The sequence below is a fragment of the Bombina bombina genome, chromosome 4 (genome assembly GCF_027579735.1).
Source record: "Bombina bombina isolate aBomBom1 chromosome 4, aBomBom1.pri, whole genome shotgun sequence".
Lineage (NCBI taxonomy): Eukaryota > Metazoa > Chordata > Amphibia > Anura > Bombinatoridae > Bombina > Bombina bombina.
Genome location: NC_069502.1, coordinates 798,719,338 through 798,859,349, shown reverse-complemented (window position 1 = coordinate 798,859,349; position 140,012 = coordinate 798,719,338). Strand labels below are relative to the sequence as shown.

The 140,012-nt window shown below is 42.1% G+C and overlaps 1 protein-coding gene across 2 annotated transcripts; it reads right to left on the bottom strand.

Annotated features, from left to right (window-relative positions):
• Positions 1 to 54,220: 54,220 nt before the first annotated feature.
• LOC128657022 (gastrula zinc finger protein XlCGF26.1-like) lies at positions 54,221 to 123,455 on the bottom strand. Of its 2 annotated transcripts, XM_053711249.1 has the most exons (4): positions 123,345 to 123,455; positions 111,882 to 111,986; positions 105,962 to 106,075; positions 54,221 to 55,988 (listed from the first exon to the last, which is right to left on the bottom strand). In XM_053711249.1, exons 1-4 carry the CDS (start codon positions 123,451 to 123,453, stop codon positions 54,823 to 54,825), a joined length of 1,494 nt encoding a protein of 497 aa, XP_053567224.1. In that variant the 5' UTR covers positions 123,454 to 123,455; the 3' UTR covers positions 54,221 to 54,822. The 2 variants fall into 2 exon arrangements, with proteins under 2 accessions (XP_053567224.1, XP_053567225.1); XM_053711250.1 differs by lacking the exon at positions 105,962 to 106,075.
• Between the last annotated feature and the right edge of the window lie 16,557 nt (positions 123,456 to 140,012).

Here is a 140,012-nt window from a genome sequence, read left to right as displayed (position 1 = left end):
GGCAGGCGACCGAGGTCGTCAGGTAGTGGGGAAAGATAAGTAAAGACCTATGTAATGAGCAGTTCAAACAAACGAAATATCAGTAGTATAACTTACATAGGCCTAAATCAGGTAGATAAGCAAATAAGACAAACTATATAAAACAAATACAGGGGTAGTGTTCCCTGCTATACTACACTATTCATAAAACTGTAGTGGTATTTTAAATGTAAACAAGTACAGGATTGTGTTGCATTGTTGCAACTTACCTTTTATCAAATCAGTAAGATAAAAAAAAAAAACTCTAATAACAAACCTTTTCCATAACAGATACTAATTTAACATAAACTGTCTCAAATTATTTGTGATAACATAAGCTGAGACCTAGGGGCTTCATGAAGGGGCTGGTTTTGATTTCATCTCCTACTTTAGGTGTAGAAGTGTTACATCGTATCGTCATGAGTCTCACTCCTTTTAATGCAGGTCATTTTCCCAGTTCACAGGTTATTTGTGGTCTGGGTCTGTCAATGGGGCATGTATTGTTTAATAGTAAACCCTCTAAGAGGGGGATTTTGACCGGGCTCAATTAGATCAGAACATAGGGGTGGTGTGAGGATACAGCGGTCTATGGAATGCCGTGTAAAACATTAGTTATCAGCTTATGTTTTCGATATTTGTGAACCTGAGTCATTCATAACTATAATATGTGCCATAAACATAAGATAGGTGTATAGTAAATGAAAACATCTTGAGATTATATCTTTTCTAAGCACCCCGTTGAAAAGGGCAGTCTCATTATATTGTGCGTGAGACTCATGACGTGTACACTGATCTAGGAATAGAAAAATACCTGGAAGAACAAATTATAATTTAAAACTGTAAGGTTATAGCATTTGTAATCTTAGACCACATATTACACTGTGAAGGTCTCTAAATTGTTAGAGTATGTCATGGTCATCATTTAGGTAACATCTTCAGGTCTCGTGTAGTTATCATGCTTATCCCTTACTAACATATGGGTATCTTGGTCTCAACAATACAGATATTAACAGCAAACTTCTGTTTTGGCACAGTTAGCGAATTTCTGCTTAAAGCAATACATAACTATACATGAAAACAACATATGATAATCATAACTTTTAAAGGATAACTTATCTGAGTCGTTACTCTACAGTTCATTCAGCAGGGTTAAGTCCATTGGCTCTTTGTTAGAGCCGGGCAACCTAGAGTAACTGGGAAAATGTGTTGCATAAAGCATCAGCTGGTCATTCTAGATGGCGTATCTCATTAGGTTCCTCCCGAGCTTGACCCTCTGACACAGCAGGGGTACCAGAGGGAAGTCTGATGTTGATGCCTAGGGCTCGGCTGAAGGCAGGCAAGTCTGTAGGAGTTTTAAGGATGTGTGTGGTGCCATTTTTAGTGACAATAAGGCTTGTAGGAAAGCCCCATCTGTAGGGAATTTTATTGGCTTTTAATGTGGACGTTACAAATCTGAGATCTCTCCTTTTCTGGAGAGTGGTTGGGCACAGGTCAGAGTAAACTTGCAGTTCTGCTCCCCTGAATTCAATCTGTTGTTTATTTCTGGCCAAGCGTAGAATGTCCTCTTTCTCTTTGAAAGACAAAAGTTTTAAAATGATGTCTCTAGGAGGGGCCCTTCCTGGGGGTTTAGGGCGCAGCGCCCTGTGTGCTCTTTCTATTTGAATATCAGGGGAGAAATCCTCATTTCTGAGGTATTTAACAAAATCTTGGATGTATGCCTGTATAGCAGCAGGTTCCACCGATTCAGGTACACCTCGCAGCCTGAGGTTATTCCTCCTGCTACGGTTTTCAAGGTCTTCAATTCTCTCTAACAAGGTATGTACCGTGGTTTCTTGGGCCTGTAGGAAGCTAGTCTGGTGCTGTAAGTCAGAGCTGAGTGTCTCTTGTTTTTCCTCTATCTGCGTCACTCTTTGATCTACTGCTGAGATGTCGCTTTTTAATTCTTGGAACATTGATTTAAAATCTCTCATCGCCTCTTTTATGTCCTCCTTAGAGGAGAGGAGTTTAAGATCAGCCTTGGTAACACAGGTCTGGTGAGAGGACATTGTGTCTGTAGTATGAACCTGAGCTGTTGTAGTTTTCTGATTAGTGTCAGATTTTGCTGCTGCAGGCTCGTTATTTATTAAGTAATTTTCCAGAGTGGTGGGCTGAGAACTCTTAGTAGGCCTAGTATTTCTTTTGCTGGACATTACATGTGTTATAATGAGCCGTTCTGTATATCAGCAATTGATATCCTTCCTTTCTTATCCCTCAGGGGTAAGGGACCTTGGTGTGGGGTTTCCTGTAGCTGTAGGAGAAGGTCGTTCCCAGTATATTTACGTTTATTCCCCAAAAGACACAGGGGTGTGCTATCAGTGCCTGAAATATCTAATAAAGGAACCGGACTCTTAGGTCAATAGTCCACTTTTTGATGCAAATGTACTGCCCTTGTGTGTGTGACTTTAAGTGTCTGATTATGTGCTGAGTGGTCTAGCGGTGAGGGACCTGATTAAAATCTGTGTCAGCATCTCCAGAGCTTCCGAATAACTTGGCCCTGATTCCGGAGTCACCCGGAGATTTGTGTTACCTGTCCGGAGTTGGGATCTGCAAGCTGGGTTGCTCCGCCACGTGGCGTGACCTCCGTTGTAGGGACCCGGTGAACTCAGGCTATCGGGTATCACTCCGTGTTACTTCTGGGGTTAAGAGCGCTCACGGCGTCCATCACCGGGTTCAGTTCACCTGTTACAGCAGTCTGGCCATGTGGCACGCCTTGGGTCGTCTCTGTGCTGATTGGGATTTACGAATCCCGCGAGGTAGGCCTTGCAGCACCCAGTCGGGTCGTATTGAGGCAGAGGTGTCTCGTTATCGGCTATACGCTCTCAAATTCTCACCTCTCGAGGTTAGTGGTCGGCAGTTTAGGGTCAGTTCCTCTGCATAAAGCTTGCGTGGCGTGTCCCAGTAAGTATGTCTGAGCACGGCGCTCCCTTAGCGAGAGCGGTCTATAGAGTAGGCCTCAGATACACAGCTCACCCTTGCTACTGCTCCGTTACACCATCTGGTCTCGAGATTTGCATATAAGTATTGAGTAGAGTCTAATACACCTAGATTCACCGTTTATAGATTAATTTATGCCATGTGTGCACCTGTTTTGAGTGTAGTAATAGCAGGGACTACGGAGCTTGTTTAGAAAGCAGCCATTTCAGTCCGTGGCTAGGCTCCGCCCCCTATTTTTGGTAATTTAGTGTTTGTTTGTATTTTGGTACTTGTATGATGGATGGAAGACCTCTTCTTGCCCCGCTTGGATGAAGACTTCTGCCGGTCTGGATGTCCTCTTCTGCCCCATCGGATGAAGACTTCGGCCCGGCTGGGTGAACACGACTCAAGGTAGGGAGATCTTCAGGGGGGTAGTGTTAGGTTTATTTAAGGGGGGTTTGGGTTAGAGTAGGGGTATGTGGGGGGGGATTGTGTTTTTTTTTTACAGGCAAAAGAGCTGTTTTCTTTGGGGCATGCCCCGCAAAGGGCCCTGTTCAGGGCTGGTAAGGTAATAGAGCTGTTAACTTTTGTAATTTAGTATAGGGTAGGGCATTTTTTTTTATTTTGGGGGGCTTTGTTATTTTATTAAGGGGCTTAGATTAAGTGTAATTAGTTTAAAATTCTTGTAATATTTTTTTATTTTTTGTAATTTAGTGGTTTTTTATTTTTTGTAATTTAGTGGGGGGGTTTTGTACTTTAGTTTATTTAATTGTAGATAATTGTAGGTACTTGTAGTTAATTTATTTAATGATAGTGTAGTGTTAGGTTTTATTTTAACTTAGGTTAGGATTTATTTTACAGGTAATTTTGTAATTATTTTAACTAGGTAGCTATTAATTAGTCAATAACTATTTAATAGCTATTGTACCTAGTTAAAATAAATACAAAGTTGCCTGTAAAATAAATATAAATGCTAAAATAGCTACAATGTAACTATTAGTTATATTGCAGCTATATTAGGGTTTATTTTACAGGTAAGTATTTAGTTTTAAATATGAGTCATTTATTTAATTAATTAAATGATAGTGTAGTGTTAGGTGTAATTGTAACTTAGGTTAGGATTTATTTTACAGGTAAATTTGTATTTATTTTAGCTAGGTAGTTATTAAATAGTTATTAACTATTTAATAACTATTGTACCTAGTTAAAATAAATACAAAGTTGCCTGTAAAATAAAAATAAATCCTAAAATAGCTACAATGTAACTATTAGTTATATTGCAGCTATCTTAGGGTTTATTTTACAGGTAAGTCTTTAGTTTTAAATAGGATTCATTTATTTAACTATAGTAAATTTATTTCGTTTTATTTAAATTATATTTAAGTTAGGGGGTGTTAGTGTTAGGGTTAGACTTAGGTTTAGGGGTTAATAACCTTATTATAGTAGCGGCGACGTTGGGGGCGGGAGATTAGGGGTTAATAATTGTAGGTAGGTGGCGGCGATGTTAGGGAGGGCAGATTAGGGGTTAATAAAATGTATTATAGTGTTTGCGAGGCGGGAGTGCGGCGGTTTAGGGGTTAATACATTTATTATAGTTGCGGCGATTTGCGGTCGGCAGATTAGGGGTTAATACTTGTAGTTAGATTGTGGCGACGTTGGGGGGGGGCAGATTAGGGGTTAATAACTATAATGTAGGGGTCGGCGGTGTTAGGGACAGCAGATTAGGGGTTAATAGCTATAATGTAGGCGGCGGCGATATCGGGTTGGCAGATTAGGGGTTAATACTTGTAGTTAGATTGCGGCGAGGTTGGGGGGGCAGATTAGGGGTTAATAACTATAATGTAGGGGTCGGCGGTGTTAGGGACAGCAGATTAGGGGTTAATAGCTATAATGTAGGACGGCGGCGATATTCGGTCGGCAGATTAGGGGTTAATACTTGTAGTTAGATTGCGGCGACGTTGGGGGAGGCAGATTAGGGGTTAATAACTATAATGTAGGGGTTGGCGGTGTTAGGGACAGCAGATTAGGGGTTAATAGTTATAATGTAGGTGGCGGCGATATCGGGTCGGCAGATTAGGGGTTAATACTTGTAGTTAGATTGCGGCGACGTTGGGGGGGGGGCAGATTAGTGGTTAATAACTATAATGTAGGGGTCGGCTGTGTTAGGGACAGCAGATTAGGGGTTAATAGTTATAATGTAGGTGGCGGCGATATTCGGTCGGCAGATTAGGGGTTAATAAAATAATGCAGGTGTCAGCGATAGCGGGGGCGGCAGATTAGGGGTTAATAAGTGTTAGATTAGGGGTGTTTAGAGACTCGGGGTACATGTTAGGGTGTTAGGTGCAGACTTAGTGTTTCCCCATAGGAAACAATGGGGCTGCGGTGTTAGTTTTTTTTCAGCCGAAACTCCCATTGTTTCCTATGGGGAAATGCCGAATTTTAACGAGCTAATTCGGATTTATTCGGAGATACGGCAGCTATTTCGGATTCATTCGGTAGATTCGGAAGTATTTTAATTCGGAAATCCGAATCGATCCGAATCTCCGAATTTACCGAATTTCCGAATTAATCCGAAACGAACCGCACATGTCTACCTTTGTCCAAGCCCTCTTGGAGAAAAGACAATATTCTAGGAATCCTAACCTTACTCCATGAGTAATTCTTGGATTCACACCAATAAAGATATTTACTCCATATCTTGTGGTAGATTTTCCTGGTAACAGGCTTTCGTGCCTGTATTAAAGTATCAATGACTGACTCGGAGAAGCCACGCTTTGATAGAATCAAGCGTTCAATCTCCATGCAGTCAGTCTCATAGAAATTAGATTTGGATGATTGAAAGGACCTTGTATCAGAAGGTCCTGTCTTAGAGGCAGAGTCCATGGTGGAAAGGATGACATGTCCACTAGGTCTGCATACCAAGTCCTGCGTGGCCACGCAGGTGCTATCCGAATCACTGATGCTCTCTCCTGTTTGATTTTGGCAATCAGTCGAGGGAGCAGAGGAAACGGTGGAAACACATAAGCCAGGTTGAAGAACCAAGGCGCTGCTAGAGCATCTATCAGCGTCGCTTCTGGGTCCCTGGACCTGGATCCGTAACAAGGAAGCTTGGCGTTCTGGCGAGACGTCATGAGATCCAACTCTGGTTTGCCCCAACGATGAATCAACTGAACAAACACCTCCGGATAGAGTTCCCACTCCCCCGGATGGAAAGTCTGACGACTTAGAAAATCCGCCTCCCAGTTCTCCACGCCTGGGATATGGATTGCTGACAGGTGGCAAGAGTGGTACTCTGCCCAGCGAATTATATTTGAGACTTCTAACATCGCTAGGGAACTCCTGGTTCCCCCTTGATGGTTGATGTAAGCCACAGTCATGATGTTGTCCGACTGAAATCTGATGAACCTCAGTGTTGCTAACTGAGGCCAAGCCAGAAGGGCATTGAATATCGCTCTTAACTCCAAAATATTTATTGGAAGGAGTTTCTCCTCCTGAGTCCACGATCCCTGTGCCTTCAGGGAATTCCAGACTGCACCCCAACCTAGAAGGCTGGCATCTGTTGTTACAATTGTCCAATCTGGCCTGCGAAAGGTCATACCCTTGGACAGGTGTACCCGAGACAACCACCAGAGAAGAGAATCTCTGGTCTCTTGATCCAGATTTAGCAGAGGGGACAAATCTGTGTAATCCCCATTTCACTGACTCAGCATGCATAATTGCAGCGGTCTGAGATTAAGGCGCGCAAATGGCACTATGTCCATTGCCGCTACCATTAAGCCGATTACCTCCATACACTGAGCTACCGAAGGGCACGGAATGGAGTGAAGAACACGGCAAGCATTTAGAAGTTTTGATAACCTGGACTCCGTCAGGTAAATTTTCATTTCTACAGAATCTATAAGAGTCCCTAAGAAGGAGACTCTTGTGAGTGGGGATAGAGAACTCTTTTCCTCGTTCACTTTCCACCCGTGCGACCTCAGAAATGCCAGAACTATCTCTGTATGAGACTTGGCAACTTGAAAGCTTGACGCCTGTATCAGGATGTCGTCTAGACACGGAGCCACCGCTATGCCTCGCGGTCTTAGAACCGCCAGAAGTGAGCCCAGAACCTTTGTAAAGATTCTCGGGGCTGTAGCCAACCCGAAGGGAAGAGCTACAAATTGGTAATGCCTGTCTAGAAAGGCAAACCTTAGAAACCGATGATGATCTTTGTGAATCGGTATGTGAAGGTAGGCATCCTTTAAGTCCACTGTGGTCATGAACTGACCTTCTTGGATCATGGGTAGGATGGTCCGAATAGTTTCCATTTTGAAAGATGGAACTCTGAGTAATTTGTTTAAGATCTTTAGATCCAAAATTGGTCTGAAGGTTCCCTCTTTTTTGGGAACCACAAACAGATTCGAATAAAAACCCTGTCCTTGTTCCGTCCGCGGAACTGGATGGATCACTCCCATAACTAGGAGGTCTTGCACACAGCGTAGGAATGCCTCTTTCTTTATCTGATTTGCAGATAGCCTTGAAAGATGAAATCTCCCTTGTGGAGGGGAAGCTTTGAAGTCCAGAAGATATCCCTGAGATATGATCTCCAACGCCCAGGGATCCTGAACATCTCTTGCCCACGCCTGGGCGAAGAGAGAAAGTCTGCCCCCTACTAGATCCGTCGCCAGATAGGGGGCCGTTCCTTCATGCTGTCTTAGAGGCAGCAGCAGGCTTTCTGGCCTGCTTGCCTTTGTTCCAGGACTGGTTAGGTTTCCAGGCCTGCTTAGATTGAGCAAAAGTTCCCTCTTGTTTTGAAGCGGAGGAAGTTGATGCTGCACCTGCCTTAAAATTTCGAAAGGCACGAAAATTAGACTGTTTGGCCTTTGCTTTGGCCCTGTCCTGAGGAAGGGTGTGACCCTTACCTCCAGTAATGTCAGCAATAATTTCCTTCAAACCAGGCCCGAATAAGGTCTGCCCCTTGAAAGGGATGTTGAGTAATTTAGACTTCGAAGTTACGTCAGCTGATCAGGATTTAAGCCATAGCGCCCTACGCGCTTGGATGGCGAATCCGGAATTCTTAGCTGTTAGTTTAGTCAAATGAACAATGGCATCAGAAACAAATGAGTTAGCTAGCTTAAGTGTTCTAAGCTTGTCAATAATTTCAGTCAATGGAGCTGTATGGATGGCCTCTTCCAGGGCCTCAAACCAGAATGCCGCCGCTGCCATGACAGGCGCAATGCATGCAAGGGGCTGTAAAATAAAACCTTGTTGAATAAACATTTTCTTAAGGTAACCCTCCAATTTTTTATCCATTGGATCTGAAAAAGCACAACTGTCCTCAACCGGGATAGTAGTACGCTTTGCTAAAGTAGAAACTGCTCCCTCCACCTTAGGGACGTCTGCCATAAGTCCCGTGTAGTGGCGTCTATTGGAAACATTTTTCTAAATATAGGAGGTGGGGAAAAAGGCACACCCGGTCTATCCCACTCCTTGCTAATAATTTCTGTAAGCCTTTTAGGTATAGAAAAAATATCAGTACACACCGGTACCGCATAGTATTTATCCAGCCTACACAATTTCTCTGGTACTGCAACTGTGTTACAGTCATTCAGAGCAGTTAATACCTCCCCAAGCAACACACGGAGGTTCTCAAGCTTAAATTTAAAATTAGAAATCTCTGAATCAGGATTCCCCGAATCAGAGATGTCACCCACAGACTGAAGCTCTCCGTCCTCATGATCTGCATATTGTGACGCAGTATCAGACATGGCCCTTACAGCATCTGCGCGCTCTGTATTTCTCCTAACCCCAGAGCAATTGTGCTTGCCTCTTAATTCAGGCAACCTGGATAATACCTCTGACAGGGTATTATTCATGATTGCAGCCATGTCCTGCAAGGTAATCGCTATGGGCGTCCCTGATGTAATTGGCGCCATATTAGCGTGCATCCCCTGAGCGGGAGGCGAAGGGTCTGACACGTGGGGAGAGTTAGTCGGCATAACTTCCCCCTCGTCAGAATCTTCTGGTGATATTTCTTTTATATATAAAGACTGATCTTTACTGTTTAAGGTGAAATCAATACAGGGAGTGCAGAATTATTAGGCAAATGAGTATTTTGACCACATCATCCTCTTTATGCATGTTGTCTTACTCCAAGCTGTATAGGCTCGAAAGCCTACTACCAATTAAGCATATTAGGTGATATGCATCTCTGTAATGAGAAGGGGTGTGGTCTAATGACATCAACACCCTATATCAGGTGTGCATAATTATTAGGCAACTTACTTTCCTTTGGCAAAATGGGTCAAAAGAAGGACTTGACAGGCTCAGAAAAGTCAAAAATAGTGAGATATCTTGCAGAGGGATGAATCACTCTTAAAATTGCAAAGCTTCTGAAGCGTGATCATCGAACAATCAAGCGTTTCATTCAAAATAGTCAAAATAGTCAACAGGGTCCAAGAAGCATGTGGAAAAACCAAGGCGCAAAATAACTGCCCATGAACTGAGAAAAGTCAAGCATGCAGCTGCCAAGATGCCACTTGCCACCAGTTTGGCCATATTTCAGAGCTGCAACATCACTGGAGTGCCCAAAAGCACAAGGTGTGCAATACTCAGAGACATGGCCAAGGTAAGAAAGGCTGAAAGACGACCACCACTGAACAAGACACACAAGCTGAAACGTCAAGACTGGGCCAAGAAATATCTCAAGACTGATTTTTCTAAGGTTTTATGGACTGATGAAATGAGAGTGAGTCTTGATGGGCCAGATGGATGGGCCCGTGGCTGGATTGGTAAAGGGCAGAGAGCTCCAGTCCGATTCAGACGCCAGCAAGGTGGAGGTGGAGTACTGGTTTGGGCTGGTATCATCAAAGATGAGCTTGTGGGGCCTTTTCGGGTTGAGGATGGAGTCAAGCTCAACTCCCAGTCCTACTGCCAGTTTCTGGAAGACACCTTCTTCAAGCAGTGGTACAGGAAGAAGTCTGCATCCTTCAAGAAAAACATGATTTTCATGCAGGACAATGCTCCATCACACGCGTCCAAGTACTCCACAGCGTGGCTGGCAAGAAAGGGTATAAAAGAAGAAAATCTAATGACATGGCCTCCTTGTTCACCTGATCTGAACCCCATTGAAAACCTGTGGTCCATCATCAAATGTGAGATTTACAAGGAGGGAAAACAGTACACCTCTCTGAACAGTGTCTGGGAGGCTGTGGTTGCTGCTGCACGCAATGTTGATGGTGAACAGATCAAAACACTGACAGAATCCATGGATGGCAGGCTTTTGAGTGTCCTTGCAAAGAAAGGTGGCTATATTGGTCACTGATTTGTTTTTGTTTTGTTTTTGAATGTCAGAAATGTATATTTGTGAATGTTGAGATGTTATATTGGTTTCACTGGTAAAAATAAATAATTGAAATGGGTATATATTTGTTTTTTGTTAAGTTGCCTAATAATTATGCACAGTAATAGTCACCTGCACACACAGATATCCCCCTAAAATAGCTAAAACTAAAAACAAACTAAAAACTACTTCCAAAAATATTCAGCTTTGATATTAATACATTTTTGGGTTCATTGAGAACATGGTTGTTGTTCAATAATAAAATTAATCCTCAAAAATACAACTTGCCTAATAATTCTGCACTCCCTGTACATTTAGTACACAGTCTCCTATGGGGCTCCACCATGGCTTTCAAACATAATGAACAAGTAGTTTCCTCTGTGTCAGACATGTTTAAACAGACTAGCAATGAGACTAGCAAGCTTGGAAAACACTTTAAACAAGTTTACAAGCAATATAAAAAACGTTACTGCACCTTTAAGAAACACAAATTTTGTCAAAATTTTTACAGTGTATGTAACAAGTTAGCAGAGCATTGCACCCACTTGCAAATGGATGATTAACCCCTTAATACCCAAAAAATAATAAAGGACAAAAACGTTGTTTTTTTTTTGTTTTTTTTTTCAAACAGTCACAACAACTGCCACAGCTCTACTGTGGCTTTTTACCTCCCTCAAAAACGACTTTGAAGCCTTTTGAGCCCTCCAGAGATGTCCTGGATCATGCAGGAAGAAGCTGGATGTCTGTGTCTGTAATTTTTGCTGTGCAAAAAAAACGGCAAAATAGGCCCCTCCCACTCATATTACAACAGTGGAAAGCCTAAGGAAACTGTTTCTAGGCCAAATTCAAGCCAGCCATGTGGAAAAAAACTAGGCCCCAATAAGTTTTATCACCAAATACATATAAAAACGATTAAACATGCCAGCAAACGTTTTATATTACATTTTTATAAGAGTATGCATCTCTATTAATAAGCCTGATACCAGTCGCTATAACTGCATTTAAGGCTTTACTTACATTAGTTCGGTATCAGCAGCATTTTCTAGCAAATTCCATCCCTAGAAAAATATTAACTGCACATACCTTATTGCAGGAAAACCTGCACGCCATTCCCTCTCTGAAGTTACCTCACTCCTCAGAATATGTGAGAACAGCCATGAATCTTAGTTACTTCTGCTAAGATCATAGAAAACGCAGGCAGATTCTTCTTCTAAATACTGCCTGAGATAAACAGTACACTCCGGCACCATTTAAAAATAACAAACTTTTGATTGAAGAATAAACTAAGTATAAAACACCACACTCCTCTTACGACCTCCATCTTGGTTGAGGCTTGCAAGAGAATGACTGGATATGACAGTTAGGGAAGGAGCTATATAGCAGCTTTGCTGTGGGTGATCCTCTTGCAACTTCCTGTTGGGAAGGAGAATATCCCATAAGTAATGGATGATCCGTGGACTGGATACACTTAACAAGAGAAATACACAATAAATTATTCTGCAATGTCAGGATCTCTTGTAATATAAACTTATCTATTGAGATAAAATTGCCTTCAGAGAAAAATGTTCACAAACAGCCAAATAAGGCAGAAAGGTAATGAAAAATCTTATGATATTGAAAATATGCAAGTTAGATAGCATTGCCTAGAGACAAAGTAGTTCAGACACCAAGAAATATGCTGCAATGTCAGGAGGTCTTGTAATTCAAAGTTATATATTGAGATAACTGCCTATAGAAAACATTTTTAAAATAAAACAAAATTAGGCAGAAAGATACTGAAAAGTCTTGTGAGATTGAACCAATGCTAGTTAGATAGCGTTGCCTATAGACAAAGTGGCTAAAAGACACAAGTTTATATTACAAGAACTACTGACATTGCAGCATAATTTATTGTGTCTTTTAGCCACTTTGTCTCTAGGCAATGATTTCTAACTAGCATTGGTTCAACTCACAAGACTATTCATTATTTTTCTGCCTAATTTAGTTTTATTTTAAAAATGTTCTCTATAGGCAGTTATCTCAATAGATATCTTTGAATGGTGTCTTTTAAAAACTTTGCCTCTAGGCAAAGCTATATAACTAGCATAGGTTCAATATCACAAAACTTTTCATTACCTTCCTGTCTCATTTATTTTCTTAGAAATGCATTTTTTCTAAGCCAAGTTATCTACATTAATAACTTTATATTACAACAAGACCTTTTGACATTGAGTGAATATTTTATTAATGTCTTTTGACATCTTTGTCTCTAGGCAACACTAACTTGCATAAGTTTTATCTGCCCAGACCTCATGACATTACTGCCTTATTTTGGTGTCTTTGAAAACATTTCTCATTAGACAAAGTTATCTACATTGATTAGTCTACATTTGAACAATAACTCATGACATTGCAGCATATTTAAATGTCTATTAAAAGTTTTGTGTACAAACCAACCTTTTTATCACTTGAATTGGTTACATTTTATGAATACCGACTAACATAAATTAATATTTTTCTGTCTCCCAAAATCTTTGTCTACAAGTATCTTTTTCTTTCATGTAATTATCAAGAGTCCATGAGCTAGTGACGTATGGGATATACATTCCTACCAGGAGGGGCAAAGTTTCCCAAACCTTAAAATGCCTATAAATACACCTCTCACCACACCCACAATTCAGTTTTACAAACTTTGCCTCCCGTGGAGGTGGTGAAGTAAGTTTGTGCTTAAGATTCTTCGTTGATATACGCTTCGCAACAGGTTGAAGCCCGGTTTTCCTCTCAAAGTGCAGTGAATGTCAGAGAGACGTGAAGAGAGTATTGCCTATTTGAATACAATGGTCTACCTCTAGGGGATCTATTTCATAGGTTCTCTGTTATCGGTCGTAGAGATTTCTTCTCCTACCTCCCTTTTCAGATCAACGATATACTCTTATATACCATTACCTCTACTGATTCTCGTTTCAGTACTGGTTTGGCTATCTGCTATATGTAGAGGAGTGTCCTGGGGTAAGTAAGTCTTATTCTTTGTGACACTCTGCGCTATGGTTGGGCACTTTATATGTAAAGTTCTAAATATATGTCTATAAACTTATATTTGCCTTGATTCAGGATAATCAGTATTCCTTTTTAAATACAGACTGTCAGTTTCATTATTGGGATAATGCATTTAATTATTTTTTCTTACCTTGAAAAATTTCATTTGACCTTTCATTTTTTCCTGCATGCTGTTAGGCTCGCGGGGGCAGAAAATGTTTCTTTTTATTACGTCATTTTTGTCGCGAACTTTTTTGGCGCTAAAAATGTTGTCATTTCCGGTGACGTAATTTACGCCGGAAGTTGTATTCTGTTACGCATGCGTATTCAGACATTTTTTTGCGCCAAAAAAATGTGGGCGTCTTTTTTACTCACATTATTTAAACATTTCTTTTTTCTTTGCTTCTGGTTCTAGAAGCCTATTTTTTGCATTCTTTCCCATTCCTGAAACTGTCATTTAAGGAATTTGATAATTTTGCTTTATATGTTGTTTTTTCTATTACATATTGCAAGATGTCTCACCCTGACCCTGGATCTAAATCCACTAATGGACAGACGCTGCCTGATGCTGGTTCTACCAAAGTTAAGTGCATATGTTGTAAACTTGTGGTAACTGTTCCTCCAGCTGTAGTTTGTGAAAGCTGTCATGATAAACTTTCCAATGCAGATTGTGTTTCCATTAGTAATAATCCTTTACCTGTTGTTGTTCCTTCAACATCTATTGTTCAGGATGTTCCTGTTAATGTTAAAGAATTTGTTTCTAATTCTATTAGGAAGGCTCTGTCTGTTATTCCTCCTTCCAGTAAACGTAAAAGGTCTTTCAAAACTTCTCACATTTCAGATTAATTTTTAGGTGACCGCCATCATTCTGACTTATCTGTTTCTGATGAGGTTTTTTCCGGTTCAGAAGATTCTACTACAGATATTGATACTGATAAATCTTCATATTTATTTAAGATGGAGTTTATTTGTTCATTACTTAAAGAAGTTTTGATTGCTTTAGATATGGAGGAGTCTAGTCCTCTTGATACTAAAACTGCTAAACGTTTAAATTCGGTTTATAAACCTCATCTGTTAATTCCGGAAGTTTTTCCAGTTCCTGATGCTATCTCAGATGTGATTGCTAGGGAATGGGATAGTCTGCGTACTTCATTTACTCCTTCTCCAAGGTTTAAGAAATTGTACCCTGTGCCATCTGATAGATTGGAGTTTTGGGATAAAATCCCTAAAATCGATGGGGCTATCTCTACTCTTGCCAAACGTACTGCTATTCCTACGGCAGATAGCACTTAGTTTAAAGATCCTTTAGATAGGAAAATTGAATCTTTTTTAAGAAAAGCTTATTTATGTTCAGGTAATCTACTAAGACCTGCTATCTCTTTGGCTGATGTTGCAGCAGCTTCAACTTTCTGGTTGGAGGCTTTAGCGCAACAAGTGACAGATCATAATACATATAGCATTGTTAAACTTCTTCAACACGCTAATAACTTTGTCTGTGATGCCATTTTTGATATCATTAGAGTTGATGTCCGGTATATGTCTTTAGCTATTTTAGCTAGACAAGCTTTATGGCTTAAATCCTGGAATGTAGATATGACTTCTAAGTCAACTTTGCTTTCTCTCTCTTTCCAAGGTAATAAGTTGTTTGGTTCTCAGTTGGATTCTATAATTTCAACTGTTACTGGAGGGAAGGGTGCCTTTTTGCCTCAGGGCAAAAAATCTAAAGGTAATTACAGGGCTGCTAATCGTTTTCGTTCCTTTCGTCAGAATAAGGAGCAGAAGCCCGATCCTTCCCCTAAAGGAACAGTTTCCGGTTGGAAACCTAATCCAGTCTGGAATAAATCCAAGCCTTCTAGAAAGTCAAAACCAGCTCCTAAATCCGCATGAAGGTGCGGCCCTCATTCCAGCGCAGCTGGTAGGGGGCAGGTTACGATTTTTCAAAGAGGTTTGGATCAATTCGGTTCAAAATCTTTGGATTCAGAACATTGTTTCGCAAGGGTACAGAATAGGTTTCAAAGTGAGACCGCCTGTGAGAAGATTGTTTCTCTCACGCATTCCAGTCAATCCAGTGAAGGCTCAGGCGTTTCTGACATGTGTTTCAGACCTAGAGTTAGCTGGGGTAATTATACCAGTTCCAGTTCTAGAACAAGGTCTGGGGTTTTATTCGAATCTATTCATCGTACCAAAGAAAGAGAATTCTTTCAGACCAGTTCTGGACCTAAAGATATTGAATCGTTATGTAAGGATACCAACATTCAAAATGGTGACTATAAGAACTATTCTGCCTTTTGTTCAGCAAGCGCATTATATGTCTACAATAGACTTACAGGATGCATACCTGCATATTCCAATTCATCCAGATCACTTTCAGTTTCTGAGATTCTCTTTTCTAGACAAGCATTACCAGTTTATTGCTCTTCCATTTGGTCTAGCAACAGCACCAAGGATCTTTTCGAAGGTTCTCGGTGCCCTTCTCTCTGTAATCAGAGAACAGGGTATTGCGGTATTTCCTTATTTGGACGATATCTTGGTACTTGCTCAGTCTTCACATTCTGCAGAATCTCATACGAATCAACTTGTGTTGTTTCTTCAAAGTCATGGTTGGAGGATCAATTTGCCAAAGAGTTTCTTGATTCCTCAGACAAGGGTAACCTTTTTAGGTTTCCAAATAGATTCAGTGTCCATGACTTTATGTCTGACAGAAAAGAGACGTCTGAAATTGGTTTCAGCCTGTCGAAACCTTCAGTCTCAATCATTCCCTTCGGTAGCATTATGCATGGAGATTTTAGGTCTCATGACTGCTGCATCAGACGCGATCCCTTTTGCTCGTTTTCACACGAGACCACTCCAGCTTTGTATGCTGAACCAGTGGTGCAGGGATTATACAAGGATATCACAAATAACATAATTTATGCTTACCTGATAAATTCCTTTCTTCTGTAGTGTGATCAGTCCACGGGTCATCATTACTTCTGGGATATTACTCCTCCCCAACAGGAAGTGCAAGAGGATTCACCCAGCAGAGCTGCATATAGCTCCTCCCCTCTACGTCACTCCCAGTCATTCGACCAAGGACCAACGAGAAAGGAAAAGCCAAGGGTGAAGTGGTGACTGGAGTATGAATTAAAAAATGTTTACCTGCCTTAAAAACAGGGCGGGCCGTGGACTGATCACACTACAGAAGAAAGGAATTTATCAGGTAAGCATAAATTATGTTTTCTTCTGTTAAGTGTGATCAGTCCACGGGTCATCATTACTTCTGGGATACCAATACCAAAGCAAAAGTACACGGATGACGGGAGGGATAGGCAGGCTCTTTATACAGAAGGAACCACTGCCTGAAGAACCTTTCTCCCAAAAATAGCCTCCGATGAAGCAAAAGTGTCAAATTTGTAAAATTTGGAAAAAGTATGAAGCGAAGACCAAGTTGCAGCCTTGCAAATCTGTTCAACAGAGGCCTCATTCTTGAAGGCCCAAGTGGAAGCCACAGCTCTAGTAGAATGAGCTGTAATTCTTTCAGGAGGCTGCTGTCCAGCAGTCTCATAAGCTAAACGAATTATGCTACGAAGCCAAAAAGAAAGAGAGGTAGCGGAAGCTTTTTGACCTCTCCTCTGCCCAGAGTAAATGACAAACAGAGAAGACGTTTGTCGAAATTCCTTAGTTGCCTGTAAGTAAAATTTTAGAGCACGGACTACATCCAGGTTGTGCAGTAGACGTTCCTTCTTTGAAGAAGGATTTGGGCATAAAGAAGGAACAACAATCTCTTGATTGTTATTCCTGTTAGTAACTACCTTAGGTAAGAACCCAGGTTTAGTACGCAGGACTACCTTATCCGAATGAAAAATCAAATAAGGAGAATCACAATGTAAGGCTGATAATTCAGAGACTCTTCGAGCCGAGGAAATAGCCATTAAAAATAGAACTTTCCAAGATAACAACTTTATATCAATGGAATGAAGGGGTTCAAATGGAACGCCCTGTAAAACATTAAGAACAAGGTTTAAACTCCATGGTGGAGCAACAGTTTTAAACACAGGCTTAATCCTGGCCAAAGCCTGACAAAAAGCCTGGACGTCAGGAACTTCTGACAGACGTTTGTGTAACAGAATGGACAGAGCTGAGATATGTCCCTTTAAAGAACTAGCAGATAAACCCTTTTCTAAACCTTCTTGTAGAAAAGACAATATCCTAGGAATCCTAACCTTACTCCAAGAGTAACCTTTGGATTCACACCAATATAGGTATTTACGCCATATCTTATGGTAAATCTTTCTGGTAACAGGTTTCCTAGCCTGTATTAAGGTATCAATAACTGACTCAGAAAACCCACGTCTTGATAAAATCAAGCGTTCAATTTCCAAGCAGTCAGCTTCAGAGAAGTTAGATTTTGATGTTTGAAGGGACCCTGTATCAGAAGGTCCTGTTTCAGAGGTAGAGACCAAGGTGGACAGGATGACATGTCCACCAGGTCTGCATACCAAGTCCTGCGTGGCCACGCAGGTGCTATTAGAATCACTGATGCTCTCTCTTGTTTGATTCTGGCAATCAATCGAGGAAGCAACGGGAAGGGTGGAAACACGTAAGCCATCCTGAAGTCCCAAGGTGCTGTCAGAGCAACTATCAGGACTGCTCCTGGATCCCTGGATCTGGACCCGTAACGAGGAAGCTTGGCGTTCTGTCGAGACGCCATGAGATCTATCTCTAATTTGCCCCAACGTCGAAGTATTTGGGCAAAGACCTCCGGATGAAGTTCCCACTCCCCCGGATGAAAAGTCTGACGACTTAAGAAATCCGCCTCCCAGTTCTCCACTCCCGGGATGTGGATTGCTGACAGGTGGCAAGAGTGAGACTCTGCCCAGCGAATTATCTTTGATACTTCCATCATAGCTAGGGAGCTTCTTGTCCCTCCCTGATGGTTGATGTAAGCTACAGTCGTGATGTTGTCCGACTGAAACCTGATGAACCCCCGAGTTGTCAACTGGGGCCAAGCCAGGAGGGCATTGAGAACTGCTCTCAATTCCAGAATGTTTATTGGCAGGAGACTCTCCTCCTGACTCCATTGTCCCTGAGCCTTCAGAGAATTCCAGACGGCACCCCAACCTAGAAGGCTGGCGTCTGTTGTTACAATTGTCCAGTCTGGTCTGCTGAATGGCATCCCCCTGGACAGATGTGGCCGAGAAAGCCACCATAGAAGAGAATTTCTGGTCTCTTGATCCAGATTCAGAGAAGGGGATAAGTCTGAGTAATCCCCATTCCACTGACTTAGCATGCACAGTTGCAGTGGTCTGAGGTGTAAGCGTGCAAAGGGTACTATGTCCATTGCCGCTACCATTAAGCCGATTACCTCCATGCATTGAGCCACTGACGGGTGTTGAATGGAATGAAGGGTGCGGCAAGCACTTTGAAGTCTTGTTAGCCTGTCCTCTGTCAGGTAAATCTTCATTTCTACAGAATCTATAAGAGTCCCCAGGAAGGGAACTCTTGTGAGTGGAACGAGTGAACTTTTCTTTTCGTTCACCTTCCATCCATGTGACCTTAGAAATGCCAGCACTAACTCTGTATGAGACTTGGCAGTTTGAAAGCTTGAAGCTTGTATCAGAATGTCGTCTAGGTATGGAGCTACCGAGATTCCCCGCGGTCTTAGTACCACCAGAAGAGCACCCAGAACCTTTGTGAAGATTCTTGGAGCTGTAGCCAATCCGAATGGAAGAGCCACAAACTGGTAATGCCTGTCTAGGAAGGCAAACCTTAGGTACCGATAATGATCTTTGTGAATCGGTATGTGAAGGTAAGCATCTTTTAAATCTACAGTGGTCATGTACTGACCTTCTTGGATCATAGGTAAAATTGTCCGAATAGTCTCCATCTTGAACGATGGAACTCTTAGGAATTTGTTTAGGATCTTTAAGTCCAGGATTGGTCTGAAAGTTCCCTCTTTTTTGGGAACCACAAACAGATTTGAGTAAAACCCCTGTCCCTGTTCTGATCGTGGAACTGGATGGATTACTCCCATTAACAAGAGCTCTTGTACGCAGCGTAGAAACGCCTCTTTCTTTGTCTGGATTGTTGACAATCTTGACAGATGAAATCTCTCTCTTGGAGGAGAGTATTTGAAGTCCAGAAGGTATCCCTGAGATATTATCTCTAGCGCCCAGGGATCCTGAACATCTCTTGCCCAAGCCTGGGCGAAGAGAGAAAGTCTGCCCCCCACTAGATCCGATCCCGGATCGGGGGCCCTCAATTCATGCTGTTTTAGGGGCAGCAGCAGGTTTCCTAGTCTGCTTGCCCTTGTTCCAGGACTGGTTAGGTTTCCAGCCTTGTCTGTAGCGAGCAACAGCTCCTTCCTGTTTTGGTGCAGAGGAAGTTGATGCTGCTCCTGCTTTGAAATTACGAAAGGAACGAAAATTAGACTGTCTAGTCTTGGCTTTGGCTTTGTCCTGAGGCAGGGCATGGCCTTTACCTCCTGTAATGTCAGCGATAATCTCTTTCAACCCGGGCCCGAATAAGGTCTGCCCTTTGAAAGGTATATTAAGCAATTTAGACTTAGAAGTAACATCAGCTGACCAGGATTTTAGCCACAGCGCCCTGCGTGCCTGAATGGCGAATCCTGAATTCTTCGCCGTAAGTTTAGTAAGATGTACTACGGCCTCCGAAATGAATGAATTAGCTAGTTTAAGGACTCTAAGCCTGTCCGTAATGTCGTCCAGAGTAGCTGAACCAATGTTCTCTTCCAGAGACTCAATCCAGAATGCCGCTGCAGCCGTGATCGGCGCAATGCATGCAAGGGGTTGCAATATAAAACCTTGTTGAACAAACATTTTCTTAAGGTAACCCTCTAACTTTTTATCCATTGGATCTGAAAAAGCACAGCTATCCTCCACCGGGATAGTGGTACGCTTAGCTAAGGTAGAAACTGCTCCCTCCACCTTAGGGACCGTTTGCCATAAGTCCCTTGTGGTGGCGTCTATTGGAAACATTTTTCTAAATATCGGAGGGGGTGAGAACGGCACACCGGGTCTATCCCACTCCTTAGTAACAATTTCAGTAAGTCTCCTAGGTATAGGAAAAACCTCAGTACTCGTCGGTACCGCAAAATATTTATCCAACCTACACATTTTCTCTGGTATTGCAACTGTGTTACAATCATTCAGAGCCGCTAACACCTCCCCTAGTAATACACGGAGGTTTTCCAGTTTAAATTTAAAATTTGAAATATCTGAATCCAGTCTGTTTGGATCAGAACCGTCACCCACAGAATGAAGTTCTCCGTCCTCATGTTCTGCCACCTGTGACGCAGTGTCTGACATGGCCCTAATATTATCAGCGCACTCTGTTCTCACCCCAGAGTGATCACGCTTACCTCTTAGTTCTGGTAATTTAGCCAAAACCTCAGTCATAACAGTAGCCATATCCTGTAATGTGATTTGTAATGGCCGCCCAGATGTACTCGGCGCTACAATATCACGCACCTCCCTCTGAGCGGGAGATGTAGGTACTGACACGTGAGGCGAGTTAGTCGGCATAACTCTCCCCTCGTTGTTTGGTGAAATTTGTTCAATTTGTACAGATTGATTTTTATTTAAAGTAGCATCAATACAGTTAGTACATAAATTTCTATTGGGCTCCACTTTGGCATTGCAACAAATGACACAGGTATCATCCTCTGAATCAGACATGTTTAACACACTAGCAAATAAACTTGCAACTTGGAAATACAATTCAATTAGAATAATATTAAAACGTACTGTGCCTTTAAGAAGCACAGAAGATCTATGACAGTTGAAAATTAATAAATTGAAACAGTTATAGCCTCAATCTTTGTAAACAACACAACTTTAGCAAAGGTTTAATCCCATTAGCAAAGATAACAAATTCTGAAAGCAGGAAACAAATTACAGAATAAACGTTTTTTATCTCAGTCAAACTATAATTCTCACAGCTCTGCTGAGAGAAATTACCTCCCTCAAAATAAGTTTTGAAGATCCCTGAGCTCTGTAGAGATGAACCGGATCATGCAGGGAATACAATGAGTTGCTGACTGAAATATTTGATGCATAGTAAAAGCGCCAAAAAACGGCCCCTCCCCCTCACACACAGCAGTGAGGGAGAACAGAAACTGTCAGAAAACAGATTAAGCAACTGCCAAGTGGAAAAATAGTGCCCAAACATTTATTCACTCAGTACCTCAGCAAATGAAAACGATTTTACATTCCAGCAAAAACGTTAAACATAATCTCTAGTTATTAAACAGCTTTATGTATTTCTTACAGTGTAATTCTAGTGAAGTACCATTCCCCAGAATACTGAAGTGTAAAGTATACATACATGACATTATATCGGTATGGCAGGATTTTCTCATCAATTCCATTGTCAGAAAATAAAAACTGCTACATACCTCTATGCAGATTCATCTGCCCGCTGTCCCCTGATCTGAAGTTTACCTCTCCTCAGATGGCCGAGAAACAGCAATATGATCTTAACTACTCCGGCTAAAATCATAACAAAAACTCTGGTAGATTCTTCTTCAAACTCTGCCAGAGAGATAATAACACACTCCGGTGCTATTTTAAAATAACAAACTTTTGATTGAAGATATAAAACTAAGTATAATCACCATAGTCCTCTCACACATCCTATCTAGTCGTTGGGTGCAAGAGAATGACTGGGAGTGACGTAGAGGGGAGGAGCTATATGCAGCTCTGCTGGGTGAATCCTCTTGCACTTCCTGTTGGGGAGGAGTAATATCCCAGAAGTAATGATGACCCGTGGACTGATCACACTTAACAGAAGAAAATATCCTTAAATCCCAATGTTCGATCATCTCTAACTTGGTGGATGGATCACCATCGTTTAATTCAAGGGGCCTCTTTTGTTCGTCCAACCTGGACTGTGATCTCAACAGATGCGAGTCTATCAGGTTGGGGAGCTGTATGGGGATCTCTGACAGCGCAAGGGGTTTGGGAATCTCAGGAGGAGAGATTACCAATCAACATTTTGGAACTCCGTGCGATTTTCAGACCTCTTCAATTTTGGCCTCTTCTGAAGAGAGAATCGTTTATTTGTTTTCAAACAGACAATGTCACGACCGTGGCATATGTCAATCATCAAGGTGGGACTCACAGTCCTCAAGCTATGAAAGAAGTATCTTGGATACTTGTATGGGCGGAATCCAGCTCCTGTCTAATTTCTGCGGTTCACATCCCAGGTGTAGACAATTGGGAAGCGGATTATCTCAGTCGCCAGACGTTACATCCGGGCGAATGGTCTCTTCATCCAGAGGTTTTTCTTCAGATTGTTCGAATCTGGGGTCTTCCAGAAATAGATCTGATGGCCTCTCATCTGAACAAGAAACTTCCCAGGTATCTGTCCAGATCCCGGGATCCTCAGGCGGAAGCAGTGGATGCGTTGTCAATTCCTTGGAATTATCATCCTGCTTATATCTTTCTGCCTCTAGTTCTTCTTCCGAAAGTAATCTCCAAAATTCTAATGGAGCGCTCACTTGTACTGCTGGTGGCTCCAGCATGGCCTCACAGGTTTTGGTTTGCGGATCTCGTTCGGATGGCCAGTTGCCAACCTTGGACACTTCCGTTAAGGCCAGACTTTCTATCTCAAGGCCCTTTTTTCCATCAGGATCTCAAATCATTAAATTTGAAGGTATGGAGATTGAACGCTTGATACTTAGTCATAGAGGTTTCTCTGACTCAGTGATTAATACTATGTTACAGGCTCGTAAATCTGTATCTAGGAAAATTTATTATCGAGTTTGGAAGACTTACATCTCTTGGTGTTCTTCTCATAAATTCTCCTGGCATTCTTTCAGAATTCCTAGAATTTTACAATTTCTTCAGGATGGTTTGGATAAAGGTTTGTCTGCAAGTTCTTTGAAAGGACAAATATCTGCTCTTTCTGTTCTTTTTCACAGAAAGATTGCTAATCTTCCTGATATTCATTGTTTTGTACAGGCTTTGGTCCGTATCAAACCCGTCATTAAGCGAATCTCTCCTCCTTGGAGTCTTAATTTGGTTTTGTCAGCTTTACAGGCTCCTCCGTTTGAGCCTATGCATTCTCTGGACATTAAATTACTTTCTTGGAAAGTACTGTTCCTTTTGGCTATCTCTTCTGCTAGAAGAGTTTCTGAGTTATCTGCTCTTTCTTGTGAATCTCCTTTTCTGATTTTTCATCAGGATAAGGCGGTGTTGCGGACTTCATTTCAATTTTTACCTAAGGTTGTGAATTCTAACAACATTAGTAGAGAAATTGTTGTCCCTTCATAATGTCCTAATCCTAAGAATTCTAAGGAGAGATCGTTACATTCTTTGGATGTAGTTAGAGCTTTGAAATATTATGTTGAAGCTACTAAAGATTTTAGAAAGACTTCTAGTCTGTTTGTTATCTTTTCTGGTTCCAGGAAAGGTCAAAAGGCTTCTGCCATTTCTTTGGCGTCTTGGTTAAAGTCTTTGATTCATCATGCTTATGTAGAGTCGGGTAAGTCCCTGCCTCAAAGAATTATGGCTCATTCTACTAGGTCAGTTTCTACTTCCTGGGCCTTTAGGAATGAAGCTTCTGTTGATCAGATTTGCAAAGCAGCAACTTGGTCTTCTTTGCATACTTTTACTAAATTCTACCATTTTGATGTGTTTTCTTCTTCTGAAGCAGTTTTTGGTAGAAAAGTACTTCAGGCAGCTGTTTCTGTTTGATTCGTCTGCTTATAATTTCAGTTTTTTTCATTATGAAGATTAAAACTTTTGTTTTGGGTTGTGGATTATTTTTTTCAGCGGAATTGGCTGTCTTTATTTTATCCCTCCCTCTCTAGTGACTCTTGCGTGGAAGTTCCACATCTTGGGTATCTGCTATCCCATACGTCACTAGCTCATGGACTCTTGCTAATTACATGAAAGAAAAAATAATTTATGTAAGAACTTACCTGATAAATTCATTTCTTTCATATTAGCAAGAGTCCATGAGGCCCACCCTTTTTTGTGGTGGTTATGATTTTTTTGTATAAAGCACAATTATTCCAATTCCTTATTTTTTTGATGCTTTCGCTCCTTTATCACCCCACTTCTTGGCTATTCGTTAAACTGAATTGTGGGTGTGGTGAGGGGTGTATTTATAGGCATTTTAAGGTTTGGGAAACTTTGCCCCTCCTGGTAGGAATGTATATCCCATACGTCACTAGCTCATGGACTCTTGCTAATATGAAAGAAATGAATTTATCAGGTAAGTTCTTACATAAATTATGTTATTTCAATTTTATGGCTTAAAATTACACAATAACTCATAAGATTGATTTTTTTTTGGTTGGTGTATTTTATAATATTTATTTCAATGCAACATTACATAACTTGATTAGTTGAAATTTTCAAGATACTTTAATATAATTTTAGATAATTCCTTTTTTAGACTAATATTTGATTTTAAATAGCACGTCATTTGACTTTAATAATTTAAAAATATCAATACATTTTAAAATTAAAACATTACATATCTTGAAAATGTAATTACAAATAGATATATTTAGTAACGTATTAAAGGGACAGTCTAGTATTAATTAAACTTTCATTATTTAGATAGGACTTTTAATTTTAATCAACTTTCCAATTTACTTTTATCATCAAATTTGCTTTTTTTCTCTTGGTATTCTTAGTTTAAACTAAACATAGGTAGGCTCATATGCTAATTTCTAAGCCTTTGAGGGTGGCCTCTTATCACAGGCTTTTTAAATCTCTTTTCAACACAAAGAGACAGAAAGTACACGTGGGCCATATAGATAACACTGTGTTCAGGCACAGGGGGTTATTTAAGATCTAGCACAAAACAATGCTAAATGTAAGACAATAGATAACAAACAGTCAGAGTCATGTGATCAGGGGGCTGGAAGAAGGTTCCTAGATACAAGGTAATCACAGAGGTAAAAAAAATATTAATATAACTGTGTTGTTTATGCAAAACTGGGGAATGGGTAATAAAAGGATTATCTATATTTTAAAACAATAACAATTCTAAGGTAGACTGTCCCTTTAAGAGTGAAAATAAAGATCAATATTATTTTCTTTATCTTCCAATAATATTTATTTCATTTTTCAAATAATAAATATAATTTGAATAAATAAATAAACATGTTGGCCTGCATGTTAGAACAATATTTTGCATGTTAACTATTATTAATCAATAACACTCTCCTACTCTGATATTCTAAGTATTTTTACTTTGCATTAAAATTTGTCACAATTCATTTTTAAATATACGTTTAAATTTAAATTTACATTAATGTAATGTAATGTAATATTTAATTCAATAATGGCCAAGAATGAGCTCCTTCTTAAACCCCCCTCAAGTTCAAAGTAAAATTTTCTTTTCTCTATATAACTTTTTGCAGCCTAATCATCTTGAAAGCCCCCTAAAGTTTGCTGCCGCTTACTTACACTGGACTCAAATCCGTCCTTGGTCCCCGATATCCAATCTCTTTATACATTTTTCCACAACCATATCAGCAATATCTTAAAAATTCTCAATTTTCTTAATGATAACAGCACAAATGAAAGTATCCATTATATTGTTATTGCATAGTTAAACTAATTACAATACATAATTAATGATCTTCGTCTTTCACGGATCACAAAAATTAAAACCATCATTAATGCCTCTGCCACATTGATCCACCTTTCCTGGCAAACTAACATACGCCTAGAATTAGAGTTTTGTCGGTAAACGAGCCTTTTTTTTCCAGTGCACCCTTAAGACAACGCTGGTATTACGAGTTGTCTGAATGGCTGCGTTAGCCTCAGAAAAGGGAGCGTTGAGCATAATTTAGCTCCACTTCAACCCTCAATACCAGCATTGCTTACTGTAGCGGTAAGCTGGAAAAATGTGCTTATGCACGATATCGCCATAGGAAACAATGGGGCTGAGCTGGCTGCAAAAAAACCTAACACCTGCAAAAAAGCAGCGTTCAGCTCCTAAAGCAGCCCCATTGATTCCTATGGGGAAACACTTTCTAAGTCTACACCTAACCCCCTAACATGAACCCCGAGTCTAAACACCCCTAACCTTACACTTATTAACCCCTAATCTGCCGCCCCCGCTATCGCTGACACCTGCATTATATTATTAACCCCTAATCTGCCGCTCCGGACACCGCCGCCACCTACATTCTAGCTATGAACCCCTAATCTGCTGTCCCTAATATCGTCGACACCTACATTATATTTATTACCCCCTAATCTGCCCCCCAACGTCGCCGCCACCTACCTACATTTATTAACCCCTAATCTGCCAACCGGACATCGCCGCCACTATAATAAATTGTATTAACCCCTAATCTGCCCTCCCTAACATCGCCACCACCTACCTACAATTATTAACCCCTAATCTCCCGCCCCCAACATCGCCGCTACTATAATAGTTATTAACCCCCAAACCTAAGTCTAACCCTAACCCTAACACCCCCTAAGTTAAATTTAATTTAAATAAAATGAACTAAATTTACTATAATTAAATAAATTATTCCTATTTAAAACTAAATACCTATAAAATAAACAGTAATATAGCTACAATATAACTAATAGTTACATCGTAGCTATTTTAGGATTTATATTTATTTTACAGTCAAATTTGTATTTATTTTAACTAGGTACAATAGCTATTAAATAATTAATAACTATTTAATAGCTGCCTAGTTAAAATAATTACAAAATTACCTGTAAAATAAATCCTAACCTAAGTTACAAATACACCTAACACTACACTATCATTAAACTAATTAAATAAATTACCTACAATTATGTAAACTAAAATACAATTAAATAAACTAAACTATAATACAAACCCCCCCCCACTAAATTACAGAAAATAAAAAAAATTACAATAAGTTTAAACTAATTACACCTAATCTAAGCCCCCTAATAAAATAACAAAAGCCCCCCAAAATAATAAAATGCCCTACCCTATCCTAAATTACAAAGTAATCAGCTCTTTTAACAGCATTGCCCTAAAGTAATCAGCTCTTTTACCTGTAAATAAAAATACAATATTCCCCCCAACATTACAACCCACCACCCACATACCCCTACTCTAAAACACACTCGATCCCCCATTAAAAAAACCTTACAATACCCCATTGAAGATCACCCTACCTGGAGCCGTGTTCACCCAGCCGGGCACCGATGGGCCAGAAGTGGACATCCGGAGAGGCAGAAGTCTTCATCCGATCGGGGCAGAAGAGGTGGTCCAAGCGGCAGATGTCTTCTAAATACCAGCGGGCGTTAAAAAGCAGCGTTAGGACCCCTTAACGCTGCTTTTTAACCCTAACGCAGAACTCTAAATCTAGGCGATAATTTTTAAACATTCCCTTAATTTTGTAATATAATCGCTCATGTTGCCCTTCATGGAATGGCTTTGAAACATAGAAGTATATATCATACAGTGCTTCTACTTCATCTATATTTTGATTTATTTAATCATTTAAAGGATTATTAATAATTTAACATGATCAATTTTGATCAAAACCATGGACATTGAATTTATAGATATAACACCCATTTACACATTTTTGTATCTAATATAATTAATTTAGTGAGGAAAAATATAATTTGTAATATTTTTTTTTTCTTTAGATGGATTAAAATGTAAGCATGTTTAATTGCTTATAGTATATTTTTGTTTTGTTTTTTTTATACATTGTTTTAAATATATTTATATATATGAATTAATTTTATACAGAATTGATATTCCAATATTTATGCTAATCTATGCATCATTGATTTTTATTTTATTTGATGTTAATCCTAATATTATTTTATAGTAGAATTAAAAAAAATATATATTTTTAATTATGTTTTTTTTTATATATTTATTACAGATAAATAATTAAAATGCCAGACTGTATTGTCATTGGATGCAGCAGTTCTATAAGAAGAGGAAGGTGTCAACCGGACATAAATTTCCTTGCGTTTCCAAAAACACACAACAAAATTTGAACATGGTTACTGCAAACAATACTGTAATCCCTGGCCAAAAGGTTTTGGTCAGGCAGTGGTGGGTCCTGGACTTTACTAAATGTCCTGCTAGGGGGATATCATGTCCTATCCGCAGCAGGTCAGACTGAAACTTCTTCGGTACAACCAGCTGACCTTTGGACACCCGCCCTTTTCAACTCTTGGAGATGTGGTACAGGAGCCCTCTCTCCCACTGGAAACATTCCTCCCCAGGACCCTAGGGGTCAGTATCTACTCAGTCTTGGTAAAGGGTTAGGGTTGGGTCGTTCAAGGTCTCCTGGGTTAAGTTGGAGGGCGATGGTCAGGGGGTAGTGTTGGAGTAGGAACAGAAGTTCGGGGTAAGGTAGGAGTCAGAGCAGAATGTCTCACCTGGGTCCCCTGATTGGATATGGTGGCTTGGCATCTGCCTTGCTGGTGGGTGGTAACTGCAGCAACATACTGGGGTTTATTCCCCACAAAAGCCGAGGCAAGGTGGCCGAGGTTGTTTCCCAGTAAGACCTCAGCAGGCAAGTGGTTCATGACCTCTACTTCTACAGCACGGGGTCCGATACCCCAATCCAGGTGCACTCGGGCTGTGGAGATTCTTAGTACGGCACTCCCAGCCACCCCAACGGCAAGTATCCTTCCTGTATGGCCGGATGCGGGGGCTAGGTGGGGTTGGACTAGGGTGACTGTAGTTCCAGTATCCCTTAGTCCCTGGGCTACCTATCCATTGACCCAGATGTTCTGGTGATGGTGTTAGGAGTGTCGCCAGTTATGGGGTGAATTTCATGCAGGACCCCCCCTTCTTCAGCCCAGCCGGTGTAGTTGGTGGGGTCCTCGGTGTACAGGCAGTGGGCCGCAGCCTGGTAGCTCCTGACAGGAGTGCTGGTCCACTAAGCCGGAGGACTCCTTTGCCTCCGCTCTGGGCACTCTCTTCTTATATGGCCTGCCCGTCCGCACTCATAGCACCCTCTGGAAAAAGCTGGGACGGACAGGCATCGGCAGAGTCTGGGGGTACCGAGTAGGCGCCTGAGTGCGAGCAGGGGCAGGAGAGGAGCGGGTCACCGGTCAGGGCTCAGGGGTGGCTTGGCACCTGGCATCCAAATACTGATCAGTCAGGGCGGCCGCCTGGTCGGCTGTTGTAGGCCCCTTATCTTTGACCCAGTTCCAGACCTCCGCCGAGGAGTGTTTATAAACACAGCCCACAAACCAGGAGTCCAAGGCCTGTGTGAACTGCTGGGCCCACTTGATGAATGGCTACCCCTCTTGACTTTTTAGCCCTTGGAACTTCAGCCGATGAGCCTCGGGCATGAGTCCATATCGAGCAAGGATGAGCTCTTTCACCCTGTCGTAGTGCTTCTGTTCCCCTTGTGGTACAGTGTGAATGGCCTACAGAGCTCCACCGGACAGCTTCCCAAGCAAGATGGGTACTCGGCTGGTGGAGGCGACACCTTGCAGCTCACACTGGGTCTTGAAAAGTTTCATAGATGTCAATCTCCTCCTTATCATCTTTGAAGGCTTGAAAAGCCTCATGGGGTAGCTTCCTTGGCTGGGGAGATGGTTCCAGGGGCACCGGCACGGCTCTGCCCATTGATTTCTGGAGCTCCAGAATCTGGACCCGGGTGGCCTCTGTGACCATTTGCATGATAATCTCTGCAGGTGGGTTAGTCCCATAGAGGCCCAGCTGCCACTGCATATCCCTCTGGAGGTCCGACATTGTAGTCTCCGGGGTTGAGGCCTCGCTGGGCCGTCCACTGCTCTGGCTGCTACCGGCCTCATGACCTGGCTCGCTAGCCCGATTGCCCTCCATCAGTTCCTTGATGATGGCCACTTTAGACTTATGGCCGGCAGTTTTCCCCCGAGCTTCCAGCAGATCTTTCAATGTTTCCGTTTGGTGTCCAGCATACTGCTCTATCCAAAGAAGTCTTCAGTTGGTGGTTTGGACATTCTAGGTAGATGGAAGCATCCCACCACTGCCAACCAATGTGATGGAACCCGACTACCCAGACTGGGTAGATCTGCTAGAGGATCTTTCCAACACCCGGAACCTGCCGCTATGCAGCCCACCCAAATAACTAGACAGAATAGCATTCAGATGAAACAAAAACTGTTTTTAATTGGGAAAACAGTTTATATACACAATCTCATCAAGATAAGAGCCTTATCAGTTCCTTAAATCTCCCGCCCCTCCAGACAGAGTCCATTGTCCCATAGTTATCAGTGGTATAAGGATGGTGGTTCCGGGGTGATCCCGGGGAAGCAGCGGCACTTCCAGGGAGATGTTCGGAAACCCTCGGTCCCCAGCTGCTACAGTCCAAAAAGCGACATGATCCATGGCTGGGGGCCGGAGCTATGGGTGATTGAATGTACACTGGGAAGGCCACTGGGAAGTGGGGGGTTATTGGAGAGAGAAACTGTAGAGTGCATGACTGTATTGTGGAACATAGGTCTAATATTCATGCCAAATATGAGGAGGCTCCAGTGTCTCAACTGTGCTTCCAAATACTAGAACTGGTTAAATTAACCAGATGGGGTAGAGACAGGGAATTATTATTGAAAAGTAGTGAACTTTATTTGATTTATTCATCTTAACCTGGTACCCAAAGCCATGAATAAAGAGACAGATTGCTGGCTCCTGTTTGTGTAATCTTTTCATATACAGGGAAGGGGGGGGGGAGTTTCTGCTTTCTTAACCCCTTTCACAGGGTGACCCAGCCTAACCTTATCAACATTGCTAAACTGGCAGATTTTAAGTATGTTTTAAAAAGGTTTTATACTGGAATTTTAGATTAGTATATGTGCATATTCTTATATGCACTTATATCAAATTGGTGTATACTATCCCTTTAAATATAAATATATATATATTTTTTATTTTCCAAAAAAGTTTCATTACAACAATAATAAAAGTCTGACATATTAATAAAATTCAATATGGTCAGTGATGAAAGAGACACACAGGTCTCTATAATGTCAGATGAACTATATAAAGAAAGGGTAAATATCTCACATATGTTTCAAAAACATACAATAACATCCGAAAATTCAATATGGTCAGTGATGAAAGAGACACGCAGGTCTCTATAATGTCAGATGAACTATATAAAGAAAGGGTAAATATCTCACATATGTTTCAAAAACATACAATAACATCCGAAAATCGGACGTAATAAATGAGGGATAAGGAGGGGGAGGGGAGAAATAGGTGAGGGGGGGGGGAGGAAGGGGTAGATGAAGTGCTTGTCTACTAGTAGTCCTTTTTTTACGAGTTGGCAATCACATTAGGTACCCAGGTGGTATGGTATCTTGTTCCCCAGTCTGCCCAGATAAGTTCAAATAGGTCAGATCTGTCTAGTGTTTGGAATATATTTTTCTCCATTGTGTAGATGTATGCCATCAAATTTAATATCGAAGGCCAACTAGTGGAGGATGTAATTTTCCACGCCTTGGCAATTGCCGCTTTAGACGCAGTTAATAAGTATATGCATAAATAAGCCTTGTGTTTAGGGAGAGAGTGAGTCCCAATGTGTAGGAGGGCATTTGCAGGAGCCTTGGGAAGGGTTATACCCAAATCAAGCAGAGCACGGAAACAGGAGTTCCATAAGGGTACAATTTTAGGGCATTCCCACCAAATATGTAGTTGTGTTCCCTTGTCTGTCCACAGCCACGCCAACACAAAGGCGAGGCTGAATCATACATTTTGGCCAATCTAGTGGGGATATAATACCAATGCGTCAAAAGTTTGTAGTAAGTCTCAAATAATGTGACACAATGTAGAGCCTTTTTCTTGAGGGTGAAAGTATTTTCCAAATATGTGAGGGGACAGTGGTATTGAGGTAAAGCTCCCATTTAAGTAGATGAGGTAGTTTGTTGTCTCCCTCTGTGTTACCTATGAGGGTATAATGTAGGGATAAGGGTTTGCTTAATCTATTTCCTTGCTGCCATACAGTTTCCCACATTGTGCGTGGGCGAGCCAGATCAGGCTTGAAGCCCCAGCTTATCAAGAAGCTTTTCAACCTGATATGTTCAAATCTCATGTGCAGGGGTATAGAAGAGTTAGTCTGTATTTCTTCGAGTGTGTGAAGCCTCGGTTGTGGGGAAGAGGACCAAAGGTCTGAGACCTTCTCCACTCCTAGTTGTGCCCAATTTTGGGGGTGGGAGTCAGGGAGACCTAAGAGTAACCCTGAAAGGGGGCTAATCGGAGAGGGGTGTGGGGCTATGTGAGGATAATGTCTAAGCTTGTCCCACATCCTCAGGCATTCACATATAATGGGGTTAGTGATGTTTAGAGTATGTCGGAAATGTGGAGGGATCCATATTAAATCTGGAGATATATGTGGTGTGGTAAAGAAGCTTGTTCAATGGTTTTCCATTTGGCGGGAGATTTTATCGCACCCCACTGTGAAATATGTGTTAACATTGCCCCCTCATAATAGCAGAAAATAGAGGGGGAAGCTATCCCTCCTCGGTGTAGACAACTCTGTAGGATTTTATGTGCCACTCTAGGTGGTTTGTGTATGCAGATGTATTTGGTGAATTCACTTTGAAACTGGTGGAGCAGGTATCTGGGGACTCGGATACGAAGATACCTAAAGAGATATGTGATTTTGGGTAAGAAGGACATTTTAAGGGTTGTGAGTCTGCCTATCCAGGAAATGTGTGTATAATCCCATTTATTTTTCAGAGTGCGTAGTTCAGATAATAGGGGGAGATAGTTATCCTTGATGATCTGAGGTATGTCATGTGATATCTTAACCCCTAGGTGCATAACAAAGTTGTTAACACAACTGACCTTATGTTGGGATTTGAGGATTTGGAACACAGTTTGGGATATGCCCCATGTAAAAATTTCGGTCTTGTCTAGATTCAATCTATAAAAGGATAGCTGTCCAAAAAAGTAGAGGATTTCCTTTAATCTAGGAAATGAGGACAGAGGGTCTGACGAGAAGATGGTGACATCATCTGCAAATAGGGCTATTTTATGATTTGTACCGTTTAGGGTAATGCCATCAATAGAATTATCTGATCTGATTTTTACTGCAAGGGGCTCTATAGCCAATGCAAATAGTAGGGGTGAAAGGGGGCATGCCTGCCTAGTACCATTGGATATTGAGAAAGAAGGCGAGTGATATCCTAGCCCTTTCACCGATGCAGTGGGAGTAGAGTATAATGCTTGAATAGCTGTTCGGATAGATTCGGGGAAACCAAAAGTTTTAAGAACCTCCCATAAATAACTCCACCTAACTCAATCAAAAGCCTTCTCTGCGTCCAGTGAAATAGCAGAGAAAGGCCTGTGTAGTCTGGTGGATTCGGTGAAAATGTTAATCGCCTAGTGTTGTCAGGACCTTCCCGGTTGGGAACAAACCCTACTTGGTCTAGATCAATAAGGTGGGGGAGCAGAAGGGAAATACGGTTAGCTAGTAATTTAGCTTAGATTTTTACATCCAAATTAATTAGGGAAATTGGCCTATAGCTAGAATAGAGAGATGGGTCTTTAAAGGGTTTTGGGATGGTAATAATTGTGGCTTCCAGAAACTCACTAGAGAATTTGCCTTCCTCTTTGGCTAAGTTAAAAAAAAACGAAGAAGGAGTAAGGGTGAGAGCTCGGTAAGATACGTTTTATAAAAAGACGCCGGGAACCCATCTGGGCCTGGAGTTTTAAAAGCTTTCATGTTTTTAATGACCCCTTTAATTTCTCTAAGTGTAAAGGGAGTTGTGAGGGAATCGCAGTGTTCATTTAGGAAAGATGGAAGCTTTAATTTTTCCAAAAATGTTCTGATGCCTTGGGGGGTGGCTGTTGTGTGGCCTACAGACTTTTCTAAATTATCCAAACCTGAATAAAATTTAGCAAAACGTGCCTATTTGCGATGGTAATTGGTAAGTCTGGTTCCCTGATTGTATGTGGTGGATTCTAGTGGAGCTTGTACTATGTCTTAGTTTATTGGCTAGGAGGGTGTCGGCTTTATTACTCTTATAATAGAAGAGTTGCTTCAGTTTTAAGAGGTTGGATTGGGTACGTTTTAGTTCAAGGAGGCCTATGTGTTTTCTAAGTTTTGTGATTTGTTCTGTGGAGACCAAAGGTGAGGTCCGATTGGAGAGTTCTAGGCGGCATAGTTCAATGTGGGACTGAGACAGGGACAAACCAGACTGCTTTTTCACCATCAGAGGCCTCCTAATAATGAGGCCTCTGATGGTGGCCTTAGCGGCTCCCCAGAGAATGTCATCTCTAACAAGCTTGTTGTCATTTATTTGAGAGTAAAACCGAATGTCTTTTCTAAGTTCTTCTCTAAATGGAACGTTGGAACGAACCTGATGAGGAAGGCGCCAGGAAAATTTAGACCCAGACTTTTCCTTCCTGACCAGAGCTACTGTTACAATGTCATGATCTGACCATGAGCACAGGGATATTTTGGTGTTTGTGACCGAATCTAATGTTTCCATAGAGCAGAAAACATAATCCAATCTAGAATACGTTTTATGTGGGTGGGATAAATGGGTATAGTCCCTATCTCTAGGGTGTAGGGATCTCCATATGTCATAGTAATTGGATTGGGTGATGATCTGTCTGAAGTTGGATGCGAGATGTGTGGAGTGAGAGGTCTGTTTAGAATTACTAGTCTTTCTGTCGATGGTGGGGTCCCAAGTCATGTTGAAGTCACCTGCTAGTATGACTCTTCCAATTTTTACTCTGTCTACTGCTAGAAGTGTTTGTTTTAAGTATTTAGGTTGGTGAGAGTTGGGAAGATAGATGGAAACCAGTGTGTGGGGAATATGATCTAATTCGCAAACTAGGATTAAGTATCTGGCTTGGGGGTCTTTGATGATCTGAGTGTATTTAACAGCTATTCTCTTGTGAATCAAGACTGCGGTACCTCTGGCTTTATGTGAATACGAAGCACACTGTGTCACGGTATAATCTTTAGATATCGTATATTGAGGGCCATCAGAAGTCCAGTGGGTCTCCTGGAGAAATACTATATCTGGGTTGTGGTGCTTAAGGGATCTAGCCAGTAGACTTCGTTTGTGTGGGGAGTTTAGGCCTCTGACATTGTGTGTCAGGAGCTTAATAAAGGACATGTTTGTCAGTAGTAATGATTGGGAATCAGAGAAAGAGAGTTATGTGGAAGACAGGGTGGGTAGGGTTCAAGAGTAGGGATAGGGGAATGTAGGAAAAGGGGAATGGCGAAAATAGTCCGCCTCTGTGGAACCCTAGCGTGGGCTTCTGACGGGGGGGGGGACAACAATAAAAAGCAGAAGTCAACCATGTTAACCCTGCTCCGCAGACAAAACATACTTTAACTTATATTAGAAGTGAAAACTAAACAGTGAAAACAGCATACTAAACTATAGAATGTCTGGTAAAGTGCATATAAACCTGTAAACTGGTATTAACTGTTAAGCATTGTCCAAGAAAAATAGGTCTACCTCTTCAAAGAGTAACCTTATAATATAAAAAAAGAAAAAGGAGTGGTGGAGTTCAAGTTGGACCTTGAGGTGGATTGTCTTTTGGCGTTTTTGCTCTTTGCTCCTTAGACCATTCAGGAGCCGATGCTCTCAATTTCGGGTTTGTAACTGGCTGTAAGGGAGACATATCTGAGCGAAGCCCCCAGGATGTAAGAAGAGACAACCCCTGAGGAAGGGTGGATATCACATAGGTTTGGTTATCTTTCATGACCACTAGGTTTGTTGGGTGGCCCCATCGGTATTTGATGTTAGCCTTGCGAAGAGCTGATGTGACCAGTTGGTATGTTTTGCGATACTGCAAAGTATGCGTAGAGAGGTCCGGTAGGAGTATAATGTCTTTAAATTTCTCTGTTACGGATGGCTTCCTGAACGCCGCCTGCATCAGTCTGTCTTTGTAAACATAACTATGGAAGCAGACTATTACGTCCCTTGGTTTCTCCATAGGAATCGCTCTGGACCTCAAGGCTCTGTGAGCTCTCTCCATGGTGTCAACTAGACCTTCCGGGTTCAGCGTAGAGTTCTTTTAGGAACATTTGCAGGTCTGGCGTCCCAACACTCTCAGGTATCCCTCTGAAGCGTATGTTATTTCGACAGGTTCTGTCCTCAATGTCTGCCATTTTGAACTCCAATTGTGTTAATTGTTCTGCTAGATTTTCTGTGTAGGATAAGAGGCTGGTCTGGTCGACCACTATATCATCCTGCTTACGCTCAAGTGCATCAACTCTTTCTCCTATTTCAGATGTCTTTTTTCAGTTCTGCAGATGTTCGTTGAATCTCTTGTGTAAAAGAACGTGTCTGGTTAGCCAGCATCTTTTGTAAGGTAATTTTGTGATGAAATGGTTTGAAGTAGCTGCTGAATGAATGCTTGAGTGGGATTCATCATCGGGTGATTCAGGGTCACTGAGCTCTGCATTCGGATCTATGGCAGGAACCTTCCCATATTGAGTAAAATGATCATATACTGTCTTTTTGGTGGCAGTGGGGGTCTTCACTTGTCTCCTAGAAGTATGAGGCATCTTTAGAGGCTGCAAGGTCCAACTCCTATTAGTATAAGAGGTGTTAAGTAATATTGTAGATTAACACTTTAAAAGATAAATTTGCTAAGACAGTTTGTTGTATTTCACATTTAGTGACTGCGGAGCAGGGGTGGATGACATCCCGACTAAGCTTCTAAGACATGATGATTAACTTAGTGGCAAGATAGAGGATGTTCTTGGGTTTAAGGGGAAGTTAGTTTCTCGATTGCTACTGTCTAGATTCGGGGGAGAGGTAAAAAAATCTAGACTTACATTTTTGCAGGTTGCAAGGCCGGAAGGGCCTCACTCGTATACCGGATTAAGGTCTAATCATAAGGTGATAAATTAGGTATCTCAGAGCTCAAAGGGACGCAACCCAGATCTTATTAGAGCTGATGTAAGAAGGGAGCAATATGGGAATCCGTCTCACACCTCGGGCTTAGGAGGATACGACCCAGGGGAAGGGAAAAAGGGAAGAGGAGGTGACCCACCTGAACACACCAGGCAGGAAAGGGGGAGGTGAGAGACAGAACTCAGGTCTAAAGAAAGGGACACCTATGTATATACAGATATGCAATGCAGGTCAGAATAGGTGACCACTACAATGTTATAAAAAAAACTCACTTGTCTTTTATTCAAAAGTGATACCCCTTTTGTCTCAGGATCTGGGGGATACAACCCAAAGGAGGGGGAGGGGAAGTGTCCAGCTCACTGGAAAGGGGGAGACTTGAGGGGGATCTCTGTCAAGCAAAGTCACAAGTATACCTGTTCATAAAACAAGGATTGCAGGAGCTCTAACTAGGTAAAAAAATGAATAAAAGATCAATACCTTAAATGTACAGATATGACAATAGTAGCTAGGAAATGTGAGAGCAAAAACATAATTTATGCTTACCTGATAAATTTATTTCTCTCGTGGTGTATCCAGTCCACGGATCATCCATTACTTGTGGGATATTCTCATTCCCAACAGGAAGTTGCAAGAGGACACCCACAGCAGAGCTGTCTATATAGCTCCTCCCCTCACTGCCATATCCAGTCATTCGACCGAAAACAGAGAAAGGAGAAACCATAGGGTGCAGTGGTGACTGTAGATTAAAATTAAAAAATACCTGCCTTAAAATGACAGGGCGGGCCGTGGACTGGATACACCACAAGAGAAATAAATTTATCAGGTAAGCATAAATTATGTTTTCTCTTGTAAGGTGTATCCAGTCCACGGATCATCCATTACTTGTGGGATACCAATACCAAAGCTTAAGTACACGGATGAAGGGAGGGACACGGCAGGTACTTAAACGGAAGGTACCACTGCCTGTAAAACCTTTCTCAAAAAAATAGCCTCCGAAGAAGAAAAAGTATCAAATTTGTAGAATTTTGAAAAAGTATGAAGCGAAGACCAAGTCGCCGCCTTGCAAATCTGTTCAACAGAAGCCTCATTTTTAAAGGCCCATGTGGAAGCCACAGCTCTAGTAGAATGAGCTGTAATCCTTTCTGGAGGCTGCTGGCCAGCAGTCTCATAGGCTAAGCAGATTATGCTTTTTAGCCAAAAAGAAAGAGAGATTGCCGAAGCCTTTTGACCTCTCCTCTGTCCAGAGTAGACAACAAACAAAGCAGATGTTTGACGAAAATCTTTAGTAGCTTGTAAGTAAAACTTTAAAGCACGAACCACGTCCAGATTGTGTAATAGACGTTCCTTATTTGAAGAAGGATTAGGACACAAAGACGGAACAACAATCTCTTGATTGATATTCTTATTAGATACCACCTTAGGTAAAAACCCAGGTTTGGTACGCAGAACTACCTTATCTGCATGGAAGATCAGATAACGAGAATCACATTGTAAGGCAGATAACTCGGAAACTCTACGAGCCGAGGAAATAGCTACCAAAAAAAGAACTTTCCAAGATAAAAGTTTGATATCTATGGAATGAAGAGGTTCAAACGGAACCCCCTGAAGAACTTTAAGAACCAAATTTAAACTCCATGGTGGAGCAACAGCTTTAAACACAGGCTTGATTCTAACTAAAGCCTGACAAAATGCCTGAACGTCTGGGACATCCACCAGACGCTTGTGCAAAAGAATAGATAGTGCAGAAATCTGTCCCTTTAAGGAACTAGCTGACAATCCTTTCTCCAATCCTTCTTGGAGAAAAGATAATATCCTGGGAATCCTGACCTTACTCCATGAGTAGCCCTTGGATTCACACCAATAAAGATATTTCCGCCATATCTTATGATAGATTTTCCTGGTGACAGGCTTTCGTGCCTGAATTAAGGTATCAATGACTGACTCGGAGAAACCACGCTTTGATAAAATCAAGCGTTCAATCTCCAGGCAGTCAGCCTCAGAGAAATTAGATTTGGATGGTTGAAAGGACCTTGAAGTAGAAGGTCCTGTCTCAGCGGCAGAGTCCATGGTGGAAAGGATGACATGTCCACCAGATCTGCATACCAAGTCCTGCGTGGCCACGCAGGCGCTATCAAGATCACTGATGCTCTCTCCTGCTTGATTTTGGCAATCAGACGAGGGAGCAGAGGAAACGGTGGAAACACATAAGCCAGGTTGAAGGACCAAGGCGCTGCTAGAGCATCTATCAGTGTTGCCTTGGGGTCCCTGGACCTGGATCCGTAACAAGGAAGCTTGGCGTTCTGGCGAGACGCTATGAGATCCAGTTCTGGTTTGCCCCAACGATGAACCAATTGTGCAAACACCTCCGGATGGAGTTCCCACTCCCCCGGATGAAAAGTCTGTCGACTTAGAAAATCCGCCTCCCAGTTCTCTACACCTGGGATATGGATAGCTGATAGGTGGCAAGAGTGAATCTCTGCCCAGCGAATTATTCTTTGAGACTTCTAACATCGCTAGGGAACTCCTTGTTCCCCCTTGATGGTTGATGTAAGCCACAGTCGTGATGTTGTCCGACTGAAATCTGATGAACCTCATTGTCGCTAGATGAGGCCAAGCCTGAAGAGCATTGAATATCGCTCTTAGTTCCAGAATGTTTATTGGAAGGAGTGACTCCTCCTGAGTCCACGATCCCTAAACCTTCAGGGAGTTCCAGACTGCACCCCAACCTAGAAGGCTGGCATCTGTCGTCACAATTGTCCAATCTGGCCTGCGAAAGGTCATACCTTTGGACAGATGGACCCGAGATAGCCACCAGAGAAGAGAATCCCTGGTCTCTTTATCCAGATTTAGTAGAGGGGACAAATCTGTGTAATCCCCATTCCACTGACTGAGCATGCAGAGTTGCAGCTGTCTGAGATGTAGGCGTGCAAACGGCACTATGTCCATTGCCGCTACCATAAAGCCGATTACTTCCATGCACTGAGCCACCAAAGGGCGAGGAATGGAATAAAGAACACGGCAGGAATTTAGAAGTTTTGATAACCTGGACTCCGTCAGGTAAATTTTCATTTCTACAGAATCTATTAGAGTCCCTAGGAAGGAAACTCTTGTAAGGGGGGATAGAGAACTCTTTTCCTCGTTCACCTTCCACCCATGCAACCTCAGAAATGCCAACACTATGTCCGTATGAGACTTGGCAATTTGGAAGTTTGACACCTGAATTAGGATGTCGTCTAAATAAGGGGCCACTGCTATACCCCGCGGCCTTAGGACCGCCAGAAGTGACCCCAGAACCTTCGTAAAAATTCTTTGGGCTGTAGCTAGCCCAAAGGGAAGAGCTTCAAACTGGTAATGCCTGTCTAGGAAGGCAAACCTGAGAAACCGATGATGATCTTTGTGTATCGGAGTGTGAAGATAAGCATCCTTTAAATCCACTGTAGTCATGTATTGACCCTCCTGGATCATAGGTAGGATGGTACGAATAATCTCCATCTTGAATGATGGAACTCTGAGGAATTTGTTTAAGATCTTTAGATCCATGATTGGTCTGAAGGTTCCCTCTTTTTTGGGAACTACAAACAGATTTGAGTAAAAACCCTGTCCCTCCTTTGGAACTGGATGGATCACTCCCATAACTAGGAGGTCTTGTACACAGTGTAAGAATGCCTCTCTCTTTATCTGGTTTGCAGATAATTGTGAAAGGTGAAATCTCCCATTTGAGGGGGAAGCCTTGAAGTCCAGAAGATATCCCTGGGATATAATTTCCAACGCCCAGGGATCCTAAACATCTCTTGCCCACACCTGGGCGAAGAGCGAAAGTCTGCCCCCTACTAGATCCGTTATCGGATAGGGGGCCATTCCTTCATGCTGTCTTAGAGGCAGCAGCAGGCTTTTTGGCCTGCTTACCCTTGTTCCAGGTCTGGTTAGGTCTCCAGACCGTCTTGGACTGAGCAAAAGTTTCCTCTTGTTTTGCATTACAGGAAGTTGATGCCGCACTTGCCTTGAAGTTTCGAAAGGCACGAAAATTAGACTGTTTGGCCCTTGATTTGGACCTATCCTGAGGAAGGGCATGACCTTTTCCTCCAGTGATATCAGCAATAATCTCCTTCAAACCAGGCCCGAATAGGGTCTGCCCCTTGAAGGGAATGTTAAGCAGCTTAGACTATGAAGTAACGTCAGCTGACCATGATTTAAGCCATAGCGCTCTGCGCGCCTGGATAGCAAAACCAGAATTCTTAGCCATTAGTTTAGTCAAATGAACAATGGCATCAGAAACAAAAGAATTGGCTAGCTTAAGTGCTCTAAGCTTGTCAAGTATGTCATCCAATGGAGTCGCTACCTGTAAAGCCTCTTCCAGAGACTCAAACCAGAACGCCGCAGCAGCAGTGACAGGAGCAATGCATGCAAGGGGCTGTAGGATAAAACCTTGTTGAATAAACATTTTCTTAAGGTAACCCTCTAACTTTTTATCCATTGGATCTAAGAAAGCACAACTGTCCTCGACAGGGATAGTAGTACGCTTTGCTAGAGTAGAAACTGCTCCCTCCACCTTAGGAACTGTCTGCCATAAGTCCCGTGTGGTGGCGTCTATTAGAAACATTTTTCTAAAAATAGGAGGGGGAGAGAACGGAACACCTGGTCTATCCCATTCCTTAGTAATAATTTCTGTAAACCTTTTAGGTATTGGAAAAACATCAGTACACACCGGCACTGCATAGTATTTATCCAGTCTACACAATTTCTCTGGCACTGCAATTGTATCACAGTCATTCAGAGCAGCTAAAACCTCCCTGAGTAACACGAGGAGGTGTTCAAGCTTAAATTTAAATGTAGAAATATCAGAATCAGGTTGCATCATCTTCCCTGAGTCAGAAACATCACCCACAGAATGAAGCTCTCCTTCTTCAGCTTCTGCATATTGTGAGGCATTATCAGACATAGCTCTTAAAGCGTCAGTATGCTCTGTATTTTGTCTAACTCCAGAGCTATCTCGCTTTCCTCTAAATTCAGGTAGTCTGGCTAATACCGCTGACAGTGTATTATCCATGACTGCCGCCATGTCTTGTAAAGTAAACGCTATGGGCGCCCTAGATGTACTTGGCACCATTTGAGCGTGAGTCCCTTGAGCGGGAGTCAAAGGATCTGACACGTGGGGAGAGTTAGTCGGCATAACTTCCCCCTCGTCAGATTCCTCTGGTGATAAATTTTTTAAAGACAGAATATGATCTTTATTGCTTAAAGTGAAATCAGTACATTTGGTACACATTCTAAGAGGGGGCTCCACAATGGCTTTTAAACATAATGAACAAGGAGTTTCCTCTATGTCAGACATGTTTATACAGACTAGCAATGAGACTAGCAAGCTTGGAAAACACTTTAAATCAAGTTAACAAGCAAATATAATAAACGGTACCGTGCCTTTAAGAGAAACAAATTTTGTCAGAATTTGAAAAACAGTGAAAAAAGGCAGTAAATCAAACAAAATGTTTACAGTGTGTATAATAAGCTAACAGAGCATTGCACCTACTTGCAAATGGATGATTAACCCCTTAGTTCAAAAACCGGATCAAAAAAACGATATAGATGTTTTTTAACAGTCACACCAAACTGCCACAGCCTTGCTGTGGGCATACCTTCCCCAACAAACGATTTTGGAAAGCCTAAGAGCCCTTTAGAGATGTCCTATAGCATTCAGAAGACCCTTGGAGGAAGCTGGATGTCTCAGTCTGTAAAAGTTACTGCGCAAAAAAGCGCTAAATTAGGCCCCTCCCACTCATAGTAACACAGTGGAAAGCCTCAGGAAACTGTTTTTAGGCAAATTTAAGCCAGCCATGTGGAAAAAACTAGGCCCCAATAAAGTTTTATCACCAAAGTATATATAAAAACGTTTAAACATGCCAGCAAACGTTTTATATTGTAAATATAAAAGAGTATTACCTCAGAAAGAAAGCATGATACCAGTCGCTATTAAATCACTGTATTCAGGCTTACCTTACATAAATTTGGCATCAGCAGCATTTTCTAGCATTCACATCTTCTAGAAAAATCTTAACTGCACATACCTCATAGCAGGATAACCTGCACGCCATTCCCCCGCTGAAGTTATCTCTCTCTTCAGTCATGTGTGAGAACAGCAATGGATCTTAGTTACAACCTGCTAAGATCATAGAAATCACAGGCAGATTCTTCTATTTTTCTGCCTGGAACAAAATAGTACAACTCCGGTACCATTTAAAAATAATAAACTTTTGATTGAAGTAAAATAACAGCTACATTTCACCACTTCTCTCTTACTACCTCCATGTTTGTTGAGAGTTGCAAGAGAATGACTGGATATGGCAGTGAGGGGAGGAGCTATATAGACAGCTCTGCTGTGGGTGTCCTCTTGCAACTTCTTGTTGGGAATGAGAATATCCCACAAGTAATGGATGATACGTGGACTGGATACACCTTACAAGAGAAATATGAATCATACATAGATATTACATTACGACCTTGAGGGAGCGCCTCAAAGACACCCAGGCTGACGCAGCACCTAATATTAGTGTGAGTACCCCTGAGAGAGGAATACCAATGTCAGGGTGGACTGTATAAACACCCTGACTAATATTTCCTTCTGCAGGTGCAGGTATTGAGGCTACAGGACGTTTCTGAGGGCCTGTGGAAAACTCTGAAGTCAGTGGCTCAGTGTATTGGCCCTGTGGGCAAAGATCCAGGATTGTGCTCCTCAGTAATTGTGCAGAGTGGCTAGAGAGCCTTAGGATAGCACAAAATATGGCAGTTCTGTGGGCGCAGGAATTCTGCAATTAAATCCAAAAGGACAAAGTGCCTCAGGTGGGTTTGAGGTATGGTGGGTGTCCAGTTCTGGGGGTAAATAGAAGAGAAGGGCCCAGATGTTAGATCTCCTAGGAGCATGGCCAATGAGGCCTGTAAATGTAATGGTGGAAAAGTCATCTTACAGTAGCCAAATGAGGTGACCAGCGTTGTATCTATATGTGTTTCACAGGCTAACTGAGTTGATGGAAGTTCAGGAACCCAGCCAGTACTACTATTCCTCCCCAGGGCTCCTCAGGGGGCATATGTAATAGAAGGTATTAAGCAATGTGTTTGGACTGCTCTGTTGCTGGCTATAGTACCGGAAAGTAACTCAATAACCTGCCCCTCAGAGCACATGGGGGACAAAGGTAGCGATCTGGGTATAGCCAATGGGAGGAACAGTCTTACCGGCCTCAAAGGGATTCTTATGCTTCAGAGCAAGGATGACACAGAGTCCCGCCAGAGTCCAGATTCCTCAGCAAGGAGAGCAGGCCAGAAGGAAGATGGCAGCTGTTCGCAACGTTTCGTTAAGGCAGAGTACAGTGCCCGGGCCGCTCTGATGGTGGTGCAGGTGAATGAGGAGCTCCTTCTCAGGTGGCCACTATCCGTCTGCCGTAACTGTGGGGTCAGATGGCCGCTCTCGATAAGGTGCCTCTTGAGGTAGCAAACACCCGGTGTTTAGCCTTAGTAAGTTAGCCTTCAAGCTTCAGATCTTGGCCCTTTAGCCTCGGAGCGGATCCCTGACCCTCCAGAGCCCAGCGGGGGACTTCAGTCCAAAAATGTACCTCAGGTCAATTGCAGGTGGGTTACTGGTGCGTCGGCCATAAACATGGAACCCTGGATAGATAGCGAAGATCACTCCACTCGATGGGCACAGGAACCTTAGGAGAAGAGTGTCCAGACCTTGGGAAGGATAATCCAGTAAGATAGGGTAAAAACATAATTTATGCTTACCTGATAAATTCCTTTCTTCTGTAGTGTGATCAGTCCACGGGTCATCATTACTTCTGGGATATTACTCCTCCCCAACAGGAAGTGCAAGAGGATTCACCCAGCAGAGCTGCATATAGCTCCTCCCCTCTACGTCACTCCCAGTCATTCGACCAAGGACCAACGAGAAAGGAGAAGCCAAGGGTGTAGTGGTGACTGGAGTATAATTTAAAAAATATTTACCTGCCTTAAAAAAACAGGGCGGGCCGTGGACTGATCACACTACAGAAGAAAGGAATTTATCAGGTAAGCATAAATTATGTTTTCTTCTGTTAAGTGTGATCAGTCCACGGGTCATCATTACTTCTGGGATACCAATACCAAAGCAAAAGTACACGGATGACGGGAGGGATAGGCAGGCTCTTTATACAGAAGGAACCACTGCCTGAAGAACCTTTCTCCCAAAAATAGCCTCCGAGGAAGCAAAAGTGTCAAATTTGTAAAATTTGGAAAAAGTATGAAGCGAAGACCAAGTTGCAGCCTTGCAAATCTGTTCAACAGAGGCCTCATTCTTGAAGGCCCAAGTGGAAGCCACAGCTCTAGTAGAATGAGCTGTAATTCTTTCAGGAGGCTGCTGTCCAGCAGTCTCATAAGCTAAACGTATTATGCTACGAAGCCAAAAGGAAAGAGAGGTAGCAGAAGCCTTCTGACCTCTCCTCTGACCAGAGTAAACGACAAACAGAGAAGACGTTTGTGGAAATTCCTTAGTTGCCTTTAAGTAAAATTTTAGGGCACAAACTACGTCCAGATTGTGCAGTAGACGTTCCTTCTTCGAAGAAGGATTTGGACACAAAGAAGGAACAACAATCTCTTGATTGATATTCCTGTTAGTGACTACCTTAGGTAAGAACCCAGGTTTAGTACGCAGAACTACCTTATCCGAATGAAAAATCAAATAAGGAGAATCACAATGTAAGGCTGATAACTCAGAGACTCTTCGAGCCGAGGAAATAGCCATTAAAAATAGAACTTTCCAAGATAACAACTTTATATCAATGGAATGAAGGGGTTCAAACGGAACGCCCTGTAAAACGTTAAGAACAAGGTTTAAGCTCCATGGCGGAGCAACAGTTTTAAACACAGGCTTAATCCTGGCCAAAGCCTGACAAAAAGCCTGAACGTCTGGAACTTCTGACAGACGTTTGTGTAACAGAATGGACAGAGCTGAGATCTGTCCCTTTAATGAACTAGCAGATAAACCCTTTTCTAAACCTTCTTGTAGAAAAGACAATATCCTAGGAATCCTAACCTTACTCCAAGAGTAACCTTTGGATTCACACCAATATAGGTATTTACGCCATATCTTATGGTAAATCCTTCTGGTAACAGGCTTCCTAGCCTGTATTAAGGTATCAATAACTGACTCAGAAAACCCACGTCTTGATAAAATCAAGCGTTCAATTTCCAAGCAGTCAGCTTCAGAGAAGTTAGATTTTGATGTTTGAAAGGACCCTGTATCAGGAGATCCTATTTCAGAGGTAGAGACCAAGGTGGACAGGATGACATGCCCACCAGGTCTGCATACCAAGTCCTGCGTGGCCATGCAGGTGCTATTAGAATCACTGATGCTCTCTCCTGTTTGATTCTGGCAATCAATCGAGGAAGCATCGGGAAGGGTGGAAACACGTAAGCCATCCTGAAGTCCCAAGGTGCTGTCAGGGCATCTATCAGGACTGCTCCTGGATCCCTGGATCTGGACCCGTAACGAGGAAGCTTGGCGTTCTGTCGAGACGCCATGAGATCTATCTCTGGTTTGCCCCAACGTCGAAGTATTTGGGCAAAGACCTCCGGATGAAGCTCCCACTCCCCCGGATGAAAAGTCTGACGACTTAAGAAATCCGCCTCCCAGTTCTCCACTCCCGGAATGTGGATTGCTGACAGGTGGCAAGAGTGAGACTCTGCCCAGCGAATTATCTTTGATACTTCCATCATTGCTAGGGAGCTTCTTGTCCCTCCCTGATGGTTGATGTAAGCTACCGTCGTGATGTTGTCCGACTGAAACCTGATGAACCCCCGAGTTGTCAACTGGGGCCAAGCCAGGAGGGCATTGAGAACTGCTCTCAATTCCAGAATGTTTATTGGCAGGAGACTCTCCTCCTGACTCCATTGTCCCTGAGCTTTCAGAGAATTCCAGACGGCACCCCAACCTAGAAGGCTGGCGTCTGTTGTTACAATTGTCCAGTCTGGTCTGCTGAATGGCATCCCCCTGGACAGATGTGGCCGAGAAAGCCACCATAGAAGAGAATTTCTGGTCTCTTGATCCAGATTCAGAGAAGGGGACAAATCTGAGTAATCCCCATTCCACTGACTTAGCATGCACAGTTGCAGTGGTCTGAGGTGTAAGCGAGCAAAGGGAACTATGTCCATTGCCACTACCATTAAGCCGATTACCTCCATGCATTGAGCCACTGACGGGTGTTGAATGGAATGAAGGGTGCGGCAAGCACTTTGAAGTCTTGTTAACCTGTCCTCTGTCAGGTAAATCTTCATTTCTACAGAATCTATAAGAGTCCCCAGGAAGGGAACTCTTGTGAGTGGAATGAGTGAACTTTTCTTTTTGTTCACCTTCCATCCATGTGACCTTAGAAAAGCCAGTACTAACTCTGTATGAGACTTGGCAGTTTGAAAGCTTGAAGCTTGTATCAGAATGTCGTCTAGGTACGGAGCTACCGAGATTCCCCGCGGTCTTAGTACCGCCAGAAGAGCACCCAGAACCTTTGTGAAGATTCTTGGAGCTGTAGCCAATCCGAATGGAAGAGCTACAAACTGGTAATGCCTGTCTAGGAAGGCAAACCTTAGATACCGGTAATGATCTTTGTGAATCGGTATGTGAAGGTAAGCATCCTTTAAATCCACTGTGGTCATGTACTGACCCTTTTGGATCATGGGTAAAATTGTCCGAATAGTCTCCATTTTGAACGATGGAACTCTTAGGAATTTGTTTAGGATCTTTAAATCCAGGATTGGTCTGAAAGTTCCCTCTTTTTTGGGAACCACAAACAGATTTGAGTAAAACCCTTGTCCCTGTTCCGACCGTGGAACTGGATGGATTACTCCCATTAACAAAAGTTCTTGTACGCAGCGTAGAAACGCCTCTTTTTTTGTTTGGTTTGTTGACAACCTTGACAGATGAAATCTCTCTCTTGGAGGAGAGAATTTGAAGTCCAGAAGGTATCCCTGAGATATTATCTCTAGCGCCCAGGGGTCCTGGACATCTCTTGCCCAAGCCTGGGCGAAGAGAGAAAGTCTGCCCCCCACTAGATCCGATCCCGGATCGGGGGCCCTCAATTCATGCTGTTTTAGGGGCAGCAGCAGGTTTCCTGGCCTGCTTGCCCTTGTTCCAAGACTGGTTAGGTCTCCAGCTTTGTCTGTAGCGAGCAACAGATCCTTCTTGTTTTGGAGCAGTGGAAGTTGATGCTGCTCCTGCTTTGAAATTCCGAAAGGAACGAAAATTAGACTGTCTAGCCTTAGGTTTGGCTCTGTCTTGAGGCAGGGCGTGGCCCTTACCTCCTGTAATGTCAGCGATAATTTCTTTCAAACCGGGCCCAAATAAGGTCTGCCCTTTGAAAGGTATATTAAGTAATTTGGACTTAGAAGTTACATCAGCTGACCAGGATTTTAGCCACAGTGCTCTGCGCGCCTGAATGGCGAATCCGGAATTCTTAGCCGTAAGTTTAGTTAAATGTACTACGGCTTCCGAAATGAATGAATTAGCTAGCTTAAGGATTCTAAGCCTGTCCGTAATGTCGTCCAGAGTAGCTGAACTAAGGTTGTCTTCCAGAGACTCAATCCAGAATGCCGCTGCAGCCGTGACCGGCGCAATGCATGCAAGGGGTTGCAATATAAAACCTTGTTGAACAAACATTTTCTTAAGGTAACCGTCTAACTTTTTATCCATTGGATCTGAAAAGGCACAGCTATCCTCCACCGGGATAGTGGTACGCTTAGCTAAAGTAGAAACTGCTCCCTCCACCTTAGGGACCGTTTGCCATAAGTCCCGTGTGGTGGTGTCTATTGGAAACATCTTTCTAAATATCGGAGGGGGTGAGAACGGCACACCGGGTCTATCCCACTCCTTAGTAATAATTTCAGTTAGTCTCTTAGGTATAGGAAAAACGTCAGTACTTGTTGGTACAGCAAAATATTTATCCAACCTACACATTTTCTCTGGTATTACAACTGTGTTACAATCATTCAGAGCCGCTAACACCTCCCCTAGTAATACACGGAGGTTTTCCAGCTTAAATTTAAAATTTGAAATATCTGAATCCAATCTGTTTGGATCAGAACCGTCAGCCGCAGAATGAAGCTCTCCGTCCTCATGTTCTGCAAGTTGTGACGCAGTATCTGACATGGCCCTAGCATTATCAGCGCACTCTGTTCTCACCCCAGAGTGATCACGCTTGCCTCTTAGCTCTGGTAATTTAGCCAAAACCTCAGTCATAACAGTAGCCATATCTTGTAATGTTTTTTGTAATGGCCGCCCAGATGTACTAGGCGCCACAATATCGCGCACCTCCCGAGCGGGAGATGCAGGTACTGTCACGTGAGGCGAGTTAGTCGGCATAACTCTCCCCTCGTTGTTTGGTGAAATTTGTTCAATTTGTACAGATTGACTTTTATTTAAAGTAGCATCAATACAGTTAGTACATAAATTTCTATTGGGCTCCACTTTGGCGTTAGCACAAATAGTACAGGTCTCATCCTCTGAATCAGACATGTTTAACACACTAGCAACTAAACTTGCAACTTGGAAATATTATTCAAGTAAAATACAATGAAAAACGTACTGTGCCTAAGAAGCACAGAAAGATATATGACAGTTGAAATCAATAAACTGAAAAGGTTACAGCATCAAACTTTGTAAAAACAAAACACAATTTTAGCAAAGGCTTGTTCCCATTAGCAAAGAATAACTAACCCTGATGGCATAAAAAGTTAAAGAATAAAGGTTTTTTTATCACAGTCAACTACAATCTCACAGCTCTGTTGTGAAGATTACTTCCCTCAAACAAGCTTTGAAGACCCCTGAGTTCTGTAAGATGAACCGGAACATGCAGGAAAAAACAATGAGCTTCTGACAGAAATTTTTGATGCGTAGCAAAAGCGCCAAAAATGGCCCCTCCCCCTCACACACAACAGTGAGAGAGATCAGTAAACTGTCAGAATTAGATCAAGCAACTGCCAAGTGGAAAAATAGTGCCCAAACATTTTATTCACCCAGTACCTCAGAAAATGAAAACGATTTTACATTCCAGCAAAAACGTTTAACATAAAACAGAATTTATGTTTACCTGATAAATTACTTTCTCCAACGGTGTGTCCGGTCCACGGCGTCATCCTTACTTGTGGGATATTCTCTTCCCCAACAGGAAATGGCAAAGAGCCCAGCAAAGCTGGTCACATGATCCCTCCCAGGCTCCGCCTACCCCAGTCATTCGACCGACGTAAAGGAGGAATATTTGCATAGGAGAAACCATATGTTACCGTGGTGACTGTAGTTAAAGAAAATAAATTATCAGACCTGATTAAAAAAACCAGGGCGGGCCGTGGACCGGACACACCGTTGGAGAAAGTAATTTATCAGGTAAACATAAATTCTGTTTTCTCCAACATAGGTGTGTCCGGTCCACGGCGTCATCCTTACTTGTGGGAACCAATACCAAAGCTTTAGGACACGGATGAAGGGAGGGAGCAAATCAGGTCACCTAAATGGAAGGCACCACGGCTTGCAAAACCTTTCTCCCAAAAATAGCCTCAGAAGAAGCAAAAGTATCAAATTTGTAAAATTTAGAAAAAGTGTGCAGTGAAGACCAAGTCGCTGCCTTACATATCTGATCAACAGAAGCCTCGTTCTTGAAGGCCCATGTGGAAGCCACAGCCCTAGTGGAGTGAGCTGTGATTCTTTCAGGAGGCTGCCGTCCGGCAGTCTCATAAGCCAATCGGATAATGCTTTTAATCCAGAAGGAGAGAGAGGTAGAAGTTGCTTTTTGACCTCTCCGTTTACCAGAATAAACAACAAACAAAGCCAAAGTTTGTCTGAAAACCTTAGTAGCTGCTAAGTAAAATTTGAGAGCACGAACTACATCCAAGTTGTGCAACAAACGTTCCTTCTTTGAAACTGGATTAGGACACAAAGAAGGCACAACTATCTCCTGGTTAATGTCTTTGTTAGAAACAACTTTTGGAAGAAAACCAGGTTTAGTACGCAAAACCACCTTATCTGCATGGAACACCAGATAAGGAGAAGAACACTGCAGAGCAGATAATTCTGAAACTCTTCTAGCAGAAGAAATTGCAACCAAAAACAAAACTTTCCAAGATAATAACTTAATATCAACGGAATGTAAGGGTTCAAACGGAACCCCCTGAAGAACTGAAAGAACTAGGTTGAGACTCCAAGGAGGAGTCAAAATTTTGTAAACAGGCTTGATTCTAACCAGAGCCTGAACAAAGGCTAGAACATCTGGCACAGCTGCCAGCTTTTTGTGAAGTAACACAGACAAGGCAGAAATCTGTCCCATCAAGGAACTTGCAGATAATCCTTTTTCCAATCCTTCTCGAAGGAAGGATAGACTCTTAGGAATCTTAACCTTGTCCCAAGGGAATCCTGCAGATTCACACCAACAGATATACCAAATTATGTGGTAATTTTCTGGTTACAGGCTTTCAGGCCTGAACAAGAGTATTAATAACAGAATCTGAGAACCCTCGCTTTGATAAGATCAAGCGTTCAATCTCCAAGCAGTCAGCTGGAGTGGGTCGAACGGACCTAGAACAAGAAGGTCTCGTCTCAAAGGTAGCTTCCATGGTGGAGCCGATGACATATTCACCAGATCTGTATACCAAGTCCTGCGTGGCCACGCAGGAGCTATCAAAATCACCGACGCCCTCTCCTGATTGATCCTGGCTACCAGCCTGGGGATGAGAGGAAACGGCGGGAACACATAAGCTAGTTTGAAGGTCCAAGGTGCTACTAGTGCATCCACTAGAGCCGCCTTGGGATCCCTGGATCTGTACCCGTAGTAAGGAACTCTGAAGTTCTGACGAGAGGCCATCAGATCCATGTCTGGAATGCCCCACGGTTGAGTGACTTGGGCAAAGATTTCCGGATGGAGTTCCCACTCCCCCGGATGCAATGTCTGACGACTCAGAAAATCCGCTTCCCAATTTTCCACTCCTGGGATGTGGATAGCAGACAGGTGGCAGGAGTGAGACTCCGCCCATAGAATGATTTTGGTCACTTCTTCCATCGCTAGGGAACTCCTTGTTCCCCCCTGATGGTTGATGTATGAACTTGGCCCTCGCTAGCTGAGGCCAAGCTTTGAGAGCATTGAATATCGCTCTCAGTTCCAGAATATTTATCGGTAGAAGAGATTCTACCCGAGACCAAAGACCCTGAGCTTTCAGGGATCCCCAGACCGCGCCCCAGCCCATCAGACTGGCGTCGGTCGTGACAATGACCCACTCTGGTCTGCGGAAGGTCATCCCTTGTGACAGGTTGTCCAGGGACAGCCACCAACGGAATGAGTCTCTCTGAATAGTCCCCATTCCACTGACTGAGCAGGAACAGTTGTAATGGTCTTAGATGAATGCGCACAAAAGGAACTATGTCCATTGCCGCTACCATCAAACCTATCACTTCCATGCACTGCGCTATGGAAGGAAGAGGAACGGAATGAAGTATCCGACAAGAGTCTAGAAGTTTTGTTTTTCTGGCTTCTGTCAGAAAAATCCTCATTTCTAAGGAGTCTATTATAGTTCCCAAGAAGGGAACCCTCGTTGACGGAGATAGAGAACTCTTTTCCACGTTCACTTTCCATCCGTGAGATCTGAGAAAGGCCAGGACAATGTCCGTGTGAGCCTTTACTTGAGGAAGGGACGACGCTCGAATCAGAATGTCGTCCAAGTAAGGTACTACAGCAATGCCCCTTGGTCTTAGCACCGCCAGAAGGGACCCTAGTACCTATGAGAAAATCCTAGGAGCAGTGGCTAATCCGAAAGAAAACGCCACGAACTGGAAATGCTTGTCCAGGAATTCAAACCTTAGGAACCGATGATGTTCCTTGTGGATAGGAATATGTAGATACGCATCCTTGAAATCCACCTTGGTCATGAATTGACCTTCCTGGATGGAAGGAAAAAAACTCTAAGCCATCTCCGTGGAGATGTTGCCTGTACAACGGCAAAGAGAATGACTGGGGTAGGCGGAGCCTGGGAGGGATCATGTGACCAGCTTTGCTGGGCTCTTTGCCATTTCCTGTTGGGGAAGAGAATATCCCACAAGTAAGGATGACGCCGTGGACCGGACACACCTATGTTGGAGAAATTAAGAGTTATTAAAAAGCCTGTTGCTTGCAAATAGGCTAAAGTCTTATATACACAGTGTAATTCCAGTGAAGTACCATTCCCCAGAATACTCAAATGTAAAATATACATACATGATATTATATTGGTATGGCAGGATTTTCTCATCAATTCCATTGTCAGAAAATAAAAGCTGCTACATACCTCTTTGCAGATTAATCTGCCCGCTGTCCCCTGATCTGAAGTTTACCTCTCCTCAGATGGCCGAGAAACAGCAATATGATCTTAACTACTCCGGCTAAAATCATAGAAAAAACTCTGGTAGATTCTTCTTCAAACTCTACCAGAGAAGGAATAACACACTCCGGTGCTATTAAAAATAACAAACTTTTGATTGAAGAAATAAAACTAAATAAAATCACCATAGTCCTCTCACACATCCTATCTAGTCGTTGGGTGCAAGAGAATGACTGGGAGTGACGTAGAGGGGAGGAGCTATATGCAGCTCTGCTGGGTGAATCCTCTCACTTCCTGTTGGGGAGGAGTAATATCCCAGAAGTAATGATGACCCGTGGACTGATCACACTTAACAGAAGAAATATGAGCCTCCTTTTGTTAAAAAAAGTGTTTAAACAGCTATTAGGCAGAGAGCAAACACAAAACGCTTCTGCTTCGTTAGGCAGTTAACTCCGCCCCAATATATATATTATTTTAACTTAGAGTTTGCCTATTAATCTTATGAGCAAGATTTGTTAAAAATAGTCATATATTTGTATTAATAAAATAGAAATAGAAATATTCATTTTTTTTATGATCTTATTTATATATGATGGTGAAAGATTAATTTTGTAAGCCTTGTTTTGTATCCGGTGTGGATTAAATTTGATATGGATGTAAAGTACTTTTATTCAACGTGACTAAGTGGTAATTCCCAAAACATTGTTGTGCAACTGCATTGCCAAATAATAAATAACTGAAATAATATACCTGGTGTTGCTGCATGCTTTTATTTATTATGGATGCATTTTAAGTGTCAGCAGGCACTATCAGTGGGCATAGGATTGATATCAGGGAGTGAGCTAGACATTTTGCATTTGATGAATTTTCTGATGTGTAATAAGATTTGATTTCTGAGCAAAACCTTTCCCACATTCAAAACATGAAAATGCTTTTTCTCCTGTATGAATATTTTGATGTGTAACAAGATATGATTTCGAAATAAAACATTTCCCACATTCAGAACATGAAAATGCTTTCTCTCTTGTATGAATTTTCTGATGTGAAATAAGAGTTGATTTCCTAGCAAAACATTTCCCACATTCAGAACATGAAAAAGCTTTCTCTCCTGTATGATTTTTTTTATGTCTAATAAGATTTGATTTAATAGTAAAACATTTCCCACATTCAGAACATAAAAATGCTTTCTCTCCTGTAAGACGTGTCTGATGTCTACTAAGATCTGATTTCAGAGCTAAACACTTCCCACATTCAGCATATGAAAATGCTTTCTCTCCTGTATGTATTTTTTTTTTATGTTTTATAAGTTGATTTCTTAGGAAAACATTTCCTACATTAAAAACATGAAAATGCTTTCTATCCTGTATGAATATTTTGATGCCTAATAAGATGTGATTTTGAAATAAAACATTTCCCACATTCAGAACATGAAAATGCTTTCTCTCCTGTATGAATTTTCTGATGCCTAATAAGATATGATTTCCAAATAAAACGTTTCCCACATTCAAAACATGAAAATGCTTTCTCTCCTGTATGAAATTTCTGATGCTGAATAAGAGTTGATTTCTCAGCAAAACATTTCCCACATTCAGAACATGAAAATGCTTTCTCTCCTGTATGAATTTTCTGATGCTTACTAAGATATGATTTCCAAATAAAACGTTTCCCACATTCAGAACATGAAAATGCTTTCTCTCCGGTATGAATTTTCTGATGTGTAGTAAGATGTGATTTCTGAGCAAAACATTTCCCACATTCAGAACATGAAAATGCTTTTTCTCCTGTATGAATTTTCTGATGTCTAAAAAGATGTGATTGCAGAACAAAACATTTCCCACATACAGAACATGAAAATGCTTTCTCTCCTGTATGAAATTTCTGATGCTGAATAAGAGTTGATTGCTCAGCAAAACATTTCCCACATTCAGAACATGAAAATGCTTTCTCTCCTGTATGAATTTTCTGATGCTTAATAAGAGTTGATTTCTCAGCAAAACACTTCACACATTCAGAACATGAAAATGCTTTCTCTCCTGTATGAATTTTCTGATGTGTAGTAAGATGTGATTTCTGAGCAAAACATTTCCCACATTCAGAACATGAAAATTCTTTCTCTCCTGTATGAATTTTCTGATGTCTAAAAAGATGTGATTGCAGAACAAAACACTTCCCACATTCAGAACATGAAAATGCTTTCTCTCCTGTATGAATTTTCTGATGCTTAATAAGAGTTGATTTCTCAGCAAAACACTTCGTACATTCAGAACATGAAAATGCTTTCTCTCTTGTATGATTTTTCTGATGTGTAATAAGAGTTGATTCCCTAGCAAAACATTTCCCACATTCAGAACATGAAAATGCTTTATCTCCTGTATGCATTTTCTGCTGTCTTGAAAGATTTGATTTCCCATATTCAGAGCACAAATTTCCCACTTTGCTTCTTTGATTTTGAAGAAGATTAAAATAAGTATCTGTAGTTTCAACATGACTAGGACTAGGATTACTGCAGTTTGCAAATTCACCTGTTGATAAGAAATACAATGGGATTAATGTTAGTTATTAATTATATAATTATATTTTGAGGGCATTTTAAAGTACCAGTCAACACAGTAGATTTGCATAATGAACAAATGAACTATAACAAGACAATGCAATAGCACTTAGTCTGAACTTCAAATGAGTAGTAGATTTGTTTTCAGACAATTTTAAAAGTTATGACTATTTCCACTCCCCCTGTACCATGTGACAGCCATCAGCCAATCACAAATGCATACACGCTTATTCTATAAATTCTTGCACATGCTCAGTAGGAGCTGGTGACTCAAAACGTTTAAATATAAAGACTGCAGATTTTGTTCATGGAAGTAAATTGGAAAGTTGTGAAAATTGCTGCTCTATTTGAATAATGAAAGTTAATTTTGACTTGAGTGTCCCTTTAACTATGAATGAGTGTCTACTACAAGACTAAGGAGCAGGCAATGACCCCTACACCTTTCCTTAGCTTCATGCAGTTTACTAGACACTCAGGAATATTTTATATTTAATTAATAGTAAACATTTAAAAAATCATGTAACAAATACATTTTTCAGAAGCTCTCAGATCCAAATATTGTACAGATGTAGCAAAATACATAAGAATCACAAATACAAAATCTCTAACAAACTTATCCTAATATTATCAAAAATAAAACTAAAAACATAATTTATGCTTACCTTACAAATTAATTTCTTTCATGGTGGTGAGTGAAAATGGAGCAAACAAAAAGAGCAGGGAAAATATTAGGTGCTAAAAAATACAGAAATACCACACCAGAAAAAAATAGCAGGGTAGGGTCTTGTGGATCCTCACCACTATGAAATAAATGTTTTTTTATCAGGTAAGCATAAATTATGTTTTCTCTCACACACGTGGTGAGAGGCCACGATTCATTAAGCCTGGGAAATAATACCCAGTGACGTCTACAAGTAATGAGGGCGTGACCAGCATAATATATTATCTAAACAAGTTAAAATATAATCTTTTTTTATATCATGCAAAAAACAGGGGAAACCCAAATTGATGCTTACCTGATATTAATTTTTTCATGGTGGTGAGAGTCCCAATCAATTACTCCTGGGAATTACTCTTCCTTACCACTAGAAGGAGGCAAAGATTCCCAAACCTCAAGAGATCTATAAAACCCCTCACAGGCACCTTAGTCTAACATATGGCCAAGCAAATTGAGGTAGGAAAAAAGTAATAAAAGGATCAGGGAAAAAGATGTGCTTCAAGAAAAAAAAAATTATGCTTACCTGATAATTTCCTTTTCTTCCGTGGGAAAGAGTCCACAGCCACATTCATTATGACATGTAACGGAAGCTTCCGTTAATTTTGTTCTTGGAGAGGACTGCAGGCCAGCCTCCTCCCCACCGACTATGGACCCAGACTATGGGAGTTGGGTGCCCAGGGTACATTTGGAGTACTTTTACCCTGGATTCAGGTTTACTCAGTTTCCATGAATTCCCAGAGATTATGAGGACTGGAGGGAACTGATACAGAGTTGGGATTCCTGTGTTTTGTTGGAGTATAAAGGTGACAGTCCAATTCAGTATTGCCTGCTCCAATCACCACCCCTAGAATCAGAATGCTTGAGCTTATTGCAACCTACTGCTGTTATGTGTGCATATCTAGTCTTGGTGTAAAGTGTCTGTTATTGTGTGAGTCATCTATTGTCCTTTTGTAAGTCAGGATGTGATTAGAATCTTGTTTAACTAACCATTGTATGATGTTTGTCTCATTGTATAATAGTTGTTTCTATTGATTATGTGGCGACTACCCCCTTTTGTTGGAAATGTATAAAAGCTGTGTTTTCTGTGCAATAAAGCAGTTCCTATTTTGACCCTCAAGCATTCAGTCTTGGCTAATGTTCTTGCGGGTAGCTATAACAACTTGCAGCGGCCATTATTCTAATAGCAGCAGGTATCCAGTGGAGGTTCATGGTGGGGGGAAGCTAACTTTAGCGGGTATGCCCAGTCTGGGGTACCGAGACCCGCTACACATTACTTAGGGGAAATAAGAACCTGGCCACCAGGAGGAGGCAAAGAACCACCAGCCAAAGGCTTAAATACTCCTCCCACTTCCCCTATGCCCCAGTCATTCAGCTGAGGAACAAGGAACAGTGAAAGAAGCATCAAGGTGAAAAAGGTGCCAGAAGATAAAAACACAACGCCTCAAAAACAAAGGGTGGGGGGCTGTGGACTCTTTTCCACGGCAGACAAGGAAATTATCAGGTAAGCATAATTTATGTTTTTCTTCCTAATGGGAAAGAGTCCACAGCCGCATTCATTACTTATGGGAAATTTATACCCAAGCCAAAGAGGACACAGAATGCCAAAACGGGAGGGTAAGAGGCATACCACCTGAGGGCACCACCTAAAAAATAGACTCCCAAAGAAACCCATTTCGTCCAAAAACAGAGAATTTAGAACCATTTCGAAAAAGCAGCTTCATTGACGCAAATCCACCAACAGTCTACAGAACCTGGACAGTTACCGTGAGTAGACGCAACCGAGCTCACTGACCTCATGAACACCATCTCTCAGAGGCAACAGCCCAACCACAGTCCCTAACCAGGTAGGGGACCCAACAAACAATTCTCAGATGGAAGAAAAAATAAATGGAATAAGAGGGAAAAAAACCAGGGCGTCAAGAAGACCACCAAACTGACAGGAGATAAATGTACTCCAACCTACGCCCCTAGAGCGAGGACATCAGTCAAATATCAGGACAAAACCTGAAAAGAATATCTTGAGAACTATAAATGATAACAGCGGGGACTAAGGCAATTCCAGGGAAAAAGACCAGTCACCAAGGGATTTAAAATACCCATACCGGTTAATAGGAAAAAACAACCCAGTCCCACACCCCAGTCCACCAGGAACTGAGGGTGTTGTACAAAAGAGATTAATTCAAACAAGAAAAATCCAGAAGAAGTACGCCGGACGAGAAAGGAGAAGCTAAAGGAACAAGTAGGAGACAAGTCCCACCTCTCAAAAGGAGTACCCAAATTCTGCGTCTAAGCCGCAAGGCCGCACAGACAATGCAATACCACACTAGACTGCAGACTATCTTCAGCAGTAGAAGGATCCCAAGACCCCAACTCACCCAAAGGGTCGAACAAGAACAACCTGACTGGTACAAATAGAGATAACGAACAGCCAAGGAGCAAACCCTTGGAATCAAACCTCACAGTAGCTGTTCAATAGATTGCCAGAGCTATGTCTCAACAACCCGAATTGAACAGGATAAGAAAGAAACATCTAGCAGTTATTATATTTGCCTGCCAACCTGCCAGTTGACAGGCAACAAACAAGCAAAAGGCCCCTATCGGCCAGCAATCGATCCCATATAAGGAAAAAAATAATCAGACACCTAGAAAAAAAAGGTGACCCGAACCTTGAGACAAAAGCACCAGAAAGAGGTGCACAAATATCTCAATAAAAACAGCCCATCTCCGAAACACTAAGGAGCATCAGATCATAGCTCTTAGAGAGTGATAAGAGAACCCTGGTAGAATGTACGGAACAAGTAGTCCACAGGACCTCTAAATCAGCTATAGAGGATTACCCAGACACTGCACACCCACAAGGGTACCACTCACCAGAGCGATCCGACACAGCCGTAACACTCCCACCCCCCACCAATAGTGGAAAAGGGAGAAAAAACCCAAGATGAACATTGAATCTCATCAAGGCACCACCCAAGTCTAAAAAAGACTAGCAAAAAAATGATCCACAGAACACCACCTCCTTGAAATAAAACAAAAAGGCTTTAATAAATCATTTAAAAGGTACATGGGCACCAAGGCAAGGTAGGGAAAGGTAAAGAAACGGTCTGTAAAAAAAGACTAGGCAGCAAAGAACAGAAAAGGAAATATAGCCGAAGGATATTAGCCCCGAAAACTGACTCACTCCCGGTTAATGGACCAAAGACTTCCAAAAACCCTCCAAAAAAGGAGAGACAAGAAGCACAGTCAAATCCAAACCCCAATTGCTAAGGAATTAACAGGTGCCGAAAACAAAGAGTGAGAATCAGACCGAGGAGTCAATTCACAGAATCATATAAAGATTCTCTACAAATGGATATATTTAAGACATGCTTCATGAAGAGAACAAAGCCACTAGTGCAACTTGAACTCTTGACCCTCAGGTTTCAAAGAAGCACAGACCACCATTAAGTCATTGTGGGGCACCCATATAATCTATAGGGAAGAAACAGTCCTAAAAATAGGATCCCCAAACAGACTTTGAGCAAGTCAATCTCTTTGAGGAAGAAACAAATTAAGATATGCAACTCTCGATCCAGGGACAAAGATTATCCCGGTCCCCAATCCCTAAAAAGGGCTCCAGAATGGACGGAGAACCTCAGCGGCAGCACCTGAAAGTGAGCCATTGAACCGAGCACCAGCTCCTATAGACGAAGAGGACAGAACAACTCCTCAGAAGTCAAATAGACAAGATTGCGAGAACTCCAAAGAAACTCAGAACCTTCAAAGTGGGCGAGGACTACGAGACCAAAAAGCATCTCAAAAAGCCATAACCGCACTTTAGCAGTAAGGACCACACCCCTTAGCCGGGAATGCATCTGGACACTGAGAGCCACCACCGGCCCCTATTTCGGAAGCAAACCGCCACAGGCCAGCCCAAGCACTTCCTATATCTAGACCCCAAGGTCTAGGTGTAGTTTTAAAAAAATATATATTTAATTTTTTATGTGTTTTGTGAAAAAATATCAACTGAACAAGTGAACCGGCAGGCACAAAGTGCGTCACTAACAAGTAACAAGGCACACAAACAAACCCCGGATGGAACCTGAGAAACAGCTTTTGTAAAAGAACGAAATCGAGCAAAACCAAAATTTCACATAGGGAAAGAAAAACAAAAATAAAGAATCCTACCCGGATTAAAAAAAAAACAAGGGCACCACAGGCATCTGCCCAGAAGGGACCATGTTTCTGCAGTACCTGCCAAACAGAAAAGGAAACCTTCAGAAAAACATAACTGGGAAAGCTCACATTAGACTGACCGGGCAAAAATGCACCCCACAAGCCTATCTCGAAAAATCTTGAGAGGAACAATACGATCCCTGATACAGAAAAGGGTCCCCCAATAAATCAAGCAAGAGTCGTAGCAGGACACGCAGCCGCACGATCCTGTAGCGAAAAACACAACATGGGGAAACAAACACTCCCGGATATTAATATTATGCCATTCACAGTCTAAACACCCGGAATAGGCGAACAAGGGCATAAATGCAAGGAAACTTCAGGGTCCTGCAGACGAATCAGCTCCATTAAGATATTAAAATGAAAATGTCCAGCCATTTCCGGAGTGAAAAATCCACCCAATACGGAGGGGACATTCACCTTGGGGTCACCCACAATGATAAAGGAAAAGTGTGATTGGGAAGGTACCTATTGAGGAACAGAGCCCCCAGAAGCCAATGGCTCAGAAGGTCCAGAGTCCTCCGAGCACAGGAAACTCGGCAAACCATCCAGGCACAAGAGACAATAACATAGCCAAATCACTATCCTCGTCCGAGGATGCATCATAATCAGAGATTAAAATAGGCCTGGCACCCAAATCCTCCATGGCTAAAATAGAGAAAATAAACTGCAATTTGGAAAAACAACTGGCACTTGACACCTACAATGGCTGGGGCACTCACCACCTCCTATGACCAGGCCTCAGAGGAGCAGACTCTTTCCACCGTCGCCAGTCAGCCAGAAATTTGGAAGGGTGAGAAGGACCACCCAAGCGTAATCACGCCCGATGTCAGGTGCCCTGCGAAGTCCAAAAAGCGTGCCACGTAAGGGCGGCAAAACTAGGCCCCATAAAGAACTAAATAAGCCAAAAACAATCTATAACTTAACTCAAAGGAGAATTCAAGCCATGCCACACCAAAAGTCATTGTGTAACTTAGGAAACATTACAAGTCTTGGCCTCAAAGCCCAAATTCCCCACACAAGCAGGAAAATCAGATAAGAAATATGATAACCAACCCCATCCCTGTTCAAAAGTACCCCGTAAATGGAAATAAATACTTGATTCCTAAATCGAACAGAAGGTGACTTAGCGAGGCCCATACTCAATCATCATAATAAATCACATTAAAGTAATGAAATAAAATTAAACAATCTTACTGGAATCCACGCCGTGGAACGGGAACACGGCCCTTCATGTGTGACGAATAGTAGTAGTGCCTCCGCCATGGATTTGAAAGAAAAACAGCATGTAGCGAAGCAAAGTTCGACACCGCCGAGTGCTGAAACGGAGCTGTGAAAATGAGTCAGGATGGTGTCGCAGGGGAAGCTCCCACTGCATCTCCGGACTCTTACTTTCGCCCAGGCTCTCCAAGGGAGACTGACAGGACTACTTAAAACTCCTGTCCCATGTCGAAGGGAAGAACCCTCCATAAGGGACAAAACAAAATAAAATAAATGTTAAATCAAAGTAGAATAAAAGGAAAAACTTCTGACACTTCTCTGCCAACCTCCTGGGACAAAAGACGAAGAATGACTGGGGGATAGGGGAAGGGGGAGTAGAATAAAAGGAAAACTTCTGACTCTTCTCTGCCAACCTCCTGGGACGAAAGGCAAATAATGACTGGGGGATAGGGAAAGGGGGAGGAGTATTTAAGCCTTTGGCTAGTGGGACTTTGCCTCCTCCTTGTGGCCAGGTTCTTATTTCCCATAAGTAATGAATCGGCTGTGGACTCTCTCCCATTAGGAAGAAAATCAACCACAAAAAAAAGGTGGGATCCTGTGGACTGTCACCACCTTGAAAGAAATTAAGTAATCAGGTAAGCATAAGTTACGTTTTCTTTCATACAGGTGGTGAGAGTCCAGGGTCCTTTACTCCTAATACCAAAACTTTGAAGTCCACAAGTGTTTTGTCTGGCTTTCAGCATTAATTGTGCACCAAAACAAAGTTTGTGGTTTAGCACTAGAAAAGGGAGAACCAACACAAAATGCAGTGAAATAATAACAGTGTTTTATTATGATATTAAATGTATTTACATAAGGCAGGAGATCATTTCAGTTTCAGTGGCCATCAATACAATATTACATTAAGCAGTGTTAAATATTAATAAAAGTACAATGTTACATAAATTAAGCCTAATCAATACATTATGCAACAGATCTATACACTTAGCTTCGAGTATTGATTTTACTGCACACTAGCCAGGACAATCCACAGTACAGCATCCTGGAGTGATCTCATTCTCATAGTCTCAATGATATGTTTCAGCTGTAATTCCCCAAATGAGATGTATACAATATGGAACCCAATGCATTCTCTAGTCTCCCTAACCAACGTTCTCCTAATTAAACTTGCTATATTTTAATAGGTGTGTTTAAAATGCACTAAAATTCTTCAAGGCTAATGGGACTCTCAGTATCTAACAATATATTCCCCTGGAATGCAGGATACAGACCATTCTTCTAAGATTTTACTATACTTAAGCTTTCCCAAAATATATAAATCTCTCACAGACGGTTCACCCACACTCCCCCCTCACTTGCTAGATAAGATGCTGTGTGGTTGCAGACAGTCTAAAAAAAATAAAAGCAGAATAGAGTAAAATACATGTCTAACTTTACTTAACAACCAGCGGCGTACCCTGTAAGACGCTGGTTGCTATGCCCTTAAGGACCAGCGACGTACCCTGCATGTCACTGCAGTCCTGGGCTTCTCTCTGCCGCAATCTCGCTCAAAATAGCGAGATTGCACTATTTCTGCATGCTCCACGAGTGGGGCAATGCAGAAAAAGATTTACAGAGATACCGATGCAGAGAGGGCAACTCTGTGGCCCTCTCTGCATTGGACAGCGTTGGTACCATTCGTTGGTGGGTGGGAGGGTAAGGAGGGAGGTGGGTGGGCGGCCCATCGCTGTAGGGGGCGGGAGTGGATGGGACCACGCCACGCTACAGGCATTCAAGGGAAAAAAGTGGCGGTGATGAGTCACAGTGAGGGGGGAGGAGAGTGTATCCTCTGTGGGATCCGTTGGGGGGAGAAGTGATCTGGGAGGGGGCAGCTACACAACAGAAAAAAATGGGTACTTACATTTTTAAAAACATTTTTTGCCTTATTTGCAGCAAACTGAGTACCGAAGATGGCAGCAAATAGGTAGAGGGTTAGAGAGCTGTTTGGGGGGGGGGGGGGGGTATCAGGAAGGTTGGGGGCTAAGGGGAGATCCAAAACTATTATATAACTAAAAACTATATTAAAAACTAATATATATATATATATTTTATATAAGAACTTACCTGATAAATTAATTTCTTTCATATTGGCAAGAGTCCATGAGCTAGTGATGTGTGGGATATATAATCCTACCAGGAGGGGCAAAGTTTTTCCAAACCTCAAATGCCTATAAATACACCTCTCACCACACCCATAATTCAGTTAAACAAATAGCCAAGTAGTGGGGCGATAGAAAAAAGGAGTAAAAAGCATACAAAAAGAGGAACTGGAATATAATTGTGCTTTTATACAAAAAACACAACCACCATAAAAAGGGTGGGTCTCATGGACTCTTGCCAATATGAAAAAAATTAATTTATCAGGTAGGTTATTACATAAATTATGTTTTCTTTCATGTAATTGGCAAGAGTCAATGAGCTAAGTCCACCAAAGAAAACAAGTGAGAGCGCTAGTATAAAAATAAAATATAACCTTTATTGGTATATATAAAATAAAGTAGGACAACACAGTGTCAAAAGAGCAAAGATGGGGCACCTCTGGCTGGCAGGCTTACGCGTTTCGGCATAGCCGTAATCATAGCATACTGAAGCCAGCCACAGGTGTTCCTTATGTACATAAGTAAGAACAACCTCATTGGCTAAAAACATATTGAAAAACAACACGCCCTGAGTTTATTTTAACCCCATACATACTGGTTGTGAACTAAAGATAACAGAGCAACAAGAGGTCATGAAACCATTTCTTGTACATATAATTTTCTGGTATTAACAAATAAATGAAATAAATACCAAGTTTAAATACTATTATCTACAATGTATTTGTTTGACCTGAATATTCTTTAACAAAGCCATAATGATACAAATTATGAATTAAAGGTCAAACAAGTGGCAAAGAGTTATTTAATTTCCAAATACTTATTTTTCTGGATTTGTGGTTGTGTACCACACATGAGAGTAAGGGCCACTTATTCAGGCTTATAAGAACCTAATACACAACTATGCGTTCATGTATACCGCTTGTTTGTTTAGACCCACTCTCTGTGATTAAAAAAAAAAAAAAAACAGAGTAGGTTGAAAAATTACCTCTATGCATTGATGTTTGAAATATACATATAGAGACACAATCTCCTATTTTCTTGATCCGTAGGATGACATATTTTTAAAAATTCTACAAAAGCCTATATTCTAAGAGATGGAATAGTTAGTAGTTATATCTCTAGAATGAAACTGTAATATGTACATATATACAAATAAGTGTAGTGTTTAAGATGATTGTTTATTTAATATGAGTAGCAGTGAGAATAATCTTTAGGAATATAATTGTATAGACATAGCATGGAATGAAACATTCATTTCTATTCCCAGTAATTTATAAGATCAAACTCAGAGTTCAATCCTTTTGGGACTCTGGTTTCCATCTTAAAAATCCACAGCATCTCTCTTTTAGAGAGTGCTACTTCACGATCACCCCCTCTTCTCGTCTAGGTACCATATCAATAGGCTGCCAAGAAAAACAAGTCAGATCTTGTCCGTGGATTTGGGCGAAGTGATGTACTATAGGAGTAGTAGCCTTGCCCACTCTAATGGTGGACAGGTGCTTTCTAATCCTACTTCTGATGTCCCTTGTAGTGAGCCCAATGTATTGTTTTCCACATCTAGTGCAGGTAACGCAATAGATCACGAAGGTAGATGTACAATTTAGGCAGAAATTTATTTCATAGGAGATACCAGTCACAGTGGAGCAAAAGTGTTCTGACACAGTCAGATATTCACATGCCCCACATCTAGAGCTACCACATTTGTAGGACCCTTTGCTAGTTAACCAAGCACTTCCTTGTGAAATGGATTTCGGTAGGACAGTTGGAGACAAGATATTTCCTATAGTTTTGTTACGTCTATAGGAACATCTAAGTCCTTCTTTTACGCATTGTATTAGTCTGTCATCTGCCACCAGCATATTAAAGTGATGTTTTACAATATTACAGACCGCTTCATACTGGTCGCTGTAGTCTGTCACGAAGGTTACCCCTTTCATGGTGTCCTTAGTTTTCCGATCTTTGTCTTTTAAAAGATCTTGTCTGTTCAGATTCTTAACTTCCCTCTGGGCCCTATTAACCACCTTTTTTGGATAGCCTCTCTGTAGGAGGCGTTTTTTAACTTCCATCATCTGTATCTCACCTTCTCTGGTGTCAGAGCAATTACGTTTTGCCCTCATAAGTTGGCCTTTCGCTATGCCATATGGCACATGCTTGGGGTGGCAGCTCTTGGCATGCAACAAAGAGTTGCCAGAGATTGGTTTTCTGTACAGACATGTTTTTACTGAGCCCTGAGGGCTACCACTTAAGACTACATCCAGATAGTTAATCTGAGTCTGTTGAATCTCACTCGTAAATTTAAGGCCTATGTCATTGACATTAAGCCCTTCAATGAATGTTTTCAGGACATTATAGTCACCGTGCCATATGAGAATCAGATCGTCGATAAAACGGCGATAAAAAACGATACAATTACGTGATAGGTTCCTATCTCCAAAGATGTGGGACAGCTCCCACCAACCCATAAAAAGGTTGGCATAGGAGGGGGCAAACTTGGCCCCCATCGCCGTCCCACATCTCTGGAGATAAAAGACACCCTGAAACTCAAAAAAATTGTGAGTTAATAAAAACTCAGTCACCTGTAGAATATACTGTTGGAAATCTGTCGTGAAAGAGGACCAATTTTTTAGAAAAAATGATACAGCTTCCAATCCTTTGGAATGTGGAATGGTAGAATAAAGTGCTGTAACATCAATGGTTGCCCATAGATGTACCCCTTCCTGCCATTTAATGTCCTGTACCAAATTCATTAAGTGCTTGGTATCTTTAAGAAAACTGGGGAGTGATTCCACAAATGGATGTAGGATCATATCCACCCACTACAAGGGACATCAGAAGTAGGATTAGAAAGCACCTGTCCACCATTAGAGTGGGCAAGGCTACTACTCCTATAGTACATCACTTCGCCCAAATCCACGGACAAGATCTGACTTGTTTTTCTTGGCAGCCTATTGATATGGTACCTAGACCGAGAAGAGGGGGTGATCGTGAAGTAGCACTCTCTAAAAGAGAGATGCTGTGGATTTTTAAGATGGAAACCAGAGTCCCAAAAGGATTGAACTCTGAGTTTGATCTTATAAATTACTGGGAATAGAAATGAATGTTTCATTCCATGCTATGTCTATACAATTATATTCCTAAAGATTATTCTCACTGCTACTCATATTACATAAACAATCATCTTAAACACTACACTTATTTGTATATATGTACATATTACAGTTTCATTCTAGAGATATAACTACTAACTATTCCATCTCTTAGAATATAGGCTTTTGTAGAATTTTTAAAAATATGTCATCCTACGGATCAAGAAAATAGGAGATTGTGTCTCTATATGTATATTTCAAACATCAATGCATAGAGGTAATTTTTCAACCTACTCTGTTTTTGGTTTTTTTTTAATCACAGAGAGTGGGTCTAAACAATCAAGCGGTATACATGAACGCATAGTTGTGTATTAGGTTCTTATAAGCCTGAATAAGTGGCCCTTACTCTCATGTGTGGTACACAACCACAAATCCAGAAAAATAAGTATTTGGAAATTAAATAACTCTTTGCCACTTGTTTGACCTTTAATTCATAATTTGTATCATTATGGCTTTGTTAAAGAATATTCAGGTCAAACAAATACATTGTAGATAATAGTATTTAAACTTGGTATTTATTTCATTTATTTGTTAATACCAGAAAATTATATGTACAAGAAATGGTTTCATGACCTCTTGTTGCTCTGTTATCTTTAGTTCACAACCAGTATGTATGGGGTTAAAATAAACTCAGGGCGTGTTGTTTTTCAATATGTTTTTAGCCAATGAGGTTGTTCTTACTTATGTACATAAGGAACACCTGTGGCTGGCTTCAGTATGCTATGATTACGGCTATGCCGAAACGCGTAAGCCTGCCAGCCAGAGGTGCCCCATCTTTGCTCTTTTGACACTGTGTTGTCCTACTTTATTTTATATATACCAATAAAGGTTATATTTTATTTTTATACTAGCGCTCTCACTTGTTTTCTTTGGTGGACTTTATACTTTAGCCTGGAGAGCGTTAGTTCCCTGCCTCGTCCACTTCTCTGCTTTTCTGGGAGCAACCACTGGAACTGTTTTGGTCTGTATTGGACAAGCGGCAGCTGGGATATCCCATTATCACACATGTGAAAAGCCGGTTCGGTGCTAAAGTTCCGTCTACCTGAACGGAGGATTCCTATGGTTCCAGACTGCAGTCCCTGGATTGGTGGACAACGGGTGTGACGAAAATCAGTCGAGCACTCGGATTGGAGGATTGTCCGGTAGAGTCCTGGACACGCCCCCTGGTGGGCGGTAGGCCTCTGATCCTCAGAAGGAGTGAATCGGCTGAACACTCGGCAAGCGGCAAGTGAGTGTAAAGACTTACGGAACGTTTTGTGGATTACATCTGATACAGCACTGTACACGCCCCCCCCTGGTGGGTGCGAGTGTGCAGAAACCCAGCGGTAATTCTGTGACCGTAAAGGGAAAAACAGCGGAATACTGTGTAAACCTAAAAACAAAAAACAGAGGTGAGACTGTATCATTCTATATATATATCTGCATATTCCTGTATTACGCACCACTACCTCATTGCCTGAACTTTATTTCGACATCTGTCCACAACCTGAGACTGTTTGCTTACATTGCTCCTGTTTGTGCAGTACACTTGAGATGGGACGTTGTTTAATTCTTGTTGGGTATTAGGTTTTCTCACTTTGTGTCTTTAGAGTCAATGAGCTAGTGACGTATGGGATAGAAATACCCAAGATGTGGTGATCCACAGAAGAGTCACTAGAGAGGGAGGGATAAAATAAAAACAGCCATTTTCCGCTGAAAAAATTAAATCCACACACCAAAAAATAAGTTTTTCTCATAAATTTAAAGAAAAAACTTAAAACATATGCAGAAGAATCAAACTGAAACAGCTGCCTGAAGAACTTTTCTACCAAAAACTGCTTCAGAAGAAGCAAATACATCAAATCGGTAGAATTTAGTAAAAGTATGCAAAGAAGACCAAGTTGCTGCTTTGCAAATCTGATCAACTGAAGCTTCTTTCTTAAAAGCCCAAGAAGTGGAGACTGATCTGGTAGAATTAGCTGTGATCCTCTGATGCAGGGGTTTACCCGCCTCCAAAAAAACCTGATGAAACAGAAGCAGTAACCAAGATGCAAAGGAAATGGCAGAAGCTTTCTGACCTTTCCTAGAACCAGAAAAGATAACAAATAGACTAGAAGTCTTCCTGAAATCTTTAGTAGCTTCAACATAATATTTCAAAGCTCGAACAACATCCAGAGAATGTAAGGATCTCTCCAGAGAATTCTTAGAATTAGGACACAAGGAAGGAACAACAAATTATTACAGGGAGTGCAGAATTATTAGGCAAATGAGTATTTTGACCACATCATCCTCTTTATGCATGTTGTCTTACTCCAAGCTGTATAGGCTTGAAAGCCTACTACCAATTAAGCATATTAGGTGATGTGCATCTCTGTAATGAGAAGGGGTGTGGTCTAATGACATCAACACCCTATATCAGGTGTGCATAATTATTAGGCAACTTCCTTTCCTTTGGCAAAATGGGTCAAAAGAAGGACTTGACAGGCTCAGAAAAGTAAAAAATAGTGAGATATCTTGCAGAGGGATGTAGCACTCTTAAAATTGCAAAGCTTCTGAAGCGTGATCATCGAACAATCAAGCGTTTCATTCAAAATAGTCAACATGGTCGCAAGAAGCGTGTGGAAAAACCAAGGCGCAAAATAACTGCCCATGAACTGAGAAAAGTCAAGCGTGCAGCTGCCAAGATGCCACTTGCCACCAGTTTGGCCATATTTCAGAGCTGCAACATCAATGGAGTGCCCAAAAGCACAAGGTGTGCAATACTCAGAGACATGGCCAAGGTAAGAAAGGCTGAAAGACGACCACCACTGAACAAGACACACAAGCTGAAACGTCAAGACTGGGCCAAGAAATATCTCAAGACTTATTTTTCTAAGGTTTTATGGACTGATGAAATGAGAGTGAGTCTTGATGGGCCAGATGGATGGGCCCGTGGCTGGATTGGTAAAGGGCAGAGAGCTCCAGTCCGACTCAGATGCCAGCAAGGTGGAGGTGGAGTACTGGTTTGGGCTGGTATCATCAAAGATGAGCTTGTGGGGCCTTTTCGGGTTGAGGATGGAGTCAAGCTCAACTCCCAGTCCTACTGCCAGTTTCTGGAAGACACCTTCTTCAAGCAGTGGTACAGGAAGAAGTCTGCATCCTTCAAGAAAAACATGATTTTCATGCAGGACAATGCTCCATCACACGCGTCCAAGTACTCCACAGCGTGACTGGCAAGAAAGGGTATAAAAGAAGAAAATCTAATGACATGGCCTCCTTGTTCACCTGATCTGAACCCCATTGAGAACCTGTGGTCCATCATCAAATGTGAGATTTACAAGGAGGGAAAACAGTACACCTCTCTGAACAGTGTCTGGGAGGCTGTGGTTGCTGCTGCACGCAATGTTGATGGTGAACACATCAAAACACTGACAGAATCCATGGATGGCAGGCTTTTGAGTGTCCTTGCAAAGAAAGGTGGCTATATTGGTCACTGATTTGTTTTTGTTTTGTTTTTGAATGTCAGAAACGTATATTTGTGAATGTTGAGATGTTATATTGGTTTCACTGGTAAAAATAAATAATTGAAATGGGTATATATTTGTTTTTTGTTAAGTTGCCTAATAATTATGCACAGTAATAGTCACCTGCACACACAGATATCCCCCTAAAATAGCTAAAACTAAAAACAAACTAAAAACTACTTCCAAAAATATTCAGCTTTGATATTAATGAGTTTTTTGGGTTCATTGAGAACATGGTTGTTGTTTAATAATAAAATTAATCCTCAAAAATACAACTTGCCTAATAATTCTGCACTCCCTGTAATGTTGTTTAGAATTCACAACCCTAGAAATACATTTAAATGATGTCTGCAAAACAGCCTGATTCTGATGAAAAATCAGAAAAGGAGACTGACAAGAGAGAGCAGACAATTCAGAAAACTCTTCTAGCTGAAGAGATAGTTTAAAAATGAACAATACCTTCCAAGAAAATAGTCTAATATTGAAAGTATGTATAGGCTCAAACAGAAGAGCCTGTAAAGCCTTAAAAACCAATTCAAGACTCCAAGGAGGAGAAATTGATAAAATAACAGACTTGATACAAACCAAAGTCAGAACAAAACAGTAAATGTCAGGAAGAATAGGAATCTTTTCTTATAAAAAGAAACAGAAAAGGCAAATATGTGTCTCTAAAATACTTACAGACAAATCATAAACTAAACCATCCTGAAGAAACTGTAAAATTCTAGGAATTCTATGAGAATGCCACAAGAATTTATGAGAACACCATAAAATATAGATTTATCAAACCTTATAACAAATGTTCTTTAAAACAGACTTATAAGCCTGCAACATAGTGAGAAACCTCTATGACTAAACACTAAACAAGTTCCATACCTTCAAATTAGAAATTTGAAATCCTGATGGAAAAAAATAGCCCCTAAAACAAGAGGGCTAGCCAAAGAAAAAGTGGCCAAGGATGGCAACTGGACATCCGAACAAGATCCACATACCAAACCTAAGAGGGCATGCTGATACTATCAGACATATGAGACTATTCCAAAATGATCTTGAAGAAAACCTTTGGAAGAAAAAAACAGAAGCGGAAGGATGTAGCCAGGTTGCAAAAACCAAGGCACTGCTAAAGTATCCACCATTTGCACCTGAGGATCCCTAGACCTGAAAAGGTACCTGGGAAATTGAGAGAACACATTTGTATAGGAGGTACCACTCTGCCAGATGTAAAGACTGATGGTTGAGATAATCCATCTCCCAAGTGTCTAAACCTGAGATATAAATCGTAAAGATTAGACAGGAGAGGAAAACCACCTAAGAACGTATTCAAGATACTTCTTAAATGCTAAGGAACTGTGAGTCGCTATTAAATGATTGATATATGCCACAATTGTGACATTGTCTGTGTGAAAGAAAAAATCTCTCCTAAAAGAAGCTAAGCCTGAAAGAGCTCTGAAAATAGCACAAAGTTCAAAATATCGATTGGAAACCTCACCTCTTGAAGTTTCCAAACCCCTTGTGCTGTCAAAGACCATCAGACAGCTCTCCAACCTGCAAGACTTGCATCTATTAAGAATACAGTCCAAGAAGGACGAACAAAGAAAGACCCCCTGAATAGAACGATGATAAACTGATCATCAAAATCAGAGAGAAAAGAGTGTTCACATTTAAAAATATCAGCTGTGATATCTGAAAACAAACCCTGTAACGTAGATTCAGTATGCAAAGCAAAAAGAGATCTCAGAAGAAAAACAAGCAAAGGGAACCATGCCCGATGCTGCAGTTATGAGACCTAAAACTTTCATGCACATAGACACTGAAAGAAATGAACAAGACTGTAAGTAAAAAAGGCTAATGCCAAATACAATTGACTTTTGTCCGATAAAGACAAAGACATGCACATAGAATCCATCTAAAAAAACAAAAAGAAGTGACCCTTGTCTGAGGAGTCACTAAACTTAGGTAAATTAAATCCTCCAACTATGTTTTGAGAAAACAAAAAACTTAGTTGATTCAAAGAGATTCCAAAAAAGAAAGATCCACATATATGAATACTGCTCTTTCATAAGAATGTATTAGGTACTTGTAAGCTCGTCTAATTACCCATAAGGGTAATTGACCTCAGAAGAATAAAAGGCTGAATGGACCTCTCCAGCAATCAAATCTGCAACCTTCAGGTTGCTACAGGGCTCAGGTACAGTGCATTAGCATGCTGAGTTATCTGCCCATCTTAATAAAAGAAAAGATTAAGCGAATACCAAAATATCATCCAAATAAGGAAGCACCACCATACCTTACTGCCTGAAGACATAGGAAGGGCACCATGAACCTATGAAATATTCATAAAGCTGTCACTAAACCAAATGGAAAAGTGACAAATTGGTAAAGCTTATCTTAAATATAAAATCTCAGAATCCACAAGTGGACTTAATGAACATATATTATGCGGATAAATAGCCTGAAAAATGAGTGGACATGAAATGACCTTAACAAAAAGGCATAATAGTCCTTATAATTGCCAACATAAGAGTTGAAACTAACAAAACAATATAAAAGACTTCAGATCCAAAAAATGAACTGAATAAACCCTTCTTCTTTGGGACAAAGAATAGAAATGAATAGAAACCCAAACCCTGTTCCTGCAAAAAGGACTGGCATAATCACTCCTGAAAATAAATCACAGAGTGTACTGAGAAAGAAGATTCTTCCCATAGAAGGTCTCATTCTGAAAATCTATTCAAACCCTAAGAAAAAATATAGATTTTGGACTGATCCAAAAACAATTCAATCTGCCCCCCACCAGAATGACTGGATAGAGAACCGCACCTTCATGCAGTCTAATAACTAGTATTTAGAGTATTTCTCCCAAAAGGATACAAAAAATGCTTTTTCAGTGCTTACACCCAGAATTAACCAAATTAGCAGCTGAGAAAAAACAGTAATTATTATTACTCAAATAAATGGCATACAATAAATTGACCTCAAAAGGCCAATTGGCTGTAATGACCTTGCCGGAATATGAATCTGAGACCCTTGGATCTAGAACAATATTTGTAGTCAAGACATTCACCAACTGATCTACATCACCGGACTTAAAGTAGGGCAAAAAAATTCTAGACTTCCAACAATAGTGGAGAAAACAGAAATGAAATAAATTATCATCCTATCAAGATAGAGATAATAAAATATACTAGAAATCATAATAATAGATACAGTAAACATAATTAAATGAATACATCTGAAGTAAATAAACAGAGTTATATACTTGAGAATCTGAAACTGCTTATACTAACTGTTCAACAAAGGTTGAAAAAACAGCAATGTCAGCCACAGATAAAGCTGAGCTAAAATATAAAAAGTACATGAATATGCTCTACCAAGGTTATATTCAAAAAATCTAAAGAATCCTGAAAATAAGTACCAATTTCCATAGAAATAGTAGTACAATCCCAAGAGGGAATCAGGATAAACATTCTATAGAATATAATACAAATAGTATATTGCATAGGAAAAAACCTCAAGAGCAAAAAAAAATCTTAAAATCCAGTTATGAAAAGGATTAATAACAAACGGCCAGATTACAAGTTTTGCGTTATGAGTGGCTCGGTAATAACTTGCAAGTTATTGCCACCACTCACCTTTAATAGTGCTGCTATTACAGGTTTGCAAAAACCTGGCGTTTGCAGGCGATATGGCTGCATTGAGCTCCATACCGCACACAAATACCAGTGCTGCTTTGAGCTGCTGTTACGTGCTTGTGCACGATTTCCCCATAGACATCAATGGGGAGAGCCGGCTAAAAAAAAGCCTTACACCTGCAATAACTGAGCGTAAAGCTCCGTAATGCAGCCCCATTGATGTCTATGGGGAAACAAAATGTATGTTTACACCTAACACCCTAACATAAACCCTGAGTCTAAACACCCCTAATCTGCTGCCCCTGACATCGCCGACACCTACATTACACTTATTAAGCCCTAATCTGCCGCCCCCAACGTCGCCACCACCTACAATACACTTATTAACCCCTAATCTGCCACCCCCAATGTCGCCACCACCTACATAAATTTATTAACCCCTAATCTGCTGCCCCAACGTCGCTGCCGACACTATACTAAGGTTATTAACCCCTAAACCTCTGGCTTCCCACATCACTAACACTATATACTTACCTGTAAAATAAAACCTAAGCTAGCTACAATATAACTAATAGTTACATTGTATCTAGCTTAGGTTTTATTTTTATTTAACAGGTAAGTTTGTATTTATTTTAACTAGGTTGATTAGTTAGTAAATAGTTATTAACTATTTACTAAATACCTAGTAAAAATAAATACAAATTTACCTGTGAAATAAAACCTAACCTGTCTTACAGTTAAACTTAACATTACACTAAAATTTAATAAATTACATTAATTAAATACAATTAACTAAATTACAAAAAAACAAACACTAAATTACACAAAAAAATAAAAAATAAATTACCAAATTTTTAAACTAATTACACCTAATCTAACAGCCCTATCAAAATAAAAAGCCCCCCCCCCCCCCAAAAATAAAATTAAAAAAACCTAGCCTACACTAAACTGCCAATAGCCCTTAAAAGGGCCTTTTGCGGGGAATTGCCCCAAAGAAATCAGCTCTTTTACCTGTATAAAAAAATACAAACAACCCCCCAACAGTAAAACCCACCAACCACACAACCAACCCCACCCCCCAAATAAAAACCTACCTAAAAAACCTAAGCTCCCCATTGCCCTGAAAAGGGCATTTGGATGGGCATTGCCCTTAAAAGGGCATTTAGCTCTTTTACGGTGCCCAAAATCCCTAATCTAAAAATAAAACCCACCCAATAAACCCTTAATAAAACCTAACACTAACCCCCAAAGATCCACTTACAGTTTTTGAAGACAGAACATCCATCCTCATCCAGCCGGGAGAAATCTTCATCCAAGCGGGCAGAAGTCCTCAATGAAGCCGGGAGAAGTCATCATCCAAGGGGCAAGAAGTCGTCCTCCAGGCAGGCAGAAGTCTTCATCCAGACAGCATCTTCTATCTTCATCCTTCCCATGCGGAGTGGATCCATCTTCAAGATATCCGGGCCGGAGCATCCTCTTCATACGGTCCCAGCTGTACACTGAAGGTTCCCTTTAAGGGACGTCATCCAAAATGGCGTCCCTTGAATTCTGATTGGCTGATAGAATTCTAACAACCAATCGGAATTAAAGGGTAAAAAATCCTATTGGCTGATGCAATCAGCCAATAGGATTAAGCTTCAATCCTATTTCATTGACCTTGCATTCTATTGGCTGATTGGATGACGTCCCTTAAAGGGAACCTTCAGTGTACGGCTGGGACCGTATGAAGTGGATGCTCCGCACCGGATGTCTTGAAGATGGAGCCGCTGTGCGTTGGAAGGATGAAGATAGAAGATGCTGTCTGGATGAAAACTTCTGCCCACCTGGAAGACGACTTCTTGCCACTTGGATGAAGACTTCTCCCGGCTTCGTTGAGAACTTCTGCCCGCTTGGATGAAGATTTATTTGAGGGGTTTGGTTGTGTGGGTGGTGGGTTTTACTGTTGGGGGGATGTTTGTATTTTTATTTGCCAGGTAAAAGAGCCTTTTTCTTTGGGGCAATGCCCCGCAAAAGGCCCTTTTAAGGTCTATTGGCAGTTTAGTGTAGGCTAGGGGTTTTTTTATTTTGGGGGGACTTTTTTATTAGATTAGGTGTAATTAATTTAAATATTTGATCATTTCTTCTTTATTTTGTGTAATTTAGTGTTTATTTTTTTTGTAATTTAGTTAATTGTATTTAATTAATGTAATTTATTTAATTTTAGTGTAATGTTAAGTTTAACGGTAAGACAGGTTAGGTTTTATTTCACAGGTAAATTTCTATTTATTTTTACTAGGCAGTTAGTAAATAGTTAATAACTATTTACTAACTAATCAACCTAGTTAAAATAAATACAAACTTACCTGTGAAATAAAAATAAAACCTAAGATAGCTACAATGTAACCATTAGTTATATTGTACCTATCTTAGGTTTTATTTTACAGGTAAGTATTTATTTAGTTTTAAATAGGAATAATTTAGGTATTAATTGTAATTTTTATTTGGAATTATTTTAATTAGGTTAAAGTTAGTGGGTGTTAGGGTTACGTTAGAGTTAGACTTAGGGGGTTAAAAACTTTTTTTTTTTTTTCCAAAAAAGAAGAGACAAACAATATATATATAAAAAAAAAAATACATCAAAAAAAAAAAAAAGAAAAGAAAAAGGCATACAATACTCAACACATAAAACGAATTACATAGAATAAATTTCCCCAAAATAGCAACAATAGCAACAAATTTAAATCAAACCAGTTACCGGTTCCCAAATTGTTCATTTTCCTTGTCCCTGTCCCTCTATCCTCCCCCATCTATTTCACAGATGCTAAATATCCATATAAAAAAAAACCAAAAAAAAAAAACCTCCCTTAACTCTCACACACTCCGCTCCCCCCCTCCCCTCTCACCCCTCTTCTACCATCTCCTGCACTTCTCAGGTTATCTTTAGATTAATAATTTGCTCTATATAGAGTATCGTACCCTCGCTTTGACAGCAAGCAAACTCTCTCCAGTTCTTAAGAAAGAAATTTCCTCTTCCCCCACTCAGTTTAGACTCAAAGGCTGCCTTTATCATTGAGTCAAGCAAAAGATTTTTCACTTCCCTCATAGAGGGCATTTTAGAAGTTATCAAATATTTAAAAATAAGTGTCCTCACTATTATTATTACCATACGTATGAAGTTTACTAATTTTCCCCAAGAGTTATGGCTAACCAGAAAGAGGATAGAGTCCATTTCTATATAGATCCTCGATTTCCCTATTAAAGAAAGATAATACTCTAACTTCGCCCAAAATTGTTTGAGTTTAGGACAATCCCATAACAAATGGCCCAAATTAGGATCTTGAAAAGAACATTTGGGACAAACATTAGTCACTTCTTTATTCCATTTAGCCACCCTACAAGGGATTAAATAGTCTCCCTGAATTAATCTAAATTGTGATTCTCTATAATAAGAAGCCGAAAAAAGTCTTTGAGTAAGTTTAAGACTGTTCATGAGTGAATTTTGTAAGTCAGTTGAATCAGTTATTCTGCCCCACTGTTCAAATAGCTCTTGTGACACGTCCTTTTCTTCTAAAGATATATATATGGGGAAAAATTCTATGAAGACCAAGAATGTAACTCTTAATTTGTAAGAAATAAAAAATATGGTTTCTCTGAATTACTGGAAACTTTTTTTGAAATTTATCAAATGCATATACTTTATGTTGGTTATAGTCATAAAAATCGCTAACAATCAAAGGATTAACCGGTGACCATCTTTCATAAATAGCAGTCATATTACCCAGCGGAAATCGGGTATTACCTTTTATCGGTAACCATTCAGAAACATTCGGTGCTAAACCCAACTGTTTGGATAGCTTCCTCCAACACAGCAGTATATCCTTAAATAATGGGTGGTCAAAAATAGCCCTACTGAGCTCCTTGTTGGTAGTGAAAAGAACAAAGTTCAGGGAGACAGAGGAACAAACCTGTCTTTCTAGAGACTCTTCTGAATATGTAAAGGACCGTTTTAACCAATCTACTGGAAATCGCAAGATGGCAGCCTGATTATACCATTCTAAATTAGATAATCCTAAACCTCCTTTACAATACGGTTGATATAGCCTGGCTAGCTTAAGTCTTGGTTTCCTTCCACTCCAAAGATAATACCTTAATGCTTGATTAAAGCAAAAAAGATCAGTTTTCTTAATCAAGAAGGGGAGCATTCTTAATGTATACAAAATTTTAGGAATAATAAACATTTTAAACAGGGCCACTTTACCAGTCAAGGAGACTGGAAGTGTCGCCCAAGATTTCATCTTCTCTTCAGTGTCTCTTAAAACCTTGCCAATATTGTCCCTATACCAATTAGCCGAATTGGCTGAGATCTTCAGCCCTAAATAACTCAGAGTCTTAGTTTCCATAAATTGATAGGTTTGGAGGTCCACTACATCTTGTTTTAACTTAAGGATCTTAGATTTTGCAAGGTTAATCTTATAACCTGACACTATACTATATTGATCCAATAAGTTCACAATTTCTTCAACCTGCTCTTTTGGGTTGGATACAAATAGTAAGAGGTCATCCGCAAATAGTGCAGTTTTAAATGTCTCCTTTCCTATGTTAATTCCAATAAGCAGATTTCTTAATCTAATAGTTAAGGGCTCAATTATAAGATCAAACAACAAAGGCGACATAGGACACCCCTGTCTAGTGCCTCTTGTCAAAGAAAAAACGTCCGAAATCCCATAATTTATCAAGATAGAAGCTTTAATGTCTGAATAGATATTAGTCACAAAATCCCCGAACTGCCCCACAATCCCAAACCTCTCCAGTACCTGTAAAAGGAAGGGCCATTCCACTCTGTCGAAGGCCTTCTCTGCATCCAAAGATAGCAGGAAGGCCTCCGGCAGAGCCGAGCCACCCCCCCCCCCCCAAATGACAAATTACGTGTAAAATTTTCCTTATATTGAATTCCGAGGCCCTGCCCATAATAAAACCCGCCTGATCCTGGTGGATTATACTAGGGAGAATTAACTTCAGCCTGTCGGCCAGAATTTTCATTAAAATTTTGTAATCCAGACCAAGCAAAGAGATTGGTCTATACGAAGCAATATCCGAAGGGTCCTTGTTACTTTTAGGAATTACAATAATATTTGCTCTTTTAAAATTGTCTGATGTTTTAAGATTTGATCCAAAATACGCATTATAAAGGTCTACTAAAATCGGGCCAATCTCAGTCCGTAACATCTGATAGAACTCCAGAGGTAAATTATCTGGCCCTGGCGTTTTCCCCCTAGCCATTGAACTGATTGTTTTCTGGCTCTCCTTTTCAGATATCGGTTGGTTCAGACACTCACGATCTACTTCTGAGATTTGAGGTATGTCAGTTCTATCAAGAAATTCCGTAATTTTTCCCATTTCAGGGCTCTGAGTTGAATAGAGATTTTTATAAAAATTCTGAAATAGTTGTGTAATTTGCTCCTGCCCAGTATATGATATACCCTTTATTTTCAAGGCTGCAACTGGTTTCCTCCGCGTTTGTCTCTTAAAAGTTGCAGCCAACAATTTACCGGCTTTATTGCCAAACTTTAAGAATCTAGTAGCATTCCTATAAAGAAGTTCCTGTGCCTCCCCCAGTAAAAAAGTCTCTCTATCTTTCCTTATAGAGAAATAGCTTTCTGTGTTAACCTTATTAGGATTTTTTAAATACAGGGCATATGCCTCCCTAACCTTCTCAGATAGATCCTTCTCTTTTCCTACCCTGTCCCTCTTTAGCCTTGCTACATAAGTGTTAATTTCTGCTTTGATATAAACTTTGGCAGTCTCCCAAAATAGTTGGATATTTTCTCTACAATGACTATTAAATGTCCCAAATTCTTCCCATGTGTTCAAGAGAAAGTTTTTAAATCTAACCGAATCTCTAAGATACGTAGGGAAAAAGAAGCAGTTGTAAGTGAAATTTAACTTTGTTTTAAAAGATAGAGTTACTGGGGCATGATTTGATAACACAAAGTCATGTATATTGCATTTCTCAATTCTAGTTACCAAAGATTCAGAAATGAGGAACAAATCCAATCTTGAGAGAGTATTATGTGATTTTGAACAGCAGGTATATTCCAAATTACTAGGGTTCAAAAGTCTCCATATATCCACTACGTTTAAAGCCTCAGACAATAAACCAAAAATCTTTTTCTCAAATTTAATCTGTGAATCTTTGTATTTGCCCTTATTTGTATACGGACCCATTTTCCTCCTATCCAAATATGAGTTAGGAGTCAGATTAAAGTCACCTGTTAATAACAATTTAGCTTTAGAGAATTTGCATACAATTTTAGTTAATGACCTCCAAAATCTTTCATCTGAGTTATTTGGACCGTAAATATTGACCAGTAAATATTCCTGGTTCTGTATAATAAGCTTGATAATTAAATACCTCCCTTCTTTATCCTTTAAGACTCTGAGAATTTTAATATAAGAAGAAAAAAAAAAAGACTCTCCCATCCATTTTGCTTTGACTTTATTGTGTTCTTTATCTGACAAATGGGTTTCCTGAAGACAAGCTATATCAAAGTTGCTTTTACCTAAATAGTTTAGAATTGCTTTCCTTTTAACTGCGGAATGAATCCCCCCTACATTCTAAGTCAAAACCTTTACCATTCTTTAACTACCCGAAAAGGAGGAAGAGTAAGTGCCGATTTAAGAAGGAAAGAAGGGAGCGGGAGAGAGAAGGGAGAGGGGGAAAAAATAAAAAAATAAAAATTTATATACAAGTTTCTACTTAATATACTCTTATCCAATTATTGTGCATATTACAGCCAATAATAAAATGACTAATTATTTTATACTTAAAGAAAAAAAAAAAAACAACACAAATTTATCCTTAAAATACTCTTATCCAGTGATTGTGTCTATTACAACCCATGACACAGTGACTAACTGTTCTGTACTTAAACATATGAACACAGATAGGTTTGCATATGGTATTTAACCCTTATTAACCCAAAATATAAACATAAAATCATACTATTAAGTAAATATTTCTTCTTCAGACAGTATATAACAGTGATTGTTTACTTCCGTACTCCAACCCCTAAAACATGTGCTGACCAACTGTTCCATAAATATATAAGGGGAAATATAGTGTTTAACCCTTATTAGTCAAAAAATACAAACATAATATCAATCTATTTCGTGAATGTGCCTTTTTCAAATAATACACTTTGTGACCGTGATTTGTTTGGTCTCTATTTAAACCCATATTGCATGTATTTCCATCTGTTCATACAGGCATGAGAATTTTACAGTGACTATTCCACACACAACAAAAAAAAAAAAAAAAAAAAAAAAAAACATTCCTCTGCAAGAATACCTCTAAATATCTATACATCCATCTGCAATTAAGAACAGATAGCATAGGCAGTGCTTTAATAATTAGAAGGGGGAGAGGAAAAAAAAAAAAGGGGGGAGAAAAAGCCCCCCATTTTTTGCAATTAGACACAAAAAGTATGAGTCGTGTAAAAAAACAAAACAAAAAAAAAAACCCATTCCTCTGCAAGAATACCTCTAAATATATATACATCTATCTGCAATTAAGCACAGATAGCATAGGCAGTACTTAAATAATGAGAAGAGGGGGGAAAAAAAAAAAACTTAAGTTAAAAAGGGACAGGGAACTCTCATTAAACAATTTAACTTTTTGATTCATTTTCTAAAATATTTTGAGCAGCCTCAGGGGAATCAAAAAAAACAAAGTCAGACCCAGATTTGATCTTCAACTTGGCTGGGTACAAAAGAGAAAAAAGTCTGTTTTCAGACACCAAACGAGAACATATTGATGAAAATTGCTTCCTCTTCAGCGATGTTTCCATAGAAAAGTCCTGAAAGAGTAGGATTTTCACTCCTTGAAATTGTAGCGATTTCTTCTTCCTATAGGCCCTTAGAATCTCATTTTTCCCTTGAAAGTTCAAGAATTTTGCAATCACAGGCCTCGGTTTCCTCTCCTTTAGCATATTCTCCTCTCTCTCTCTTCCCAGCCTATGAACTCTTTCAATTGTAAAGATGTTACTCTCAGGATTCAGGCCTAGTATTTCCGGAAGTGAGTGCTCAACAAATTTCTTGAGGTCTTGAAATTTCATAGCTTCTGGTATTCCAATGAGCCGCAGATTGCTTCTCCTTGACCTGTTTTCCATGTCCTCAATCTTATTGGATAAAGCTGCATTCTGTTTTTGGAGTGCTTCTATTTGTAATAGTATAGTATTTTGAGTGTCTTCACAGTTAGAAATTCTCTGTTCAGCCTCTCTTAGCCTTTCTGTTTGCGATTTTAACTCTTCCAAAATTGTATCTACCCTTTTATAGAATTCCTCTATTTTAGGACTAATTAAATCTGCCACCAGAGCTGCAATTTCACCGGCATTCGGGGCATTAGAGGCCTCAGGATTCCTTTCTTCCATCATAGATTTATTTGGGGAAGTGGCAGGAGTGGCCTTGTTGTTCTTCCTCTCCATTTGCTTTAATTTAGGTGACATTTTGGACTGAGTAAGATATTTATCCATATGTAGCAATCTGCAGCTTTTTACACAGCTTAAGCTTTTATTTATAATACAGCTTGCACCCAAGGTGAAGAAGATTTTTTTCCTAAATACCCATATAGGAGAGAAATGTGAAGCAAACAAGGTAGATGATACCAGAGGGGAGACTTGTAGCCACTTTATTATAAAAATTAGCTAACAGATGGCAAGGTTAGCGATGCACACCAGCTGCTCCCTCAATTCTTTCAAGGGCCCTTCTGTAGCACAAATCAAGAGTCCAGCTCATGTGACCCAGCTGCAGCACTCATACAGTTCACCTTAGTTATCCTATGAAGCCTCCAAAAAATAGATATGTTTCAGCAATTCAGGCTCAATTAGCAATGCATTTTACACCCAAGGTAAAGAAAAAATATTCCAAATAGATACCCATATAGGAGAGAGAAGTATCATTGCGATAAAAAACAGTACATTAAAACTTGTATTTCTCCTATAACGGAAATTTGATGGCACATAACGTTTTGCAATATGCACCAATTACTTCCTCAATATCCAGTCTCTCTGGGGGAGTTTTCTTATTTAGGAGATACTTTTAGGGGGTACTTAGGGGGGTAAAATATAATAACAGTGAGAAGATAACAAAAATAAAGGTTCCTACCTCCCCTTTCTACCCTCTCCTTTGGCTTCTCCTTACCCCAGGATCCTTCAAGGTCCTCTCCGTTTTAGCTTCCTTTATGGGGGTTGAAGACCTCAAAATAGAGGCAGCTCTGCAGTTCTAGGGTGCACCTCTCTCACCCTCTCAGGCACCAAAGAACCCCAGCGTTAGTCGACAGCTTCCAGCCCACAGGAAAGCCGCAAGACTCTTCTTGTGCTAATGTTGCAGCAGCCTGTGTGGTTTCCCACACCACAGCGCTTCCCTTGCCGTTCTCTCCCAGAGCGCGGGTGTTGGCTTCCTGATATCCTCTCCTGCCGTATCACATTGACACTCTCACCCTCCGGGGGAAAAAGCACACCACTCCCAGCCTCTGTTGCAGACGCGGCTTTCTCTCTGCCGCCTTCCTGTCTGCACTTCACCTGGGCTAGCGCTGATTATGCTGCGTGGTGACGCAACAGCGCACTTTCCCCTCCAGTCAGACAGCCAGGGGGTTAATAACTTTAGTATAGTGGCGGAGACATTGGGGGCAGCAGATTAGGGGTTAATAAGTGTAGTTAGCTGGCGTCGATTTTGGAGGCAGCAGATTATGGGTTAATAACAGTAATGTAGGTTGTGGCGATGTTTGGGACAGCAGATTAGGGGTTAATAATATGTAACTAGTGTTTGTGATGCGTGAGTGGGCAGTTTAGGGGTTAATATGCTTATTATAGTGGCAGCGATGTCCAGAGCAGCAGATTAGGGGTTAATTTTATTTTAGTGTTTGCGATGTGGGAGGGCCTCGGTTTAGCGCTTAATAGGTAGTTTATGGGTGTTAGTGTATTTTGTAACACTTTAGTTCTGAGTTTTATGCTACAGCTTTGTAGCGTAAAACCCATAACTACTGACTTTTAGGTGGCGGTACAGATCTTGTAGTTATGGGCTGTATCGCTCACTTTTTGGCCGGACAGGCAAACTCGGAATACCGGCGCTATGGAAGTCCCATTGAAAAAGGACTTTGTGAAAGGTGTGGTAGTTACGTTGCGTTATGGACAAAAAGGTGTGCGGTACAGCTATACCTACAAGAATCGTAATAGCAGCGGTAGTGAAAAAGAGCCATAACGCTGCTTTTTCACTCATAACGCACAACTCGTAATCTAGCCGATAGTTAATAAAAGGACTCCTAAAAGCTATAAATAATAAACATTTCTTTAATAAAAGAACATAAAAAAAAAATGTTCAAATGAAAATTAAGGAGAATTTATAACAAACTGTGTGATACAGGATCTTTAAGACAAAGAAACCTTCATCAGTATAATAAACCTAAGTATGCTGTTGGTCAGAACAAAATTAATTAATTTAAACAATTTTGAAAAGACCCTGAGGCCTATGTATCAAAGGTCGTGCGGATCAGGTCCACAAGACCTTGCTGAATGAGGAGAGCAATGACCAATGGGCCGCCAGCAGGGAGGTGTCAATCAACCCGATCGTACTCGATCTGGTTGAATTGTGGCGATTCCTGTCCGCCTGCTCAGAGCAGGCGGACAGGGTTATGGAGCAGCGGTCTTTGAAGACTCGCCAGAAACACGGGCCCACAAGCTCCATACAGAGCTTGATAAATGGGCCTCCTTGTAAGTTTATTTAAAGGCATAATAGCAGTCATAATCTTTATACGAGGTAGAAGTGGTAACGGAGGAAAAATGTACACTAGACTGAACCCCAAGGCACCGCCAATGCATCTATTAGCTCCGCCTGGGGGTCCCTCGACCTCAATCCGTATCGGGGTAGTTTGCAATTGAGTCTGGATGCCATGAGATCGATTTCTGGCGTCCCCCACCTGAGACAAATCTCCGCAAACACCTCAGGTGAAGAGACCATTCCCCTGGATGAAATGTTTGCCTGCTGAGAAATACGCTTCCCAGTTGTCCACCCTTGGGATGTGGATTGCTGAGAGCGAACAGCTGTGGGACTCTGCCCACTCCAGGATCAGAGACACCTCCCTCATAGCTAGGGAGCTCCTCGTGCCCCCCTGGTGGTTTATGTAAGCCATTAAGGTAATGTTGTCTGTCTGGAACCTTATGAAGTTGAATTCCCCCAGAAGGGGCCACGCCTTCAGAGCATTGTAGATCGCTAACAATTACAGAATATTTATTGGAAGGAGGGACTCCAGCCGAGACCATTTTCCCTGTGCCATCCTGGCACCACAAACAGCTCCCCATCCTGCCAGACTTGCGTCCGTGGTCACAAACTCCCAGGACGGTCTCAGGAAGGCTGTCCCCATGGACAGTTGGTCCGGGCGGCTCCACCAAGAGAGGGAGATCCGAGTCCGCGCATCCATGGATATCAGCTTTGATAGATTGGAATGATCGCCATTCCACTGCCTCAACATGCACAATTGAAGATGTCTGAGATGAAACCTGGTGAATGGGATGACATCTATGCTGGAGACCATGAGCCCAATCACCTCCATACACTGGGCCACTGAGGGGTTCGCTGAGGACTGAAGGGCAAGACAGGCGTACGCAATCTTCCTGCGTCGCTGATCTGTGAGAAATATCTTCATGGAGTCTATTATCATGCCCATAAACTCCACCCTGGTGCTGGGAACCAGGGAACTCTTTCCGGAGTTGATTTTCCAACCGTGAGATTGGAGTAACAGAAGCGGAGCCTTTGAATTGAACTCTGCCAGGTGCAAGGACGGCGTCTGAACCAGAATGTCGTTCAGGTAGGGCGCCACCGTAATACCCCTAGATCTGGCCACTGCAAGCAGGGCACCCAGAACCTTTGTGAAGACTCTCGGGGTCGTTGCCAGACCGAAGGGAAGGGCCACAAACTGAAAGTGTTGGTCCAGAAAAGCAAATCTGAGAAACTTGCAGTGGTCCTTGCGAATTGGAACATGCAGGTAGGCATCCTTCAAGTCTATTGTGGTCATGAACTGCCCCTCTGTCAGGGTTTTTTACCTGCTTTGTTTGCCATGTGCTGCTGGCAACCATTTTACTCACCTCACTTGCTGACTCTGGTGCATAGTGTGTGATGCTGCTCATTTCCTGCATGCCCTTTTATGGCCAGACTGGTGTACATCATCCATGTGAGACAGGTTGCAGTCTCAGAATTGTGATGTCATCACTTATTATTTAAAGGGCTTCTGTTCAGTATGCTTTGCCCTTGCGTTGTCTCAGACCTGTTTGTGAGTTCCAGTTCCTGTGTATTTCCTGGCTCTTTGACGTCCCTCCTGGTTCCTGACTCTGCTGTTCTCCTTGTTCCTGATTCCGGCTCGTCTGACTACTCGCTTTGGCTCCTGACTCGACTCGTCTGACTACCAGCTCTGGTTTTGACTCCTGGCTTGTTATTTGACTTGTAGAGTTTTTTTTATTTTTTGCTATTAATAAAGGTGTGATTATTTTGCACTGCTTGTCTCAGTCTGAGTCCTGGCACCCTGACACCCTCCTGAACTAGGGGCAAAATGGACATGATCATTTCCATTTTGAACGATGGAACGGACAGGAAATTGTTTAAACACTTTAGGTCCAGAATCAGGCAGAACGTGCCCTCCTTCTTTGGAACCACGGTCAGATTTGAATAGTACCCTAGACCCCTTTCTGCATGGGGTACTGGTACGATAACACCTAGAGAGGAGAGATCCCGCACACATTCTAGAAAAGCCTCTTTCTTTTCCGGCCTTGAAGACAGGTTTGACAAGAGGAATCTGCCCCTGGGCGGAAGGGACTTGAACCCTATCCTGTAACCCTGGGCGACAACCTCCAGAACCCAAGGGTCCTGAACGTCCTGCAACCAGGCGTCAGAGAATAGAGATAATCTGGCCCCAACTCGGTCCGTAGTCCTGTCAAGGGCCGCCTCATCATGCCGACTTTGTCTCAGCTGGCTTTTTGTTCTGCTTGGACTTGTTCCAAGACTGAGCAGGTTTCCAAGTTCCCTTGGACTGGTACGCTTTCGTGGCGGGCTGCTGGCGTTGGGCATTGTCTGCACAAAAGGGATGAAAAGTTGATCCTTTAGGTTTAACCTTCTTATCCTAGGGTAGGAAGGCTCCCTTGCCTCCAGTTACCGTGGATATGATCGAGTCCAGGCCTGGACCGAACAGGATCTTTCCTTGAAAAGACAGGGACAGAAGTCTCAGTTTAAAGGTCATGTCCGCCAACCATGATTTTAGCCACAGCGCCCTGCGTGCTAAAACAGAAAAACCTTACACCTTAGCGTTCAGGCGGATAATCTGCATATTGGCGTCGCAAATGAAAGAATTGGCTATCTTCAGAGCCTTAATCTTTCCTTTACCTCTTCGAAAGAGCGCTCACCCTCAATAATCTCACACAGGGAATCACACCAATATGACGCAGCTCCGGCAACCGCGGCGACGGCCGCTGCTGGCTGAAAAACAAACCCTGTGTGCTGAAACATCTTTCTTAACATGTAGTCCAACTTTTTATCCATGGGCTCCTTGAACGACAAACTATCCTCTAGGGGAATAGTCGTACGCTTAGCAAGAGTGGAGGTAGCCCCATCCACCTTGGGAATGGTCCTCCACAGCTCCAGCTGAGCCTCCGGAACGGGGAACAGCTTCTTAAAGGAAGAAGAAAGGGAAAAGGAAGAACCTAATCGCTCCCATTCATTTTTGATAATGTTTGCCATCTTTACAGGAACCGGGAAGGTCTGGGCCACCACCCTGCCTCATAAACCTTATCTAGGAATAGTTCCGGAACCCCCAGAGTAGCAAGCACTTGCTTCAGCAAAAAGCGCAAATTCTCCATCTTAAACCTATAGCCAGGCTCCTCCGCCGCCGGAGGTTTAGATGACATGGACTCCGATCCAGAAGGGGCCTCCTCCGAAGCGTCGGAGTGGGCCATGTCATCGTACCACATTCAGGAGCTTCCAACATAGACAACTCCTGGGCCGGCCACTCTGAAAAGTCCGACGCTTGCGCTTAGCAGAACTTGGTAAAGCATGGATCACTTTAGAGACCGCCGTTTGCAGTTGATCCGGCGGCCAACAAATCTCCCCAGAAGGGGTAACAGTCGGACCCTGGGGCTCTGCATGTGTGTTAGGGGACGCAATTAGGGATGGAGAACCGCAAGAGGTAGATGGCTCAGTAGTACTAGACATTCTTTAGTTTTAAGATGTCATAACTTTATCAAGGCTTGTGAAACATAATTGCACATGCTGATCTACCTGAACCTCACAGTAAACAAAGGTATAAGACTTAGTTAAAAGGGAGTACCCTCTAACGCGTCAGAATCCTCCATAGCTTTTGCTTTTATTAAGATAAAAGAACAGGCACCTTTATAACCGCCAATGGCCGGGGCACTCACCACCTTTTATGACTCAGACTACAGAAACCGCTTCGTCTCCTCTGCCCCACCCGGTCACAAGGATGCCTCGCAGGACCGCCCCTGCCTAAAGGAGAAAACGTGCCAAAAAAGGCTGCGCAAAACTCCCTGAAGAGAATCTGACAGTTCCACAACATTGCCAGAGCCTCATCCCGAACATAATGCAGCAATGACACAATAAACAATATCATGTATATACCCCCTGTTCAATAATCCCCTTACTAGGAATATTAACCCTTGATTCTATAAAGATAAAGGCGCCAAACTGTGTCCCTGTTTTCTTTGTTATCATTGTGTAATAAAAAATGAAACGATCTTACTAGAATCTACACCGTGGAACAGGAACACGAGTCCTTCAAGTGTGACAGGTCATAGCATCGCTCCTGACATGGACTTGAGAGAAGAAAGCAGTCTGCGAAACTCGTCAACGTTGATTGCTGTAGGAGCTGTTAATAGGAGTCGGGATGGTTTTGCAAAAGAGACTCTCCCTGCATCTCCGGACTCTAACTTTCACTCAGGCCCTAACTGAGAAGCTTGTTAGGGCTACTTAAACTCCCGCCCCATGGCAAAGAGTAATACCCTCCAGAAGAGACCTCCGATTCTTCGACACCTCTCTGCCACCTCCTGTGACGAAAGGCAAAGAATGACTAGGGGATGAGGGGAGTGGGGGAGGTATTTAAGCCTTTGGCTGTGGTGCCTTTGCCTCCTCCTTGTGGCCAGGTTCTTAATTCCCAATAGTAATGAATGAAGAAGTGGACTCTCCTCCCCTTTAGATGGAAATAATTTTCAACAGTACCTACACCTACATTTCATAGAAGTATTCATCAACATATAAATAAGGGTGTTTAAGTATATTGATCTGCACATAGGGGTGCCCTCCAGTGTAACGCAAATAAATGCACATTTTATTTGTGCCAGATAATCACTTTGCTATTTAAACCTATATAGGGACTCTAGATCCCCCGGGGGGTGACAAAAACACTGTGCCACTGCGTAAGCACTTGAGAGGGATCCTCAAACAGCTCCAAACACTCTACCAGAGGACCACGTGTAGTAATTACCACCAGTATAGTGATTGTGCAGATGATGACTATGTCACTCTGCACTTAAGAGGTTAAGCTCTGACTTTTCATTCAAGCCTTTTATTTTAGTACTGGTAGACTTCTTTCTGCCAGTACTTAAGATGGCGGTGACAATTGTGAGGTGGGAGGGAAAAGAGCTGTTTGAGGGGGGTCAGGGAGGGATCAGGGGGTGGGATGTGTCAGGTGGGAGGCTGATCTCTACACTAAATCTAAAATTAACCCTACAAGCTACCTAATTAACCCCATCACTGCTGGGCATAATACAAGTGAGGTGCGCAGCGTCATTTAGTGGCCTTCTAATTACCAAAAAGCAATGCCAAAGCCATATATGCCTGCTATTTCTGAACAAAGGGGATACCACAGAAGCATTTACAAACATTTGTGCCATGATTGCACGAGCTGTTTGTAAATAATTTCAGTTAGAAACCTAAATTTGTGAAAAAGTTAACTTATTTTTTCCATTTGATCGCATTTAGCGGTGAAATGGTGGCGTGAAATATACCAAAATGGGCCTAGATCAATACTTTGGGTTGTCTACTAAAAAATATATATAATGTTGATAGGTAAATATAAAAAGGGATCTATTTCTGTTTAAATGTAGTGATGGCAAAATGCTAAAAATGCTCTGGTCTTTTGGGGACATTTTTGTCTGAAATGCCCGGTCCTTAAGGTGTTAAAGGCATTTCTATTAATTGGTTATATGTTCTAAACATGTGCTATCCACTAAAAAAACTTAAATACTGAAAACTATATATCTATACAGTGTATATATGTTCTTTACTAAGCAATATTAATGAATTATTTGTGTATGGAATCATTAACATTTTGCTATCCATTACAACAATTAATAAAATAAAGGGTGGAATTTAAAACAACTATTTCACTGAGAAAACTAAATCCACAACACCACAGAAACCCAAAAAGGGTATGTGACAGACCCTTCTGTCAGGACTGAAGGAGTTAACTGTGTTTAGCTTTAAGAAGCTAATTTCTAAAGACAGGTTTGCTGGCCTCAGCTATTGTGTGCTATAATTACGTTTAAGTAATAAACATTCCATTGTTTAATCACATCTAGAGAGCAGACGCCTCAGTGATAAGAGAAGCCAAGTGTGTGTCTTGTGTTCAAGTTGTTATCAGCTTGAGCAAGGTATTCTATTGTATCATGTCAAAGGGCGTGTTCCCTCCATCTAATGTACAACAGTCTTTCAACCCCCCCATCTGGGGTCAAACCTGTATAAATACTAGGCATCTAGCCTTTAATAAATGTCATTCTGTTTTAAACCTGATGTGAAGCCTGGTCTCATGTTTGAGGGGAAAAACTGGCTGGGTTGTGAGTTGCTGATTCCCTATGCAGGACATTGTTCATCTGGTGTTAACCCTTGGTATCCTGTTGGTACCGTAACAATTGGTGGCAAGCGACGGAATGAACCTTATCGCCCAGAAGAGCAACTACACAAGCCAGTAACCTCAGGAAGAGGGGGATTATTACAATACTGACTAAGATGGAAAAGAGAAAAGTAAATTTTGCAGCTTTTAAAAACTTCCTGGAAACAGGAGAGATTGATGGGTACCTTGCGGATTTTGAGAGGCAATGTGCACTACACAAGGTACCCGCAGAGGACTGGGTCATGATATTATCTGGAAAATTATCCGGCCGGGCCAGTGAGGCTTTTCGGGCCATTCCAGATGAGGAAGTCGGGGATTATAATACTGCAAAAGAGGCTCTGCTCTCCAGGTATGCGGTTACACCGGAGGCATACCGGAGGCGGTTCAGAGACACTGTTAAATTTGCTGGAGATTCCTACCTTGAGTGGGCATGTAAGGTGCACCGCACAGCAGCTCACTGGATAGCGGGGTGCCAAGCCGTATCTGGGGAAGAGGTGCTGCAGCTATTCCTGTTGGAACATTGCTTCGACAAGTTACCCGCAGGAGTTCGAGAGTGGGTTCGGAACCGTAAACCCTCCACCCTGCAGGAAGCGGCTCGCTTGGCAGATGAGTATACGGATGCCCGCAAACTGGACACTGCTACCACTAAGCCCCCTGCTAGAGTGGAGTACAGACCCCCAGTCACCCCAGCAGCTGCCAGTTACCAAACCCCGGCGCACCGCTATACCACACGGCCTCCGGCCACGAACTACCCTCAGAGAGCCCGGTTCAATTCGCGGTGCTACTCACAACCTATTCGGTGCTTTAGATGTAAGCAACTAGGGCACAAAAGACCAGAGTGTCCCCTAAACGCAGCGAACCAAGCGCAGTCCTGGAGAAGACCTGCCGGCGGAATCCCACGTAATCCTCAGCCTGCGGCCCGCTACGTAGAGGCGCAAGAATGCTGGGGCATCCTACATGAGGCAGACCTTGTGCAAGCTGCCCACCGGAATAACCGGCAACTGGTTAAAGTGAATGGGAAGGAGGTCAGTGGTCTACGGGATACTGGTGCTACCATGACCTTGCTTCAAAAGAACTTGGTGTCTGAGAAACAGCACACTGGAGACACTGTGGCTGTGAGGGTAGCAGGGGGCGATGTGTTCCGCCTACCTGTTGCCAGGGTACATTTGGATTGGGGAGTGGGCGCTAGACCTGTGAATGTGGGGGTCAAGAAGGACTTACCTGCTGATGTTCTTCTTGGAAATGACTTGGCCCCCCTTGTTTCTGCCTATGCTCCCATGGGTCCCGCTGATGTTAACCCTGTGACTACCCGTGCCCAGACCCGTGCCACCGAGACCGACCTACCTGCTGCTGAGACCCAGGTAAGACTCTCTCCCCCGACTTGTACCCTAGACCAGACCCCCTTAAGCTGGGATACCCCAGAGACGTACGGGAGGGAAACCCGGGAGGATCCGACCCTTCAGAAATACAGGGCTAGGGCAGATGCTGGAGAAGAGGTGGTAGATGGGGAACGTTATGAGTGGGTGGGGGATCGGCTATATAGAATCCCCAAACCTGCCCAGAAAAGTACTGCCCCTCCACAGAATCGGCAGCTGGTGGTGCCTGCGAAATACCGGCAAGAGATTCTGCGGATTGGGCACGATGTACCATTAGCTGGACATCTAGGGTCCCGCCGCACCGCTCATAGGATCACCCAGAATTTCTTCTGGCCCAATTTTAACCGAGATGTGCGGGTATATTGTAGTACTTGTGACACCTGTCAACGGGTGGGTAAGCGGGGGGATCACCCAAAAGCTAGGCTTATGTCTATGCCTGTCATTGGGGAACCCTTTTCCCGCATAGCCGTTGACATTGTGGGTCCACTGGCCAGGGCTAGTCCATCAGGTAAGAAGTATAGTCTCACTGTGGTGGACTATGCCACTCGTTACCCAGAGGCAGTAGCACTGTCGAATATAGAGGCAGAGACAGTCGCTGATGCCCTAGTTAAGGTTTTTACTAGGGTAGGGTTCCCTAAGGAGATTCTCTCTGATCAGGGGACCCAGTTTACTGCTGTGCTCACCCAGCAGCTGTGGAAGGTGTGCGGCATTAAACCGTTGCTCAGTTCGCCTTATCACCCACAGACTAACGGTCTCTGCGAGCGCTTTAATGGCACCCTCAAGCAGATGCTGAGGACCTTCACGGACACTTGCAGAGACTGGGAACGATTCCTGCCTCATCTGCTATTTGCGTACAGAGAGGTGCCCCAGGAATCTACTGGGTTCTCTCCCTTTGAGTTACTCTATGGGAGAAGGGTCCGCGCGGCCCCCTGGATCTCATTAGAGGACACTGGGAGGGAGAGATAGAGCAGGAGGGAACCCCCATCGTGCCATATGTTCTGGAACTCCGGGACCGCATGGAGAAACTGTCTCTGATGGTAAGAGAGAATCTCCAGGTGGCCCAGGGGAGACAGAAGGGGTGGTACGATCAGGGTGCCCGGCAGCGGGTCTTCCAGGTTGGACAGAAGGTTTTGGTGCTCAAGACTGTGAAGACCAACAAGATGCAAGCATCTTGGCAGGGCCCGTATAAGGTGTTATCTCAGGTGTGTGATACTACCTATATTATAGCCAGCTGTGCAGATGAGAGGATCCAGCGATCCTTTCATGTGAACATGCTGAAGGAGTATCAGGAGAGGCCAGAGGATGTAGCTGCAGTATGTGCCCCTGCTGCAGACGACCCAGAGAATTTACCCCTACCCGACTTATTAGAGAAGGACCCCCAGACTGACCTCACTAGTCTTGTGCAGCTAGGGGACCGGTTAAACCCTACTGAGAGGGTACAGGCAAGAAAGCTCCTGTGGGAGAAGCAGGCGACGTTCTCCCAAGAGCCCGGCTACACTACTCTAGCTGTACATAAGGTAGAGACACCTGGACAGAATCCCCTGCGACAGCCTCCCTACCGTATACCAGAAGCAGTCCGAGAAGGAATGCGGAAGGAGATACAGGAGATGGCTTGGATGGGAGTGATCGAGCACTCCGATAGTCCTTGGGCTTCACCTGTAGTCCTGGTAACTAAGAAAGATGGAACCACCCGGTTCTGTGTGGACTACAGGCGGCTCAACGAGAGGACCACCACTGACGCTTACCCGATGCCCCGGGTAGACGAATTACTAGACCGTATTGCTAGGGGACGCTATCTGACAACCATAGACCTGTGTAAAGGCTATTGGCAGATTCTTGAGAAAGGCCCTTTTTTGAGGGCAGAAACGCGTTGACATATTGGTAAGCATTACTTTAATCTTTACTTCATTCTCATATTGGATACACTATGTTGTGAATTTCTTTTTTTACAGGCACACTTTTTAGGATACCATAGGAGCAGCTGACAGGTGCTAGGATCCAATCAGCTACTTCAGCAACCACACTCAGGAATTTGGATCTGTTAAAGTAACTAACATTGGAAGGAATCAATTTCCTCACTTTCACCTTGCTTTTCATCACCCATTTTTTCCATTTTTTTGTTTTTATTGACTTATTTTTGTTCTTCACTAACATTTGTTGATCAACTTTTTGAACACTTTTTTGGATTATATTTTATATTTTATTTTTTATGTTATTGCATATTGTGTATTTTATTTTTTATGTTATTGCATATTGTGTATTTTATTTAATTATATCTTAACCTCACTGGATTAAGTAGCTAGCATTTTTATATCCATTTGCACTCACTCACTATTTGATTGTATCTATACAATTATTTTGCTACCCCCCTTTTTTTGCACTGCAGTGCATTTTTCTATTTTTTTGGAACACTATTTTTGTAACACTAATTTTGAACACTATTGTTTGTATTATTGTTTATTAGTTTTTTGCTTGATGCACTTGCTACAGTTGTACTTAGGCTAATTCTGTTTTATTAGTATACACTCTTATTCTGGTGTACCACTCACACTGATCACCTGTTATTACCTCTGTTTTTATTGTAATTATCAGCTTTGGCCCTTTGAGCCGCTTCTGTAAGATATTCCTGTATTTGTAATTTTATTTATATGTGCTTTTTACATTTTTTATATATAGTCTTTTATCACTGATGCTTTTTAACATGGTTCATTAAATAACCTTCTTTTATCTCTCTGTGAGTATATTTATCCCTTGGCCTCTTGTTGGCGCTGTATTCACTTCTTACTACTTGTGCATATTTTTTGGAGGTTGGTTAGGATCTCTGTTTGGATACAGCTTGGGGATTACCTTAGCGCTTGTACACACACCCTTTTTCACTATTGGCAGATTCCCCTGGCAGAGGATGCTATCCCCAAGTCGGCATTCGTCACCCCATTCGGCCTGTACCAGTTTAAGGTCATGCCCTTTGGGATGAAGAATGCTCCGGCTACCTTCCAGCGTATGGTGGATAGACTCCTCGATGGCTTCCAGGAATTTGCTTGTGCATACCTGGACGACATTGCGGTTTACAGTGAGTCCTGGGAAGAACACCTTACCCATGTAGGGGTGGTTCTGGACAAGATTCGGGCCGCTGGCCTGACCTTGAAACCAGACAAGTGACATCTAGGTATGGCTGAAGTACAGTACTTGGGTCAAGGAGTGGGGTGTGGGAGACAGAGACCGGAGCCAGCCAAGGTAGAGGCTGTGGCTAACTGGCCCACACCTATCACTAAGACCCAAGTGCTAGCCTTCCTGGGGACGGCTGGGTATTACCGACGTTTTGTCCCGAACTACAGTACTATCGCCAAGCCCCTGACTGACCTGACGAAAAAGAACCTCCCCAAACAGGTCCTGTGGTCTCCAGCTTGTGAAGCCGCGTTTCAGGCACTGAAGCAGGCCCTTGTGAATGCCCCTGTCTTGGCTGCCCCAGTCCCTAACAAACGTTTTCTCATTCATACAGATGCTTCCATGTATGGACTGGGGGCTGTACTCAGTCAAGTTGGGGAGGATGGAGGAGAACACCCTGTCGCATACCTAAGCAGAAAGTTGTTACCTCGGGAAGTGAGTTATGCGGCAGTAGAGAAGGAATGTTTAGCCCTGGTCTGGGCACTGAAGAAGTTGAACCCTTATCTATACGGACAGGAATTTTCCCTCATAACGGACCACAATCCCTTAGTCTGGCTTAACCGGGTCTCAGGAGACAATGGTAGATTGCTGAGGTGGAGTTTAGCCCTCCAGCCCTATAACTTCACCATCGGCTACCGGCCCGGTAAGCTAAACGGGAATGCAGATGGATTGTCCCGGCAAACTGACATGCCTACCACCTCCTAGTCCGGTCATCCCCAGGTTGACCCGCCACAGGGTCAAGCCGGGTCTGCCGGAGTGTTCCACAAGGGGGGAGCTAAATTGTTACGGTACCAACAGGATACCAAGGGTTAACACCAGATGAACAATGTCCTGCATAGGGAATCAGCAACTCACAACCCAGCCAGTTTTTCCCCTCAAACATGAGACCAGGCTTCACATCAGGTTTAAAACAGAATGGCATTTATTAAAGGCTAGATGCCTAGTATTTATACAGGTTTGACCCCAGATGGGGGGGTTGAAAGACTGTTGTACATTAGATGGAGGGAACACGCCCTTTGACATGATACAATAGAATACCTTGCTCAAGCTGATAACAACTTGAACACAAGACACACACTTGGCTTCTCTTATCACTGAGGCGTCTGCTCTCTAGATGTGATTAAACAATGGAATGTTTATTACTTAAACGTAATTATAGCACACAATAGCTGAGGCCAGCAAACCTGTCTTTAGAAATTAGCTTCTTAAAGCTAAACACAGTTAACTCCTTCAGTCCTGACAGAAGGGTCTGTCACAGGGTATAAAATAAAATTAATTCTTTAAAAAAAAAAATGTGTTAATGCACTTAAAAAATTAATCAGGCACAAATAAATAGAGCTGAGACAACTGCCTGAAGGACCTTCCTACCAAAGACTGCCTGAGAAGAAAAAACATCAAAATGGTAACATTTAGTAAAAGTGTGCAAAGAAGACTAAGTAGCTGTCTTACACATTTGGTCAACAGAAGCCTCATTCTTGAAAGCCCAAGAAGTTGTAACTGACCTAATAGAATGAGCTGTAATTCGTTGTGGTGGAGGCACAACAAGAGGCCAAACAAACAGCAGAAACTTTCTGTCCTTTTCTAGTACCAGAAAAGTGAACAAACTAGAAGTCTCCCTGAAACCCATAGTAGCATCAACATAATATTTAAATGCTCTAACAACAAAATTATGCAAAGATCTCTCTGAAGCATTCTTAAAGACTAGGACATAAAGAAGGAACAACTATCTCTCTGCTGATATTGTCTGAAGAAACAACTTTCTATCCTGGCCTATCCTGATGAAAAATAAGACAAGGATGATCACAGGAAAGAGGAGACAATTCTGAAACTCTTCTAGCAGAAGAGATAGCCAAAAGGAACAAAACCTTTCAAGAAAGCAGTTTTACACCCACCTTAAAGGGACAGTATTTATATTTTGTTTACAATTACTTTTTTTAGCAGCTGCAGGGAATAAAATGTATGAGATTTGCTTTTTACGGCTTATTGGTGTATATGAATTAGCTGTTTGTGTTGAGGCCACAACTTAATAAAATAGGTTGAGATTGTAGGTATAATCAGATTTCATTACTTTCTCATTTTGTGTACATATAACTGCTTCTTTATCTTATATCTGTCCATAAAACAATCACCAGTGCTTGAAAGAACAATGGAAAACCTTAAGATTTTATTAACTTATCTCTTATATAACACACTGGGAGTGGCATTGGGCCTACATACCGGAACTTCTTAAAGCAGTGCAGGACCGTGAGCTTTGCCCAGGAGTTAGTTCATAGCAGCTTGACGCTACGGAGGACATCTAGACCAGCAGAAGGTAAAGAGTAACATTGGATCGATAGACTGAGAGCCGACCGCTACTACACAGCCTTACGTCAGACCATTACCTCTGTCACTCAGCATCGTAACCTCAGTGAAACGTTGGCCCTGGAAGGTAGGAAACAGAGCCCTGGGATTTCCTAGGGATCACGATCTGCAGCCTCGATCTAGGGGACGACCCAGAACCCTAAACTATAGGCCTCGAGGGACCACAGAGGAAGCCACCATCTTTCCCAAGTAAGTGCGTCACCACATTTACACGCACACGCAGCCAGCTACAGGGCCTTATATCAGCCGGTAACTCCCTTACATACGGAGGCTGTCAAAACCAATATAACTGAGCCAAGCTGAACAAGCCCACAAGCTGAACATTATAACAGCCCATATTAACACCCGGCTGCCCACTTTTTGCTAGATTACGAGTTTTTGTCGGTAATGGTGTGCGTGGCTAACGCACAGTTTTCCCTCAACGCTCACCTAAAGTAACGCTGGTATTACGGGGTTATTTTAAACCCGGCGTTAGCCGCAAAAAGGTGAGCGTAGAGCAGAATTTAGCTCCACATCTCACCTCAATTCCAGCGCTGCTTACGGTAGCGGTGAGCTGGCAAAACGTGCTCATGCACGATTTCCCCATAGGAATCAATGGGGCCGATTCGGCTGAAAAAAACCTAACACCTGCAAAAAAGCAGCGTTCAGCTCCTAACGCAGCCTCATTGATTCCTATGGGGAAATATATTTATGTCTACACCTAACACCCTAACATGAACCCCGAGTCTAAACACCCCTAATCTTACACTTATTAACCCCTAATCTGCCACCCCCAACATCGCCGCCACCTACATTATATTATTAACCCCTAATCTGCCGCTCCTGACACCGCCGCCACCTTCATTATCCCTATGAACCCCTAATCTGCTGCCCCCAACATCGCCGATACCTACTTTTTATTTATTAACCCCTACTCTGCCGCCCCCAATGTCGCTGCCACCTAACTACACTTATTAACCCTAATCTGCCGCCGCCAACGTCGCTGCCACTATAATAAAATTATTAACCCCTAAACCTAAGTCTAACCCTAACCCCCCCTAACTTAAATATAATTTAAATACATCTAAATAAAATTACTATTATTAACTAAAAAATTTCTATTTAAAACTAAATACTTACCTATAAAATAAACCCTAAAATAGCTACAATATAACTAATTGCATCAGCCAATCGGATTTTTTCTACCTTAATTCCGATTGGCTGCTAAAATTCTATCAGCCAATCGGAATTGAAGGGACGCCATCTTGGATGACGTCACTTAAAGGTACCGTCATTTAGTGTTAGTCGTCGGATGGAAGAGGATGCTCCGCATCGTATGTCTTGAAGATGGACCCACTCCGCTCCGGATGGATGAAGATAGAAGATGCCGCCTGGATGAAGACTTCTGCCCATCTGGAGGTCCTCTTCTGCCCGGATCGGATGAAGACTTCTGGCCATCTGGAGGACCACTTCTGCCCGGTTGGGTGAAGACATCTCAAGGTAGGGTGATCTTCAAGGGGTTAGTGTTAGGTTTTATTAAGGGGGGATTGGGTGGGTTTTAGAGTAGGGTTGGGTGTGTGGGTGGTGGGTTGTAATGTTGAGGGGGAGGGTATTGTATTTTTTTTTTACAGGTAAAAGAGCTGATTACTTTGGGGCAATGCCCCGAAAAAGGCCCCTTTAAGGGCCATTTGTAATTTAGTATAGGGTAGGGATTTTTTTTATTTTGGGGGGCTTTTTTATTTTATTAGGAGGATTACATTAGGTGTAATTCGTTTAAATTTTTTTTAATTATTTTATTATTTTCTGTAATTTAGTACTTGTTTGTTTTTTCGTACTTTAGTTAATTTAATTGTAATTAATTGTAGTTAGTTTAGGTAATTAATTTAATTATAGTGTAGAGTTAGGTGTAATTGTAACTTAGGTAAGGGTTTATTTTACAGGTAAATTTGTACTTATTTTAACTAGGAAGTTATTAAATAGTTAATAACTATTTAATAACTATTGTACCTATTTAAAATAAATACAAACTTGCCTGTAAAATAAAAATAAATCCTAAGATGGCTACAATGTAACTATTTGTTATATTGTAGCTATTTTAGGGTTTATTTTAAGGTAAATTTGTACTCATTTTAACTAGGAAGTTATTAAATAGTTAATAACTATTTAATAACTATTGTACCTATTTAAAATAAATACAAACTTGCCTGTAAAATAAAAATAAATCCTAAAATGGCTACAATGTAACTATTAGTTATATTGTAGCTATTTTAGGGTTTATTTTACAGGTACATTTGTACTTATTTTAACTAGAAAGTTATTAAATAGTTAATAACTATTTAATAACTATTGTACCTAGTTAAAATAAATACAAACTTGCCTGTAAAATAAAAATAAATCCTAAAATGGCTACAATGTAACTATTAGTTATATTGTAGCTATTTTAGGGTTTATTTTATAGGTAAGTATTTAGTTTTAAATAGGAATAATTTAGTTAATAATAGTAATTTTATTTAGATGTATTTAAATTATATTTAAGTTAGGGGGGTGTTAGGGTTAGACTTAGATTTTGGGGTTAATAAATTTAATATAGTTGTGGCGACGTTGGGGGCGGCAGATTAGGGGTTAATAAATGTAGGTAGGTGTCGGCGATGTTAGGGACAGCAGATTAGGGGTTAATAAAATTTAACTAGTGTTTGCGATGCGGGAGTGCGGGGGTTTAGGGGTTAATATATTTATTACAATGGCGGCGATGTCCGGTCGGTAGATTAGGGGTTAAAAAAATGTATTTAAGTGTTTGCGATGTGCGGGGGGGGTCCTCGGTTTAGGGGTTAATAGGTAGTTTATGGGTGTTGGTGTACTTTTTAGCACTTTAGTTAAGAGCTTTATGTTACGGCGTTAGCCCATAAAACTCTTAACTACTGACTTTTAAATGCGGTAGGAGTCTTGATAGGAGAGGGTCTACCACTCACTTTTTCCAAGACTCGTAATACCGGTGTTAGGCAAATCCCATTAAAAAGATAGGATACGCAATTGACGTAAGGGGATTTGCGGTATGCTCGAGTCGCGGAAAAAAAGTGAGCAGTACACCTGTACCTGCCAGACTCGTAATACCAGCGAGCGTTAAAAAGCAGCGTTGGGACCTCTCAACGCTGCTTTTTAAGGCTAACGCAAGACTCGTAATCTAGGCGTCAGTTAGTAATATAAAAGTACCAGTCCATAAATACACACTACACCATTGCTGCAGAGCCAATAATTCAGCAGAACAGTGCAGCAGGATCACTATAAAGAGAGTTCCAGGGCATTCATGAGAAGTAGCCGCAACTAACACAGTGCTTAATTTGGCCACACACTGCTGCATCTGCCACATATGTTTTCTCCCCTGGAATCATACAGATGCCTGCCTAGGGAAATTAGTGGGTAAAGATCTTGATATACAACATTGAGCTCACCTGTACCCCCAGTTGGGCAATATAAAGAAAGAAAGCCCACAAAGCCACATCAGAAGTGTTTGTGTAACATTCTGAAATCATACAGAATAGACCCCCCAGGCTCAGCATGCCCAAATCTCATTATCAACCTCCAGCAAACAAGCAATATCCTAAGGTTTACCTCCTAAGTACTTATAAAAGCATTATCAGATAAGATGGACACTCATTACACTGCTCTAAAACAAGACCTCAGACAGTCAGTTGGAGAATTGAAGAGAGATATTGCCTCATTGGGGGAGCGTACTGAGACACTAGAGCAAAAACATGAAGATTTGAACATAGATCACACTAATCTTCTTTCATATTCTCAAAACCTAGCTGAACAGATCTCAGACCTTGAAGCTAAATTGGCAGACATGGAAGGCGAAATAACCTATGGATCAGGGGTATACCAGAAGTTGGGCCTACAGACCTACGCAAATGCCTATCTGGTCTCTTCAAAGAGCTACTGGGCTCCACCACTGAACAGGAGTCACTCATAGATAGGGCTCACAGAGCTCTAGGTCCACGAAACTCTTCAGACACTCCAAGGGACGTTGTACTGTGGCTGCATTATTTCACGTTTAAGGAGAAAGTCTTAAGAGCATCCTTCATGAAGAAAACACTGAAATACCCACACGCTTCAGTTCAAATATTTCCTGATCTATCCCCATACACTCTAGCTAAAAGGAGGACAACTCACGCAGACCCTACTTCTCGATAACCTCAAATACAGATGGGGCTTTCCCGTCAAGATATTCCTTCAGCATGAAGACCAGTCCTATGTAATCACCTCCCCGCAACAGGGAATGAAAATACTTCAATCATTGGGTCTTAATCAGAACACAGAATCTTCTTCTAACCCTTCTAAGCACCAGGGACTCTGGATTCGTCAGCTCCTGAGTGGCAACCTCTTCCAAGAAGATCCCCCTCACAAGCCAAAAGAAAGGACACTCTGGACCTAAAGGTCTCCCCTTAATGGCCTGCACTATACCCTGTTTGAACAACATCTCAAGTTTCCCGATTAGTTCTATGAGTTCACATACGGGTACTTATTTTACCCTCTTGCACCTAAATAGCTCACTTCTACTTACTACAGTCCTGGTTATGAACTCCTCCACAACTTCGTACAGTGCCTACTCCAGAGATCTGTCGGTGCAGAATAGAAAGAACTCTGGGAGCCTTTAAACCTTCCCATCAAGGCCAACACTATACCTTACATTGATGGTGACCCTTATCCTCTAATCTGTAGTATGAGCTCACACACAGGTACACATCTTACCCTCCAACAAGGCCATTTTTCAATTTCTTTCCCTTAAGGACCAGGGCTATTTTTACATTTCTGCGGTGTTGGTGTTTAGCTGTAATTTTCCTCTTACTCATTTACTGTACCCATACATATTATATACCGTTTTTCTCACCATTAAATGTACTTTCTAAAGATACCATTATTTTCATCATATCTTATAATTTACCATAACATGTTTTTATAAAATATGAAAAAAATGGAAAAAACACACTTTTTCTAACTTTGACCCTACAACCACCAAAAAACACCCATGCTAAATAGTTTCTAAATTTTGTCCTGAGTTTAGAAATACCCAATGTTTACATGTTCTTTGCTTTTTTTTTCAAGTTATAGGGCAATAAATACAAGTAGCACTTTGCCATTTCCAAACAATTTTTTTTTCAAAATTAGCAATAGTTACATTGGAACGCTGATATCTGTCAGGAATCCCTGAATATCCCTTGACATGTATATATTTTTTTTAGTAGACAACGCAAAGTATTGATCTAGGCCCATTTTGGTATATTTCATGCCACAATTTCACCGCCAAATGCGATCAAATAAAAAAAATTGTTCACTTTTTCACTAACTTTGGATTTCTCACTGAAATTATTTGCAAACAGCATTTATAGCACAAATGGTTGTAAATGCTTCTCTAGGATCCCCTTTGTTCAGAAATAGCAGACATATATGGCTTTGGCATTGCTTTTTAGTAATTAGAAGGCCGCTAAATGCCTCTGTGCACCACATTTGTATTAGGCCCAGCAGTGAAGGGGTTAATTAGGTAGCTTGTAGGGTTAATTTTAGCTTTAGTGTAGTACACAACCCAAAGTATTGATCTAGGCCCATTTTGATATATTTCATGCCACCAATTCACCGCCAAATGCGATCAAATAAAAAAAATCGTTCACTTTTTCACTAACTTTGGGTTTCTCACTGAAATTATTTACAAACAGCTTGTGCAATTATGGCACAAATGGTTGTAAATGCTTCTCTGGGATCCCCTTTGTTCAGAAATAGCAGACATATATGGCTTTGGCATTGCTTTTTGGTTTTTAGAAGGCCGCTAAATGCCGCTGCGCACCACACTTGTATTATGCCCAGCAGTTACAGGGTTAATTAGGTAGTTTGTAGGGAGCTTGAAGGGTTAATTTTAGCTTTAGTGTAGAGACCAGCCTCCCACCTGACACATCACAACCCCAGCTCTCTTCCCTCCCCCGCCCCACAATTGTCCCCACCATCTTAAAGGGACAGTATAGTCCAAAATAAACTTCCATGATTCAGATAGAGAATGTAATTTTAAACAATTTTCCCATTTACTTTTATCACCAATTTTGCTTTGTTTTCTTGGTATTCTTAGTTGAAAGCTAAACCTAGGAGGTTCATATGCTAATTTCTAAGCTTTTGAAGGCCACCTCTTCTCTCAGGGCATTTTGACAGTTTTTCACCACTAGAGGGTGTTAGTTCACATTTATCATATAGATAACACTGTGCTCAAGCACGTGGAGTTCCAGTGAGCAAGCTCCGATTGGCTAAAATGGATGTATGTCAAAAGAACTGAAATAAGGGGGCAGTTTGCAGAAGCTTTAGATACAAGGTAATCACAGAGGTAAAAAGTGTATTTATATAACTGTGTTGGTAATGCAAAACTAGGGAATGGGTAATAAAGGGATTATCTATATTTTCAAACAATAATAAAAAAAATTCTGGTGTAGATTGTCCCTTTAAGTACTGGCAGAAAGTCTTTATCCGACATCTGACAGGGACCTGGGTAGAAAGGAAAGCAGTGCAAGCGTAACACTGGTTGCCTGATGGGGGTGTTATAATAAATTGCTGGAGGGATAACAGAGACTACTCCATGACCTCCAGCAGCTAACAGTTACCAATACTCTTACTCAAGAGGATTACATGGACACAGCATTAACCCTTTCCTGTCTTGAAAGGGAAACTACCCATTAAAGGACTTAACTTTCTTCAGAGCATTCGTCTTCACCTCTTCCAAGTTACTGAGGCAAAGAATGACTGGAGGATTATGGGAAGTGGGAGCAATACTTAAAAGGCCAGTCAAGTCCCAAAAAAACTTTCATGATTCAAATAGGGCATGTAATTTTAAACAACTTTCCAATTTTCTTTTATCACCAATTTTGCATTGTTCTCTTGGTATTCTTAGTTGAAAGCTAAACCTAGGAGGTTCATATGCTAATTTCTTAGACCTTGAAGGCCGCCTCTAATCTAAATGCATTTTGACAGTTTTTCACCACTAGAGGGCATTAGTTCATGTGTTTCATATAGATAACATTGAGCTCATGCACGTGAATTTACCATGGAGTAAGCATTGATTGGCTAAAATGCAAGTCTGTCAAAAGAACTGAAATAAGGGGGCAATATGCAGAGGCTAAGATACAAGGTAATAACAGAGGTAAAACATGTATTATTATAAGTGTTTGTTATGCAAAACTGGGGAATGGGCAATTAATTGATTACCTATCTTTTAAAACAATAAAAAATGATGGTGTCAGCTGTCCCTTTTAGCTTTGCTGGGGAATCTTTGCCTCCTCCTGGTGGCCAGGAGCTGAATTCCCAACAGTAATGAACGGATTTGTGGACTCTCCATGGCACTGGAAAGAAATATAACTTATTTACAAGAGGCAAAATGTCACCATCACAGAATATACGCTTTACTTAACCCCTTAATGACAGACGTACCCTGTACATCTGTGGTTGTTTTGGGATCAACTTCGCTGGTAAAGCTTTGCTAGGACTGCATGCCAGAGGCAAGACCTGTGCCGTATCCGTGGAATATTTGAGGGTAATATATTAATTAGTGCAAATCACCTGTAGCTGTATTTATAGGAACTTCATCCTCCTCAGTCTTCACGTGATCACACACATACGGTTCTCCTCCGTGCTCAACTGCTGAGCCATCTGATGGTGTCACATTCATACGGCCTGTACAATAAGAATACACGTGTGACGACCAAGGTTAACCAACCCTGCGCCAGTCACATGTTTGGCACAAAAAGGGTTATCAGACCCCTTCTACTGTCACTAATATGTAACAATCTAGCCACACCAGGCAAGTTTGTGATTTAGTTCAGTGGGTGCAAGGGTTAACAACACTCTCTAGTCTGTACTAGACTTAAAAGAAATGCCCCAAACTCCCCTTTAATGCCACCCACACTAAACTAACTATGCTGCCACCACTTATGATTTATTAAAGGGAAAATCCTAAGGAAAAACCCAGACTTACACATTAACTCTCAGAATACAATTTAGCAGAAAATAACCTAAAATATACAGTTCTAATACTCCAGTCCTTTCAGTAACGTGGTTCAATTATTAGACGAAGGCCAAAGCTAAATAAAGGAATTATTTATTATGCCAAAAATATTATGCACAATGCATTATTAATAAAAAGTTGTTACAAATAAAATTACACACAGCAAACAGTTTTTTAAATAAAAAAGGAGAAAAACAGATTGAATACTTTACTAGTCTCAAGATCTGTGCTTGGGGACTGGCATGAAGCGATGGGTCCTTACTCTGTAGAACAGCTCCCCTTGTAAGAATGACCATTTCAGTGTTAAAACACAAGACCCTTATACAATTTTTCAATAGATCATGTTGCCTGACCTCACCCCCTCAGCAGGGGCTGGTCTGGGAAACCCCCTAAATTTTACAACAGTCAATAAACTTTAAGTACCTTTGGCTGACTTTAGAGAACACAATATAATTTTCGGCTAGATACATCCATTTTCATATAGACAGGCAGGCAATCTCTTACTTGTGAAAATCAATTTGATACCAAATATGACATGGTTGTCATATTTCCCTTCATTTAATGTCATAACATGTTTTAAACACATATCTACATGGTACCAATGTCCCTTTATTGACCTTATCAGTTTCTTGGAAGAGGCACTGCTTTGTATCTCTGGAGCTGACAAGTTTTACTGGCTTTATGACTCAATGCATACACAATAACATTTGGTGGAATGGGCCTTAGAAACTATTTATGAGGGGTTCTGGCACATCAAATAGAAATCATGTGCTTACCTAACGCAGCACACAGTTCTTCTTAAAAAACAAACAACTGTTATTAGTTCACAAACTAAACAGAATTAACCCCTTAGCAGCTAAATCCTGAGGTATTTGTGACACCTCCCCCAATAAGAGACGCAAAAGGGGGTGGCTACAAGCCACTCCCGATGCGTATCAAAGGGAGCTTCCCCTTGCGGTGAGAACGCCATTGCCAGACAAATTGCACATAGCAGTTTTGCCATCAGGATGCCCTCCCTTTAAAAATGACACACTATTCGCTCTACCCAGCTGATTTAATATATTGCAGGGACCCTCCCATGCAGCCTGTAGTTTGTTCTGTCTCATGGGTGTTAGTACAAGAACATTTTGCCCCATCTCATACACTCCCTCTCTGTCAGTAAAATCCTGCAACTGTTTTTGTAGGAATATGGCATTAGCATCTCTGGGTTTTGCAGGTACCTTCCCTAATAAGGCTTGCATCTTATCCCTGAATAACACATCATCCCCTGTTACAGAGGTGTCTGTGAAGTCTAGGGTCTTGCTACATATTGTGTGCTCTCTGAACATATTGTGTGCTGTCAGTTGCTGCTCAACTACCACAGGCTTTTGTCCTCCCACTGGAGTTGGATTCCAGTACACCTGCACTCTGTTATGGTTGGTAGGGGGTTGCCTAACTGCCCCTTCTCCACTGTGGGTCCTATCTGCTGTGCCCGCTGGGGACTCTGATTCTGCACACCCATCAGTGTATCTGCTGAATGGCACTGTGGGGCTGTGTAAATACACTTCTCTGCTTTGTACTCCTCCCCCTGTGTCTGCAGTCTGTGTCAGTCTCTGTCCCCTAGTCTGTGCAGTCTGTTTATAGGTCACAGCTGAGGTTACTGGGGTCTCTGTCACCCATCTTTGTCACCCACAATCTTTCACACTCACTCTGGGGGTCCCTCAGAGAGTGTCCTGTACCCTCCTCCCCCACACACTCTGGATTTTGGGGCGCTGCTGCATCTGTCATAGAGTGGGCTATATCCTCCCTCAGCTCTCTCTCACAGTCAGTCTGCCACTTCACATCCTCACACAGAAGTTGGGATCCATCTGACACTGGTGCAGACAAGCACACATCTTCCTTTTGCCATTTATCCCATATATGCTGTCTTTCCACAGGGGACTCAATTGGTTCTGGCACAGACTGGCACACACCATCCAGCAGCCCAGTCACCCAGTTATTCTATCCCCGTCAGTCTCACCTCCTTCTATAAAATCCACTGATTCAATCCCAGACAGACACTCACCACTCATCTGCCTCTTCTCACAGACAGTTTCTTCTTGTACAGTTAAACTCTGTTCAGGCACAGACAGACCCACATAGTCTATCTGCCTTTCTCCCCCGTCAGTCTCACGCTGTACAGTTAACTTTAATTCTGCAGATACTGCTGGTCTAATCACAGGAAGACACACACCATCTATCCGTCGTTCTCCCCAGTCAGTCTCTCCTCTTACAGGTTCACATCTCAGCACAGACACCCCCAGTTCAGGCACAGCACTTTGCACACATGCACTCTGTCCTCTCTCCTGGTCAGAACGTCTGAGCATTTTTACACACAGCCCTTTTCACATAAGGGTCTACAACTAATGTCACTAGGTCACATGTAGCATTGTCAGGCACATAAAGAGATAACAATCTACCCAGATCAGTACCCAGTAAAACATCATTAGGAATATTTTTAGATACCCCCACATTTCTTAACCCTCTCCCCAATCAAGATATACCCGTGCCATAGGCACTGCAAGATTCATTCCCCCAATCCCTTTAACTGCTACAGTCCTGCCAGGAATAATGTCATTAGAGCTCACCAGCCCTGGACGCACAAGAGTCACTGCTGCACCTGTGTCCCAAAGCCCAAGTGTTACCTAAGTTCTGACAAGCACAGGTTGCAAGTTCTCCTAGTTGCTTTCCTCTGGACGTGTAAAAAACAAAACAGATGCTGGTACTTCTAAGGGATTACCCACTCCAGCTAATTGCTCCAAGTTAATCTTCTCTGGGCAAGTGGAACTGATGTGGCCCACTTTGTTGCAAGCAAAACACCTGCGGGTATCCCCCTGCCCAGGTGCAGCATTCGCCCCTCCTTTCCCAGAGGGAGCAGACACATTAAACAAAGGCACAGCAGGTTTTGGGAAGGGGGGTGGTGCAGCAGCTCCTTTCCAGGTGGATCCCCCCTTAACAAAGGATTTTCTCCCATTCCCTGGTGACCTGTTGGCTGTGTAAAAATCAGCCAGCTCACCAGCTTCTAATGCTGTTATGGGTTTACGATCCAAAACCCATTTTTGAACTTCTGCTGGGCACAGCTGCATAAATTGCTCCTTCACTATCAGATCTTCCAGCTCTTCCATAGTGGCAGCCTTTAACCCTCTGATCCACTGTTTAAAGGCTGTCCTCAGGTTTCCAACAGCTGCAGTATAGCTCTCTGATGTATCTTTCTGCAGAGAACGGAATTTCTTCCTGTACACCTCAGGAGTAAGATTATACCTCCTCTGCAGTGCAGCTTTAATGGAATCATAGTCCTGATCAAACTATGGGGGTAGTTCAGCAAAAGCCTCCAGTGCAGGACCTTTCAGATCAGGGGTAAGATATTTAGCCCACTGCTCCCTTGGCAGCTGGAACTGTCTGCAAACTTTCTCAAAGCTACGCAGGAATACATCCACATCGCCATCTTTATCCAGAGTGGGAAAATTCTCTGCACGCACTCTGGGAACAGGTGGGTCTCTAGGTTGACTAACAACAGTCGAGACAATCCCTCTCCCCAACTGTACAAGCTGTAGCTGATACTCTCTCTCAGCCTGTCGTTCAGCAGTCTGTCTCCCAGCCGCAGCAGCCTGTCTCCCAGCCGCAGCACTGAGTTTTAGCCTTTGGAAATTGTATGAAACAATTTCTTTTAGTACCGATATTTTCACACTAGAAAATCCACGAGCACTAAAATCTAATAAAATTTTTTTTATCTACACCACTGCCCACCAATTTGTGATGACCAAGGTTAACCAACCCTGCGCCAGTCACATGTTTGGCACAAAAAGGGTTATCAGACCCCTTCTACTGTCACTAATATGTAACAATCTAGCCCCACCAGGCAAGTTTGTGATTTAGTTCAGTGGGTGCAAGGGTTAACAACACTCTCTAGTCTGTAGTAGACTTAAAAGAAATGCCCCAAACTCCCCTTTAATGCCACCCACACTAAACTAACTATGCTGCCACCACTTATGATTTATTAAAGGGAAAATCCTAAGGAAAAACCCAGACTTACACATTAACTCTCAGAATACAATTTAGCAGAAAATAACCTAAAATATACAGTTCTAATACTCCAGTCCTTTCAGTAACGTGGTTCAATTATTAGACGAAGGCCAAAGCTAAATAAAGGAATTATTTATTATGCTAAAAATATTATGCACAATGCTACAAATAAAATTACACACAGCAAACAGTTTTTAAAATAAAAAAGGAGAAAAACAGATTGAATACTTTACTAGTCTCAAGATCTGTGCCTGGGGACTGGCATGAAGCGATGGGTCCTTACTCTGTAGAACAGCTCCCCTTGTAAGAATGACCATTTCAGTGTTAAAACACAAGACCCTTATACATTTTTTCAATAGATCATGTTGCCTGACCTCACCCCCTGAGCAGGGGCTGGTCCGGGAAACCCCCTATATTTTACAACAGTCAATAAACTTTAAGTACCTTTGGCTGACTTTAGAGAACACAATATAATTTTCGGCTAGATACATCCATTTTCATATAGACAGACAGGCAATCTCTTACTTGCATTGTGAGAATCAATTTGATACCAAATATGACATGGTTGTCATATTTCCCTTCATTTAATGTCATAACATGTTTTAAACACATATCTACATGGTACCAATGTCCCTTTATTGACCTTATCAGTTTCTTGGAAGAGGCACTGCTTTGTATCTCTGGAGCTGACAAGTTTTACTGGCTTTATGACTCAATGCATACACAATAACATTTGGTGGAATGGGCCTTAGAAACTATTTATGAAGGGTTCTGGCACATCAAATAGAAATCATGTGCTTACCTAACGCAGCACACAGTTCTTCTTAAAAAACAAACAACTGTTTTTAGTTCACAAACTAAACAGAATTAACCCCTTAGCAGCTAAATCCTGAGGTATTCGTGACAACATGCATATGTGTAAATTGTTAGTAGTACTCAGGATGTATACATTTCTCTCTCGTTATAAATAACGCTAAATCATGTGAGGACGCAAAATATTACTATGTGCTCACAAGATAATTATGTAGTAGACTATCACACTTACTATACACACTCACCTGTAACTCAAACATAATATTTGTGCACACTCACTTGTGACCCACATACCTCACACACAATATATGTGCACACTCACCTGTAACCCACATACCTCACACACAATATATATGCACACTTACTTGTAACTCACATACCTCACACAATATATGTCCAGGAGACACAACATATGTGCACATTCACCTGTATCCTGTGTCCCTGAGACACAACCCACATGCACAGTCATCTGTAACACTCATGCACACTCACCTGTAACTCATGTCCATCAGACATAACATACATGCACACTTACCTGTGACCTGCATCCCTCAGGCACAACACATGTGCACACTCATCTATATCCTGTGTCCCTTAGAGACACCACAAGTGCAAACTCACCTGGGCTGATGCTGTCACTGCTTTCCTCATCTGGTGCTTCCAGCTGATGCCTCACACACAGATCTTCTGTTATCTCGACTTTCACTATATCAGCGTTATCTTCATCTGTACAAATAAAGCAGATTCAGTTTTATATTCCATTATCTCGTTTTTATAACTTTATCATGATATAGTTTGCATATTTAAAAAACAGACAATAGCACAAAAACATAATTTATGTAAGAACTTACCTGATAAATTAATTTCTTTCATATTGGCAAGAGTCCATGAGCTAGTGTCGTATGGGATATAAAATCCTACCAGGAGGGGCAAAGTTTTCCAAACCTCAAAATGCCTATAAATACACCCCTCACCACACCCACAATTCAGTTTAACGAATAGCCAAGTAGTGGGGTGATAAGAAAGGAGTAAAAAACATCAACAAAGGAATTTGTAAATAATTGTGCTTTATACAAAAAAATCATAACCACCATAAAAAGGGTGGGCCTCAAGGACTCTTGCCAATATAAAAGAAATTAATTTATCAGGTAAGTTCTTACACAAATTATGTTTTCTTTCATGTAATTGGCAAGAGTCCATGAGCTAGTGACGTATGGGATAGCAATACCCAAGATGTGGAACTCCACGCAAGAGTAACTAGAGAGGGAGGGATAAAATAAAAACAGCTGAAAAAATTAATCCACAACCCAAAATATAAGTTTATTCTCATAAATGAACAGAAAAACTTAAAACATAAGCAGAAGAATCAAACTGAAACAGCTGCGTGAATAACTTTTCTACCAAAAACTGCTTCTGAAGAAGTAAATACATCAAAACGGTAGAATTTAGTAAATGTATGCAAAGAAGACCAAGTTGCTGCTTTGCAAATCTGATCAACTGAAGCTTCATTCTTAAAAGCCCATGAAGTGGAGACTGATCTAGTAGAATGAGCTGTAATTCTCCGAGACGGGGTTTGATCCGACTCCAAATAAGCTTGATGAATCAAAAGCTTTAACCACGAAGCCAAGGAAACAGCAGAAGCCTTCTGATCTTTCCTAGAACCAGAAAAGATAACAAATAGACTAGAAGTCTTCCTGAAATCTTTAGTAGCTTTAACATAATATTTCAAAGCTCTTACCACAGCCAAAAAATGTAAGGATCTCTCCAAAGAATTCTTGGGATTAGGACACAAGGAAGGAACAACAATTTCTCTATTAATGTTGTTAGAATTCACAACCTTAGGTAAGAATTTAAATGAAGTCCGCAAAACCACCTTATCCTGATGAAAAATCAGAAAAGGAGATTTACAAGAAAGAGCAGATAATTCAGAAACTCTTCTGGCAGAAGAGATGGCGAAAAGAAAACACTTTCCAAGAAAGTTTAATGTCCAAAGAATGCATAGGCTCAAAAGGAGGAGCCTGTAAACCCTTCAAAACCAAATTAAGACTCCAAGGAGGAGAGATTGATTTAATGACAGGCTTGATACGAACCAAAGCCTGTACAAAACAGTGAATATCAGGAAGTTTAGCAATCTTTCTGTGAAATAAAACAGAAAGAGCAGAGATTTGTCCCTTCAAGGAACTTGCAGACAAACCCTTATCCAAACCATCCTGAAGAAACTGTAAAATTCTTGGAATTCTCCAAAAGATGTGGGAGAGAATATCTAAAGAAACCTCGAACATGCTAGAGACGGACATACCGGTAGACCCAATGATATGGCTATTTAACAGTTAGTGGTAGGATCCCTGGCTACAAGAGGAACTTATTATATATAGCAAGTAATGGGTTCAAATCATTAGTGGCAAGAAACTGGAAGAATAGAGAAATCCCTTCATTAGTCCAGTGGCAAAGTAATCTGAGTCGCATCATGGATCTAGAGGAGTACGCTTACATAAAAAACAAAAGGTTAGATAAATACCTTCAGATGAAGGTAATGTGGGAGGCATACATTGGCAACACAACACAACAGCATAGACCAAACCCTGCATCTTAATAAAATCTAGTGGAATTGTTAACATTTTTGCCATGGTTGTAACAGATGTGCGTTATTTCTCTATAAGAACAACAATTGAAGCTTTCTGACAAGATGTAATACTTTATTAATGGTTTATTAATGTTTATATTATATATGTAACAGCATTATTTTGCACATACACTTGGATCCTTTGTTGTATCGGATCGTTTTTGATCATATTCCAGATGTAAATTTGAATTTTCATACTCAATAAAGCGGTTTTAAAAAAAATTAAAAATTCTTGGAATTCTAAAAGAATTCCAAGAGAATTTATGAGAAGAAAACCATGAAATATAAATCTTCCAAACTCGATAATAAATCTTTCTAGAAACAGATTTACGAGCCTGTAACATAGTATTAATCACTGAGTCAGAGAAACCTCTATGACTAAGCACTAGGCATTCAATTTCCATACCTTCAAATGTAATGATTGGAGATCCTGATGGAAAAACGGACCTTGAGACAGATGGTCTGGCCTTAATGGAAGTGGCCAAGGTTGGCAAATGGACATCCGAACAAGATCTGCATACCAAAACCTTTTTAGGCCATGCTGGAGCCACCAGCAACACAAACGATTGCTCCATGATGATTTTGGAGATCACTCTTAGAAGAAGAACTAGAGGCGGGAAAATATAAGCAGGTTGATAACAGAAATATAAGCAGGTTGATTTAAACGAAAAAGATTCCAGCTGCTGCTGGAGAAGTTGATGGTCTGATGAACCCTTTCCTCATGTTATCATCAATATAAGTCCGTAGCTGTTGTAACTCAGGCTTAGATAATGGGAAGATATGACCACAAGGTATGACTGCTCCAGGTAGAATGTCTATTGGGCAATCATACCTTCTATGAGGGGGAAGGTTCTCAGATTCAGTTCTACTGAAGACATCAACAAAATCTGCATATTCAATCGGAATGTTAGTCTCCAGATTGTCAGTAGGGGGCTGTAGGAGAATATGAGGAAAACAAGTGGTTTTACAAAACTTTGAAGTAAATTGAATTGTGAGAGCAGCGCAGGAGATTAGTGGATCATGTAGGCGAAGCCATTGAAGACCCAAAATAAGGGGAAATACAGGTGAGGTAATAACGTCAAATGTGATATACGCCCTGTGATGGTCATGGGTGGACATAAGAATAGGGATGGTTTCATATAGTACAGGCCCAGATGGAAGAATATTCCCATCAATTCCCCGTAAAGGAACAGGAGTCGTTTTCTTAATCAGGGGTATTTTATTAGTTTTTGTGAAAGATACATCAATATATGAAGTGGAGGCTCCAGAGTCAATAATCCCGGGAACGGTCACCCGAAGCTGGTCCCACTGTAAGACAAGAGGGAGTTTACAGTAATGTCTAGATTTGAGGTCAGTGTTTATAGAGCAATAGGAAATTTCATGCTTACCCTTACGTTGGCGTTGGAGAAGTGGGCAGTCCTTCACGATGTGATCGTCAGAGGCACAATACATACACAAGTTGTGTGCGCTGCGTCTTAGCTTCTCCTGGTTGCTTAATGGACCCTTTAGGAAGGCTATGTCCATTGGTTCTGTTGTGGTCTTTGTTTGTATAGCGGGGTTGGGTGAAGTGTGTTTTATTCTAGACACTGTGTCATGTGTTGTTTTCTCATGATGTCTCTCTCTGAGCCTTCTATCAATACAGATAGAAAGATCAATAAGCTGTTCAAGAGTGGGAGGTATCTGTGTGCGTGACAGCTCATCTTTTATGGCTCCTGAAAGACCTAGGCGAAACTGATTTCTAAGTGAAATATTATTCCAGTGTGTGTCTGCAGCCCACCTCTTAAATTCGGCTATGTATTCTTCTACATCTCTCCTTCTCTGCTTTAGAGACCTCATAGCATTTTCAGCTGTTTGTTGTTTAAAAGGGTCTTCGTAAAGTTGAACCAAAGCAGAGAAAAAGGAATCCAAAGAATTAAGTATGTCATCATTATTTTCTAAAAAGGTGTTAGCCCAGGCCCTGGGCTCAGCTCTGAGAATTGAAATTGATATCATGACTTTAACTCTGTTAGTTGGATACGTGTAAGGTTTTAAAGTAAATAACAAGAATTCCTATCTCCAGTAAACAATTCTGGCACACTAACTTGGGGTTCCTGCAGAGGAGGTTTTCTGTCTACTACATCTTTAATGTATGCTTTGAGGCTATCGTTTTCTACTTTCAATGCATTAAGACCATCTGTTAGCATATCCACTTTCAGGTTTAGTGTCTGAATGTGTGATGCCATCTCAGTTGGGTCCATCTTGTTATAAGGCTTGGTATTCCTGTGAGGGTGAGGCAATGCCTGGAAGGAAATAGTCTATGTTTGAACCACAGCTACTGATTGGCAAGTAAATGATATTTTGTTGCAAAGTGTGTAGTGGGTATTCATACTAGTTACTAAATAATAGCACAGTGAATAACCCCAGGTACATACGTAGCAGTTAGTGAGAGGTATTAGTGCTTTTAGTTGTGCTATGGCTGCCGCAGCATAGATGGAGGTTTTGGAATGCAGCAGTACAACTAGTGAACTCATATACCAGAGAGTAGGTGTTAACACAAACAATTACAATATACTCGTACAGGGTTCTAAGGTAGGGTTAACTAAGTTCAATAGCAGGCAAGAGTAGTAATGCACAAAAGAAGTTCGTAGAAGGTACCTTAAGTGAACGGTTTAGATAATGGGCTCAGATCTGGAGCTGAAAGGCGCGAGAGAGACTCTGTCAGATCAGCTGTGAAGCGGCCAGTGAAGATGGCGTGTGACGTCACCGCAGCTGTGTCCGGGAGTCTTCAGTAGTTCACTGAGAGGAGCTGACAGGCAGCGATGGGGAAACAGGTTTGCGCAGATTGAATCCAAACGTACAGAGTTTGATTTACAAGGAGGAGCTTAGGATAGCAATCAATACCAAGCAAAGATTTAGGAAAAGGTGCTGACTTAAATAGCGGTTTGAAATGTAGTTGAATGAGTCTTAAAGGGGCAATACAACAAGTAAGCAAATTGGTTGAAATAGAGTATGAGCCCAAGAACACGATAATACAGTAGAAACATGACAATAGGTGATACTCCCTTCACATCCCTCTGACATTCACTGTACTCTGAGAGGAACCGGGCTTCAAAATGCTGAGAAGCGCATATCAACGTAAAAATCTTAGCACAAACTTACTTCACCACCTCCATAGGAGGCAAAGTTTGTAAAACTGAATTGTGGGTGTGGTGAGGGGTGTATTTATAGGCATTTTGAGGTTTGGGAAACTTTGCCCCTCCTGGTAGGATTGTATATCCCATATGCCACTAGCTCATGGACTCTTGCCAATTACATGAAAGAAATTCCCACATTTTCCTCCTTTCTCTTGTTAAGTGTAGTCAGTCCACGGGTCATCCATTACTTATGGGATTATATCTCTTCCCCAACAGGAAGTTGCAAGAGGATCACCCAAGCAGAGCTGCTATATAGCTCCTCCCCTCACGTGTCATACCCAGTCATTCTCTTGCAACCTAACTAAAGATAGGTCGTTGTGAGAGGTCTGTGATGTTTTTAAACTTAGTTTATTTCTTCAATCAAAAGTTTATTTTAAATGGCACCGGAGTGTGTTCTCAGGCAGCATTAGAAGAAGAATCTGCCTGCGTTTTTCTATGATCTTAGCAGACGTAACTAAGATCCACTGGCTGTTCTCATACATTCTGAGGAGTGAGGTAACTTCAGAGAAGGGGAATAGCATGCAGGGCCCCCCTGCAAACGAGGTATGTGCAGTAAATTATTTTTCTAAGGAATGGAATTGACTAAGAAAATACTGCTAATACCAATGTAATGTAAGTTCAGCCTTAAATGCAGTGGTAGCGACTGGTATTAGGCTGATGAGTGTGTGCACACTGAAGTATTTTTCTAGGGAATGGAATTTGCCTCAGAAAATACTGTTAATACTGAAGTAATGTATGAGCCTCCACTGCAGTAAATGCGACTGGTAGCAGGCTTATTAATAACACTTCATAGCTTTTAAAACATATGTTCAAAACGTTTACTAACATGTTAATCGTTTTTTGTGAGGTACTTGGTGATAAAACTTATTGGGGCATGATTTTTACCACATGGCTATCTTTGTTTTCTGCATAGAAACAGTTTACTAAGCTTTCCCACTGTTGTAATATGAGTGGGAGGGGCCTATTTTAGCGCTTTTTTGCGCAGTAAAATTTCAGTCACAATCTTGCTACTTCATCCTCCATGATCCAGGACGTCTCTAGAGAGCTCAGGGGTCTTCAAAATTCGTTTTGAGGGAGGTAATCAGTCACAGCAGACCTGTGACAGTGTGTTTGACTGTGATAAAAACGTTAATTATATAATTGTTATCCGTTTTGGGTATTAAGGGGTTAATCATCCATTTGCAAGTGGGTGCAATGCTCTGCTAACTTAATACATTTACTGTGAAAATTTGGTTGCTATAACTAATTTGGTTCATTGTTATTTCAACTGTGACAGCTTTTTGTGCTTCTTAAAGGCGCAGTAGCGTTTTTTATATTGCTTGTAAATTTATTGTAAAGTTTTTCCAAGCTTGATAGTCTCATTGCTAGTCTGTTTAAACATGTCTGACTCAGATGAATCTCTTTGTTCACTATGTTTAAAGGCCAATGTGGAACCCAATAGAAATTTGTGTACTAATTGCATTGATGTCACTTTAAATAAAAGTCAATCTTTACATGTAAAGAAATTATCACCAGACAACGAGGGGGAAGTTATGCCGACTAACTCTCCTCACATGTCAGTACCTTCGCCTCCCGCTCAGGAGGTGCGTGATATTGTGGCGCCAACAGGGAGGCCCATACAAATCACTTTGCAAGACATGGCTACTGTTATGACAGAAGTATTATCTAAATTGCCAGAATTAAGAGGCAAGCGCGATTGCTCTGGGTTAAGGACAGAGCGCGCTGATGATGGGAGAGCCATGTCCGATACTGCGTCACAATTTGCAGAACATGAGGACGGAGAGCTTCATTCTGTGGGTGACGGATCTGATCCAGGAAAACTGGATTCAGAGATTTCTAATTTTAAATTTAAGCTTGAGAACCTCCGCGTATTGCTAGGGGAGGTATTAGTGGCTCTGAATGATTGTAACACGGTTGCAATTCCAGAGAAATTATGTAGGCTGGATAAATACTATGCGGTACCGGTGTGTACTGACGTTTTTCCTATACCTAAGAGGCTTACAGAAATTATTAGCAAGGAGTAGGATAGAACCGGTGTGCCTTTTTCCCCCCCTCCTATATTTAGGAAAATGTTTCCAATAGACGCCACCACACGGGACCTATGGCAGACGGTCCCTAAGGTGGAGGGAGCAGTTTCTACTTTGGCTAAGCGTACCACTATCCCGGTGGAGGATAGTTGTGCATTTTCAGATCCAATGGATAAAAAATTAGAGGGTTACCTTAAGAAAATGTTTGTTCAACAAGGTTTTATCTTACAGCCCCTTGCATGCATTGCGCCTGTCACTGCTGCGGCGGCATTCTGGTTTGAGTCTCTGGAGGAGGCCATTCGCACAGCTCCATTGGATGAAATTATGAACAAGCTTAAAGCACTTAAGCTAGCTAACGCATTTGTTTCTGATGCCGTCGTACATTTAACCAAACTTACGGCTAAGAACTCTGGATTCGCCATTCAAGCGCGCAGAGCGCTGTGGCTTAAATCATGGTCAGCTGATGTGACTTCTAAATCTAAATTGCTTAATATTCCTTTCAAAGGGCAGACCTTATTCGGGCCCGGCTTGAAAGAAATTATCGCTGACATTACGGGAAGTAAGGGCCATGCTCTGCCTCAGGACAGGGCCAAATCAAAGGCCAAACAGTCTAATTTTCGTGCCTTTCGTAACTTCAAGGCAGGAGCAGCATCAACTTCCTCCGTTCCAAAACAGGAAGGAGCTGTTACTCGGTACAGACAGGGCTGGAAAACTAACCAGTCCTGGAACAAGGGCAAGCAGGCCAGAAAACCTGCTGCTGCCCCTAAGACAGCATGAAGAGAGGGCCCCCTATCCGGAAACGGATCTAGTGGGGGGCAGACTTTCTCTCTTTGCCCAGGCTTGGGCAAGAGATGTCCAGGATCCCTGGGCATTGGAGATCATATCTCAGGGATATCTTCTGGACTTCAAAGCTTCTCCTCCACAAGGGAGATTTCATCTTTCAAGGTTATCAGTAAACCAAATAAAGAAAGAGGCGTTTCTACGCTGTGTTCAAGACCTCTTACTAATGGGGGTGATCCACCCAGTTCCGTGGACGGAACACGGGCAGGGATTCTATTCAAATCTGTTTGTGGTTCCCAAGAAAGAGGGAACCTTCAGACCAATCCTGGACTTAAAAATCCTAAACAAATTCCTAAGAGTTCCATCATTCAAAATGGAAACTATTCGAACCATCCTACCCATGATCCAAGAGGGTCAGTACATGACCACTGTGGACTTAAAGGATGCCTACCTTCACATACCGATTCACAAGGATCATTATCGGTACCTAAGATTTGCCTTCCTAGACAGGCATTACCAGTTTGTAGCTCTTCCCTTCGGGTTAGCTACGGCTCCAAGAATCTTTACAAAGGTTCTGGGCTCACTTCTGGCGGTACTAAGACCGCGAGGCATAGCGGTGGCTCCGTACCTAGACGACATTCTGATACAAGCGTCAAGTTTTCAAACTGCCAAGTCTCATACAGAGATAGTTCTGGCATTTCTGAGAGATGAAAATTTACCTGACAGAGGCCAGGTTATCAAAACTTCTAAATGCTTGCCGTGCCCTTCATTCCATTCCACACCCGTCAGTAGCTCAGTGCATGGAAGTAATCGGCTTAATGGTAGCGGCAATGGACATAGTACCATTTGCGCGACTGCATCTCAGACCGCTGCAATTGTGCATGCTAAGTCAGTGGAATGGGGATTATTCAGATTTGTCCCCTCTACTAAATCTGGATCAAGAGACCAGAGATTCTCTTCTATGGTGGTTTTCTTGGTCCCACCTGTCCAAAGGGATGACCTTTCGCAGGCCAGATTGGACGATTGTAACAACAGACGCCAGCCTTCTAGGTTGGGGCGCAGTCTGGAATTCCCTGAAGGCTCAGGGATCATGGACTCAGGAGGAGAAACTCCTCCCAATAAATATTCTGGAGTTAAGAGCAATATTCAATGCTCTTCTAGCTTGGCCTCAGTTAGCAACTCTGAGGTTCATCAGATTTCAGTCGGACAACATCACGACTGTGGCTTACATCAATCATCAAGGGGGAACCAGGAGTTCCCTAGCGATGATGGAAGTCTCAAAAATAATTCGCTGGGCAGAGTCTCACTCTTGCCACCTGTCAGCAATCTACATCCCAGGCGTGGAGAACTGGGAGGCGGATTTTCTAAGTCGCCAGACTTTTCATCCGGGGGAGTGGGAACTTCATCCGGAGGTCTTCGCTCAACTGCTTCATCATTGGGGCAAACCAGATCTGGATCTCATGGCGTCTCGCCAGAACGCCAAGCTTCCTTGCTACGGATCCAGGTCCAGGGACCCGGGAGCGGTGCTGATAGATGCTCTGACAGCCCCTTGGTTCTTCAACATGGCTTATGTGTTTCCACCATTTCCGATGCTTCCTCGACTAATTGCCAAAATCAAACAGGAGAGAGCATCAGTGATTCTGATAGCGCCTGCGTGGCCACGCAGGACCTGGTATGCAGACCTAGTGGACATGTCGTCCTGTCCACCGTGGTCTCTGCCTTTGAGGCAGGACCTTCTAATTCAGGGTCCTTTCAACCATCCAAATCTAATTTCTCTGAGGCTGACTGCATGGAGATTGAACGCTTGATTCTATCAAAGCGTGGCTTCTCGGAGTCTGTTATTGATACCTTAATACAGGCTAGGAAACCTGTTACCAGAAGAATTTACCATAAGATATGGCGTAAATATTTGTATTGGTGTGAATCCAAGAGTTACTCATGGAGTAAGGTTAGGATTCCTAGGATATTGTCTTTTCTACAAGAGGGTTTAGAAAAGGGCTTATCCGCTAGTTCATTAAAAGGACAGATTTCTGCTCTGTCTATTCTTCTGCACAAACGTCTGGCAGAAGTTCCAGACGTTCAGGCTTTTTGTCAGGCTTTGGCTAGGATTAAGCCTGTGTTTAAGACTGTTGCTCCGCCGTGGAGCTTAAACTTAGTTCTTAACGTTCTGCAAGGTGTTCCGTTTGAACCCCTTCATTCCGTTGATATCAAGCTGTTATCTTGGAAAGTTCTGTTTTTGATGGCTATTTCCTCGGCTCGGAGAGTCTCTGAGTTATCCGCCTTGCATTGTGATTCTCCTTATCTGATTTTTCATTCAGACAAGGTAGTTCTGCGTACTAAACCCGGGTTCTTACCTAAGGTAGTTTCTAACAGGAATATCAATCAAGAAATTGTTGTTCCATCATTGTGTCCTAACCCTTCTTCTAAGAAGGAACGACTTTTGCATAATCTGGACGTAGTCCGTGCCCTGAAGTTCTATTTGCAGGCAACTAAAGATTTTCGTCAAACTTCTTCCCTGTTTGTCGTTTACTCTGGACAGAGGAGAGGTCAGAAAGCTTCGGCTACCTCTCTCTCTTTTTGGCTTCGTAGCATAATACGTTTAGCCTATGAGACTGCTGGACAGCAGCCTCCTGAAAGGATTACAGCTCATTCTACTAGAGCTGTGGCTTCCACCTGGGCCTTTAAAAATGAGGCCTCTGTTGAACAGATTTGCAAGGCTGCAACTTGGTCTTCACTTCACACTTTTTCAAAATTTTACAAATTTGACACTTTTGCTTCTTCGGAGGCTGTTTTTGGAAGAAAGGTTCTACAGGCAGTGGTTCCTTCCGTTTAAAGTTCCTGCCTTGTCCCTCCCATCATCCGTGTACTTTTAGCTTTGGTATTGGTATCCCATAAGTAATGGATGACCCGTGCACTGACTACACTTAACAAGAGAAAACATAATTTATGCTTACCTGATAAATTTATTTATCTTGTAGTGTAGTCAGTCCACGGCCCGCCCTGTCTTTTACGGCAGTTCTAAATTTTTAATTAAACTCCAGTCATCACTGCACCCTATGGTTTCTCCTTTCTCGTCTTGTTTCGGTCAAATGACTGGATATGACATGTGAGGGGAGGAGCTATATAGCAGCTCTGCTTGGGTGATCCTCTTGCAACTTCCTGTTGGGGAAGAGATATAATCCCATAAGTAATGGATGACCCGTGGACTGACTACACTACAAGAGAAATAAATTTATCAGGTAAGCATAAATTATGTTTTTTCCTCTCATCCTTTTTTGACCGTGATCTGCTATATTCCAGTAAAAAACTACAACATGAGCGAAACAAGAGTTAAACTCATTGTGTTACCTGCGCTGTACATCTGTGGTTGTTTTGGGATCAACTTCACTGGCAAAGCTGTGCTAGGACTGCATGCCAGAGGCAAGACCTGTGCTATATCCGGGGGATATTTGAGGGTAATGTATTAATTAGTGCAAATCACCTGTAGCCATATTTATAGGAACTTCATCCTCCTCATTCTTCACGTGATCACACACATACGGTTCTCCTCCGTGCTCAACTGCTGAGCCATCTGATGGTGTCACATTCATATGGCCTGTACAATAAGAATACACATTCATATGTGTAAATTGTTCGTAGTACTCAGGATTTATAAATTTCTCTCTCATTATAAATAACGATAAATCATGTGAGGACGCAAAATATTACTATGTGCTCACAAGAGAATTATTTAGTAGACTATCACACTTACTATACACACTCACCTGTAACTCACACATAATATATGTGCACACTCACCGGTAACCCACATACCTCACACACACATTATATGTGCACACTCACATGTAACCCACATACCTCACACAATATATGTGCACACTCACCTGTAACTCACATACCTCACACAATATATGTGCACACTCACCTGTAACTCACATACCTCACACAATATATGTGCACACTCACCTGTAACTCACATACCTCCCACAATATATGTGCACACTCACCTGTAACTCACACACAATATATCTGCACAGTCACCTATAACCAACATACAATATATGTGCACACTCACCTGTAACCCACATACCTCACACACAATATATGTGCACCACCTGTAACCCACATACCTCACACAATATATGTGCACACTCACCTGTAACTCACATACCTCACACAATATATGTGCACACTCACCTGTAACTCACATACCTCACACAATATATGTGCACACTCACCTGTAACTCACATACCTCCCACAATATATGTGCACTCACCTGTAACTCACACACAATATATCTGCACAGTCACCTATAACCAACATACAATATATGTGCACACTCACCTGTAACCCACATACCTCACACACAATATATGTGCACCACCTGTAACCCACATACCTCACACACAATATATGTGCACACTCGCCTGTAACTCACATACCTCACACACAATATATGTGCACACTCACCTGTAACTCACATACCTCACACACAATATATGTGCACACTCACCTGAAATTCACATACGTCACACACAATATACTGTATGTGCACAGTCACCTGTAACCCACACACAATACATGTGCACCACCTGTAACCCACATACCTCACACACAATATATTTATAGGAACTTCATCCTCCTCATTCTTCACGTGATCACACACATACGGTTCTCCTCCGTGCTCAACTGCTGAGCCATCTGATGGTGTCACATTCATACGGCCTGTACAATAAGAATACACATTCATATGTGTAAATTGTTCGTAGTACTCAGGATTTATAAATTTCTCTCTCATTATAAATAACGATAAATCATGTGAGGACGCAAAATATTACTATGTGCTCACAAGAGAATTATTTAGTAGACTATCACACTTACTATACACACTCACCTGTAACTCACACATAATATATGTGCACACTCACCGGTAACCCACATACCTCACACACACATTATATGTGCACACTCACATGTAACCCACATACCTCACACACAATATATGTGCACACTCACTTGTAACTCACATACCTCACACAATATATGTGCACACTCACCTGTAACTCACATACCTCACACAATATATGTGCACACTCACCTGTAACTCACATACCTCACACAATATATGTGCACACTCACCTGTAACTCACATACCTCCCACAATATATGTGCACACTCACCTGTAACTCACACACAATATATCTGCACAGTCACCTATAACCAACATACAATATATGTGCACACTCACCTGTAACCCACATACCTCACACACAATATATGTGCACCACCTGTAACCCACATACCTCACACAATATATGTGCACACTCACCTGTAACTCACATACCTCACACAATATATGTGCACACTCACCTGTAACTCACATACCTCACACAATATATGTGCACACTCACCTGTAACTCACATACCTCCCACAATATATGTGCACTCACCTGTAACTCACACACAATATATCTGCACAGTCACCTATAACCAACATACAATATATGTGCACACTCACCTGTAACCCACATACCTCACACACAATATATGTGCACCACCTGTAACCCACATACCTCACACACAATATATGTGCACACTCGCCTGTAACTCACATACCTCACACACAATATATGTGCACACTCACCTGTAACTCACATACCTCACACACAATATATGTGCACACTCACCTGAAATTCACATACGTCACACACAATATACTGTATGTGCACAGTCACCTGTAACCCACACACAATACATGTGCACCACCTGTAACCCACATAACTCACACAATATATGTGCACACTCACCTGTAACTCACATACCTCACACAATATATGTGCACACTCACCTGTAACTCACATACCTCCCACAATATATGTGCACACTCACCTGTAACTCACACACAATATATCTGCACAGTCACCTATAACCAACATACAATATATGTGCACACTCACCTGTAACCCACATACCTCACACACAATATATGTGCACCACCTGTAACCCACATACCTCACACAATATATGTGCACACTCACCTGTAACTCACATACCTCACACAATATATGTGCACACTCACCTGTAACTCACATACCTCCCACAATATATGTGCACACTCACCTGTAACTCACATACCTCCCACAATATATGTGCACTCACCTGTAACTCACACACAATATATCTGCACAGTCACCTATAACCAACATACAATATATGTGCACACTCACCTGTAACCCACATACCTCACACACAATATATGTGCACCACCTGTAACCCACATACCTCACACACAATATATGTGCACACTCGCCTGTAACTCACATACCTCACACACAATATATGTGCACACTCACCTGTAACTCACATACCTCACACACAATATATGTGCACACTCACCTGAAATTCACATACGTCACACACAATATACTGTATGTGCACAGTCACCTGTAACCCACACACAATACATGTGCACCACCTGTAACCCACATACCTCACACACAATATATGTGCACACTCACCTGTAACTCACATACCTCACACACACAATATATGTGCACACTCACCTGTAACTCACATACCTCACACACACAATATATGTGCACACTCACCTGTAACTCACATACAATATATGTGCACACTCACCTGTAACCCACAACATACATGCACAACCAACTTGTGTACACTCACCTGTAACACACACCACCCATATATGTGCACACTCACCTGTAACTCACATACCTCACACACAACATATGTGCACATTCACCTGTATCCTGTGTCCTTGAGACACAACACACATGCACACTCATCTGTAACACTCATGCACACTCACCTGTAACCCATGTCCCTCAGACACAATATACGTGCACACTTACCTGTGACCTGCATCCCTCAGGCACAACACACATGCACACTCACCTGTATCCTGTGTCCCTCAGACACACCACAAGTGTACACTCACCTGGGCTGATGGTGTCACTGGTTTCCTCATCTGGTGCTTCCAGCTGATGCCTCACACACAGATCTTCTGTAATCTCAACTTTAACTATATCAGCGTTATCTTCATCTGTACAAATAAAGCAAATTCAGTTTTATATCCCATTATCTTGTTTTTATAACTTTATCATGATATAGTTTGTATATTAAAAAAACAGACAATAGCACAAAATTCACACTTTCTCCTCCTTTTTCCTCTCATCCTTTTTTGACCGTGATCTGCTATATTCCAGTAAAAAACGACAACATGAACGAAACAAAAGTTAAACTCATTGTGTTATCTGCGCTTATAAACCAGACAGTAAACTACAAGGGAGAGCAGTAAGTAACTGTGTGCACAGTCCCAGCAGACTCTCACATATTACTACTCACCGCAAGGGAGGGACCAATGTATTTCAGTCTGATGACTATTCATGTCATCTGTCTCATCTTCTTCCTTCACATTTAATAGCCCAGTGCCCGGGTTTTCCTCTAGACGACCTGTAATTACAACAGGAAATGACCCGATAGTACACGCTACAGGGTGTAACATAAACTTATATAACAGAAGTTTGTATGTTTTTTCTTTTTTTACAATAATATCCTTAAGCCTAATAATCTTATTTTTTTATTTTTTTTTTCAAATTTCTTTTTCTTTTATTTTTCTTTACACAGAATAATACAATAACATAAATAAAACAAAACAAGAAAAAAACAATAAACTTTTTCGCCCTTTTGCATATCCAGGGACTTAATCCCAAAAAGGAAAATAATATTTGTACATAAAAATAAACCAAATACATCTTCTACATCCATTATTTAACCCCTTTTTCAGTGCAAAATTGGACTTGATCTCTACTTATATATTACAATAATATGTGCCAAAAACTCTCTTAGGACACAGAGAGAGAAAATAAAAACAAACAAAAAAAAAACAACCCCCTACCCTCTCTCCCCCCCCCCAACTGTGTCTCCCCCTCCCCCACCAGCCACCCCGGGGACCCCATTCAAGCTGTTCCTGGGTCCTTTATAAGCCTAATAATCGCAGGGTAGGCTTATATAAGCCTAATAATCTAGACAATAAAATCATGCTTTGCATTACAGCAATAAGTAATATTTAATAACTTTTGGGAAGAAATTGGCACAGATTTGATATAATGCAAACAAAATTAAGTACAGTAGAACAGCTAAGAAGAAAAAACTCAATTTAAAAGGTTACTCTGACAGATACCCGCGGCTACCCCGACTGGGTAGCTCCGCCAAAAGGGTCCTGCTTCCTCCCTGCCGACTGCAACTGTGTAGCCACCAAGTGATTTCAGCCAGTAGCCCACCCTGATACCAGACAGCACCAGTATTCAGGATCCCACCCTGTGGCAGACTCCGGCTACCCCGACTGGGTAGCTCTGCCAGAGGGTCCTTCCTATCTCTGACAACAGGCAGCTATGTAGCTGAGAAAGTGATTATAGCAGAAGGCCACCCAAATAACTAGACAGACTAGCATTCAGGTAAAACAAGAACTGATTTTATTGGGAAACACACACTCCTTTTATACACAACCAAAGGGTCTTATTTCACTCCCAAATCTCCAGCCATTCCCGCCCCTCCAGACAGGTTGGCGCCTGCCATAGCAGCAATAGTCCCACAGAGCCCCAGGACCCAGAGGTGGTGGTTTTGGGGTGATCAAGAGGGAGCGTGTCATTTGAAAGCTCTTGGTCCCCAGATGCCACAGTCCAAAAAGCGGTGTGATTGATTACTGGGGACCGGAGTTAAAGCCCAGTAAAAATAGGGGGGGGGGTAGCTCCCCTCCGGCAATTATCCCACCTCTTGTCCTCCCTAGGGGATACCAAAACACAAAAGAGCGAAGCTCTGAGGCAAAGGGTCGCTGGAGCAACCAGGGGTAAAGTTAGCTGGTGTCCAGCATGAAACGGCCGACTGGGGGTTCCAGGAGCCTGGCTAGCCTGAGAGGGGTTAGGTGGGTATTCATTGCGGGGCAGCCGGCTGGCAGTTCCAGGAGCCTGGCCAGCCTTGAAGGGTTTTCCCAGTCAGAGATTAGCTCTTCTCTGATAAAGTTCACATTACAAAAAACAGGTCTGGGAGATTGCGGTTACTCTCAGCAGCCCAAATCTGACGATTACCTCCCAGCTATATTCCCACCCAAGACTGTAGGTGGAGGTTGCTCTGTGGTGGAGCAGGCAAAATCGAGTGTCCAAACTAGTGGCACCAGCTGTATGGGCGGGTATCGTCCTGGCCCAATACCATGCCTGCCCCCTGTGGGAAATCCACTCCACTCCATGGGAAACTGTCCTGCCGCTGGGGAGAGAGGTCTGCCACCTCCTCTCCCTGAAAGGGGTTCTGCTGCTCAGGAGGGAGAGAGAGGTTGACTACCTCCACTCCCGAAGAATGGCTCTGCCGATGGGTAGAGAAACCGACTGCCATCTTTCCCGGTACCTGGCTCTGCCACTGGGGAGAGAGAACAAGACTGTCTCCTCTCCCAGGAAGGGGTTTTGTTTAGGGGGAGGGAGGATGACTACCTCCGCTCCCGGGGGATGGCTCTGCCGCTGGGGAGAGAGACAGACCATCTCCTCTCCCAGAAAGAGGTTCTGTTGAAGGGGAGGTAGGACGACTACCTCTGCTCCCAGGGATGGCACTGCCGCTGTGGAGAGAAACTGACTGTCGTCTCTCCCTCAACCTGGCTCTGCGACTGTCTCCTGTCCCAGGAAGGGGTTCTGTTGGTGGGGAAGAGAGGTTGGCAACCTCCGCTACCTGGTTTCCCGGAGCTGCTGCAGGTGCTGGGAAGAGGCCAGCGGCTCTCTGCCCTGTTGCTAGCCCTTCTGCTGGGGTGGCACCCTGGTCCAAGACATAAGCTCGGGGCCAGGCTTCTGATTTGTATCAAACAGCTCTTCGTTGCTTCTTCCTTGTTGCCACTCCTCAGAGGCAAACCACTATGATTCCCAGACTGCTGCACCACAGCTCTGTGCAGCATTTGTAGCATGCTACTGAACGCGGTCTAGCAGCCTCTTGTATTCCTTTTCCAGTGCACATTTGTGGGCAGCTAGATACTCCAGATCGGCCCATAGCCAGGGTACCCCCGAGAGATCCAGCAGTCTCTCTCGGTACTCGCAAATGTCCTCCAGTCTCTGGTCCGTCTTGCTCCCAAAGTCTGGGTCATTTGCCTTTTTTTCAAATAATGTCAGGGTGCCAGGAATCAGACAGACGAGAAGTGCAAAAATAATCACACTTTTATTAATAGCAAAAAATAATAAAAAGTCCACAAGTCAAATAACAAGCCAGGAATCAAAACCAGAGCTGGTAGATAGACGAGCCGAGTCAGGAGCCAAAGCAAGTAGTCAGACGAGCCAGGAATCAAAACCAAATCAGGAACAAGGAGAAAAGCAGAGTCAGGAACAAGCCAGGGATCAGGAACCAGGAGGGAAGTCAGACAGCCAGGTAATACACAGGAGCTCTCACAAACAGATCTGAGACAATGCAAGGGCAAAGCATACTGAACAGAGGCCCTTTAAATAATAAGTGATGACATCACAATTCTGAGACTGCATCCTGTCTCACATGGATGATGTACACCAGTCTGGCCATAAAAGGAAGTGCAGGAAATGAGCAGCATCACACAGTATGCACCAGAGTCAGCAAGAGAGGTGAGTAAAATGGCTGCCAGCAGCATATGGCAAACAAGGCAGTGAAAAAAAAAACCTGACAGTACCCTCCCCTCAACGACCCCTCCCCGCGGGAGGACAAAAGGCTTATTGGGGAAACGGGCATGGAAGGCACGGAGGAGGGCGGGAGCATGAACATCAGAGGAGGGAAGCCATGAACGCTCCTCTAGACCGTAGCCCCTCCAGTGAACCAAATACTGTACGCGGCATGGACATACGAGAGTCAATAATGCTGCTGACCTCATACTCCTCATGGTTGTCAACAAAGATAGGACGGGGACGAGGCAACACAGTTGTAAACCGATTACAAACCAATGGTTTCAAGAGGGAGACATGAAAAACATTGGAGATGCGCATTGCAGAAGGAAGGTCAAGAGCGTAGGCCACAGGATTGACCCGTCGGAGTATTCAAAAAGGACCAACAAAACGGGGAGCCAGTTTATTGGAAGGCACACGAAGGTTCAAGTTGCAGGAGGACAGCCAAACTCTCTCACCAACCTGGTAGGAAGGCGCGGGCAGACGCCTACGATCAGCCTGTGTAATATACTTCCCCTTTAAGGGGAGGTTCCTTTCTGTGATCCCTATATAACCTGCTGGATACTTCATATCGTTGCTTGGTATTAAAGTATCCAGCCTGAATTTTTGAATCCTCCTTCTCTACAGCCTAACAGGTCGTGGGGTTATCATACTCATCTACCACTGGTTCTGTTCTCACATTACCTCCTCGCTAAGGGAAAGTTTGAAGCCTCTCTGCTCATCAGCTGTTTCCTGAAACAGTTTCTCAGCTGCCTTTCTGAAATGGATCCTGCTCCTGTGTGGGCTGTGACGTCACCATCCTGTGTCAAGCCTCAGAGCGTCTCTCCTAAGCGTGCAGCTGCAGTCTTGCTTGACCTGCTCTCCCCTCCAGCATTAACCTTTGTATTCCTGGGAAAGACAGTACCAGATAGGACTTCAAGCTCTCTGCTTAACAATTACCGCTGTAAGAATTCACATAAATCCTACTTTAAGTAAACATATGTCTAAAATTGTTAGCTAACTAATACTTTACTGCAGAACTCCTGTGTTAGCTATCCTGCTGTGCTGTGTTTCATATAGTCGCCACCATTTTGCAATTGAATCAGTATCCAGCATGATAGCTTGCAAACTAATTCATATGTAGGAATAGGTACTACTTCTACAATCAGTAGCTACCTATCCCTCAACATGATACAAACCATCAACTCCCTTAAATGTATACTGCCTCTCATTTCTTTGAATTTATGATTTACATGAAGTATCCACTTATACTGCAAGGTGATTAACTGAAAACCTATGTATATATTACAGCCTGGAACTTTTGGCGCTGCATACAACACTGAAGGCAATCCTGAATCTGCACCCACGTGGAACGGAGTTGCCGGAGATGCTCCTCCAAAGCCGGAATACTCTGAGACATGAATGAATCGGACAACAAGAATGGTTGAAACCCATAATTCGCCATGAACGGGGATAACTTGAAGGAAGCATTAATAGCACTATTACGAGGAAACTCTGCCCAAAGTAACAGTTCAGAACAATTATTGTGGTGATCTGAGACATAGCAAAGGAGAACTGTTCCAGAGCTTGATTTGACCATTCCGCAGCCCCATTGGATTGAGGGTGAAATGCAGAGGAGAAGGAAAGCTGGATCCCCATTTGAGCACAAAAGGAACGCCAAAATCTGGAGACAAACTGGCTACCCCGGTCTGACACTATCTCTTTGGGTAACCCATGTAAACGGAAGACCTCCCGGGCAAACATTGAAGCAAGCTCCTGAGCGGTAGGCAACTTCTTCAAGGGAATACATTGTGACATTTTAGAAAAACGGTCAACCACCATAAGGATAACAGTATTGCCATTGGAAACAGGGAGTTCGTCAATGAAGTCCATGAAAAGATGTGTCCAAGGACGCTCACCATTAGCAATAGGTTGAAGAAGACCAACAGGAAGACGTTGAGGAGTCTTATTCTGTGCACAAACTGAGCAGGAGGCAACATACGCAGCAACATCAGAACGAAGAGCTGGCCACCAAATCATTTGGTTCTTGCCTGGGTGACCTGCGGCTTTAGGATAGTGGTAAGTGTAAAAAAGTTTAGTTTGAAGATTCTTAGGAACAAAAAACACTTACCACTAGGTTTCTCAGGAGGTGCATTGGTTTGTGCAGCCAGGATCTCCTCCCCCAAGGGAGAAGTCAAATTAGTACGTATGGTAGCCAAAATATGGTCAGGAGGTATAACTGGAGTAGGTACAGACTTCTCCTTGGACAGAGGGGAAAATTGTTGAGAGAGGGCATCAGCCCTAACATTCTTAGTACCAGGCAGGTAGGAGACCACATAAACAGCGCCCATCTGGCCTTTCGGGGCGACAAACGTTTTGCTTCAGATAGATAAGTTAAATTCTTGTGGTCAGTAAGAATGAGCACTGGCACGCTAGTACCCTCGAGAAGATGCCTCCATTCCTTGAGTGCCAAAATTATGGCCAGCAATTACCTGTCGCCAATTTCATAAATGCACTCTGCTGGAGACAATTTCTTAAAGAAGAAACCACACAGATGCAAGGAACCGTCAGGCATAGGACGTTGAGACAAGAGGGCACCTACTCCAGTCTCAGACGCATCGACCTCAAGAACGAAAGGCAGGACAGGGTTAGGATGAGCCAGAACTGGAGCGGCAGCAAAGGCAGTCTTAAGGCCTTAAAGGGACACTGTACTCAAAAATTTTCTTTCGTGATTCAGATTGAGCATGAAATTTTAAGCAACTTTCTAATTTACTCCTATTATCAAATTTTCTTCATTCTCTTGGTATCTTTATTTGAAATGCAAGTTTAGATGCCGGCCCATTTTTGGTGAACAACCTGGGTTGTCCTTGCTGATTGGTGGATAAATTCATCCACCAATAAAAAAGTGCTGTCCAGAGTACTGAAACCAAAAAAAAAGCTTAGATGCCTTCTTTTTCAAATAATGATAGCAAGAGAACGAAGAAAAATTGATAATACGAGTAAATTAGAAAGTTGCTTAAAATTGCATGCTCTTTCTGAATTACAAAAGAAAAAATTTGGGTTCAGTGTCCCTTTAATGGCAGTAGGTGACCAATGGAGTGGATCATTCTCTTTACGGGTCATGTCTGCGATAGGTTTGACCAAGTAAGAAAAGTTTTTAATAAACTTTCTATAGTAATTGGCGAACTCCAAAAAACGTTAAATAGACCGAAGACCAACTGGGCGAGGCCACTGCAGAACTGCAGATACATTTTCAGGATTCATGGAGAACATAACCTAGGAAGGTTACTTGAGCCTGATGGAATTCATATTTCTCGAGTTTACAAAACAGGCCGTTCTCACGTAGTAACCCGTGTAACATCAGAATGATGAGCCTCAAGTGTGGGTGAGTGTATGAGGATGTCGTCTAAGTACACCACAACACACTGTTGCAACATATCTCGTAGGACATCATTAATAAATTCCTGGAAAACAGCAGGAGCATTACATAGGCCAAAGGGCATTACAAGATACTCATAATGCCCGCTCCTGGTGTTAAATGCTGTTTTCCATTCGTGGCCCTCCTTGATCCTAACAAGATTGTACGCTCCTCTCAAATCAAGTTTAGTAAAGACCGTAGCTCCCTTGAGGCGGTCAAAGAGTTCTGTAATGAGCGGAATACGGTAAGCATTCTTTATGGTAAGATGATTAAGACCCCTATAATCGATGCATGGTCTTAACTCGCCACCCTTTTTCTTCACAAAGATGAGGCCAGCCCCTGCAGGAGAGCAGGATTTGCGGATGATCCACCGCAACAGAGCATCGGCAACATACTCCTCCATAGCACAATTCTCCGCAACAGACAGAGGGTAAACCCGGACCCTGAGGAGGAATGACTCCGGGTTGCAGGTCTATGGCATAATCGTAAGACCGGTGAGGAGGCAACGTACCGGCACGCACCTTGTCAAAAACGTCTAGGAACTCTCGGTACTCCTTTGGCAATTGAGATACTGAAGACGTGCACAAGATTTTAACTGGTTTCCGAAGACAAGTGGAAATACATTGCGGAGACCACGACAAAATTTCGGACCTGTGCCACTCGAGACTGGGATTGTGCTTTTGGAGCCAGGGATAACCCAGAATAACCGGAAAATGCGGAGCGTTTATCACCTGGAACAGGAGGGTTTCAAAATCGAGAGCCCCAACAGCCATGGATAACGGAGTAGTTTCATGAGTAACGAGTGCGGGCTGAAGGGGCCTGCCATCAACAGCCTCAATAGCAAGCGGAAGGGACTGAGGCAAAACAGGAATGGAGTGCTTTGATACAAAAGCACTGTCAATGAAAAAGTCTGCAGCACCGGAGTCAACAAGAGCCTGGGTGACTATGGAGGAGTCCACCCAGGAAAGGACAACCGTGACCAAAGGTTTCTCCTTTAGCGGTTCCGGGGACGAGGATAAACCACCCAAGGTCTGCCCCCGACAGGACCTTAGGTGTGAGCATTTCCTGGCCATGTAGGACAAGACTTCAAAAGGTGGCCCTGTAACCCACAATTGAGGCAGAGCCCCTCCCTCCTCCTAAAGGCCCTCTCCGCCGCAGAGAGACGCGTGAATCCCAACTGCATTGGCTCAGGAGTACCTGGTGACTCGGGACCAGGAGGCATGGGAGGAGAGGGAGGCATGGGTGGGAACGAACACGTAGGAGGCAACTGAACAGGCGGCTTCCGCAAGCGCTCCTTGAAAGAGGGCCTCTCTCTTAATTTGATGTCAATTAGGATCAAAAAAGACACCAATACCTTGAGATCTTCTGGTAAATCTCTGGAAGCAACTTTGTCTTTAATCGCATCAGAAAGCCCATGAAAGAAGGCGGCAACAAGGGCTTCATTGTTCCAACCTACCTCTGCAGCAAGCGTACGGAACTCAATGGCATACTGAGCAACCGATCTTGTACCTTGCTGAATGGACATGAGTAGTTTAGCAGCAGAGGAGGAGCGAGCCGGAACATCAAATACCCTTCGATAGGAGGCCACAAATTCAGGGTAATTTGAAATCACAGGTTTATTAGTCTCCCACAAGGGATTAGACCAGGCAAGAGCTGTGTCAGAGAGTAACGAGATGAGAAATCCCACCTTAGCTCTGTCAGAGGGAAACGCCTGAGGTAACATCTCAAAGTAAATGCCCACCTGGTTCAAAAACCCTCTGCATTGATTAGGATCGTCTCCATATTGCTGAGGTAGAGGTGCAGAACCGGACATGCTCCTGGTAGGACTAGGTGCAGCAGTGGAAACAGGAGCAGCTATAACTTGCGGGACACTTTGGTCCAAATGTGCAGTGCGAGTCAGCAGGGTTTGCAGGGCTAGTGCAAATTGATCTAAGCGGTGATCCTGTTCCTCCATCCTGGAAATTATGGCAGGTAAAGGTGGATTATTAGCACCATCAGGATTCATGGCCCTTGCGTAATGTCAGGGTGCCAGGAATCAGACTGAGACGAGAAGTGCAAAAATAATCACACCTTTATTAATAGCAAAAAATAATAAAAAGTCCACAAGTCAAATAACAAGCCAGGAATCAAAACCAGAGCTGGTAGACGAGCCGAGTAAGGAGCCAAAGCGAGTAGTCAGATGAGCCGGAATCAGGAACAAGGAGAACAGCAGAGTCAGGAACAAGCCAGGGATCAGGAACCAGGAGGGACGTCAGACAGCCAGATAAAACACAGGAGCTCTCACAAACAGATCTGAGACAACGCAAGGGCAAAGCATACTGAACAGAGGCCCTTTAAATAATAAGTGATGACATCACAATTCTGAGACTGCATCCTGTCTCACACGGATGATGTACACCAGTCAGCCCATAAAAGGAAGTGCAGGAAATGAGCAGCATCACACAGTATGCACCAGAGTCAGCAAGAGAGGTGAGTAAAATGGCTGCCAGCAGCACATGGCAAACAAGGCAGGGAAAAAACCCTGGCAAATAATAATCCAGGGCCGCCATAGCCAAAGCCCTCTGTAGGAGCATCCGTCTCCATCTCCGGGCATACCTGGGCTGCATACCACCCGAGTACCCATTACCCTTCCTCTTCCTCCATCTCTTCCTGGATCAGACAACCATTCTGTCCTGGGCTGCTCTCCCAGGAAGACATACTCCCATGAATTCAGCTAGAGCCAGTACCTTTCCTTGTTAGTGGGCAGGATCTTCCCATCACAGTCCTGCTCCTGTTGAAGAGTCTACCACCAGAGGTCCCGGCAAACCATGTTCCTCTCTTCCAGAAAGTTCTGTTCCGAATCAGGATCGTCCATCAAATCCAGAGCCTCTTGCATCCTCCAGTAGAACTAGGTCTCCATAGTTACAGGCTACTGTGGCACTTCTCCTCTGTCAGACGGCACCAGTATTCAGGATCCCACCCTGTGGCAGGCTCTGGCTACCTCAACTGGGTAGCTCTGCCAGAGGGTCCTTCCTATCCCTGACAACAGGCAGCTAGAGGTGGTGGTTTCGGGGTGATCCCAGGGGGAGCAGGTGTCATTGTGGTGTCATTTGAAAGCTCTTGGTCCCCAGATGCCACAATCCAAAAAGCGACGCGATTCATTGCTGGGGACCGGAGTTACAGCCTGGTAAATATAGGGGGGGAAGGGATGTCCAAACCCCTGGTTCCCAAAGGAGCTCCCTCCGGCAATCACCCCACCTCTTGTCCTCCCTAGGGGCTACCAATACCCAAAAGAGCGGAGCTCTGAGGCAAAGGGTCGCTGGAGCGACCACGGGTAAAGTTAGCGGGTGTCCAGTGTGAAGCAACCAACCGGGAGTTCCAGGAGCCCGGCTAGCCTGAGAGGGGTTAGGCGGGTATCAGTTGCGGTGCAGCCAGCAGTTCCAGGAGCCCGGCTAGCCTAGGGTTTTCCCGGTCAGAGATCCGCTCTTCTCGGACAAAGTTCACATTACAAAACAGGTCTGGGAGATCGCGGTTGCTCTCAGGAGCCCAAATCCGCTGAGAAACAGGAGGGGGTGAGGTAGTAAGGGTAGGGGATTAACCCTTGCGGCCCGGTATCTGTGACATTTACCAACTATGGGCCAAAATAAACCAGCATCTTTGAATAGTGTAGTCACATCATAAGTATCTAACTCCTTGATCCAACTTAACCTTTGCCTATCTCAGAATGCTCTCATGACAATCACTGCTGTCATACATAAAACTTGTATAGACACAACAGATAATGTAAAGCTCAGCACCTGGAACTCCCATCTGGGGTAGTGCGTGTAGGACTAGAGCCACGGCCAAGGCTCCTAACAGGTATAGCAAAAAGGTGTAGTCCACAGCACTATGAATAAGCATCTGTTTATTAAAGCATAATGTGCACATTTACCTGTCTGTTATGCTTTAATAAACAAATGTGGACTCTACAACTTTTTTCCCATATATAAGTGTTCCTGTGCCTACCTCTATATTGTCTAACGACAATATATATATATATATATATATATATATATATATATATATAGATATAGATATAGATATAGATATAGATATAGATATAGATATAGATATAGATATAGATATAGATATAGATATAGATATAGATATAGATATAGATATAGATATAGATATAGATAGAGAGAGAGAGAGAGAGAGAGAGAGAGAAAGAGAGAGAGAGAGAAAACACTCCTGTTCTACCTCAGTATGCTTTCATGACAAGCACTACTGCCATGTAGTGCCATGTCTCATGACAAGCACTGCTGCAATATATAGAGCATGCTGCTGTGCCTACTTCAGTATGATCACATGACAAACACTGCTGTCATATATAGCACACTCCTGAGCCTTCCTCAGTATGATCTCATGACAAACACTTCTCCCATTTATTAACAGTGCTCCTGTGCCTACCTCTGTATGGTCTCATGACACGCTCTGATGCCATATATAGAGCACTCTCCTGTTCCACCTCAGTATGCTTTCATGATAAACACTGCACTCCTAAAACTACCTCAGTATGCTCTCATGATAAGCACTGCTGCACATTTAGAGCATGCTCCTGTGCTACCTCAGTATGCTCTCATGACAAGCACTGCTGCACATTAGGGCTGCACGATTAATCGCGTATGCAATTTAAAACCGCGATTAATCACCGCAATTTTTTGCTAAAAAAAATCCTCAGAAGTGGCTGTAATACATTGATTTGTATGATTTCTTGCAAACCAGCTCCATCTAGTGGTTGCTTTTAGCACACATTTGTAAAATGTCTGTTTTACTTTCACTTTCTGACCTCAGAGTAGCAGCCGTTGTTCTGGTAAGAGGGCGAACTTTGGAAAGAGCGAACCATGTCACTTCCTATAACGCGCATGCCTGCCAGCGTCATCACATACCTGGCCGCATACGTCACTGCTAAAATATTTAGTGCTGTGAAATGCAGGAACCCTTTCTAGAGCGCATGCGTGGGATTTTGTATCACAAATGGGGCATTTGTGGAAAGCTGTTTATTAGGCTTCTCTGCAATATTCGGAACTCCGCCCCCCCCACCCCCCACTGCAACTACTCCCATTACTACTACTACTACTACTGTAAAGCTGAGTCTCCGTGCTTGTGCACGAGAAACAGCCCCCGCCACTCGGCTATCGCCACTGCTTCTTCTGATGATACAATGCAGTTTTGCACGGAGACTCAGCTTTACAGTAATAGTAGTAATGGGAGTAGTTGCAGTGGGGGGCGGAGTTCCGAATATTGCCGAGGAGCCTAATAAACAGCTTTCCATAAACCCCCCATTTGTGATACAAAATCCCACGCATGCGCTCTAGAAAGGGTTCCTGAATTTCACAGCTCTAAATATTTTAGCAGTGACGTATGCGGCCAGGTATGTGATGACGCTGGCACGCATGCGCATTAGGTCCAAAATGTGTGAAACAGCTGATGGAACGTCACAGGAAGTGACATGGTTTGCTCTTTTCCAAAGTTCACCCTCTTACCAGAACACCGGCCAGCCGATCAATCTAGAAGTCTAAAAGCAGAGCCCATGCAGGAATGAAGAGGAGGGAAAGCCACTTACTTATATTTCCCCCTAGGGACGTCTGCAGTCTGAAACTTAGGGTATGTAAACATTATGGAAACTCCCACACAATCTTCTATTCTGAGAAACGACGCAAATACATAGCAGATTCAGTTAACCCCACGGCTGCCAAAAAAGCTAAAACTGCAGTCCCCGCTACTGCTGGGCTAACTTAACTGCATCTGCAATGTATTTGATATCAGCAAGGCACAGCATTTCTGAAAAGGAGCAGCCCCCCACCCCTACTGCTAGTATGCCTGTATTGGATTCCTGGACAGGAGCAGGGCTCATTTTCAGTCAAATTAAAATGTTTAAAGAAAAAAAAAAAATATATATATATATATATACAGTATATATAAATATATGTGTGTGTGTATGTGTTATATATATATATATATATATAAATATATATATATATATATATATATATATATATATATATATATATATATATTAGAGCTGCGCATCTTCACTTGTCTCACGAT

Coding starts and splice junctions, on each gene's coding strand:
- LOC128657022 (XM_053711249.1), bottom strand. CDS start 123,453: ATGAATGTGACACCATCAGATGGCTCAGCAGTTGAGCACGGAGGAGAA. Junction 111,987..123,344: donor TCCTATAAATATGGCTACAG/GTGATTTGCACT, acceptor TTATTTGTACAG/ATGAAGATAACGCTGATATA. Junction 55,989..105,961: donor TCCTATAAATACAGCTACAG/GTGATTTGCACT, acceptor TCTTATCAACAG/GTGAATTTGCAAACTGCAGT.